General features: G+C 41.4%; 7 protein-coding genes and 3 pseudogenes across 7 annotated transcripts; 3 read left to right on the top strand and 7 right to left on the bottom strand.

Annotated features, from left to right (window-relative positions):
- Positions 1–8,298: 8,298 nt before the first annotated feature.
- ORYCUNV1R1594 (vomeronasal 1 receptor oryCunV1R1594) lies at positions 8,299–9,216 on the bottom strand. The gene is given in 1 exon segment (NM_001167281.1): positions 8,299–9,216. A coding segment is annotated over 1 exon segment (918 nt).
- Positions 9,217–25,623: 16,407 nt separating this feature from the next.
- Positions 25,624–26,546, bottom strand: ORYCUNV1R1536 (vomeronasal 1 receptor oryCunV1R1536). The gene is given in 2 exon segments (XM_070063298.1): positions 25,624–26,489; positions 26,492–26,546. Coding segments are annotated over 2 exon segments (921 nt in total).
- A 3,042-nt stretch (positions 26,547–29,588) lies between these two features.
- On the bottom strand, positions 29,589–30,666 carry ORYCUNV1R-PS1616 (vomeronasal 1 receptor oryCunV1R-ps1616 pseudogene; annotated as a pseudogene).
- A 13,526-nt stretch (positions 30,667–44,192) lies between these two features.
- Positions 44,193–45,182, top strand: ORYCUNV1R1544 (vomeronasal 1 receptor oryCunV1R1544). The gene is given in 1 exon segment (NM_001167233.1): positions 44,193–45,182. A coding segment is annotated over 1 exon segment (990 nt).
- A 12,664-nt stretch (positions 45,183–57,846) lies between these two features.
- Positions 57,847–58,751, top strand: ORYCUNV1R1505 (vomeronasal 1 receptor oryCunV1R1505). The gene is given in 2 exon segments (NM_001167194.1): positions 57,847–58,295; positions 58,298–58,751. Coding segments are annotated over 2 exon segments (903 nt in total).
- A 7,635-nt stretch (positions 58,752–66,386) lies between these two features.
- On the bottom strand, positions 66,387–137,091 carry LOC127486314 (splicing factor, arginine/serine-rich 19-like). Its single transcript, XM_070063488.1, has 7 exons — positions 137,009–137,091; positions 134,439–134,600; positions 122,344–122,944; positions 73,963–74,067; positions 71,844–72,012; positions 70,257–71,382; positions 66,387–68,961 (listed from the first exon to the last, which is right to left on the bottom strand). Exons 1-5 carry the CDS (start codon positions 137,089–137,091, stop codon positions 72,004–72,006), a joined length of 960 nt encoding a protein of 319 aa, XP_069919589.1. The 3' UTR covers positions 66,387–68,961; positions 70,257–71,382; positions 71,844–72,003.
- Positions 90,816–91,742, bottom strand: ORYCUNV1R1634 (vomeronasal 1 receptor oryCunV1R1634). The gene is given in 1 exon segment (NM_001167319.1): positions 90,816–91,742. A coding segment is annotated over 1 exon segment (927 nt).
- On the bottom strand, positions 99,497–100,453 carry ORYCUNV1R1600 (vomeronasal 1 receptor oryCunV1R1600). Its single transcript, NM_001167287.1, is given in 1 exon segment — positions 99,497–100,453. A coding segment is annotated over 1 exon segment (957 nt).
- Positions 108,571–119,669, top strand: LOC138846728 (zinc finger protein 677-like; annotated as a pseudogene).
- A 2,175-nt stretch (positions 137,092–139,266) lies between the features above and the next one.
- ORYCUNV1R-PS1535 (vomeronasal 1 receptor oryCunV1R-ps1535 pseudogene) lies at positions 139,267–140,068 on the bottom strand (annotated as a pseudogene).

The raw sequence follows: 144,179 nt of genomic DNA, 5'->3' as shown, positions 1-144,179 counted from the left end.
GAAACATATCAATCATATTGAAAAAAAAAACACATTGTGTGTAAATTTTAAAAGAATATACAAGCACCAAGGAAATGGAGCAAATAGAATTATTGTTAAAAGAAATACAGACATATTTTATGATATTCAGTAGTTAATAGTTTTTTTTATATATAGCAATCCTATCTCTCAAACCTTATAAAGAAGAGAATGGGGGGTGTTTTGTCCTCCTTGTCCCCATGTGGCAAACAAATTTACCCCCTCAACGTGGAGCCTTCTCTCATCCACTAACCCATCCCACAAAGGGTCCATGTCCTTCCATTTCCAGAATTTTATGTCTTTATCACCATTGCATCTTTAGCAAAACTGTAGGAAATGTATCTGGCCTTAAAGTGGGGAGGGTTACATTTCTTATGTTGGTTTTGTGTAGTCTTTCTTACTCCTCGTTATGAACCTGCTGACAGCTTTCAACATGATTTGCTACACAAATTCTTGAAAAAACTATTAGGAACAGAAGCTGATAGATTGTGGAAAGAACATGACTACATGAGGGAAATGACTCCCCACATGGTAGACTTCTGTCAAAACACAAAATCAGCAGAGAACAAAGACCCATCAAAATTCTGGACACCAGTACCTTGGCTTATTAATAATTTTATTTATTTATTTGAAATATAGAGCAACAAAGAGAGAAAGAGGAAGAAACAGCAAGAGAGGTATCTTCCATCCACTGGCTCATTCCCCCACCCGTGACTTCAAGGCCCTGTTTGGGGCAGGTTGAAACCAGGATCCAGGAATTGCATCTGGATTTTCCATGTGGGTGGCAGGCAACCAAGTGGTTGGTCCATCTTCTGCTGCTTTCCTAGGCACATTAGAAGGAAGCTGAGTTAGAAGAGGAGCAGCTAAGGCTTGAACAGGTTCTCTGATATGGGGCACAAGCATTACAGGCTGAAGCTTAACACGCCTTGCCACAACAGCAGCCCCAGCACTTTCTTTGATGTTACTCCTTTGGAGGGATTGGTACAGTGTTTGTCAGTAAGGAGGAAATGGAGAAAATGACCTGAATCCATCATGGACAAATCAGCTCCTAGGATGTTGTGATGTTTTCTGGGAAAGCAGTAGCAAGCACATGAAAGAAACAAGCCAGAGTATGACATTTTATTTTTCCCCCAGAAACCTTTTATTTAAGTAATATAAACTACATGCATTTTATATTTACAACTTGAGGGACATGGCAATTCTCCCCACCATACCTGCCCTCCCACCCACACTCCCACCTCTCCTTCTCCCTCTCCCCTATTCCCATTCTTGTTTTTTACCAAGATATATTTCAATTATATTTACACACATTATTAACTTTATACTAATTAAAGAGTTCATTAAATTGTATGAAAAAAAAAACTTGATCCTCAACAGTTGAGACAAGGGCTGTTCAAATTTATTGCATCTCAAAGTGTTAATTTCACTTCTATAGACTCACTTTGAGGTGCTCTTTCAGTATTACAGATCAGGGAGAACATACAGTATTTGTCCTTTGGGGACTAGCTTATTTCACTAAATGTGTTTTCCAGGTACATCCATTTTGTTGCAAATGACAGAATTTCTTATTTTTACCACTGTGTAGTATTCAATGATGTACATATCTCATAATTTCTTTATCCAGTCTTCATTATAGTATAATTTCTTTATATCTTAAATATTGTGAATTGTGCTACAGTAAATATCGGGGTATAGATAACACTAAATATGCTGATTTCATTTCCCTTGAGTAAATTCTCAAGATCTACTATAGTAGGTCTGTATTCAGATTTCTGAGGTATTTCCATGCTGTCTTCCACAGTGGGTGGACCAGGTTATATTCCCACCAACAGTAGATTAGGATACCTTTTTCTCTGCATTCTCCTCAGGATTTGTTGTTTGTCCATTTCTGTATGAAAGGAATTCTAACAAAGGCGAGGTGAAACCCCATAGTCGTCTTTATTTGCATTTCCTTGATGTCTAGTTATCCTGAACATTTTTTCATGTGTCTGTTGGCAATTTGGATTCCCTTTTTTAAAAAAAAAAATTCTGTTTAACTTCTTTGCCCACTTCTTAACTGACTTAAGCTTGTTTTGTTAATGTTGAGTTTCTTGATCTCTTTATATATTCTGATTACTAATAATTTATCACTTCCTCGCATAGTTTACAAATAATCTCTCCCATCCTGTCGGTTGCCTCTTCACTATGCTGAGTGTTTCCTTTGCAGTGCAGTGGCTTCTCAATTTGATGTCATCCCATTTGTCAATATTGGCTGTGCTTGCCTATGCCTCTGAGGTTGTTCCAAAAACTCTTGCCAATGCCAGTGTCTTACAATTGTTCTGTAATACGTTGATGGTAGCAGGTCCTAGATTCAGGTCTTCAATCCAATTTCAGTGGGTTTTGTGTTAGGTGTTAGGTAGGGACCTTGCTTATACATGTGGCAATCCTGTTTTCCAGCACCATTTGTTGAACAGACTGTCCTTGTTTCAGGGATTGAATTAGCTCTTTTGTCAAATATAAGTTGGTTGTAGATGTGTGGGTTGATTTCTGGCATTTCTGTGCTATTCCATTGGTCTCTCCATCTGGCTTTGTACCAGTACCAAGCTGTTTTGATTACAACTGCCCTGTAGTATGTCTTGAAATCTGAATCTGGTATAGTGTTGTTTCCAGCTTTGTTTTGGTTGTATAAGATTGCTTTAGCTATTTGGGTTCTCCTGGGTTTCCATATGAAATTCAGCATCAAACTTTCTCTATCTGAGAAGAAATTCCTTGGTATTTTGATTGGGATCACATTGAATCTGTAAATTGCTTTTGGTACTGTGGAAATTTTGATGGTATTGATTCATGTAATCCATCACCATGGCAGATTTTCCATTTTTTTGGTATCTTCTATTTCTTTCTGAAATAGTTTGTAATTCTCATTGTAGAGATCTTTGACATTCCTTGGTTAAATTTATCCCAAGGTATTTGAATTTTTGTGGCTATTGTGAATGGTATTGTACTTAGAAATTCTTTCTCAGCTGTGGCATTATCTGTGTATACAAAGGCTATTGATTTTTGTGTGTTGATTTTATATCCTGCCACTTTACCAAACTTATTTTCCATGAGTTTCAATAGTCCCTTAGTGGAATCTTTTGGTTTCCCTATATGTGGAATCATATTACCTGCCAGCAGGAACAATTTGACTTCCTCCTTCCCAATTTGTATCCTTTTGGTTTGTTTTTCTTGCCTAATGGCTGGCTAAAACTTCCAGGACTATATTGAATAGAAATTCTGAGAGTGGGCATCCTTGTCCGGTTTTGGGTCTCAGTAAGAATGCTTCCAGCTTGTCCTCATTCAATAGGACGCTGGCTGTGTGTTTGTCATAAATTGCCTTGATTGTGTTGAGAAATGTTCCTTCTATACTTAATTTGCTTAGAGTTTTCATCATGAAAGGGTGTTGTAATTTTATCAAATGCTTTCTCTGCATCTATCGAGATAATCATACGCTTTTTGTTCTTCAATTTGTTAATGTAATGTATCACATTGATTGATTTGCAAATGTCAAATGTCAAAGCACCCCTGCATACCAGGGATAAATCCCACTTGGTCCGGGTGAATGATCTTTCTGATGTGTTGTTGGATTTGAATGACTAGCATTTTGTGATGATTGCATCTATGTCCATCAAGGAAATTGGTCTTTAGTTCTCTTTCTCTGTTGTATTATATTCAGGTTTAGGAATAAAGATGATGATGCTTGCTTCATAGAAGGAGTTTGGGATTATTCCTTCCACTTCAATTGTTTTGATTTACTTTAGAAATATTAGAGTGAGTTCTTCTTTAAATGTCTGGTTGAACTGACCAGTGAAGCCATCTGGTCCTGGGCTTTTCTTTGCTGGGAGGATCTTTATTACTGATTCAATTTCTGACTCGGTTATGGATCTGTTTAGGTTTTCTTATGTTTTCTTAGCTCAATTTAGATAGGTTGTATGTGTCCAGGAATCTATCCATTTCTTCCAGGTTTCCCAGTTTGTTGGCACACAGCTCTTTGTAGTAATTTTTGATGATTATTTTATTTTTGTGGTGTCTATTGTTACATTTTCTTTTTCATTTCTAATTTTTTTATTTGGGTCCTCTCTCTCTCTCTCTCTCTTTGCTTAATTGGGCCTTGGTGTGACAATTTTATTTACTTTTTCAAAAAAACACCTTTTCATTTTTCTGATCTTTTGGTTTTTTTTTATTTTTTTTTGGTTTCAATTTTGTCTATTTCTTCTCTAATTATACTTATTTCTTTTCGCCTGCTAATTTTGGTTTGATTTCCTGTTGTTTTTCTAGGGTCTTGAGATGCATTGAGAAATCATTTATTTGGTGTGTTTCCAATTTCTTTTTCTTTTTTTTTTTTTTTTTGAGAGGCAGAGTTAGATAGTGAGAAAGAGAGAGAGACAGAGAGAAAGGTCTTCCTTTTTCCATTGGTTCACCCCCAAGTGGCCGCTATGGCCAGTGCATTGCAGCTGGCATGCTGTGCCAATCCCAAGCCAGGAACCAGGTGCTTCCTCCTGGTCTCCCATGTGGGTGCAGGACCCAAGGACCTGGCCATCCTCCACTGCACTCCCGGGCCACAGCAGAGAGCTGGACTGGAAGAGGAGCAACCAGGACAGGATCCAGCACCCCAACTGGGACTAGAACCTGGGGTGCCAGCGCTGCAGGTGGAGGATTAGCCTAGTGAGCCATGGCACCAGCCCCAATTTATTGATGTAGGCATCAATTGCTATAAAATTTACTTTTTCACACTGCTTTTGCTGTAATCTATAGGTTTTGATATGTTGGATTGCCATCTTCATTCATTTCCGGAAATTTTTATTTCTCTTTTGATATCCTCAATGACCCACTGTTCATTCAGGAGCATGCTGTTCAGTCTTCATGTGTTGGCATATGTTCTAGAGATTCTTGAGTTTTGACTTTGAGTTTCATTCCACTGTGGCTAAAGAAAATGCATGGCATGATTTCAATTTTTGGAATTTGCTGACTTGCTTTATGATCTAGTGTGTAGTCTATCTTAGAGAAAGTTCCATGCACTGGTGAGAAGAATGTGTATTCTGCTTCTGTAAGATTTAAAATTCTGTAGATATGTTAGGTGCATTTGGTCTATTGTATCAATTAACTCTTGTTTATTTCACCTTCATTCATAAATGAAATCTCTGCATGGTATAGTATTCTGGCATGGCAGTTTTTTCTCTTAAGACTTGAAATACATGTCACCATTCTCTCCTAGCATGTAGGGTTTCTGATAAGAAGTCAGCTGTGAATCTAATTGGAGATCCTCTGAAAGTAACCTGGTATTTCTCTCCTACATATTTTAGAATCTTTTCTTTATGTTTTACTGTTGAGAGTTTGACTACAATGTGTCATGGTTAGGATCTTTACTGTTCACGTCTATTATGAGTTCTGTGTTCTTCTTGTACTTAGATTTCCCTTTCTTTCTCCAAATTAGGAAGTTTTCTGTAATTATTTCACTAAAAAGTCCTTCTAATCCATTCTCTTTCCAAGCCTTCAGGGACTCCTAAGATCCATTTGGTGGATTGCTTGATAGTACCCCATAAATCTCCAACACTGTTTTTTTGTTTTCTAATTTGTTTATTTTTTTTTGGTCTAAAAATTCTAACTCAGATAGTCTTTCTCTGCCTCACTGAGTCTGTTCTTAAGGCATTCCAACATATTTTTATATATTCTTTTGAATTCTTCATTTCAAATATTTCATTTTGAATTCTCTTTAAAATCTCAATTTCTTGGGAAAAATTCAAGTCATGTACAAATTTCTTTAGCTCATGAATTTGCTTCTGATTACTTCTAAGTAATCCTACCAAATATTTTTTTGAATTCCAATTATAGCATTTCAGCAATCTCTTCATCTTCCCATTCTAGGATTGAAGTGTTGTGTTCTTTATGAGGAATCATGTTTTCTTACTTATTCTTGTTTTTTGAATTGCTGTGTTTATTATTAGACATTTGTTAGTACTTGTTGGATTTTTACTCTTATGATGGCTTTTATTTTGAACCACGCCTCTGTGTTTTAAACTATCTTCCCCTAGTTATGGATCTGTTTAGGTTTTCTATCTTTTCTTAGCTCAATTTAGATAGGTTGTATGTGTCCAGGAATCTATCCATTTCTTCCAGGTTTCCCAGTTTGTTGGCACACAGCCCTTTGTAGTAATTTTTGAAACTCCCTCCCTGTTGTGCCATCTTGGAAACTCACCTGACATTTTCTAAATGGACTGAAATTGCATATCACATTGAAAAATTACATCAATTGTTATGTAGGATATAACCAGTCGGTTCAGAATGTAGAGTTGGTTAAAATTTTCAAGGTGAACAGTATAATTTCTAGAAGGAATTAGAGGAATCTGTGTGGTCTTAGAATAAGAATAGATCCTTAATATAGAATATAATAAAGGAAATTATAGTAGAAAGCATGAAAATGAAAGAGGTTTAATGAACACAACACAAGAAGATGGATCAAAGATGCATCTTTGATCAACAGCTTATTCTAGAAGGATGCCCACTAGTCAGGTACTGGGAGCATACCAGTGGCCTGGATGAGAATCATTCATGGGATGGCCGTTAGAAGCTCCATCCAAAGACCTCTCTCAGAGTCTGTGTGAATCTGCCCCTTCCTTATATCTGTATTGATCCTAGATTGGGAACTTGGAGTTTCTGTCCTAAAGGGAGTTTGAGGTGAGCTTGTAGGGGAAGCTTTGCTTTAGGTGAGTGAGAGCTGATTGTGTGCTGTGGTGGTCTTGTCTGCTGGGTTCTCTGGGTCAGAACTGGGAATCTTCAGCCTGTGTTGTGTCCTACAGCTGAGGGATAGGGAGTGTAAGCCCTGCCAGACCTCCAGGGGGCCTGTAGCTGTCACTGACCTAACAGCCAGGGTTTGTCTCCTGTAGTGTCTACACACAGGGACATGCACATTAAATGAAATAGACTGTGAAGTTAACGCACTTTGTTTTTCTTTTAGCATTGCTTTGGATTTCCAAGTTTATACTTTTTCAATCCACTACTTAGTAGAAGACAAATATAATTTGAGTTTATATCTGTATGTGTGAATACACAAACACATTGAAACACAAGTGTATAATGTCTGTACACATGGAAATACAAACACATACACACACACAGAGGGAAGGCAAGAGCGAGAGCAAGAGAGAGAGAAAGAAAAGAATGTCTCTCACATATTCAAGGTTAGTGGAAGGCTCTGCAATAGAATTCTTTTCTCACCTATGAGATGAGGGAGTACACTATGGAACCTTTCTCTTATGAACACGCCCAACCTACCTTTTCACTAAATTGCTCCCTCAACAGATCTCACCTCCATGCCATGATATCCTAGACCATGTGCTCTGTTTGTAGGCAATACTGGCTTGGTGTTTTTTATAAGCAACAGAACTTACATCTGTGCTCTGCGGTGTCCACTCAAGGTCAAACTGGTCATTGGTACGTGAATATGTTCAAAGTAACTGATCTCCGTCATAGTATCTGATTTCAAAGGACTCTATCCCCTTAGAAGTGATTCACAGGAATCCCTTATGGTTCTCAAGGCTACTGCTCCAGGAAACTGAGTTTTCCCACCACTAAATTCCATGCTATTCATTACACCCTGGGGTCTTTCTTCATTTCTGTGTTTTGGTGCACTGATGAAATGGTGCCCCTGCTTTGTGAAGCTTGTGCTACATTCCCATAATTTTCTAATTACTGACAAATTCAGGTGACACTTATGAATTCTCCATAATCAACATATTTCTTTGTGAATCTCAGAATATGAATAACATTTCCATAATATAGAAATTAATGTGATAATTACACAATAATTAATTCATAATAATTTATCAGTTTATTCCTTATTTTAGAGCAGAAATTCAGGCAGTCTTCTTGACCAAACTCTGATATAGGGACTGCTTCCAGAAACATAGTTAAAATCTCAGGGTCACTGAGGAATAAAAACTCACACTGTGGGGCAGGCATTTGGTCCAACAGTTAAGATGCCAGGCAGGATGATCACATCCAAATCATGGTCCCTGGGTTTGATACCAAGTTCTGATCCTGATTTAACATCCTATAATCCAAACACTTGGAGGCTTAAGTAATTGATTTCCTGGATCCCAGTATTTGCCCAGATCCAGAGCCAAAATAAAGATTTGGAGAGAGAATCACACTGGATTAGCTCCATCTCTGCTTCTCAAGTCTATGCATGAATAAATAGATTTTAATAACCATTGAAGAACTATCCATTCTGAATATTCATACAATAACATCTTCTTGCTAAGTAGGTCATTCTCTATTCCTGGTGCAGGCACAGCAGAGCCTGGGCACTCTTGAATCATGGCTCATGAGAATGTAGGGACACACAGTTGAGTAACTACCAGTGATTAGAGCAGAGAGGTTCACCAGCCACAGACTGTGATTGTTTAAAACACTCAAGCAAATGTGAAGGATGGAGGAAAAAATGCAAAATAACACAAAGAAGCTCACCAGGACAATGATGCTGTGAGTTGCTCTGGACTCTGGGGAGGACCTGGAGGAGACATTGGTTCTATGGATGTATTGGACCTGCTGCTTGTGCCTGTACAGGATGAAAACCATGTAGCCACTGGACCACAGCATGAAGCCCACAAAAAGAACATTTTGTAAAAATACTACAGCTGCATACAGGGACTCCATGAATTTTCCAGAATGCAAAGAAGCACAGTACACACGATCAACTTTCTCTGTGATATTTTTGCCAGTTTTTCTCTCAGTTACATACAGAGGTACCATGATATTTAGTATGAAGTTCAGTATCCAGAAAAGTATAATAAAAGGGCCAATGCATTTGGGAGCTTTTGCTTTAAATTCTGCCCACCTGGGGTTCTCAGGACTGATGATGATGGCCTGGAAGACACTCAGGAGGCAGGTGTTGCAGGTGGTCACATCCCTGCTCACTCTGTACACATAGAACACAAGCTTACACCCAGCATCACTGAGGAAATCCTTCATCCCCAAAGCTGCCATGGTTTGGGGAACTCCTTTGATGAGAATGACTAAGCAGTTGACTACAGTCAGGTGTTTGATGATCAAATCTGTGGGCCTGAACTTGCATCCTGTGAAGTAGAGATAGAGATAATGGGAAAGAAGAGAGAGATTCCCCAGGATTCCTGTAATAGTTCGTGATAAGAAGATCATCCCCATTATCAAATCTCCGGTGGCCATCCCATCGGCTCCCCATGTCTGATTATTGTCGCTGAGCCTGAGATTCCTGTATGGGAAATGAGGCATGAGCTCCTTGTGTTAATATGAACTAAAATTCAGCTTCCTTATTTACATTATTTCCACTCACATCAGTTCACACCTAATATTTGAGGTGAATGGGTCATCTTTAGAGCTACTTAACTAATTATTGGTTTAGAGACACAAGTAGTGATTCCAGTATTCATCATTTCTCAATGAGAAGGCAGCCAGATTCATTAAATTGGTTATAAAATTATTATGCAGGATGATATGGACTAGTGATTCATCTAGATGTATACTCTGTATTTTATGTGCTAATGGGATGTTGAGCCAACTGGGCTTGTACAAAAAGAGCTACATTAACCACGGTGTTATTCTAACATAGCTACTTAGCTGTGTTCTCCAAATAACACATATTTGTACTCACTTTTTTTTGTGACTTACCAATTTCTCTTAGACTACTGGTAACTTGTTTTCCCATTTTGTTTGCACCAGTTTACCTTCTTGAATAAAAATTTACTACATAATACAACATCAGTAATGCCTAACATTAGTTGCTCTATTAACATGCAGATAACCTTTTTGTAGTATAATTTCTAGTGCCTTCCTATTTGGAAAATTGTGTGTATTTCAAATTTAAGTGTAGAAGTCAATAGAAACACTATTTTATACCAGGAAAAAAGTAACATATGAGTACTGAATATATATTGTTCCCTACACTACAGGACTTAATACACGGTGAAATTGTGTATTGTAGAAACTGAATATTACTACGTTTGTTTATTTATATCTTTACTAATACTTACATGAAAGCTTTTTCCATAAAGGAGAGGACTATGAAAGGTGTAGAAGTATAAAGCATCTATCACACAGATCCCTAAGGTCAGATCGTGTGCATTTTATCATTTGGTATTGTGGAGCTTCCAGTTGAGATGAAATATTTTCACTCCAGAGAAATTCAGGAGAAACATTTTCAGCTGAAAGCAGCCATATGCAACCAATCATGCCAGGATAACACTGCCTTTCCTTAAACAGGCTCCCATTACTAAACAAGGAGGGACCCACACTATGGCATAGGGGGTACAGCTGCAGCCCACAATGCCAGCATCACATATGGGTGATGGTTCTATTCTCAGCTGCTTCTCTTCCAATCCAGCTCTCTGCTATGGCCTGGGAAAGCAGTGGAAGATGGCTCAAGTGTTTGGGCCCCTACAACAATGAGGAAAATCTGAAAGAAGCTCCTGATTCTTGTCTGCAGATCGACCCAGCTCTGGCCATTGTGGCATTTGGGATATGAACAAGTGGTTGGAACAACTCTCTCTCTCTCACGTACTTGCTCTCTGCCTCTACCTCTCTGTAACTCTGCCTTCGAATCTTACCATAATTAAGTAATGATGGGTGTTTTCAGTAGGCATCAATTAGTATCTCTCTTCAGTATTTAATACAGCAGAGTAGAGAAAACCTTTCTATTCCAGGAATAGCCACTGGGATTCCCTTTATAAGTCAAGGTTCTGAATTTTTGTAGGACTTTCCTATTCCACGTCAAGTTGCAGTGCTTCTCTGCTAAGTGACTCCTATAGCATAGACTAAACAGATTTCATGATTATTTTCATTAAACACCAAGAGCCAAGGTATTTTGCACAACACCAAATTCCAGGGAGTGCTGTAGGGTGTATGACCCACCTCCATATGCCAGCTCAGCACACATCTCAGAATCCTTCTTCCTTCCTGTGAGGCTGGGGCACAGGACCAGGTGAAAACATAGGAGGATCCTCTTGCTCACTTACCCAGACTCCAGATAAGGCTCCTTGCTTGAAACATCTCTCTTTCATGCTGACATAGAAATTGTCCAGCTTCTTTAAGTGCTGGGATAAGCACCTGCCTGAAGGTCCCCACAGGCAGAACCGAGTGGCACAGAGGCAGCGGGGCCACTACAAAAAGTGTGTGACTGTGACCTCACCTCCCTGCAGAGCTGCAATTATCTGTTCACCAGCAGCTGCACTGAAAGTGCAAATTGGGGTACTGAGCATGATTGTGAAAACTTTTCCCTTCTCGCTCATTACCAAAAGCAATCACAACTTCATAGTTATTATCTCCAAGGAGGCTGTGAAAGTCTTGTGAGGTGGCCCTTTCTTTCTCTTGACCCATGAGGCAGAGAGTCTGACCCTAAGGGAGCAGATCCTGAGTCTGACATGGGAGTGCTGGCAGTGAAAATTTTGCATCTCCCTGGATTCATAGATGATTTCTTCTGCCCCAGAGTGATTTCTTTCCCAAACTTCAGACCACTAAGCTCAGCCTCATTGATGTGATGAGCAGAGCAGTGGGGAGAATGCTCCTGAGAAAGGTTTTCAGAGACCCAGGTGCAATGGAGAACATGATGCCCATAGTTTACATGAAAAGTCACTGCACTTGTCCGACGTTCAATGACAACTTATTTGGATTTTAAAAGGATATGAAAGTCTTAAGATCCTTCTTTACCAGTGTTCTCTCTTATTTGTCATCTCCAGTAGCTACAGGAAGCTAATGAATAGTATCTGTAGACACACAGAAGTTTCTGGTCCTCATCCTTGAAACCATGATGAAATAGGCAGAGCTCCAAGTCCTTCAATTGTTATGTACTCAATTCAACAGAATTGAATATTTAACATTGCTTTTTTCCTATTTCTCTTTTCTGATTAATTTTAGTGCCCTTCATTGATTTTCTTATTGATTAGAAATACAAAATGTGAGTTGAAAGTTCTTTGTTGGCTGTTTCTTTTAACAAATCCACTATTTTTCCCAAGTCCACTTTATCATTCCCAAATTTCCAAACTAGGGCTTGTAATGACAGACATCACTTAGACTGTTTGTTGGGTCCCTGTACTCACTGGTAGACAGTGGAGCCAGGATTCCCTACCTGGCATTTGTATGTCTTGACCTGTTCTGTACCCGAATCTGACAGGATACAAATCCCTTTCTTGTAATATTCATGAAATAGAATATGTGGTTTTTAAGAGAATTACACATAGCATTGCAAATTTTAAGTTCTAAAATACTTTTTTGCTTTTCCCTTACCAATTCTTACAGAATGGAAAGGTGGTAATATGGATATATTGACAGCTTTATTAAAAATCTACTTTTCAGGGTTGTGGGTGGGAGGGATGGTATGGGGGGAAGCCATTGTAATCCATAAGTTGTACTTTGGAAATTTATATTCATTAAATAAAAGTTAAAAAAATCTACTTTTCATTGAAATAATTCACCAAATTAATAATATCTGCGTTGCTATTCCACAATGCTATATATCATGATCTTTTTATAAATTCATCTTACAGTGTTTATAGGTTGTATCCATGTCTTGGGTATTGTGAACATGCAGTAATGAACTTGAGTGCAGATCATCTCTGCAAGATTCTGAATTCATTTGCCTTGGATACATACCCTTAAGCAGGTTTCCCCAGTCATATGATAGTTTAATGTTTTATTTTTTGAGGAACTGCCCTGCTATTTTCAATAATGACTGCTTCCAGTTTACTTTCCCACTAATGGTGCCCAGGAATTCACTTTTCTTCCCATTCTCCCCAATACCTGTATACTCTTTTTCTTTCTTTGCTTTCTTCCCCCTCCCTGCTCTTTATTTAACAGTCGTCTAACAAAGTGTGAGGTGATGCTTCAGTTGTGGTGTTTATCTGCATAGCGGTAGGAATTAGTGAGGTTGAGCATCTATTCATAAACCTGTTGGTCACTGGAAATTCTGGTTTGGAAAAATGCTCATTAAGGTTCTTCGACGTTTTGAATAGATACTTGGATTTTGACATTGATTTATAGGCATTCATTGTATGTTTTTAGATATTAATAAATAATTAGATATGTAGTTTACAAAAATTCCCTTAGTTCCAAAGTTACCTTTATATTTTATGGATTATTTTCTTTCTTGTGCAGAAACTATTTAGTTTGGTTGTATCTCTATTTTTACACTGTTTCCTGGATCTTTTGTGTCTTATCTAAATATTCATTGCCAAGGTCAGTGTCAAGTAGATTTTTCCCGCCTAGGAATTTTATTTTTTCAGGCCTTAGATTTAAGCTTTTAATTAGTTTTGAGATAATGAGATAATTTACTTTATTGTGAATGACAGGGTACAATTAAATTCTTTTTTCCAAGTGGATCTCCAGTGTTTTATCACCATTTATTGGTGTTTCATCTTAGTGTTTAGGTTTATTCTGAAGTATTTTAATCTGTGTGATGATATTGTAAATGGGATTACTTTCCTGATTTTGGTTTCTGATCACTTGTTGTCAGGAATTAGAAATAAAACTGATTTTTTCATATCAATTTTTTTTATCCTACAACTTTACTGAATTCAATATTAATTCAATATTTTAGTGGAATCTGTAGAATTTTTTGTATATGAGATAATCCTGAAAGCTGTAAACATTCTTTTTTTAAGAGAGTTTTTTTAAGATTTATGTATTTATTTGAAAGGCAGAGTTACAGATAGAAATGAGAGACATTCTCTATCCAGTGGCTCACTCCTAAAATGGCCACAACAACTTGGCTAGGCCAGGCCGAATCCAGAAGCCAAGAGCTTCCTCCAGGTGTCCCATGTGTGTTCAGGGGCCCAAGGACTTGGGCCATCATTGCTACTTTCCCAGATGGATTAGAGGGAGCTGGAATTGAAGTGGAGCAGCCTGGACTCAAACTGGTACTCATATGGGATGGTGGCACTGCAGGTCATGGCTTTAACCCACTAAACCACAGTGCTGCCCACAGTTCATTTTCTTTTCTTTTTTTTCTTCTAAAGATTTATGTATTTATTTGAGAGGCAGAGTTACAAAATAAAGAGAGAGTGAGAGGAACATACTGCGATATGAAACATCTTCCCTTTGCTGGTTCACTCCCCAGTTGGCTACAATAGCCATGACTGAGCCAATTTTAAACCAGGAATCAGGAACTCCATCCTGATCTCCCATGTGGGTAGCAGGAATCCAATATTTTGGCCATCATCTGTTGTGTTCCCAGGCACATTAGCAAGAATCTGGGTCAGAGTAGAGCCGCTGGGACCCAAACTTGCACCCTATTTTGGGATGCAGGCATAATAAGTGGTAGTTTAACCTGCTGCACCACAACATCAACTTGAACATGCCCAACTTTTGCCTCAGAGACTTTGCTTTATTGCTTAACTAATTAATCTACTCCAAATAAAGACATTATCACCATCCTCCAAAGGTATTTGCTCAAAAAAAAATCTTTGAAAAGATATCTTAGAACAAAAGCTTATAAAAGGAGTAGGATCATTCAGAATGCAAATATTTTTATCAGAAATCTGATTTGCAAATAAAAGAAAAGGAGTAGGATCCAGGGCCAGCGATGTGGTGTAGTAGGCTAAGCCTCTGCCTTGGTGCAGGCATCAGATACAGGTGCAGGGTAATGTCTGCTCTGCTCTTCTTCCCATCCATCTCTCTGCTTGTGGCCTGTGAAAGACAGTAGAGGATGGGCCAGGAACTTGGGCCACTGTACTTGTGTGGGAGACCCAGAAGAAACCCCTTTCTCCTGGCTTCAGATCACCTCACCACCTGCCTCTGTGCCATTTGGGGAGTGAACGAGTGGATGGAAGACCTCGTGCCATTTGGGGAGTGAACGAGTGGATGGAAGACCTCTATCTCTGTCTCTTTATATGTTACTATGGAATTCTTTTTTTTTTTTTGCATAACTCAGCTCAACCTACAGGTCATATACTTCTCTTTGCTAAGCTTTCATACACTCAGAAGCCATTCCATTGAAAAGGACTGTCTGTGGAAATAATTGTGTGTGTTGACTGATAATCTTATAGCAGAATTTATTTTCATGGAGAGCTGAACTCTTCAAGGCCTTGGTAGAAACTAGCTGCCAAAGACTTTTTGATCTAGGTAGAATATCAGTCAGAAACCTATTGGCTTACTATTACTGGGTTCGCCTCACCCATTTCAATGGACAGAAAAGCTGGGCTTTCACCATAAAGAGATACTATAAGAAACTAAATCAGTGTCTCAGCTACTTGGATGGCACTAATAAGTAAAAATCTCTGAGATAAACTCTAGGCACTTCCTAATAAATATCTGATAAATATTTAGTGCTTAACTTAATTAGCCATAATTTTTTTACTTTTATTTAATGAATATAAATTTCCAAAGTACAGAATATTGATTATAATGGCTTCCCCCCCATAACGTCCCTCCAACCTGCAATGCTCCCCTTATCCACTCCCTCTCCCCTTCCATTCACATCAAGATTCATTTTCGATTCTCTTTATATACAGAAGATCAATTTAGCATACATTAAGTAAAGATTTCAACAGTTTGCTCCCACACAGAAACATAAAGTGAAAAATACTGTTTGAGTACTAGTTATAGCATTAAATCTCAATGTACAGCACACTAAGGACAAAGATCCTACATGAGGAGTAAGTGCACAGTGACTCCTGTTGTTGACTTAACAAATTGACACTCTTGTTTATGGCATCAGTAATCAACCTAGGCTCTTGTCATGAGCTGCCAAGGCTGTGGAAGCCCCCTGAGTTCACTGACTCTGATCATTTTTAGACAAGGCCATGGTCAAAGTGGAAGTTCTCTCCTCCCTTCAGAGAAAGGTACCTCCTTCTTTGATGACCCATTCTTTCCACTGGGATCTCACTCACGGAGATCTTTCATTTAGGTTTTTTTTTCCCCCAGAGTGTCTTGGCTTTCCATGCCTGAAATACTCTCATGGGCATTTCAGCCAGATCTGCATGCCTTTAGGGCTGATTCTGAGGCCAGAGTGCTGTTTAGGACATCTGTCATTCTATGGGTCTGCTGTGTATCTCACTTCCCATGTGGATCATTCTCTCCCTTTTTGATTCTATCAGATAGTATTTGCAGACACTATTCTTGTTTATGTGATCCCTTTGGTTCTTAGTCCTATCATTACGATCAACTGTGAACAGAAATTGATCACTGGGACTAGTGAGATGGCATTGGTACATGCCACCTCGATGGGATTGAATTCGAATCCCCTGGTATGTTTCTAACTCTACTGTTTGAGGTAAGTCAGCTTGAGCATGTCCTGAATTGCACATCTCTTCCCTCTCTTATTCCCACTCTTAATATTTAACAGCAATCACTTTTCACTTAAGTTTCAGCACTTAAGAAGAATTGTGTATTGATTACAGTATTCAACCAAAAGTATTAAGTAGAACGAACAAAAAAAATACTAAGAGGGATAACATGTTAAGGTGCTCATTAACAGTCAGGGTGAGGGCTGATCAAGTCACCGTTTCTCATAGTGTTCATTTCACTTTAACAGGTTTCCTTTTTGGTGCTCAGTTAGTTGCCACCTATCAAGGAGAACAAGTGGTATTTGTCCCTTTGGGATTGGCTTATTTCACTCAACATAATGTTTTCCAAATTCCTAAAAGGGATCACTTTTCAGTTAAAATTTAAACAACTAAGAATAATTGTGTGTTAATTACAGAGTTCAACCAATGCTACTAGAACAAAAAAAATACTAAAATGGATAAAGTATTACATTGTACATCAACCGTCAGGACAAGAGCTGATCAAGTCACTGTTTCTCATACTGTCCATTTCACTTCAACAAGTTTCCCTTTTGGTGCTCAGTTAGTTGTCACCAATCAGGGAGAACATATGATATTTGTCCCTTTGGGACTGGCTTAATTCACTCAGCATGATGTTTTCCAAATTCCTCCATCTTGTTGCAAATGACTGGGTTTCATTGTTTTTGACTGCTGTATAGTATTCTATGGAGTACATGTCCCATAATTTCTTTATCCAGTCTACTGTTGATGGGCATTTGGGTTGGTTCCAGGTCTTAGCTATTGTGAATTGAGCTGCAATAAACATTAATGTGCAGACTGCTTTTTTGTTTGCCAATTTAATTTCCTTTGGGTAAATTCCAAGGAGTGGGATGGCTGGGTTGAATGGTAGGGTTATATTCAGGTTTCTGAGGAATCTCCAGACTGACTTCCATAGTGGCTTAACCAGATTGCATTCCCACCAACAGTGGGTTAGTGTCCCTTTTTGCCCACATCCTCTCCAGCATCTATTGTTGGTAGATTTCTGAATGTGAGCCATTCTAACTGGGGTGAGGTGGAACCTCATTGTGGTTTTGATTTGCATTTCCCTAATTGCTAGTGATCTTGAACATTTCTTAATGTGTCTGTTGGCCATTTGGATTTCCTCTTTTGAAAAATGTCTATTGAGGTCCTTGGCCCATCTCTTAAGTGGGTTGTTTGTTTTGATGTTGTGGAGTTTTTGATTTCTTTGTAGATTCTGGTTATCAACCCTTTATCAGTTGCATAGTTTGCAAATATATTTTCCCATTCTGTCGGTTGTCTCTTCACTTTCCTGACTGTTTCTTTTGCAGTACAGAAACTTCTCAATTGGATGCAATCCCAAATGTCAATTTTGGCTTTGACTGCCTGTGCTTCTGGGTGTTTTCCAAGAAGTCATTGCCGGTACCTATATCTTGCAGGGTTTTTACAATACTCTCTAATAATTTGATGGTGTTAGGTCATAGATTTAAGTCTTTAATAATCCATGTTGAGTGAATTTTTGTGTAGGGTGTAAGGTAGGGGTCTTGCTTCATGATTCTGCACATGGAAATCCAATTTTCCCAGCACCATTTATTGAATAGATTGTCCTTACTCCAGGGATTTTTTTTGGACCCTTGATCAAATATGAGTTGGCTGTAGATGTTTGGATTGATTTCTGGTCTTTCAATTCTGTTCCATTGGTCTATCCATCTGTTTCTGTACCAGTACCATGCTGTTTTGATAACAACTGCCCTGTAGGATGTCCTGAAATCTGGTATTGTGATGCCTCCAGCTTCGTTTTTGTTGTACAAGATTGCTTTAGCTATTCGAGGTCTCCTATGTCTCCATATAAATTTCAGCATTATTTTTTCTAGATCTGAGAAGAAGGTCTTTGGTACCTTGATTGGGATTGCATTGAATCTATAAATTGCTTTTGGGAGAATGGACATTTTGATGATATTGATTCTTGCAATCCATGAGCATGGAAGGTTTTTCCATTTCTTGGTATCCTCTTCTATTTCTTTCTTTAAGGTTTTGTAATTTTCATCGTAGAGATCTTTAACGTCTTTGGTTAAGTTTATTCCAAGGTATTTGATTGTTTTTGTAGCTATTGTGAATGGGATTGATCTTAGCAGTTCTTCCTCAGCCATGGAATTGTCTGTGTATACAAAGGCTGTTGATTTTTGTGCATTGATTTTATACCTTGCTACTTTGCCAAAATCTTCTATGAGTTCCAGTAGTCTCTTAGTAGAGTTCTTTGGGTCCCCTAAATAAAGAATCATATCATCTGCAAAGAGGGATAGTTTGAGTTCTTCCTTCCCAATTTGTATCCCTTTAATTTCTTTTTCTTGCCTAATAGCTCTGGCTAGAACCTCCAGAACTATATTGAATAGCAGTGGTGAGAGTGGGCATCCCTGTCTGGTACCAGATCTCAGTGGAAATGCTTCCAACTTTCTTTTTGTGATTTTTAAATATTTATTTGAAAGACAAAGTGACAGGGAAAGAGATCTAGAGACAAATATTTCATCTGCAGGTTTATTCACCAAATAGCCACAACAGGCAGGCCAAAGCCAGGAGCCAGGAACTCCATCTGAATCTCCCACCTTGGTAGCAGGAGCCCCAGCACTGGGTTAGCTATTGCTTCTTTCCAAGGCACATTAGCAGGACCTGGATTGGACGCAGAAAAGCTGGGACTCAACCTCGCCCTGGGATATGAGATGCCCTTGACAGTCCAACCCACTGAACAACATTGCCAGCCCCTGCTACAGTCTTCAATGCATAGGAATGGATGGGTAGAATAACTCCAAATGGTCATGGGTAAGTCAGCTCCAAAGATAGCATGTGTTGACCAGGATGAGGCAGTGAGACATGGGAGTAAAAGCAAACAAAGCACAGCATGACATTTTGTAAAGGAACTGGACCCTTTGGCCTAATTGGAATACTACAGTGTACTGTTAACCATGACACAACAAATTTCATCTGAAAGAACATCTGATTTCCATTCCAAGAGGAATAATGAGATTTATAGAAGTGGTCAGAATAGGACCTCTCTGAGAAAAGAACCCTGCGATCTTGGCCTAGAAAAATACTTGAGACCAGAGAACAACTCAGGATGCATGTGGAAATGATGCATAGATTCTGTGAATATCAACAGAGAACCTTGTTTAGAACAGAGCAGTAAAGGGGGTGGAGACACAACCAGGAATGTCCCTGCATCCAGGTCATGGAAAGTCCTCCTATAAATTTGCCAGAACAAGACAGCTGAAAGGAAAACACAGCCTAAAAGATAAGAAAAAGGTTGAACATGTGCAAAGGTGTTGGACTTTCTTAGTCATCAAGAAAACAGAATTAAAAACACTAACTGGAACCATTACACATTAATAAGGAAATGAACATTGGGAGGCAAGTGCTGTCTGAACACACCAATGCTCATTGTGTACACATAGAACACAAGTTTGTATCCTGTATCACTGAGGAAATGCTTCATCCTCAAAGCTGCATTGTCTGGGGACTCCTTTAGAAGAATGATTAATCAGTTGGCCACAAGTGTTTGATGATCAAATCTGTGGGTACTAAATTTGCATCCTGAGAAGAAGAGAGAGAGATAATGGGCAAGAAGACAGATATCCCCCAGGATTCCAGCAATCTTCTGTAATGAGATTAACCTTATTGCCAAATCCTGGATGGCCATTCTGACAGTTCCCAATGCCTGCTGTCTGTCTTCTGAGCCAGAGATTCCTGCATGAGAACATGAGGCAGGAGCCAAATGTGTCACATCAACTCCAACTCCATATTGTCCACTTATAATTAGTTCGCACCGAGAAATCATGAAGTATTTTTAAGCACTAACAACAAAGTAAGGACCAAGGCTATGAAGGCTATACATGAAGATAATCTTACAGTGTTACAATTCCATTAGGTGGTAAGTACTATTTTTTTCATTGGAAAGATGAGGAAAAATTTAAGGAGGCCAAGGTAAATGGTTTGCCTAAATTCAAACTTTTTAATGGGAAAAGAAAAACCAGAGCCTGGCAGGGGTGTTAAAAATACAGGGCATGCAAACCCTATGCTAACTGAATAGTGTGAGTACTCGTGCTTTTCTAATTATACTGATGCATATTTAGTAACTTGCATACCTTATTTTACCTTAGATTGATGGCAGTGTATAATTCTGGCTGCAGCAAGTTGACATCTATGTGTCAGGATGTATTGCATAAGTCAGTATCAATAATGAGTGAAGCTTTGTATATCTTAAAAAGCAGAGATGTGCTCAACATTGCTATCTGAAACTCACTATCAAAATGTTATGTTTTGAATGCTGCTTCTCTAAGTTGAAGATGAATAACAGTCTCATCAAAATGAATAAGGCAGACACAGAAAGAGAAATATTGCATTTCCTTTTATATGTGGAAGTTACTTTATAGAATATAAAGATTGAATGAATGTCATATTATTTTGGAACATGGAACTAACTGATCCTCTGAGAAGAAGGGTCCATCAAAGATTCTACCATAGCAAGATCTTTCTCTGTGACGTGGGATCGCTGACATCCTTGGCAGATACTTAGGCATGGAAATGATGACCACAGACTTCACAGAAAGGTCAGATCAAGGACTGTGAAATTACCATGCTGAGGCAATCCTGAGAGCAAAAGAAAGGAAACCATAATATGCCATTTTCTAAATAACTGAAAATTTATTCATCTTATTGGAAAACATTATGAGCTGCTACTCATACCACTACAGATTGTTTTTGAGTAGATCTGTTTTAAATTTAAGCATGATTAATGGATTAATGTAAATTAAAAGAGAGCATTCTGTAGTCTTACAATAGGAAAAGTTCTCTGGCAGAGAACAAAAATCATTAAATATAAAAGAATAAAGGATAAATTATCATGTAAAATTCAGCCACTGCTTGGGACTTCCACATCCCATATGAATGCCTGGAATTGAATCCTGGGCCTGCTTCCCTTTCAGCTTCTTGCTAATGCTCCAGGGAGGCAACAGATGGTGGCCCACATGCTTGAGTTCCTGCCACCTCCTTGGGAGACCCAGATGGAGTTTCTGGCTCCTGGCTGCAAGCCTATACCAGTTGTTGTAGTTGTGGGCATTTGGGTATTGGACCAGTGGATGGAAATTCAACCAATTTCTCTCTCTCTCTTTCTCTGTGTGTGTGTGTGTGTGTGTGTGTGTTCTGTCTCTCTCTGCCTCTCAAATATAAATAAATCATTTAAAAGCAAATACATAGTATTCTTACAAATAACATTTAAAAAGGTAATGGGGCCAGCGCCTTGGCTCACTTGGTTAATCCTCTGCCTGCAGTGCCAGCATCCCATATGGGCGCCAGGTTCTGGTCCCAGTTGCTCCTCTTCCAGTCCAACCTCTCTGCTGTGGCCCGGGAAGGCAGTGGAGGATGACCCTAGTACTTGGGCCCCTGCACCCACATGGGAGACCAGGAGGAAACATCTGGCTCCTGTCTTCAGATTGGTGTAGCACCGGCTGTGGAGGCCATTTGGGGGGTGAACCAATGGAAGGAAATCTTTTCTCTCTGTCTCTCTCTCTCTCTCACTGTCTATAACTCTACCTGTCAAATAAAAATTTTTTAAAAAAGATAATAGAATAAAATTTTGAAAAATTAATTAATGTGCTTCAAACGAAAGCCCATCTAACATTTATTAAACATGTGAAATTCCTTAGTAATCAAGAAAATGCAAATAAAACCAGTACATGAAACCAACACATACTAACATACACAAATAAAAATTACAAAAATTACCAAGTGTTGGCAACATGTGGATAAACCAGAAAACCCATAGACATCTGGGGTAATGGGCGGGTTAGAACAGGTTGTGCGAAGTATTTTGCCATATCCAATAATGTAGAAGCATTGTAGAGCAATGATCCTACAATTTCCTCAGCATGTATGTGAATATACCCCATAGATATCCATACATGCTTACCCAAAGAAGAGTTCCATATTTGCATCCCAGTGCTATTCCCTAGTAGCCCCTATTTCAGTTGTGTTATGATGAAATTGTTTGATGCTCACACAATGGAACCTTCTGCAACAATGATCTTGAATAATCCATAACACATGAAACAATAGAGGTAGGAAATCATCATAAGGAATGAAAGATAAATAAGTGTATGCTATGTAATTGTATGTATATAAAATTTTAAGAGAAGATGAAGGTTACTTACCTTCTTAGATATCAGAACAGTGGTTACCCACTGGCAGTAGTCACTGATGGAGGAGAAATTTGCTTCACAAGGGAGGTGGCAGATATTATATTGATTTTTAGGATCCAGATGTTGTTTTAGAGGTGTGATCTGCACGTGAACTTTTAGAATCCCTGCATTTATGACATTAAATTTTGAAAAAAAAAAAAGAGAGGCCAACATTAAAAATAAGTTGGCAGAATGTTAATATGGAAATGTTGAGTTGGAATTGTATCATTCAGGTTGAGATTAAAATTATTAAGTAACCATGTTATGATTAGTTTAAACTATTTTGTAATTCAGTGTTGAAACTAAGAGGCAGGGGCCAGCTCTGTGGCACAGCAGGTTAACACCCTGGCCTGCAGTGCCAGCATCCCATATGGACGCTGATTCTAGTCCCAGCTGCTCCTCTTCTAATCCAGCTCTCTGCTATGACCTGGGAAAGCATTAGAAGATAGCCCAAGTCCTTGAGATCCTGAACCCACATCGGAGACCTGGAAGAAGCTCCTGGCTCCTGACTTTGGATCGGCACAGTTCCAGCTGTTGTGGCCGATTGGAGAGTGAACCATCGAATGGAAGACCTATCTCTCTCTCTCTCTCTCTCTCTCTCTCTCCCTCTCTCTCCCTCTCCTCTCTCTGTGTAACTCTGACTCTCAAGTGAAAAATAAATAAATCTTTAAAAAAAAAAACTAAGAGGCAATAAATACACAACCTCCAAATAAAAAGAATAAACTATAGAATTATTTAAACATTAATACAGATGAAGTTGAAGTATAAAAATCAAGAACTTATACCAGGCATAATTCAGTGAATACTATAATTTATAAATTGCTAAATCTAATAATCAATATAGACATCATGATATTAAGTATAAATAGTTTAATTACTCCTGTGAAAGACTTTTTTTTATTATATTTAATGGGAAATATTTTGAAAATATATAATTGAAAACCCTGGTCCAGTACCAGACATCATAGCCACCTATGGGGTGAAGCAGAATTTCTCACTCTGTCTCTCTTTTTTTAACTATGTAACTCTGAATTTCATATAAATAAATAATTTTTTAAAATAAAGGTTAAGACAGAAAAGAGAAAAATATATACCATGTAATTTACCATCATATGATACAATCTATAAATAAAAAAGCATAAAATACTAAAAGTATTTAAGAAATGGACTTGGAATAAACTAAGGTAGAGTTAGGAAATCGACCATGTGCAATCCACGAGTCTATAAGGAATGGATGACTCCAATCTCAAATGTATATACTTTTATATCAACCATGAAGTACTAATTAATCCTAATAGTCTTTCAAGTAGATGTTTTCAAGGTATGTGGATTAAATACAAGTAATAGAAAGGGAAAATATATCGCATGTAAATTAAACCAATTAATACTTGTCATGATGAGATACATATCAGAGAAAATAGACCTTAAGGTTAAAGCAATTTGTTATTATTTTAATTATTTTTCATTTTCTATTTATAATTTTCTAATAGCATTGATTGGAAAACAAACATGAGACTGATTATACATGTATACACACATGTTAATATGAAGTCATATATGTATATGCAAATATGTACACATATACACATAGTGCTTGTATATCTAATATGTGACAGGTGTTTCTAAGTTTTTCATGTGAGCTAACACCATGAGGTTTTTATTTTTGTTGCACAAGATTATACACACATGCATTAGGCCAAATTAATTTTACTTTTATTTTTTTTCTTTTTTTTAAGATTTTATTTATTTGAGAGATAGAGTTAAAGACAGTGAGAGGCAGAGACAGAGAGAAAGGTCCTCCATCCGATGGTTCACTCCCCAGGTGGCCACAATGGCCAGAGCTGTGTCAAGTGCTGAGCCAGGTGCCAGGTGCCTCCTTCCGGTCTCCCATGCAAGAGCAGGGGCCCAAACTTGGGCCATCTTCTACTGCTTTCCCAGATCACAGCAGAGAGCTGGATTTGAAGGGGGGGAGCAGCCAGACTAGAACCAGCACCCATATGGGATGCCGGCTCCGCAGGCGGAGGATTAACCTACTACACCACAGCACCGGCCACTAATTTTACTTTACAAATATTTGAATCTTTAATATCTTGTACAAGCCTTATAATGTAAATACAGAGAAAGTGTTAGTAAAATATCTCACATATTGAAAAACTATTCACATTATTGTTCTGAAAATGTTCAGGCCAAAAATGCTACAGGAATGAAATGGATTCATGTCTTATCCCTTCAAAAGGCTCCCTGCCTCACACCCTCCACCACAGGATTATTTCCTGACTTGAGAGACAGGAAAGGGCACCGTGGGACCTGCTTCCTGCCACTCTGCCCAACTGGCATCTTCACATCACAGAAACAATGGATGTACAGAGCCCCAGCCCGTGTCATTTACACTCAGCACCATATCTGTTTACAACAGGCAACATTTCCTTGAACTCTGGAAATTCAGTAAACATCTGCATAAATGAGCAATTCCAGTTCATTTAGAATTCCTCTACATGCAAATGACTACTATTTCTCCAGGAATATCAACACACTAATACTCTGAAACTGAACTACCCTCCAGTTAAACTCCATGCTCTTCATGATTCCATGGGAGAGTTCTTGTTTCTTCAGTATCTTGAATGATGTCTCGAATTGTGTTTGTATTTGATGGAAACATCCTTGCCCTTCCACGGCCACTTAATGTCTGGACATTTTACTGTGCCAGATGAAAGGTACACTCCCAGGGAGTGCTCCGTGTCACCAATGGATCCATTGTTTTAGCCCTACATAACTTCTTAGCTCCTCCATTGTAACCATTAATAAAATTTCAGTTACATAGGTATTAGTGTGATAATATCTCACATTTTTCTTTAAAATACTATTCAATAGAGGAGGGAGGAGGAAGAAGAGTGGGAGTGTGGGTAGGGTGGGAAGAATCACTATTTTAAAAATGAATAAAATGTGACTTGCAAAAAATAAAATTACTATTCAATTAACTTTATTTTCAAGCAGAGCTCAACTGTGTCATAGGCCAGGTTCTTGTAAAATGCCTGCTTCTTGAAATGGGCTTTCCATCTGAGGAGCATGTAAAAAGTAAGCGGCCAGCCACTGTGAATACCTGTAGAGTATACTTCTCAGAGCACAGAGGACTTTGCTGCTATGATCCAGGGAAGGCAGTGTGTGGGTAACCTGGAGTCATAACTCATGAGAATATGGGGGCTGATTGCAGGGAAACACCCGGCAATCAGTGTGGAGGCTTTCACCAGCCATATTTTGTGAATATTGGAAAATGCCAAACCAATGTGAAGAATGGAGGACAGGCTGCACAGCAGTACGAAGGTGCTCACCAGGACAAGGATACTTTGTGTGGCTCTGGACCCTGGGGAAGATCTGTGGGAGAGAGCGTGTATGTATTTGACCTGCTGCTTGTGTCTGTACAGGATGAAAACCATGAAGCTGCTGGCCCAGAGCATGAGCCCTAAAAACACAACATCATGGAATAACATCAGTGCTATGTGCAGTGAGACTGTGATTTTCCCATGAGGCATAACAGAACAGTAGTCATAATCCATTTTCCTTGTGATATTAGTGTTTTTCCATTTGCCAGTGACATGCACAAGTACCATGACATTAAGCATCATGTTCAGAATCCAGCAGAGAATAGTGGAGGGGCCAACATACTTGGGGGCTTTTACTTTAAGCCCCATCCACCTGGAGCAGGTAGGACTGATGGTGATGGCCTGGAAGACACTCAGGAGGCAGGTGCTGCCAATGGATACATCCCTGCTCACTCTGTGCACATAGAACACAAGTTTGCATCCAGTATCATCGAGGAAATGCTTCATCCCCCAAGCTGCCATAGTTTGGGGGACTCCTTTCGAGAGAATGACCAAGGCATTGGCTACAGTCAGGTGTTTGAGAATCAGATCTGTGAGCCTAAGCTTGCATCCTGTGAAATAAAGGATGAGATAATGGAGAAGAAGAGAGGAATTCCCCAGTTCCCAGCCAGTGTCTGTACTGGAAAGACCATTCCTATGGCCAGGTCCCTCGAGGCCATGCTGTCAGTTCCCAGCCTCTGCTGCTCATCTTCTGAGTCAGAGAGAGAATCCTGCAAGAGAATATGAGGCAGGGACCACTCAGTATTCTTGTTTTCCTCTAAAAGATACAGAGAAGCTAAGTAGGGAGAGTCCATGATTTGTCCAATCTAAACAATATTTACATTTGTGACTCAAGTAGGGTCTTGGAATTGGCTGGCTGTTCAAAGCAGTGCAGTTGAAGGTGATGATGCTACAGACCTGTTTGCTGTGTTCTTCACATAATGCAGGTGTCTATTCAGTTATTCTCATGCCTGGTGATTTTATCTTAGATACCTGATTTTATTGCTTTGTCTATAAGTCTATGTGACTGTATAAGGACTGAAGCTGTAAGGAAATACCAGCAATGAATAATTTAAATATCTTAATCTAAATTTAAATATTCAATTTAATGGATTTAATTAATATTCAAATCTAAGTTGAGTTATCTAAATTTTAATTAATTATTAATTTGATTAATACTTAATTTGATTGATTTAAATATCTTGATAATAATTTGAATATCTTAATGACATTCAGATTTACTATTATGAATTAATTCTGTTGGGACCTATTCCATACAAAATTCTGAAATAATGCAAAATTGCCTGTTTATTGAGATGGCCATTGACAAGGATTTTTCTTTTTGTTAATTTATTTACTAATTTGAAAGTCAGAATTACAGAGAAGGAGAGACATAGAGACAGAGATCTTCCATCCACTGATTCACTCTCTAAATGGCTGCAATGAAAGAGAAAACATAGTTCACATTCAGTCATTGTAACACTGTGTGATTCTGATCAAGTAGACTGAAGAGCAGATTTAATGTGGAACTTTAAAGCATATTTCCAAAAATCCTTAAGGATATTGAAAATCAAGCCTTTTTATTCAACTTTTATTTAATAAATATAAATTTCCAAAGTACAACTTTTGAATTATAGCGGCTTTTCACCCCATAATATCCCTCCCACCCACAACCATCCCATCTCCCATTCCCTCTCCCATTCCATTTTTCATCGCGATTCATTTTCAGTTATCTTTATATACAGAAGGCTTGTTTTTATATTATTAAATCCCACCCTTAGGTATCATTGATACTTTTTTTTATATTTAGAACTCAACTTTGTTGTAACAACTAATTTTATTTAAAAAAATGTAAATTTAATCTAAAGGATGCGTTACTCCATTTCATTGATGGTAAAAGGCATTAATAAAAAGAAAGAAAGCCCAAACATCGCCTTATTTTAGCAGAGATGGGTTTCATGAAAAGTTAGGGCCATCTTCTCTCTGGATGACTGAGCATAGCTCTTGCCTACTTTACTGCTGGACGGTGGTCTTTGCCTTTTTCATTTGCCGAACACTGTGTGGTGGAGCATTATATCTTGAACTATAATGTAAGGTAAAAAAGTTATCTCAAAAAAAAAAACATTAAATTGAAAAAAGATTATAAACCCTAATAGAAATGTGCTTTTTCAGGAGCGAGGCTGTTTCCATTCTAACCCCATTTTAAATATAGAACAAATTTTATTTTTCAGTATAAAAGATGTTAAAATTCAGACTTAATAATGAAAATAGGGAACAAAAAGGTCATTTTGCTTTATAATGAATGGTACAATTGCCTTTGGGGCTGCTGTTGGGTTAGGCCCTCATCTCTCTACAAGCTCTGCTCAGGCCTCAGAATGATCTCTGCTTCCTGGGTGGCTGTGGCAGCAGGCTGGGTTCCAAATGCAAACCCCCATCTAACAGGAGCTCTTACCTGGCTGCAGACTGGCAAGCCTTGGCTTCAGACTCTCTGTCTCAGGCTGCAATGGCAAACACCTGTCTCGTCTGATAATGAGACCGAGGGCTCAGGGTGATGTTCACAGCATCAGTGTTTGTGTTGGGATGGAGACCTTGGGAAATGGTGTGACATGGTGTGTGGTGTCACCTCCCCTCAGAGCAGCCATTGTCTTATCACCTGTCCCTACAAGCGGAGGACAGGCCTGGGGCAGTGAGGATATTTATGAAAAATGTTCCCCAGTTCCTTGTGATCAAAAACCAATTAGAGGTTTGTAGTTACCATCTGCCAAGAGACTGTGGCTGTGTCTGAGAGTCTCCTTCATTTCCCTGATGCCTGGAGACAGACCAGTCACACAGGGAGGCAGTAGCTCCTGCTGGGGTCTGTGACAAGAGGGTTGCCTCATGCTCATGTGTCTTCCTGGATTTTGTGATGCCTGAGAAGTTTTCCTACTCCAAAGTGTGCTTTTTCCCAAAATCTCCAGGCCACTGAGCTGATGAAACATTTAAGTTAGCATACAATTATAACAGCACATCCTCTGAGAAGGATATTCAATGGGATACAAGCTAAATAAGAAGATGAAATTTCTCTTGGAAAGTGTCAGACTTTTGCCCACAGCTCAACCTCACTGCCTATGGAAATTCAGGGGCATGGCAGAGAGTGTGTTTATGACAGAGCAGGCTGATGTGAGGGCCTAGGGAGGGGCCAGCAGTGCACAGGAAGAGATTGTGGGGGTGTGACAAGACATAATGCAGAGGGAGAGATGGGAAAGAGGGTCAAAGGAATGAGAGTGTTGAATTCACAGAGCGGTCAAAGTGTGGGGTTGATGCTCCAAGGTGCCAGGTGTGCAAGGTGACTGCGCAGGAAATGGTGTGTTTCAATGGTTAAACATTCAGAGGGCTTCAAGAATAAAGAACTCACATTGTGTTTGGTAGGCATTTGGCCTAGCAGTTAAGTTGCCATTCAAGAAGAACATACCCAATATCACAGTATCTGGATTTGATACCCAACTTTGACTGAAACTCAGCTACTTGCCAAGGCAGACACTGGGGGTGGTGTTGATGGCACAAGTAATTGAGTTCCTGGCTCTAGCTTTGACCTCAATCCAGACACAAGATAAATGTTTTGGGAGCGAATTACAGTATGGTGAGCTCTGTGACTGTCTTTCAAGTAAATAAAGGAATGAAAAAATTTAAAAGGCATCAGAGAACTAACCATTGTGTATACACCTAAAATTTACACACTCATGCTAAGTAAGGAGTTCTGTATTCCTTGTGTGGGCACAGCAGAGCCTGGGCACTCTGGAGTCATGAATTGTGAGATTGTAGGTGCTTACAGCTTGGAAACTTCCCTCGACTAGTGCAGAGGTGTTCACCAGCCACATAACCCTGATCATTTAAAACAGTCAAGCAACTGTGAAAGATGGAGGAGAGAGTGCTCAAAGATACAAAACTGCTCACCAAGACGAGGATGCTGTGGGTGGCTCTGGACTCTGGGGAGGATCTGGAGGTGACGTTGGTCCTATGAATGTATGGGGCCTCTTGCCTGTGTCTGTACATGATGAAAATCATGAAGCTGCTGGCCCACAGTATGAAGCCCACAAAGAGAATATTTTGGAAAAATATCAGGGCCAAATACAAGGACTCTGTGAATTTTCCAAGATTCACAGAATGACAGTAGCTGTAATCTGTTTCCTTTGTAGTGTTATTGTCATTCCTTTTCCTAGTCACATACACAGGCACCACGACATTTAGTATCAGATTCAGCATCCAGCAGAGGATGTTGGAGGGGCCAATGTACTTGGGAGCTTTTGCTTTAAACTCTGCCCATCTGGTGTTCCTGGGACTGATGGTGATGGACTTGGAGACATTCAGGAGGCAGGTGGGGCCAGTGGACACACCCATACTCACTCTGTGCACATAGAACACAAGTTTGCAGTCAATATCACTGGGGAAATGCTTCATCCCCAAAGCTGCCATGGTTTGGGGAACTCCTCTAGAGAGAATGACTAAGCAGTTGGCTACAGTCAGGTGTTTGATGATCAAATCTGAGAGTCTAAACTTGCATCCTGTGAAGTTGATGTAGTGATAATGGGAAAGAAGAGATTCCCCAGGATTCCAGAGACAGTTTGAAATAAGAAGATCTTCCCAATTGTCAAATCTCTGGTGACCACCCCACCTGCTCCCAGTGCCTGTTTATTGTTTCTGGGCCAGAGATTTCTGTATGGGAACATGATATGCAAGCCAGGTGTATTAATGTCAGTTGAAATTCAGCATTCTTTACTCATATTATTCTCTATTTACACAAGTTCACCCTTAAAGATAGCTGCTTAATATTTTTCTTTCTTACACATCCAGAGAGTTTAATATATAATCTTTTTTTTTTTTTTTTTTTTGACAGGCAGAGTTAGACAGTGAAACACAGAGAAAGGTCTTCCTTCCATTTGTTCAACCCCCAAATGGCCACCACGGCCGGCACACTGCAGTAATCCGAAGCCAGGAGCCAGGAGCATCCTCCTGGTCTCCCATGCAGGTGCAGGGTCCAAGCACTTGGGCCATCCTCCACTGCCTTCCTGGGCCACAGCAAAGAGCTGGACTGGAAGAGGGGCAACCAGGACAGAACCGGCGCCCCAACCGGGACTAGAAGCCGAAGTGCCAGTGCTGCAGGCAGAGAATTAGCCTAGTGAGCCATAATAATCTTTGAGGCTATTTACACAACGCTAATTACAGACATGAAGAGACACATGTATTAATTCCAGTATTTTTCATAACATCATGAGAAGGCAGCAGGATTCATTTCATTGGAAACAAAATGATCATGCAAGCCGCTTCAGGTTAGTTATTTGTCCAAATTTAAACTTCTTTGTGTGAAAAGTGGAGTGTTGAACCTGGGCTTGTACTAAAGTACTCAAATTAACCACTGTGTATTTCTAACAGAGATACTTAGCTGTGTTCTTCAAATGACACATATGTATACCTAGCTAATTTCATGCATTATCAATTTATCTTAGACTACTGGTGATTTGTTTTCATAGTTTGTATGTATTAGTTTACTTTGATACATAAAGATTTATTCCATAAGCTAACCTCAATAATGATTATACATTTAGCTATCTTACCAAGATGCATATATCCTGATTTTAGTATCATTATCTCAACTCGTTCTCCTTAAAAACTCTACTTAAATTAGACCAAATTGGCTGTATTTTGGAAGACAATAGAAATATTAGTTGATGTTTGTACCAGGAAAAATGGCATGTAGTACTGAAAAGTGATTGTACCCTGTATGAAGTGACATTAATACCAGTCTGGTGAAATCAAGTATGGTAGAAACTTAATATTACTAGGAACATGTAATATACTTATATCTTTACTAATAATTAAGTAAAAGTATTTTGCCATAGGTCAAAATTTTTAAGAAGTATTGAATGTAAGCCTTGTATAGCAAATGCAATCTCTGTTGTTAAATCTTACTTGTGGGGCCGGTGCTGTGGCTCACTTGGTTAATCCTCCGCCTGAGGCACCAGCATCCCATAGGTGCACCAGGTTCTAGTCCCAGTTGCTCCTCTTCCAGTCCAGCTCTCTGCTGTGGCCTGGGAAGGCAGTGGAGGATGGCCCAAGTGCTTGGGCCCTGCACCCACATGGGAGACTAGGAAGAAGCACCTGGCTCCTGGCTTCAGATTGGTGCAGCTCCAGCCATAGTGGCCATTTGGGGCGTGAACCAATGGAAGGAAGATCTTTCTCTCTGTCTCTCTCCCTCACTGTCTAACTATCTGTCAAAAAAATCTTACTTATTTTATCACATGACAATGTGGAGCTTGCAGTTAAGATGAAAATATTTTTAGTCCAGAACAAAAGTCAGAACATACATTTGTACATGAAAGCTGCTATCTGAAACTAATTAGTACAGGGTAACAGTACTTTATTTCTTAAATAGGCTCCCCCTTCTTAAACAAGCAATAAAATCTTACCATAATCAAAGAATCATGGGGATTTTCAATGGGAAATAATCATTATATCCACTGAGCAATTCATACAACAGGGTTGGAGAAAACCTTGCTATTTCAGCAGTTGCCACTGGCAGCCACTCTTGCATCCCAGGATTATACGATTCTGAGGTTTGTCTCTGTCTACATTATAAGCATGTTGAGTTCCACAGCAGCCTCTCTGCTAATTCTGAAAGTGGAGTGTATGAGTCCTGTACAGAAGACTGAACAGAAACTTATTTTGGACCTATAGTCCTTAAATACATTAAACACCAGATGGCATGATTATTTTCATTAAGCAACAAGAATCAATATCATTATGCATGACACCAAAGTACATCAAGAGCCACAAGGGATTGGAGTAGGGTGTAGGACCCCCATGTTCCTGTGCTAGCTCAGCACACATCTCAGAATCCTTCCTCCTCCCTGTGTGCTGCAGCACAAACCAGGAGCAAACATGGGAAATCCCATTTTCCCACTTCATCACTCACCCAGACTCCTGATATGCCTCTCACTTGAAGCCTCTCTCCTTTGGACTGATGTAGAAAATCCCCAATTTGTCTCAGTTGCCAGGGCAAGCCTCAGCACAAAGGTCACCCCAGTCAGCACTGGGTTGGCTGGAGGCAGCTAGAGCACTAGAAATGGTGCGGGCCTGTGACCTCACCTCCCTGCAGAGATGCAATTATCTTTTCACCTGCAGCTGCAGTGAAAGCACTAGATGGGTTACTGGGAATATTGGTAAAACTCCGTTCGTCTTGCTAATTGCCAATACAAAGTCTTTTATAGTTGTTGTTTCTTTCTTAGATCCCTGAGGCAGACAGGGACTGACCTGGAGGGAGCAGAAGATCCTGAATCTGACATGGAGGCACCGGCAGTGAAGCTCCTGTGTCTCCCTGGAATTGTCCAATTCCATAGTTGCCTTTAAAGTATATTGATTATTTTCCTTGTTGTGCTGAAATTTCTGGTTTGATGCTGTCTCTCCTATCAATCTCTGTATTTGTTTCCTGCATTTTTGGTGTCTTGTTCCAAAAGTCATTGCACAGACCAATGCCAAGGTGCTTTTGGCCTATGCTCTCCTCTAGGAATTTTGTGGTTTTGTGATGGAGTGGGTGGATCCAGCTTCTTGTCTCTGGTAGCAGAAGGGACTCAACGATGAGACACAGGTGAAAGTCAGCAGAGAAACAACATTCATCTGTATGAAAACTGAAAGTACACACTGAGGGGGGAGTCCATGCATACTCTGAAGCGGGCTGCACTCCATGAGGTTCAGGCCCATCCCTTACATGACTTGGAAACATGGGAGCCGGGTTGAACTGAATGAATGCTTGCCAGGGGAGAGTCTTGTGAAGGCTTCAGAACTGCTCATTTCCTTGTCTTTCTTAAGAAGCATCAGAAGTAGCACAGCATCAGGTACCTGATGAAAGCAGCAGTGTCAGCCATGGTGAGTTTATTATAATGACTGAGAAATGAGCTAAAGCTCATCACAGGTTGCTGCCTGCAGCCATGTTGGTTATTTTAAGACTCCTGTTCTCAGTGGTGGTTTTGTGGAGCCGTGATTTTCCACTGCATGGACAGGGGAAGTAGATTGAGCAGTGCACTCGGGAGCAGGGGCAGCTGATGACATGAGCTCCCACTTGCTGGCTCCTTGGCTACATCAGTATCAGGTCCTAAATTTAAATCTTCAATTCATTGTGAGTTGCCTTTGTTATAGTGTGTGTTAAAGGCACTGCTGCACTTTGTTACTTGTGGGGCTCCGGTGTTCTCAACACCATTTGTTGAAGGCATGTTCCTGGTCCCACTCTATATTCTTAGTATCCTTACTGAAAATTATGGGATTCCCAGATAACTCCTTAATGCATTGACATGTCATAAACACTACCCTGGAATAATAGCAAAGGAGTCACTTTCAAAGGCTCTCACTGAAAAAATTTTTAAAATGGTAAGTATGTGAGGTGATCAATTTGTTATTTAGCTTAATATAATCATCCCACAATGTAAATATGTAGAAAAATAAAGAAATACTGCATGATATCTCTTATTTGTGGAATCTATAACCATCAATCCTGTAGATGCAGAGAGGAGAATGTTGAGTTCCAGGGGCTAGAGGGGCAGGAAATGGGAAGATGGAAAATCTTCAGTTGTGTAAAATGAACAATGCATGGAGATTTAATATACAGTGTGGGAATGATCATTAAAATACTGTATTATCCTTTCAAATTTCCTAAGGTGATGTATCTTAAGTTTAACCTCTCCACACACACATACAAAGACCATAAAAACAGTGGTTCTAGATCTGTTGCAGTGTGGTGATCATTTCACAATACACCTATATAAAAAAAACTGGGCTCCACACCATAAATATATGCAATTTTTATGTCCTCGGTATCTCAATAAAGCTGCTAAATATTTATCCCTCCAGCTGGCGCTGTGGAGTAACAGTAAAGCCACTACCCGCAGTGCTGGCATCCCATACAGGCACCGGTAAGAGTCCTGACTGCTCCACCTCCCATCCAGCTTTCTGCTATGGCCTGGGAAAGCAGTAGAGGATGACCTAAGTCCTAGGGCCGCTGCACCCATGTGGGAAGATCTAGAGGAAGCTCCTGGCTCCTAGCTTTGGATCCGAACAGCTGCGGCCATTGTGGCCAATTGGGGTGTGAACAAGTGGATGGAAGACCTTTCTCTCTCTCTCCTCTCTCTCTCTCTCTCTGCCTCTCCTTCTCTCTCTGTATAACTGTGACTTTCAAATAAATAAAATAAATCTTTAAAAAGAATTCATCCCATTTCAGGAAATCTGATTTATTTGAAGGACAAGGTTGAGTAAACATTTAAGCAGCATATAACTCCCACAGGCTATGACTCTAGTGTATTTCAGAAGCCCACCTACATCCTGTACTTCTTTTTTTAAAGATTTATTTCTTTATTTGAAAGTCATAGTTACACAGATAGAGGAGAGGGAGAGGGAGAGGGAGAGGGAGAGGGAGAGGGAGAGGGAGAGGGAGAGGGAGAGGGTGAGGGAGAGGGAGATAGGTCCTCCATCTGCTGGTTCACTCTGCAATTGGCCACAACGGCCAGAGCTGAGCCAATCTGAAGCAAGGAGCTTCTTCCAGGTCTCCCATGTGGGTGCATGGGCCCAAGGAGTTGGGCCATCCTCCGCTGCTTTCCCAGGCCATAACAGAGAGCTGGATTGGAAGTGGAGTGGCCAGGACTCGAACTGGTGCCCATACGGGATGCCAGCACTGCAGGTGGTGGCCCTAGCTGCTATGCCACAAGGCCGGCCACCCTGTGCCCTTTTTACCATCCCAATTTCCACAACCTCTATGCCTGCATTCCAGAGACCTCAGCAGAACCTTCTGCCTACAGGATTGGTGTGCAGGTACCATGTCTATTCTTTGTTCCACACCTGCTTTCTCTACGAGACTGATAGCTCACTTCCCTGTGCCCTCCTTTACCACACTTTGTCATACACCCACATGCTGTCAGTCTCCCGCCACTCAAATGTGGTCACCCTGTGCTTGACCTCAAGTGAAAATGCTCACAGCACCTTGTAAGGTTGTACAATGAGAATGCTGCATCTTTGGAGGTTGTTACAAGGATGCAAAGAATAAAAACAGTAAAATGTGTGCTCCTTTTCAGCGATTCCAGATTCTGGGTAGATCTCCATATTCACACATGAAAACCTTGTTAAGATGCACACGTGCCTACTGATGGTGCATGTGGCTTTATAGGACTGTGAGATATTATGTGGTGTACATACTAGTGGGTCTGTGTAAATGTGTATTTCTATGTGGTGAGTTGTAGATGAATGTGTGAGTTTGTTGTAGAAAGTGTGTGAGTATAAGGGTATGTCAAAAAGTTCATGGAAAATGAAATTAAAATTTATTCTGGTGTAAAATATTGTTTGTCAAACTGTTTAAAATCTTTAATGTTAAATTGTTAAGATGATATACTACTATAGTTTTAATGAACTTTGGCTATTTTATTATTTTTAATTTAATTTAATTTAATGTTATTTATTTATTTTTTTAGTGGGAGGTAAAATAGCAAGGTTTATTAGGGAAGGGACAACCGTAAGGATGGATGGGCACCTCTCCAGACAGGACCTGGGAGGGTGCCCAGTCACTCGGACTGGTCGGGGGGAAGGAACGAGGTTACATGGTTGAGTAGAGAGATGACACCTGGCCAGACCAGGTGGGTGGCTCAGCAGAGAGGCAGAGGGCTGAGCGCACAGTCTGGTTGAGGCTGGGGGTTTTTAAGGAGATGGGTCTTGCTTCCCCACCTCTGCTCCTCTTGGAACAAAGGGCTTTTTGGATGTAAATAGAAAAACTTCTCTCTTGAAGGTCTGAAACAAAGGACTTTATGTTTGCAAATGTTATCAGACAGGAGGAAGGGAGCAGGATGTTTGAGATGCAGATACTGGGCTGCACCTGGGAGATTGTGGAAGATTTGTCAGGCATAAGGGGTGGGGACCCCCCCACCTGGCAAGTTATCAGGTAGAAGGGGGCAGGGCAGGGCAGGATGTGAATACCAGGCTACCCTTGAAACGCCATCAGGATGACTTTGAGATGCAGCATGTGCTGGATCTTTAGGCCTTTATGTCACACACACATAAGCTCATAACTGACTTCCTACCTAACATTTCCCCCTCAAGAGGTAATACCCAAAATTCTTCTTTGGGATTATGGATGGAGTTCCGTTTTCTGTAACTTCTTCAAAGCTGGCATGTGGGCGTCGAGGGGGTTTTGGGTATTTCCTCTTGCTATCTGTCTTATGGTGTGTGACAGTGGCCTTGGAAAGACTGTGCTGCTCAGTCCAGAGGGCTGCTCAGGTCGTCCAGTGGAATGGGCTGGAAGCCTTGTCTGACGACCATTTGGAGTTCGATAGCTTTTAGTCTGTTAGAGACAAAACGAACAAGGGCATTAAAAACACACGGTCCAAAGAGAAGCATCAAGATTACGGAAGCTATTGGGCCAAGGAGAGGAAATATCCAGGATTTCCATGACCAGATGTCAGGCCAGAAATCCCAGCCCTGCTTGGCCTGGTCCTGGAGCTGTTTGGCTTTGTCCAGGAAAAGTATGAATTTGGATTTGTACCTGTCTAGTTTGATTGACCCAGAGACAACATTCTTCCTGGAACATGGCACAGATACCCCCTGGAGCAGCAGTTAGCATGTCCAATATTTGTTTCTTTCATAACCTTTTGTGACTTCCACACACCCTCTTCAACTTACTTGAAACATTCCTTCATTTCCATCCAGTCTAGAGTAAACTAGCCATCAGGATAAAGTCATTCTTACAAACCATGTCCTTTTCTTATTTAAAAAACTCTTTCCTCCAAAACCTTTCTTACCAAGCACACATTTCTATCCTTGTGATGTTTTCCATAGAGCCTGGTTGGCTCTTTCTACCTTACCAGAAGACTGAGGTCTTCATGCAGAGTGAAGATGCCTTACAAATCCCTTGTGTGATCTAGAGCTCTGGTTAAGGCAATCAGTTCTGGTAACTGAGCAAAAGTTCCTGGGAGCAGAGCACGCTGCAATCATGTGCCATGCCTTAACTGTTGCGTACCATGAGAAGCAGGTCCCGTCTGACAAAGCTGCTTCATGTGCATTAGTCAGGGGGCTGTCTTTTAGGTCCCTTCTGCTGGCATAGATCAAGTCTATAGTCTCAGTACAGGAGTGGAGGGGACCACTTTCCCCTGGAACTGGCGTTAAGGTAGCTGGGTTTAGAGTAGAGCAGTATCTTATTTTTACCTGAGGGTTTTCTAGAAGGAGGACCTGATATTTTAGTATTCTACTATCTGTGAGCCAGTGAGAGCCCTTTTGCTCTAATATAGAATTTATTTGATGTGGGGTATAAAGGGTGATATTTTGCCCCAATGTAATTCTAGATACTTCCTCTGTCAGCAAGGCAGCTGCTGCTATCATCCTTAGGCAGTGGAGGCCATCCTTGTGCAACCATGTCTAAGGTTTTATTTATTTATTTATTTTTGACAGGCAGAGTGGACAGTGAGAGAGAGAGACAAAGAGAAAGGTCTTCCTTTTCTGTTGGTTCACCCTCCAATGGCCGCCATGGCTGGCACGCTACAGCCGGCGCACCGCGCTGATCCGATGGCAGGAGCCAGGTGCTTCTCCTGGTCTCCCATGGGGTGCAGGGCCCAAGCACTTGGGCCATCCTCCACTGCACTCCCTGGCCACAGCAGAGAGCTGGCCTGGAAGAGGGGCAACCGGGACAGAATCTGGCGCCCCGACCAAGACTAGAACCTGGTGTGCCAGCGCCACAAGGCGGAGGATTAGCCTAGTGAGCCACAGCACTGGCCCATGTCTAAGGTTTTAGAAAGGTAGCCCACAGGTTGCTTAACAGGTCCCAGATTCTGAGTTGACACTCCTAAGATGACTCCTTGCCTCCCAGTGAAGTACAGCTCTCTGGGTTTGGAAGTCCTAGCACAGGGGCTTTAGTCATAGCATGCTTTAGCTGAGGAAAGGCTGTGGTTTGCTCTTTCCCCCAAAGGAAGGGGCTCTGCTTTGGCTGCCTGTCGAGAACCTGGTTTAGGAACCCTAGGGTATTTCCCTGTATCTAGAAACCTATAACCTGATAGACAAAAGCTGGGACTGCCTGAAGTTTGCAGAAGTAGGAATTTGCTGCATGGCCCATATCCTCCCTGGGGCAGGTTTTCTCTCCCCAGGGGTGAGGATAAGGGTTAAATAATTAACACGCTAATGGACTAGCAATGCTTTGTTTTCCTCTGGATATCTAGTAGCTAGTTTTGCTAGGAAGTTAAGCCAATGTACAAGACTAGAGTCTCAGGCTGGGAAAGGAGACAGACTAACAAATCATTTACATTTAACCATCTACATTATGAAATATTGTGCACCCCCCCTCAAGAGATAGGCCCTTTAAGTCCTCAGTGAGGACCTGTCCAAATAGGTGCAGGACTATCTAAGTTAGCTGTTACTGAAAGCCATGTTTTTAGGAACTGGCAGGGAGGGCTTTCTAAGCTTAATGCTATTGGATAGACTTTTAAGGCCTGGCTGGGTGTGTGAGGCCCAGACCTATCCATGGGGTGCTGGAAGAGAATTGCAAGAGATGCAAATCTCCTTTAAGGGAGGCACCCTGTTGACTTGCATTACATGGCTGGACTAGGAGGGGAGCTGAATAGGAGGCCGATAGAAATAGGCAACTTGCGTTTCACTGACCCTACGCCATCCCCTCAATAGCAGTGGCTGGAGCTGGAAGCTGGGCAGAGGCTGGGCAGAGCCAAAGGCTTTTTAGATCAGGGCCACAAGGTCTGCAGTTCTGAACCAGGAGTCCTTTGACACCCAGGGCAGTTCCATGTCCAGTGGCCTTGCTCTTGGCAGAGCTGACAGAAGGCAGTTGCTGTCATGATAGCTGCTTGCTCAATGCCCTGGCTCTTTATATCAGCAAGGTTGGGGTGCATTGGCATTGCTGTGTCTCCTTGATGGCAGATCACCATGTAAAGCAGCCATTGATTGGCCTGCTGCCTATCCTCTGCTGCTAGCTTGCTCCTCGTTCTCCTGGTCTCTAATAAAGTGGACCAAGGAGTCAGCCTCTATGATGCCAGTCAAGGGGGTGCTCAACCCAACCCTGATTTCTGAAGCTTTCTTCTAATATCAGGGGGGGCTTGAGTTAGGAACCTATCCCCTAATATGGCATTTCCTACAGCAGAGTCAGGATCTAAATCAGTATACTTATCAAGACCCTTTTTGAGCCTTTCTAGAAAGGCAGCTGGATTTCCCTGTAGTATTATTTTTAATTTTAAATTTTTAACAGGTTCAGTGTGGAATGTGGCTATTTTAAAATTTACTGTAAGTGTATGAAACAGAAATCTTCTAATATTCCTGCTGAACTGTGGTCATTTGACCTCTTATTTGTTGAACTTTATATCTAGTGGCTCATTAAGCCTTTAACTATAATGTAAATTAAAAATACGCTACCTCAAAAATAAAATTATACAGGGGCCGGCACTGTGGAATAGCAGGTAAAGCTGCTGCCTGCAGTGCCAGCATCCCATATGGGCAGTGGTTTGGGTCCTGGCAGATCCATTTCCTGTCCAGCTTTCTGCTATGGTTGGGGAAGGCAGTGGATGGTGGCCCAAACCCTTGGGCCCCTGCACCCGTGTGTAAGACCCAGAGGAGGCTGCTGGCTCTTGGCTTTGGATCAGTGCAGCTCTGGCTGCTGCAGCCAATTGGGGAGTGTGCCAGCAGATGGAAGACCTCTCTCTCTCTCTGCCTCTCCTTCTCTCTCTGTGTAACACTGACTTTCAAGTAAAATAAATATATCTTATATATATATAATAAATTAAAACACATAAGTTTAAAAATTCTGAAATCCATGCATAGTTTTTTCATAACATGAATTTTCCATAAACTTTGAATACTCTTTATGTGTGTCTATAAGTATCTGAGTGTGCGTGACTGTGTATGTGGGTAGGGGTGCACACACATACATGTCTTCTTCTATGTGTAAAAGTTAGATCTGTTTGTGTTGGGACTTGGGACTGTCACCATCTAGGCCCTACTTCCTGACTCAGAAATGAGGGCTCTCTCAATACTGATGTGGGATCAAAATGTCCACTTGTTTGTAGAATAAAAAAACAAGAATTAATTTAAACACATGCTTGGTATTTCCTAACTAATTAAAAAACAACCAAGGCAGTACTGAAACTTCAGCTACACACTCAGGGTAGAAGACTGTGATAACAATTCAGTGCTCTTGGGGGGGGGGGGGCAAAAAATATGGACAGATCTGACAGTTAATGTGATTGTAAAATCTGCCTGTTGGATCATATGACCCTGCCTGTAAAGCCATGCTTTATTTGTAATGAATTCAGAAAGTTCTGTCTTTGTTTGAATGTGCATTCCTGTCACATTGGGACAGCAAGAGAGGTTGAAATTGCATGAATTTTGCTAGAAATTTCTAAGTGATTCGGACTTGCAGATCAATTCACATTTAGTTTTATGCCTCATTCCTGGTGGTAAAAACTGTTGTGTTCTTCCTCTCATTTGAATCTCTTGGAAAATCCTTCTACAGTGTATTGTGGCTTTGTTTCACTGCCATTGATTAAAACACAATGCAGCTCAGGGGTCTGGAGGTTGGAAAAATAGCACGTCTCGTGGTAGAAAACTTCTCAAGGAGCAGAGAACACAGTGAGACAGGTGTGCTTCAGGGACAGTCCCTCCTGTGTCAGGCCTCAGCGTTTCCTTCTCCCTGAATGTGAGCTTCTGGCTGCCTCCAGAGATCAGGTGAAAGGAAAAGTCTCTCCTAGACAGTACCATGAGCCCTTGGAGAGCACAGCTACACCCTTGAATGGGTTTGGTAATTACCAACTGAAAAAAGCTTTTCACAAACACCCTGGCTTCCCCCAGCCTGAGCAGGTGAAGTGATAATTGCTGTTCAGAGGGGAGGTGAAGTCACACTTCACAAATCCATATCCCAGGATCTGAGTGAGCCCTCCTCACACAAGCACTGGCTGTTTGGGCAGTAAATGGAGCCCTCAGCCCTTGCAGCCAGAAGGAGTCATGGGACTGGGTCTGTTGAATCTAAGAGGTGGAATCTCAACAAGCAGTGAGCACCTCAGACGCCAGGTACGTGGTCTCTGAAGAAGGTGGTCTTTGTGGGTCTGAAGCTGACCACATGCCAAACCCACAAAGCAGAGGAACACTTCCCGAGGAGTGAGCAGAGGTAAAAAGACAGGGTCCTATTCCTAATAGTACATAGTGCACTCCACAGCCATGATTAGGGACTGTGGTTTTGAAATGAACCTGCTGCTCACCCCATGGGCAGGAGTCAGATTAAGTCTTCCATAGGCGCAGGTAGGCTCATTGCACTTCCATGTTTCTAATAGGCTGGGTACAGCCCAGGAATCAGAGTGTTAATATAAAGACCTGAACAGCAGCTGCTGAAATAGAAATGCTACCTCCAACTCTGGTTACGGGACACTTAATTGGATAGTCCTTCCTCCTGGAAATATCCATGTCTGCTGACACAACAGGGACTGTTATCCATCCTCCCTGTCAAGAAGCACCTTGGCTGGCAGGTGTTCAGCCATGTGGTTAAGATGCCCGCATCCCACATCAGAGTCCCTGCTCCTGTTCTTGTCTGCCTTCCAGTGCAGCTCTGGGGCGATAGCAGGCAATGGTTTATGTGTTTGGGTCACAGCCACCCACAGAAGAGACCTGGATCTGGATCGAGTTCTCAGCTCCTGGCTTCACTCCAGTCTAGTCCGCAGCCATTGCCAGCATGTGGAGAGTGATCCAGTTAAGGGGGGGGGGGGTCTCACCCTCCCTTTCTCCCCCACCAGTAATATGACAAAGTCAGACACAGCAATAATGTGACAAAGGGGTGTGGGGAAAATTATGTCACTAGTCTCAAGTTATAATTTATTTTTACATAATTTAAGCAAAATATGAGCAATAAGTTGTGATTTTTGAAAATCATTGAAACACAGAATACATATAGAATGGAGCCTCAAAAATGTGTTGTATTTGAATTTTATGAAATAAATGATCTTAGGATTAAGATGAGATTATTTTTTCACTGAGAAAACATAGTAATAGATAAATTTATGCCATCTGATGTTAAATTCTTATAACATTACCTTCCTTTTTAATTTTTTATCTTTGAAAATCTATTTGAGGGGGGGAGAAGGAGAGGGACAGAGGGAGGGAGGGAGAGAAAGAGAGAGAGAGATTTTTGCAGCTGCTGGTTCACTCCTCAATGCCTGCAACAGCCAAGAAACCTGGGCCACACTGAAATCAGGAGCCAGGATCCCCTTCCAGGTCTCCCACCATGGTGGCAGGGACCCAAGTACTGAGGCATCTTCTGCTGCCTTTCCAGGTGCATTAACAGAGAGCTGGATTGGAACAGGAGTAGCTGGGGCTCTAACGGCACTCTGCTATGGGATGCCAGGGTCACAAGAGGCAGCTTAACCCACTGTGCCACAATACTAGTTCCTAATTGTGTATTCTTTCTTTCCAATCTGTATGGAGCAAATCCTAATAGAATTATGCTATGTTCAGAACATCTGGATTCTATTCAAAAACTAAAGCCTATATTCATGATGGGTATTGGCCAATGCAATAAATCTTTATAGATAAATGGAAACTTTTACAAAGAAAATTGCAACATTTAATTATAATACCACTAGTGTGAAATAAAATAAAATATTGAAAACAACTATATACACATCAGTGTTATCTGAAAAGCACAGCTAGTAAATTATGTTACATCAGCATATTGTTGAAATGCATTGCCTTATCACCAGGCAGCTGAGCCAGGCCCCTACTTGGCCTGCACAAAGTTTCCAGTGTGTCTGGGGCTGGCTTGGTGGTGCAGTGGGTTAAGCTGCTGACTGCAGTGCTGGCATTGCATATTGATCCTATATTGGAATGCCAGTTTGAGTCCTAGCTGCTCTACTGCTGATCCAGCTCCCTGCTACTGTATCTGCTGGCCCAGCCCTGACCATTGCAGCCACCTGGGGAGTGAAACAGTGGGTAGAAGATTGCTCTCTATTTCTCCATGTCTCTCTCTTTCTACCTTCCAAATAAATAAAAATAAATCTGAAAAAAAAAGACTCAGTGTAAAAAATAAAAAAGCTCAGTAACTGTTAGCTGTCTGTGTGCTCCTTTTCATTCTAATAGAAATCATGATATTTCCTGTCTCATTCAGTTATGAGCAATGTGGGATGTGCAGTCTTTGTGACTTAGATTCAGTTTTGTAAGTGCCATTAATGTTATATATTCAAATTTTGGAACCCTGTGCTTGCAAATACATTAAGGAGGTACATCCAGTGTAAATGAAGAATGTCGGCCTTCCATTGAAGTGTCATACTTGGCTCATGCCTCATATTCTCATGCAGGTCTCCCTTACCCTGAAGTCAAATAGCAGTCACTGGGAACAGAATGGCCATCCAGGATTGGCAGTAGGAATAATCTTCTCATTACAGACTGTAGTCGGAGTTCTGGGGAATGTCTCTCTTCTTCTCCATTATCTCATCCTTTACTTCACAGGATGCAAGTGTAGGTCCACAGATTTGTTTATCAAGCACCTCTCTGTTGCCAATGTGTTGGTCATTCTCTCTAGAGGAGTCCCCCAAACCATGACAGCTTTGGGGATGAAGAATTTCCTAGATGATATCGGGTGCAAGCTTGTATTCTATGTGCACAGAGTGAGCAGAGATGTGTCCATTGGCAGCACCTGCCTCCTGAGTGTCTTCCAGGCCATCACCATCAGTCCTAGACACTCCAGGTGGATGGAGCTTAAAATAAAATCTCCCAAGTATGTTGGCCCCTCCACTATTCTCTGCTGGATCCTGAACATGGCACTAAATGTTGTAGTACCTGTGTATATGACTAGCAACAGGAGTGGCAAAAACCACACCAAAAAACCCAATTATGTCTATTGTTCTACTGGACCTAAGGAGAAAACCGCAAACTCCCTATATGTAGCACTGGTGTTCTTCCGTGATGCTCTCCATTTGGTGCTCATGCTTGGAGCCAGCTGCTCCATGCTTTCCACCCTGTACAGGCACAAGCAGGAAGTCCAGTACATCCACAGGAATAATTTGACCCCCAGTTCCTCTCCTGAGTCCAGAGCTATGCAAAGCATCCTGGTCTTGGTGAGCATTTTTACGTCTTTGTGCACCCTCTCTTTCATCTTTCATGTTTGTTCCGCTGTCTTAAGAAATTCCAGTGTGTGGCTCCTGAACACCTCTGCACTAATTGCTGGAAGTTTCCCCACTGTGAGCCCCTACATTCTCATGAGCTATGACGCCAGAATATCCTGGCTCTGCTTTGGTTGGATAAGGGATACAAAATGCTCCAAACTTATTCTAGGTATGTAAATTGCATGTATATTCACTGTTTGTCTAGTCACTGCTCTTCCCCATGGATTAAATGCATTTCTGAGACTTGCACATAAAAGTGACTGCTTGTGCTTTACATAACAAACCGAACAATTGCAAATGAAATATTTCATAATCATCTTACTTATAGTCATGTAATAAAAATTTCTTAATATCATCAGTGATGCAGTTTGGAGTGTATGTAGTGTCAGAGCAGTGGATTCTGAAATTGGAGATTATGGCAAGGTTATTGAGCATGTTGACTTTGGACTTGACATGATACATTTTCCACATATTAACTAGTTGTGGAATTGTACAAAATGTTCCATGAAACAGAAACACCACTAGAGACATTTACTTCAAAAGCAGAAGAAAACTCTGAAAAGACAGTGAAGAGTCTGGAGTTAAATCAGAGGGCACTGTGACGTTTGCCTCTTGTTGTTTGTGATGCATGTCTCTCTATCAAGTCAAAACCCTGTGATCTGGGAGCAGCTTCTGGGCTGGCTTTAGCTCAGCAGTTTCTTCATCTACTAAATCAGCCTAATCACCAGTTCGGTGGTTCAAGGCCCGTGGGTGCTTCCCCAGTCCTATTGCCACTACCCCCTTGTTAAATAGAACCAGGAGTTCCTGGAGAGGTGGCAGATTCTAGTGCTGAGACTTAAACAATTATATTTTTAATTACTTAAAAAAATCAGAGAGCAAAGCTCATCTCCAGAGAGTAAAGGCATAGAAGTCCCAAGTAGGGGCTTTGTATTTTATCTCCCTAGAAGAATGCTTGTCATTTAATATCTGACTATGTGAGGGGGGTTTATTTAAGACACACTCATGCAGAAATGGTCAGGTTGACTGAAAATGGGATAAAAGGAGAGCACAGAATTATGCTTTGATGATGATTGAAAGTATCAAGTGAATGTTGAATATGCACAAAATTCATGCAGTCTGAATTTCATGGAGGTGGGATCTGTAGGTTTTTGTTGGGTACAGTTGCCAATTGGGCATTTACAAATTCCACAGATGTCTAAGAACAGGCAGAAGTTGGTTTTCTGTGCCTCAGTTTTGGCACTTAACATAATGATGTCACAAATGACAGCATCTCATCCATTTTCATGGCAGAAGAGCACCCCACTGTGTAGATAACCACATTTCCTTTGTCTGTTCATCAGTTGATAGATACTTACACTGATTACATTTCTTGACTATTGTGAATAGTACTAACATAAATATGGGAGTGCACATATCTCTTTACCATGTTAATTTCATTTCTTTTGTAATTATAATCTAGTAGTGGCATTTTAAATATGCTTTAATATTAAATTCTATTTTATCTGATATCACCATGCTAAAAGTTTAATTAGTGAAACTCATTTTTCAATTTTACCCTTACATTTTATATATATATATATATATATATATATATATGGAAAAGAAAATAAATTGAATATGATAAAAAGTTTATTTTTGTATGTTGTAATTAAGTTTTTATGGTTAATATAAAAGTGTTCAGAGCTGGAGCTGTGGCTTACTGGATAAACCTGCAGCTTGTGGTACCAGCATACTATATGGGTGCCAGTTCAAGTCCCAGCAGCTCCACTTCTGATCCAGCACTCTGCTATGGCCTGGGAAACAGTAGAAGATGGCCTTAGACTTTGGGCTCCTGCACCCACATTGGAGACCTGGAAGAAGCTCCTGACTCCTTGCTTCAGATTGGCCCAGCTGTAGGCTTGTGGCCACTTGGGGAGTGAACCAGTGGTTGGAAGACCTTTCTCTCTCTCTCTCTCTCTCTCTCTCTGCCTCTGCCTCTCTGTCATTCTGCCTTTCACATAAATAAATTTTTACATATATATATATATATGGAAACAAATGAAATTAGGATTCTCAACTTATAATACACTCTTCATTGTACATGTGCTATTTTTCCCTTCTTCTTAACTTCGTCTGCTTCAATGTTCTAGCAATAACTCTGTATTTTACCCCTTTCCTTGGTCATCATGTATTATTACTTTTAAAATTACATAGAATGAGGCTGATGCTGTAGCATAGTAGGTTAAGCCTCTACCTGCAGAGACAGCATCCCATATGGGCACTGGTTCAAGTCTTGGCTGATCCTCTTCTGATCCAGCTCTCTACTATGGCCTGGGAAATCAGTAGAAGATGGCGCAGGTGCTTGGGCCCCTGCACCCACATGGGAGACCCACAAGAAGCTCCTGGCTCCTGGATCTGGTTCAGCCCCACACCAGCCATTGTGGTCATTTGGGGAGTAAATGAGCAGATGGAAGCCCTCTCTGTCTCTCCTTCTCTCTATCCATAACTCTGCCTCTCAGAGAAGTAAATAAGTCTTTAAAAATTATATAGAATTTTTTTCTGTTTTCTGTATGACTTTTGTGCTTCACATATCTTTTGAAAAAATGTGCAATTAAATATAATAAATTTGGTCTAATTTCAACAAGATTAATTAGTTCTATTTTGTTTAGTATCAAAATGCATACATTTTAGATTGGATTCACTGATTTTTTACTTTTGATATGTACTGAAATTATTTTACTGCCACATGCGTGGGTGGGTCACAAATGTTCAGCTCAGTGATAAGTCACAGATTGTGCTCATCTGCAGTCACAACACGTGACAAAGCACAGACTAGAGTTGGCCTCTCTCAACTCCCACAGCCCCATGTTGCCACGTTTTTCTGATCTCTAAGAGCATGGATGATATTCTGTACATTGGGTTGTTTTCTTTTTACTTTATACAAATGATACAATACAGCTTGCACTCTTTTTAAGGCATTTTTCATTTCTGTGTCACCTGGGAATTTGTCAGTAGTGCTGCATGTTGTCGTGGGTTAAACATTAACATTTTTTTTGACTGGCAGAGTGGACAGTGAGAGAGAGAGACAGAGAGAAAGGTCTTCCTTTTGCCGTTGGTTCACCCTCCAATGGCCGCCACAGCCGGCATGCTGTGGCCGGCACACCGCACTGATCCGATGGCAGGAGCCAGGTGCTTCTCCTGGTCTCCCATGGGGTGCAGGGCCCAAGCACTTGGGCCATCCTCCACTGCACTCCTGGGCCACAAGAGAGATCTGGACAGGAAGAGGAGCAACTGGGGCAGAATTCAGCATCCCGATTTGGACTAGAACCCAGTGTTTCAGCACCGCAGGTGGAGGATTATCCTGTTGAGCCATGGCACGGGCCCCAGCTAGTGTTTTTAATTGTGTTTCTTGATGACTAAGAAAGTCCAACATCTTTGCGCATGTTCAACTTTTTTCTTGAGGTATATTTTAGGCTGCATTTTCCTTTCAGCTGTCTTGTTCTTACAGATTTGTAGGAGGACTTTCCATGATCTGGATGCAGGGACATTCCTGGATATGTCTCCTCCACCTCCTTTACCGCTCTGTTCTGAACAAGGTTCTCTGTTGATATTCACAGAATCTATGTGTCATTTCCACATGCATCATTTTCTTTTGGTCTCAAGTCTTTTTCTAGGCCAAGACCTCAGAGTTCTCCTCTCAGAGAGGCCATACTCTGACCACTTCTATAAATCCAATTATTCCTGTTTGGAATGGAAATCAGATGCCCTTTCAGATGAAATTTGCTGTGTTGTGGTTAACAGTACACTGTAGTATTCCAGTAAGCCAAGGGTCCCAGTTACCTTAGAAAATGTCATGCTATGGTTTGTTTGCTTTTACTCCCATGTCTCACTGCCTCATCCTGGTCAACACACGCTATCTTTGGAGCTGACTTGCCCAAGACCATTTGGAGTTATTCAATCCATCCCTTCCTACCCATTGAAGACTGTAGCTGGGACTGGCAATGTTGTTCAGTGGGTTAGGCTATGAATGGCATCTCATATCCCAGGGCCCAGTTAAGTCTCAGCTGCTCTGCTTCCAATCCAGGTCCTGCTAATGTGCCTGGGAAAGCAGCATATAGTGCTGGGGCTCCTGCTACCAAGGTAAGAGAATAGGATGGAGTTCCTGGTTCCTGGCTTTGGCCTGGTTGTTGTAGCTATTTGAGAGTCAAACAGCAAATGAAATACCTCTCTCTGTCTAGATCTCTTTCCCTGGCATTTTGTCTTTCAAATAAATATTTTAAAAATAATTAAAAAGAAGACTGTAGTATCCTACATCTCCATGATGCAAGATCCTGGTGTCCAGAATCTTGAATGGGTTTTTTGGCTCAGAGGATCAATTATTCCTGCAGGGTCTGTCCTGTAGGGAGACAGCTTTCTCATACATACCTCATGAGTCTTACATCTTTTTTTAGATTTTATTTATTTATTTCGGAGATAGAGTTACAGACAGAGAAAGAGAGACATAGAGAGAACAGTCTTCCATCCACTTGTTTACTCCCCAAATAGTTATGATGACTGGAGCTAAGCCAGTCTGAAGCCAGGATCCAAGAGCTTCTTTCAGGTCTCCCACATGGGTTGCAGGTACCCAAGCCCTGAGCCATCTTCCACTGCTTTCCCAGGCCATATGCAGATACCTGTATCAGAAGAGGAATAGCCCTGACACAAACCAGCACCCATATGGGATACCAGCGCCTCAGGCAGAGGCTTAGCCTTCTATGCCACAGCACTGCCCCATGTCCTAAATCTTTCATAGCTTTTGTTCTAAGCTATCTTTTCAAAGATTTTTCTTAAACAAATATTTTTAGGAGATGGTGATAGTGTCTTTATTTGGAGTAGATTAATTACTTAAGCAAGAAAACAAACTCTCTGAGGCAAAAGTTGGGCATGTTGATGTTGTGATGCAGCAGGTTAAGCCACCACTTGATATGCCTGCATCCCAAAACAGGGTACCAGCTTGGGTCCCAGCTGCTCCACTCTGACCCAGATTCCTGCTAATGTGCCTAGGAACACAACAGATGGTGGCCCAATAACTTGGATCCCTGCCACCGACATGGGAGATCAGGATGCAGTTCCTGTTTCCTGGCTTCAAACTGGCTCAAATGTGGCTATTGCAGCCATTTGGGGAGGAACCAGCAGAGTTTTATGAAAAGGTGATTGGGGCCAGTGCTGCAGCATAGTGGTAAGGCTGACTCCTACAGTGCCAGCATCCCATTTAGGCACTGGTTTGAGTCCCAGCTGCTCTAATTCCAGTCCAGCTGCCTGCTGATGGCCTAGGAAGGCAGTAGAAAATAGCCCAAGTTCTTGGGCCCCTCCACCTGTATGAGAGACCCAGAAGAATCTCCTGGCTCCTGGCTTTGGACCAGCACAGATCAGACCGTTGTGGCCATTGGGGAGTGAACCAGCAGACGGAAGACCTCTCTTTATCTGCCTCTGCCTCTCTATAATTCTGCCTTTAAAAAAATAAATAAATCTTTAAAGAAAAAGAAGGAAAATAAAAGGTGCTCAAAATGACTAATCATTAGACACACAGATAAAAACCACAACTGAAGCATCACCTCACACTTTTTGGACAACTGTTAAATGAAGACGGGGGAAAGCAGAACAAATAATGAGAAACAGAAAGCAAGTGTTGGGGAGAAGGTGAAAAAAGTGAATTTCTGGACACTGTTAATGGAAACATAAACTGGATGCATTTGTTATTGAAAATAGCAGGCCAATTCCTCAAAAAATAAGAAATTAATCTATTATTAGACCTGGGAAACCCACTTCAGGGTATGTATCCAAGGCAAATAAAGTCAGGATACTGCAGAGATGATCTACACTCAAGTTCATTACTGCATGTTCACAATACCCAAGACATGGATGCAACCTATAAACCCACTGTCTGATGAATTTATAGAATGATCATGATACATAACACACACATTATGAATCCAGCACATTATTTCAATTAATAGTAGATTTTTAATGAAATTGTCAGTATATACATAAAATATTACCACCTTCACTTTCTGTAAGAATTGATAAGGGAAAAGCAAAAGGGTACTGAACTTTAAATTTTCAAATGCAATGTTTAATTCTGTTAATAAAGCACATATTGTATTTCATGAATATTATAAGAAAGGGTTTTTTCATGACATATTTGGGATAAAAGCATTCAAAACATATCAAGAGCCAGGTAGGGAATCCTGGCGCCTCTGCCCACCAATGAGCACAGGAACCCAACAAACAGCCTTAATGGTGACACAGACACCAGCGGGGAGAGGAGGGACGCCCAGGACTCCGAGTCCACACATCGGTGCTGGAAGGGGAGGTGAGCTCAGTAACCGGAGACATTGGTGGGGAAACAGCAGACAGAATTTTAGAGGGAAGTGGGCTTTGAAGTGGGAAAGTTCACCAGACTGACTACAGGAGAGAAGGGAAAAAAAAAAAAGGTGGGGGGGTACTGGTACAGACAAGTTTCTCTCTCCGCCAACCTTGCAAAGGCAAGCAAGAGACAAAGAGCAAGCCCCACTTGGGATATACATAATAAAAGGGGAGAGTTAAGGCTACAATTCAGTAGCCTAGGCAACCCAGTGGGAGTCCGCAGGAGAAACCAAGCCTGCACAGACTTTTTGGGTAGAAGCCAGAGATTGGAAGCTAAATACCATCCATTTTGCTCAGCCTTGCAGTATTACTTACCTCCTGAATAAAACATAAAATAAAATAAAATAAAATTAAATTAAATTAAGTTAAATTAAATAAATAAAGAGAGATTTACCACACATAACCTGAGGGTGTCACCTTTGCACACCCGTAACCCTCAAGAACCAAGCAGAGCTGTCAGGCCACACCCATCTCAAGCCTCCAAGGCTCCTCCAACAGCAGGCAGTCCACTTAACACAGACATAGTATATAAAAAATAAAAAACACCTCACAGTGAGGGAAAAAGAATTAACCATGCCAAGCAATAAACACAGAAATCGAGGGAACAAGATCAATGATGACACTATGACGCCTCCAAATAAACAAAACACCCCAAGCCAAGATTATGAAGATGATGAGATAGAAGAAATGCAAGATACAGATTTCAAAAAAAATTATGATAAGAACATTTAGAAGTTTTCAAAAGCAAATCCTTGAACTACAGAAATCCTTATTGGACACGATTGAAAATCTCTCTCATGAAAATGAAATTTTAAGGAAGAATCAAAATGAAATGCAGAAAAAAGTAGAACAGGAAAGTGTGATAGTGAAGAGAAATCAAAATGAAATGAAGAGCTCAATAGATCAAATGACAAACACATTAGAGAGCCTTAAAAACAGAATGGGTGAAGCAGAAGAGAGAAAAAATCAACAGCCTTTTTATACACAAGCAAAGCCACGGCTGAGAGAGAACTGCTAAGATCAATACCATTCACAATAGCTACAAAAACAATCAAATACCTTGAAATAAACTGAACCAAGAATGTTAAATAGCTCTACAATGAGAATTACAAAATCTTAAAGAAATAGAAGAGGATATCAAAAAATGGAAAAATCTTCCATGCTCATGGATTGGAAGAATCAACATCATCAAAATGTCCATTCTCCCAAAAGCAATTTATAGATTCAATGCAATCCCAATCAAGATACCAAAGACATTCTTCTCAGACCTAGAAAAAATGATACTGAAATTCATATGGAGGCACAAGAGACCTCGAATATCTAAAGTAATCTTGGACAACAAAAACAAAGCTGGAGGCATCACAATACCAGATTTCAGGACATCCTACAGGGCAGTTGTAATCAAAACAGCATGGTACTGGTACAGAAACAGATGGATAGACCAATGGAACAGAATTGAAACTCCAGAAATCAACCCAAATATCTACAGCCAACTTATATTTGCTAAGGATCTAAAACCAATTCCTGGAGCAAGGACAGTCTATTCAATAAATGGTGCTGGGAAAACTGGATTTCCACGTGCAGAAGCATGAAGCAAGACCCCTACCTTACACCTTACACAAAAATCCACTCAACATGGATTAAAGACCTAAATCTATGACCTGACACCATCAAGTTATTAGAGAACATTGCAGAAACCCTTCAAGAAATTGGCACAGGCAAAGAGTTTCTGGAAAAGACCAGGGAGGCACAGGCAGTCAAAGCCAAAATCAATTATTGGGATTGCATCAAATTGAGAAGTTTCTGTACTGCAAAAGAAACAATCAGGAGAGTGAAGAGACAACCGACAGAATGGGAAAAAATATTTGCAAACTATGCAACTGATAAAGGGTTGATAACCAGAATCTACAAAGAGATCAAGAAACTCCACAAAAACAAAACAAACAACCCACTTAAGAGATGGGTCAAGGACCTCAATAGACATTTTTCAAAAGAGGAAATCCAAATGGCCAACAGGCACATGAAAAAATGTTCAAGATCACTAGCAATCAGGGAAATGCAAATCAAAACCACAATGAGGTTTCACCTCACCCCGGTTAGAATGGCTCACATTCAGAAATCTACCAACAACAGATGCTGGCGAGGATGTGGGGAAAAAGGAACACTAACCCACTGTTGGTGGGAATGCAAACTGGTCAAGCTACTATGAAGTCTGTCTGGAGATTCCTCAGAAACCTGAAGATAACCCTACCGTTGGACCCAGCCATCCCACTCCTTGGAATTTACCCAAAGGAAATTAAATTGGCAAACAAAAAAGCTGTCTGCACCTTAATGTTTATTGCAGCACAATTGACAATAGCCAAGACCTGAAACCCACCTGAATGCCCATCAAAGGTAGACTGGATAAAGAAATTATGGGATATGTACTCTTTAGAATACTATACCACAGTAAGAAACAATGAAATCCAGTCATTTGCAGCAAAATAGAGGAATCTGTAACACATCATGCTGAGTGAAATAGGCCAGTCCCAAAGGGACAAATACCATATGTTCTCCCTGATCGGTGACAACTGACTGAACACCAAAAAGGAAACCTGTTGAAGTGAAATGCACACTATGAGAAATGGTGACTTGATCAGCATAGCCCTGACTGTTAATGAACAACTTATTCCTCTCAGTAGTTTTTTTTGTCTGTTCTACTTAATATGACTGGTTTAATTCTGTAATTAATACACAGTTATTCTTAAGTGTTGAAATTTAACTGAAATGTGATCCCTGTTAAACATAAGAGTGGGAATAAGACAGGGAAGAGATGTACAATTTGGGACATGCTCAGGCTGACTTGCACCAAATGGTACAGTTAGAAACATACCAGGGGACTCCAATTCAATCCCATCAAGGTGGCATGTACCAATGCCATCTCACTGGTCCAAGTGATCAATTTCTGTTCACAATTGATCATAATGAAAGGACTAAGAGTCAAAGGGATCACATAAACAAGTCTAGTACCTGCTAATACTAACCAACATAATAAATAAAGGGGAGAGTGATCCAACATGGGAAGCGAGATACTCAGCAGACTCATAGAATGGCGGATGTCATAAACAGCACTCTGGCCTCAGAATCAGCCCTAAAGGCATTTCTATCTGGCTGAAAAGCCCATGAGAGTATTTCAGGAATGGAAAGCCAAGACACTCCGGCAAAAAAAAAAAAAAAAAAAAAAAAAAAAAAAAAACACAAAACACCTAAATGAAAGATCTCCACGAGTGAGATCCCAGTGGAAAGAACAGGTCTTCAAAGAAGGAGGTACCTTTCTCTGAAGGGAGGAGAGAACATCCACTTTGACTATGACCTTGTCTAAACAAGATAAGAATCGGAGAACTCAGAGGGCTTCCATAGCCTTGGAGACTCATGACTGGAGCATAGGGAGATTACTGATGCCATAAACAGGAGTGTCAATTTGTAAAGTCAACAACAGGAGTCACTGTGCACTTACTCCTCATGTAGGATCTCTGTCCTTAATGTGCTGTACATTGAGATTTTTTGGTATAATGAGTACTCAAACAATATATTTCACTTTGTTTCTATGGTGGTGCAAACTGTTGAAATCTTTACTTAATGTGTACTAAACTGATCTTCTGTAAAAAAAAAAGAAAGAAATTATCAATTCCCAACTTGACTCTCACTGGGATTAAACATGACAATAGGTCTGAGCTGATTTCATCATCATTTAAAAAATCATCTATTATTTTTCACTTTATGTTTCTGTGTGGGAGCAAACTGTTGAAATCTTCACTTAATGTATGCTAAACTGATCTTCTGTATATAAAGAGAATCAAAAGTGAAGCTTGATGTGAATGGAAGGGGAGAGGGAGTGGGAGAGGGGAGGGTTGCGGGTGGGAGGTACATTATGAGGGGGAAGCCATTATAATCCATAAGTCGTACTTTGGAAATTTATATTCATTAAATAAATTTTAAAAAAAGGCAATGAGGACCATTAAATTATGTAAATTGAATAGATAAGCACTGGAAGACTTAAAAACTCTTCCTACTTCATCATGGTTTCAAGTATGAGGACTCAGAAACTTCTGTGTATCTAAAGATACTATTCATTAACTTCCTGCACCTCCTGGAGATGAGAAAGAAGAGAGAACACTGGTAAAGAATGATCTTAAATCTGTCATATCCTTTTAAATTCCAAATAAGTTGTTATTGAACGTCAGACAAGTGCAGTGACTTTTCATGTAAACTATGGTCATCATGTTCTCCATTGCACCTGGGTCTCTGAAAAACTTTATCGGGAGCTTCTCCCCACTGCTCTGCTCATCACATCAATGAGGCTGAGCTTAGTGGTCTGAAGTTTAGGAAAGAAATCACTCTGGAGCAGAAAGAAATCATCTATGAATCCAGGGAGACACAAAATTTTCACTGCCAGCCCTCCCATGTCAGACTCAGGATTTCTACTCCCCTAGGGTCAGACTCTCTGCCTCATGGGTCAAAGGAAAGAAAGGGCCACTTTGCAAGACTTTCACAGCCTCCTTGGAGATAATAACTATGAAGTTGTGATTGTTTTTGGTAATGAGTGAGAAGGGAAAAGTTTTCACAATCATTCTCAGTACCCCAATTTGCACTTTCAGTGCAGCTGCTGGTGAACAGATAATTGCAGCTCTGCAGGGAGGTGAGTTCACAGGCACACACCCTTTGTAGTGGCTCTGCTGCCTCCATGCCACTGAGTTCTACCTGTGGGGACCTTCAGGCAGGTGCTTATCCCAGCAGCTGAAAGAAAATGGACAGAGATGCTTCAAGTGAGGAGGCTTATCAGGAGTCTGGGTGAGTGATCATGGGAGAAAGGGTTTTGTCTGTGTTTTCACCTGGTCCTGTGCCCCAGCCTCACAGAACAGAGGAAGAATTCTGAGATGTGTACTGAGCTAGCACAGGGAAGTGGGGTCCAACACTCTACGCCACTCCTTGGAATTTTTTGTTGTGCACAATGACATTGATTCTTGGTGTTTAATGAAAATAATCGTGACATCTGGTGTTTAATGTACTTAAAGACTGTGCTTCCAAATAAATCTGCTGTTCAGTCTGTGGTACAGGGGAATTAGCAGAGACACACTAGTACTGTGACGTGGATTAGGACAAACCTACAGGGATCTTGATAACCTGGGCAGAAACAGGGAATCCCAATGGCAATTCCTGGATTATAAAGGATTTCTCTAACTGTTGTATGAGTTGCTTAATGGAGTATTGCTTGTTTCCTACTCAAAATATCCACAGTTACTTATTATGGAAAGATTCTCTTCCATCTTTAATAAGGGAAGCCTGTGAACGAAAGAGGTTGTGTTATCCTGGTGTGATTGGTTGCATATGGCAGCTTTCAGGTGCAAATGTGTCTCCTGAAATTCTCTGGACTGAAAATATTTTCATTTCAACTGGAAGCTCCACAATTCCAAATGATAAAATGCACACGATCTGACCCTAGGGATCCGTGTGGTAGATGCTTCATACTTCTACACCTTTCAAAGTTCTGGCTTTATGGGAAAAGCTTTCATGTAAGTATTAGTAAAGATATAAACTATTACATAAAAGTGGTAATATTCAGTTTCTGCAATACACAATTTCACCACATACTGGTGTTTGTCCTGTAGTGTAGGGAACAATATATGATCTTGAATGTTATTTTTTTTCCTGGCATAAAAGCCAAATAGTGTTTCTATTTTCTTCTACAGTCAACTTTGATTTATGTACAGTTTTGCAAGGAGAAAGACCCTAGAAATTACACTACAATAAGGTTATCTGAACATTAATAAAACACCTCATGTTTAGACATTATTGATGTTGTCTAATGGAGTAAATCTATATGCATAAAGGTAAATGTGTAGAAACAATATGACAAATAAAGTCCAAGTAGTGTAAGGGAAATTGGTAAGGCATGAAAATAACTAAGAATATATATGTACACTTTACAGAACACACCTAAGTAGCTATGTTAGAAAAGCACTGTGGTCAATTTAACTGTTTTTGTACAAGTCCAGCTGGCTCCACATTCCACATTACACATAAGAAATGAAGCTGACAACTAGATGAATCACTTGCCTGTATCATCCAGAATAATAATTCTTTAACCAGTGTAATAATTTATAAGTATAACAATTTTATAATCTGCTGCCTTCTCATTGATTTATGAAGAATAAATGTGTCTTTGTACCAGCAATTAGTTAAGTAGCCTTAAATAATAGTGATTCAACTCTTTGGAAGCATTTTCACAAAAGATATATATTAAGTAGTTATCTCTAAATGTGAACTGATATGGGCAGAAAATAATGTGAATAAAGAGCTGAATTTCAATTCATATTAGGACATGGAGCTCATACCTCATTTCTCATACAGGAATTTCAGGCTCAGAGGCAATAATCAGACATTGGGAGCTGATGGAACAGCCACCAGAGATTTGATAATGGGGGTGATCTTCTTATCACAAACAATTACAGGAATCCTGGGGAATCTCTCTCTTCTTTCCCATTATTTCTACCTCTATCTCACAAGATGCAAGTTTAGGCCCACAGACTTGATCATCAAACACCTGATTGTAGCCAACTGGTTAGTCATTCTCTCTGGAGGAGTTCCCCAAACGATAGCAGCTTTGGGGATGAAGCATTTCCTCAGTGATATTGGGTGAAAACTTGTGTTCTATGTACAAAGAGTGAGCAGGGATGTGACCACCTGCAACACCTGCCTCCTGAGTATCTCCCAGGCCATCACCATCAGTTCTGAGAACCCCAGGTGGGCAGAATTTAAAGCAAAGGCTCCCAAATACATTGGCCCTTTCATTATACTCTTCTGGATAGTCAACATGATATTGAATATCCTGGTACCTCTCTACGTATATGAGAGAACAACCAACAAAATGTCACAGAGAAAGTTGATCATGTGTACTGTGTCTCTGTGAATCCTGGAGAATTCATAGAGTTTCTGTATGCAGCTGTGGTATTTTTCCAAAATGTTCTTTTCGTGGGCTTCATGCTGGGTTCCAGCAGCTACATGGTTTTCACCCTGTACAGACACAAGCAGCAGGTCCAGTACATCCATAGGACCAACGTCTCCTCCAGGTCCTCCCCAGAATCCAGAGCCACACACAGCATCCTCGTCCTGGTGAGCACCTTTGTGTCTTTTTGCATTTTCTCCTCCATCCTTCACATTTGCTTGACTGTTTTAAACAATCACAGTTTGTGGCTGGTAAACATCGCTGCACTGATCACTGGCAGTTTCTCAACTGTGAGCCCCTACGTTCTCATGAGCCATGACTCCAGACTGCCCAGGCTCTGCTGTGTCCCCACAAGGAATACAGAATCCTCTACCTAGCAAGAACATGTATATTGTACAGATATTCAAAATGGTTAGTTCTTCGATGGTTTTAAAATTTATGTAATCATATATATATACATATACATACATATATATGTATACTTGAGAGACAGAGACAGAACTAGCCATAATGTGATTCTCTCTCCAAATATCTAACTTGGCTCTGGATCAGGGCCAAAGCTGAGAGCCAAGAAATTAAAGATTTCAGCCATCACTGCTGGCTGCCAGGGTCTGTGTTAGCTGGGTGCTGTAATCAGGATCAGAGCTTTGTATCAAACCCAGGGACTGTGATTTGGACATAATAGTCTTCCCTGGCCTCTTAACTACTGAACCAAATGCCTACCCCCACCATGTGACTTCTTTGTTCCTCAATGCTTCTGAAAGTTTAAACATGTTTGTGGAAACAGTCCCTGTACCAGTGTGTGATCAACAAGACAGCCTGAATTTTTGCTCTAAATTAAGGAATAAACTGGTAAATTATTATAAATTAATTACTGTGTAATTATCACATTAATTCCTATATTATGGAAATGTTATTCGTGTTCCCAGCTCTGCAGAGAAATGTGGAGAGTATGGAGACTTCATGGGTGTCACCTAAATCTGATATAATTAATTTGTGGGAAATTAGCAAGTAATGGAAATGTAACACAAGCTCCACAAAGTGGGGCAACAGTTCATGTGTGCTCCAAAACACAGAAGATGAAGAAAGCCCCATGGAGCAATGAATGGCATGGAATTTAGTGGTGGGAAAAATCAGTTGCCCAGAGCAGTAGCCTTGAGAACCATACGTGAATCTTGTGTACCATTTCCAAGGGGTAAGAGTCCTTTGAAATCAGAGGCTATGAAGGAGATCACTTGCTTTGAACATCTTCACATACAAATGACCAGTTTGACTTGGAATAGGCACAGGGGAGCACAGATGTATATTCTGCTTCTTATAAAAGACACCAAGTCAGTATTGTCTATGAACAGAGTTCACTGTCTATGATATCATGGCATGGAGGTGAGATGTGTTGACAGAGCGTTTTGTATCTTTAAGTGAAGAGGTAAGTTGGGCATGTGGGCAAGAGAAAGGTTGCATGGTGCACTTCCTCAATTCATAGGTGAGGAAATAATTCTATTGCAGAACCTTCCATTAACCTTGATGATGTGAAGGAATAGTCACTGAGAGCCATTCTCTCTCTCTCTCTCTCTCTCTCTCTCTCTCTCTTTGTGTGTTTATGTGTGTGTGTGTATGTGATTTACATGTTACAGACATTATTTGTATTTCAATGTGTTTCTATATGCACACATATAGACATATAAAATCAAATTATATGTTTTCTATGAAGTAATAATATTGGAAAATTATAAACAGAAAATCCAAAGCAATGCTAATAAGAATGAAAGAAGTTGTGTTAACCTCACAGTCTATTTAATCTGATGTGCGTGTCCCTGTGTGTAGGATACTACAGAAAACAAACCCTGGCTGTAAGGTCAGTGGCAACTAAAGGCCCAGGTCATAGCAGAGAGCTGGATGAGAAGAGGAGCAGACAGGACTAGAACCAGCACCCATATGGGATGCTGGCACTTCAAGCCAGGCTTTTAACCCGCTGTGCCATAGCCCCAGCACCCAATCAGTCAACTTTTTTTTAAAATTTATTTGACAGATAGAGTTAGACAGTAAGAGAGAGAGACAGAGAGAAAGGTCTTCCTTCAGTTGGTTCACCCCCAAATGGCCACTACGGCCAGAGCTACACCAATCTGAAGCCAGGAACCAGGTGCTCCTCCTGGTCTCCTACATGGGTGCAGGCACTCAAGCATTTGGGCCATCCTCCACTGCCAGTCAACTTTTAAAACCTATAGTAAACATTTCCAATGTCAGACACAGCGTCGTGAAATTCACTTTCTATTTAAATTTCACAAGATCCTCTGTGCAACACCTGGCTCTCAAACCAGAACGTGGTCAGCCCTTCTCAGCAGAGTGCCACATTCCTTGGGAAACATGAGTATATTCAACTTTCAACATCTATTTTGTATTATAATTGAAATAATGCAGAAATAATTGTTTGGACTTTTTTATTTCTGTGTCCTTTGAGACTTTATACATACTGTCTCATGTTGTTCATTACTCATTGTCTTTAGTACAGAAGATTCCACTGTGTGAATAGCCAACAACTAATTTAGCTGGTCTTGTCTGGTTTTCAGGTTGAGTCACTAGGAACAGTGCTGGGAGTAAATTTAGAATTCATCTGTTGTTGAACATGTATGAAGGTCTGTTGGTGTACTCATTGTAGGGGGATCATTGTGCCATAGATTTATCTCAGTTCAACTGAAACATCCTGCAAAATACTTCTGAAGTCTTTTCTATTCCTTGTAGCATTTTTAACCAACTTTCTGTTTTTCTTGCAAAAGTTATTTCTTCTTTTTAAAAATGTTTGAGGTAGCATTTTGAAATAATTATAGCTAAAGCCTTAAAGCCATGACTAAATAAAGAGTTCAATAAATAATCCACCAGCATTACATGAGACTCTTAGTTTATCTAGAATCTGCGAACACTGAGGAATTTCAATCATTTAAATTTTAGCTCTTAATGGTGTATACATTCAGGAAGGGATTTTATTTGATCTTTTTTGTTACTAAGTAAATTATCTCTTCAGATGTAGAATAGAATTTGAGTATACATTTTTGAAAGCCTAGTTTGGTTTGTATTGTCTTTCTTTAGCTCTTGGTTTATTGGCATACTATAGTATTTTTTAACTTTTATTTAATAAATATAAATTTCCAAAAGACAGCTTTTGGATTACAGTGGCTTTCCCCCCCATAACTTACCTCTCACCTGCAACCCTCCCATCTCCTGCTCCCTCTCCCATCCCATTCACATCAAGATTCATTTTCAATTATCTTTATATACAGAAGATCAATTTAATTTATATTAAGTAAAGATTTCAAAAGTTTGCACCCACACAGAAACACAAAGTGTAAAGTACTGTTTGATTACTAGTTACACCATTGATTCACATAGTACAACACATTAAGGACAGAGATCCTATATGGGGGAGTAAGTGCACAATGACTCCTGTTGTTGATTTCACAATTGACACTCTTGTTTATGGCATCAGTAAGCACCCTAGGCTCTTGTCATGAGTTGCCAAGGCTATGGAAGCATTTTGAGTACAGCAGCACTGATCTTATTTAGACAAAATCATAGTCAAAGTGGAAGTTCTCTCCTCCCTTCAGAGAAAGGTACCTCCTTCTTTGATGGCCCATTTTTCTACTGGGATCTCACTTGCAGAGATCTTTCATTTAGGTCTTTTTTTGCCACAGTGTCTTGGCTTTCCATGCCAGAAATAATCTCAAGGGTTTTTTTATCCAGATCCAAATGATTGAAGGGCTGATTCTGAGGCCAGAGTGTTGTTAAGGGCATCTGCCATTCTATGAGTCTGCTGTGCATCCTGCTTCCCATGTTGGATCGTCCTCTCCTTTTTTTTTTCTTTTTTTTTTCTTTTTGACAGGCAAAGTGGACAGTGAGAGAGAGGGGGAGAGAGAAAGAGAAAGGTCTTCCTTTGCTGTTGGTTCACCCTCCAATACCTGCTGCAGCTGTTGCATTGCGCTAATCTGAAGCCAGGAGCCAGGTACTGGTTCAGGGCCCAACACTCCTGGGCCCTTTAGTATTACCAGACACTAGTCTTCTTTATGTGATCCCTTTGACACTTAATCCTATCATTATGGTCAATTGTGAACTGAAACTGATCACTTTGACTAGTGAGATGGCCTTGGTGCACATTGACTTGATCAGGTTGAATTGGAATTCCCAGGTGCATTTCTAACTCTACCATGTGGGGCAAGTCTGATTGAGCATGTGCCAAACTGTACATCTCCTCCCACTCTTATTCCCACTCTTAGATTTAACAGGGATCACTTTTCAGTTAAATTTAAACACCTAAGAATAACTATGTGTTAATTAAAGAGTTCAACCAATAGTATTAAGTAGAACAACAACAACAACAACAACAAAAAAAAAAAACTAAAAGGGATAAAGTATTAAGTTGTTCCTCACATTCCAGACAAGGGCTGATCAAGTCACTATTTCTTTGCAGGATATAATATTCTGGGCTGGCAGTTTTTTTCTCTTAGTACCTGGGCTATATCTTGCCATTCCCTCCTAGCCTGTAGGGTTTCTGATGAGAAGTCTGCTGTGAGTCTAATTGGAGATACTCTGAGAGGAATTTTAGAGCAAAATGATTATAACTTTGAACCTTACAAAAGGATAGCACCTGTCATTTTCAAATTTCCTGTGACTGGCTACTACATTACTTCACCCACACTACTGTACCACAATTGGCCACACCCAGAAGACCCCTAACACACAACTGGTCATACCCAAACATCAGCATCTGGATGGTGACAACCAAAAAGATGAGCCTCTGATTGGTAAAACCCTAGAGCACATCGCCCACCTACTCTAGAAGGGAGATAAAAAGGCAAGCCTCACAACTACTCTTCATCCCCTCAGGGACCATGGCTCAGTGTGAGAGCTGGTCATGTGGCTCCACCTCATCTTGCTGAAACTATGCCCCAGTCTTTGCTGACCAAAACTCTGCTTGACACTCTGCTGGATCCAACCTCACCTGGACAACCCAGCCACCTCCAGAGCTGACATGGAAGCTGGACCGGTCTTCTCATTGGTGACTTTTCCAACCCTTCACCATCAAGCCTACTTCCCAGAGTGCCAGTCATCCTGAGACTACTGCCCATAAGTGACTGTTCTGAGATCCATCTCTCTGAGTGGTAACAGAGATTTAGGATGTTGGACTTTGACTTTCATGTCCATGTATGACCTTCATTGTAGTGATTCACATACTGTAAGTGGTCCTCTGACTTGTTCATTTAAGAGGTAGACACAGACACACAAAAAGCTCCCATCTGCTGTTCACTCCCCAAATGCCTGCATGTCCAGCTCCCATATGGCCTCCAGTTTGATACCCAGCTGTTCCACTTCTGATCCAGCTCTCCGCTATGGCCAGGGAAAACAGTGGAAGATGGCCCAAGTCTTTGGGCCCCTGCACTCAGGTGGAAGACCCAGAAGAAGCTCCCAGCTCCTGGCTTTGGATCAGCACAGCTAGGCCATTGTATCCAAGTGGGTAGTGAATCAGAAGATGGAAGACCTCTCTCTCTCTCTCTCTCTTTCTCTCTGATCCTCTTCCTTTCCTTCACTCTTTGTGTAACTCTGATTTTAACATAAATAAATAAATCTTTAAAAAATAAAAAGAACTGTGAACAGAAAAAAATCAAAAATTTGTAGAAGGTGAATTAAAAATAATTTTATTTTTCTGCAAAAATTTTTTGAAATCTATGCTTATGCAAAATCTTTAAAGAGTGCATATAAAATGTGTGTTATGGAAAACCATGCATGGATTTTCAGAATTTTTGCACCAGACTTATCTTGTAACTCTTTCTCAGTGAACCATTTGAAGGTACTCTCATATGTCTAAGAGCAAATCAATTTTAAATTACACGGAATGTATTATTTTTTATTTTAGTCAGTATTTTAGCTACATTTTTCTGTAAAATATCTAGTGGTATGCATTAAAAAAGAAGTTTGATTTTATTGAGAACTTACGGTTTTAACATGTTCAATGAGGTCATTGGTTGGCATAGTAAGATACAGCTATTACACTCCATGAGCCATTAACTTCACTTTTCAGAACCATCCAGATAACATCCACAAAAAAAAGTAAATTTCAGGGCCAGTGTTATGATGCTGTGAATTAGCCTTTCATCTTCACTTGCCACCATGCTGTGTTGGAATCCAGCTCTTGGCTAATGCAACTGGGAAAGCAGGAGATGACCCACCTGCTTGGGTCACTGCTGACTAGCTGAGAGACCAGAATGAATTGCAGGTTCCTGACTTTGGCCTGGACCAACACCAGCCATTGTAGCACTTGGGGAGTGAACCAGCAGATGGCAAATTTTCTCTCCTCTCCCAACAGAAAATTCAGCCTTTCAAATAAGTAAGTAAATAAAAATTCTTTAAGAAAATAAGTAGAGACTCTGTGGCGCAGTGGGTTAAGTCTGTGCAGGGACAACAACCCATATGAGCACCTTCACCCCATTGCAAGTTCCAGGCCCCAGCTCCAAGCTTCACCCTAGCCTAGGCCTGCACTTTGAGGTCACCTGGAGAATAAACTAGTGATAGCAGCTTCAGTCCTCTGTAACGTGAACCCCGCATTTACGCTGAACAAATTTTTTATTCTTTCTTCAAGGCTCTGGAAACAGGTCGGGGTCATGGTCCAGAAGACTAAATCAGTGCAACCCAACAAGATCCGGGTGACCAGGGGAAGAAAGAACAAGTACAGACGTAGCTTAAAAAAATAAACAAGTTTGAGACCTCTCTTAAAGACTTAAATTTTCATCAGGGCAACCTCGCATGCTGTTCAAGCAGTCACTGCATTTTGCAGGGTTGATGAGGGCACTCGTTCCACTCAGCAACTTAAGATGTGTTTCTCTGTTGTAAAATTGTTCCTGTTCTACCTGCTATCTTGACTTTAAGTGGCTCAGACTGTCACATTTGAATCATGGAGGCAACACATTTTCAACAAAAGCCATTGATGAGTTATTTTATAAAAATCTCTTCTATAAATTCCCTAAGTACAGTGAATCCCTCAGGAATGACCCTAGGAATGGTGCATGGGCCCCATCCTTCAGGGTATCCCAGGTCTCAGGTTCGGGGCCAGGGTGCTCTCCCGTGGACCTCAGATGGACTAAGCAGGAAGGCTGTGGTGTTTCTGGGAAGGTGGACCCATGTGGAGCAGCTGCCATCCCAGGAGCCATGCGCTTGGCCTAACAGCGGGAGGCTTGGCTTCAGGTGCAGCACAGTGAGCAGCCCAGTGCCCAGGGCGCAGTGCTTGGACAGAAGCTCTGTGCTTCCCAAAACCATCTGGGCCATTTCCCAGAGCACTAGGGGACAGGAGAGATGGCCACGGCGATGCCAGGAGCACGCGCACGGGTGGCAGGAGACCCTCCAGAAGGTTCCCAGCCTGGTCAGGGCCCCGCCGTCCTCATGACTTCCCGCTACCTTCGGGCTTGCTCACCGTGAGTGCGCATGCCTATGAGCAGGGCAGGGCCTCCGCGGGCTCACGTTACCTTCCAACATCTCCCAGCACCCCTTGCGGGCATTTCGGCCCTGAGGAGCTGGGTGCCATAAGACTGTGTCGCCAATGGCGGCATCCTCAGAGTCTGTTACTTGCAAGGTAATGGCTGTCCAGACCCGCACGGCCCCGAGCCGCAGGTGATTCTCGCACACTGACCAGGGCAGAGGCCGGGACGACTGCTTCAGGTTTTTAAAAGCCTCTTGTGGGTGTGCAGGTAGCGCGGGTTGTTGAAAGGGAGTGCCATTCTCAGGTGCGCCTGTTGGACCGAGGAATCCCCTGAACATGAGGAAACATGGATAGGAGTCGTGTTCCGTTCAAACGCACAGGTCGGTGATGTGAGCGACCTGCTTCATTTTAATAACAAGCTTTCGTTCCTAGAGGGGCGTGAAGTCACGTTTGCCTTAGCAGCCTAGGTTGGCAGTAAATACAAGATTTTGGCAAAAATGAAAGCACTGCGTGGGATTCAGCTGTGTGCATGAAATATAGGATGCTCTGTGTGTGTGTGTGTATCTTTTTTAAAAAAGGATATTGGGCAGAAGTGATATAAAAATCAAAACACCTGTGAACCTTGGCAATACATTTATTGATAATAAACCATAGTTTTACGATGACTTTCAATAACAAAATGTATTTTTCCTTACATTGAGGCTACTCTGTTGCTTACTTGTGATCAAATAATAGTAATGCATGTATTATTTATCATGTGTCACTTATATTAACATACTTTACCTAATTTATTTAATCTCCTCAGTAACTCTGATCCTGGGTATTTTGTTGATGTCTCCTTTACAGATGAGCTGCGATACTTTACTCAAAGTGGAAGTCAGTGTTCAATCAACTTCAGAAAGTGTGTAGTTTCCTTTTCTAACACTTGGGAACCATTCATAGAGCATGCACTGTGGAAGAATTTGAATGAAATCACCAATAAAACCAAAATCCAGCCGGCGCCATGGTTCACTTGGCTAATCCTCCACCTGCGGCGCCGGCACCTCGGGTTCCAGTCCCGGTTGGGGCGCCGGGTACTAGTCCCAGTTGCTCCTCTTCCAGTTCAGGTGTCTGCTGTGGCCTGTGAGGGAAGTGGAAGATGGCCCAAGTGCTTGGGTCCCTGCACACGCATGGGATACCAGGAAGAAGCACCCAGCTCCTGGATTCGGATTGGCACAGCCCTGGCCATAGCGGCCATTAGGGGAGTGAACAAACAGAAGGAAGACCTTTTTCTCTGTCACCCTCTCACTGTCTGTAACTCTCTGTCTCACTCTCTCACTGTCTGTAACTCTGCCTTAAAAAAATACACACAACAACAACAAAAAACAAATTCCTTCAGGAAAGAAATTTCCCCCCAGCGTATCAAAGCTAAGAATTTCCCACTAGAACTCTTCCTCCAAAATTCAAGGGTCCAGAGAGGGCACTTTTAAAAATAGACCTTTAACAACCGCATATGGGCCCTTTGCAAAGCTACACAAGTGCTAGTCTATTGTTCACACATACAGGTGGATTTCACAGCTTTCTATTGACAGTAGAGAGTAATATAATTTCCTCATGTTCAGTAAGCTTCTCACATAATTAGATCTATTTTTTTTTTTATTTTTTGACAGACAGAGTGGGCAGTGAGAGAGAGAGACAGAGAGAAAGGTCTTCCTTTGCCACTGGTTCACCCTCCAATGGCCACCACGGCCGGCACATGGCGGCCGGTGCACCGCGCTGATCCGATGGCAAGAGCCAGGTACTTATCCCGGTCTCCCATGGGGTGCAGGGCCCAAGCACTTGGGCCATCCTCCACTGCACTCCCTGGCCACAGCAGAGAGCTGGCCTGGAAGAGGGGCAACTGGGACAGAATCTGGCACCCCGACTGGGACTAGAACCCAGTGTGCCGGTGCTGCAAGGCGGAGGATTAGCCTAGTGAGCCATGGCGCCGGCTTAGATCTAATTTTAAAAAGACTTTTCAGGACAGTTTCCTAAGTCCCAATTCAAGCAGGTCCATCTTACAACATTAAATAGGTGATGTCTTGTGTTGATCACCAGTGTTATTTTAGGCTCCACCATTTGCGTACTCATTGCAGCATTGAGTCACCAAGCGGAGCTCCACCCTGGTGCTTTCCCCATCTCAGCCTTTCAGTCATTTCCAAGTCCTGAAGACCTGAGGCCATCTTCTCTGTCCCAGAGTTGGGTTGGGGTGGGAGTTATCACTTTCAGTCACTGTCATCAGAGGAGGGAGAGACCAGAAGATCCTCATAGAGGACACTCCTTGTGACCTGGGAACCCTGCCTCTCAGACTCCTTTAAGATGTGAAAATTCTGATGAGCAGGTGTGGACTTCACCAGATTGGGTGCAGGAGGGGTTCTGGACCTGGTACTGTCCTGTTTCTTGGGGCCGATTCTCTGTGTCTTGTCTGGAACACGACTGGACAGTCAAGGTTGGAAGATTGTGCAATTCTGGCCTGGACTTGAGCAACATGAGTTGGGTGGAGGCTGTGGGTCAGAAATTGCTTCAGGACTGTTGTCTTTGCAGACCCTTTGGTTGCCTGAGAGTGCGCAGGTCCACTCATACTGGAGAGAGATTGGGAAACCAGGAGTCTTGGCTTCTTGGGGCAGTTCTGGCTGGTCTGGATGCAGTCCTGGGCAGACCTTTTGCCTGGGGCCTGGATGCTGAGTCTGGAGTTCTGGCCACACTTTTCTGTAACTGGCTGTGGATGCAACTTTGAATCCACCTCTGTATGTTTAATTTGTGCCTGTGGATTAGACCTGTGACCCAGGGTAGGTGTCTTCCAGGCAGGTTGAGGAATGTCACGAGAGAAAACATCAGGCACTTTGGCTGTTGGCTTGGCACTGCCAGCTGGGCCTGGGGTGAATTTCTTTAGAACATGGTGAGGGGAGTCAGCAAAGTTGACCCCAGATCCTTGGGCTGGGGCATCAGTGCTCAGCTGAGGTTTTTTTTTTTTTTTTTTTTTTTTTTTTTTGAGACTGGGTAGCACAGCGTGATCTATAAGGTGTCTCAATAGGCGGTGGACCTGGCAGTGCAGAGCCAAGGGGCGACTTCCTCTTGGATATTTGGGCAGACAGTGGTTTTGTAGGATGCTGTGGCAAGAAAGTTCACATTAGACATCTCTGATAGATGAAGAACTCACATATTCAACCATACAAAATGGAAAATCAGCATGTTAGGAAAAAGTAAATTGATTACTAATATAATTGCATCTAAATCAGGACCACAAAAGGGGACAGGACAGCCAATATAAAGAAACAGTACACATGAAATTAAATTTCACATAACTAAAACTCAAGTCATCCTGGCACATTTTCAGACATTCTCTACTCAGGTTAGTGAGGAGGAAAAAATATGACACCAGGCTGATTCTTGTGTGTGGCATATAGGACTAAAGTATCATTACCTTGTCTGTTGTTAAGATCAAGGGAGTAGCTGGCACTGTGGGATATGGTACTGGGTTGAAAAGGGCTGAACACATTCTGGTTTTCTATCCATGTGTTGCACAGAGAGTGTTGTGAAATTTAAATAGGAAGTGAATTCTACAAAGCTGTATCTGACTTTGAAAATGTTTCCTACAGGTTTTAAAGGTTGATTGCATGTTGGTAGACTACTGATGGAGCACCATCATATAGCTAAGGGGGAGTTAAATGCAGAATACAACTACATTGAGATGAGCTTTGGTATCTATCTTGGGCCAGTGCTGTGGCATAATGGATAAAGCCACCGCCTGCAGTCCCAGCAAGCCATATGGGCACCGGTTCACATCCAGGCTGCTCCACTTCTGATGCAGTTCTCTGATATTGCCTGGGAAAGCAGTGGAGGATGGCCCAAGTCCTTGGGCCCCTGCACCTGCATGGGAGACCAGAAAGAACCTCCTGTCACCTGGCGTCAGATTGCACAGCTTGTGGTTGCAGCCATCTGGGGAGTGAACCAGTGGATGGAAGAACTCCCTCCCACACTTCTCTTTATCTCTGTACCTCTGCCCCTCTGTGACTCTGCCTTTCAAATAAATAAAAAATCTTAAAAAAACACACATCAACGACCTAAGACTTTCTTTATACAATATGGAGAGTGTAAATGAAAAACATCTTTTTGAAAGGAAACTTGCAGTTAATAAAAACATAAAAGATGTCTTGGGTGGATACAAGACAGCACATGATCAAATCATTCATGGATGAATAAACATGCCTCCACTAGCATTCGCTGGCCAACTTGCAAATAGTGACATAAAAATGTTCAAATAAAGCAACTGGAACATGGAATACAGACAAATGTGACAGGACTTGTGTGGTCCAGCCCAGTTTTAACATAATTCCCAGCCATCAGGGAAAAAAATAAAGCAAAGGCCTCAGGAAAAACAGCCAGAAGTGGGAGTGGGACTCACCCTCAGATAGGCAAATGGTTCTGTTGCCACCACAGAGTTCTTCGGCTACTTCTGTGGCCTCCCCTGTGTTTCATGAGGTCCAGATTTCCCCTGCTGCCCTTCATGCCTGCAGAACAAATCCTATTATCTGTCTGAAGTAACTTTCCTTCCTATCTATACGAGGGACAGCAAACCAAACCAAGAGCACTCCCAGGGCCCCATGCTAGCCCTTGTTCAGGAGTGAGGCAGGCACTGAAGCCCCTGTGAACTTGGCCCAGTGGTTCATTTCTTGTCTGGGAAGCCCCTCCACCCCCAGGATGTGCTGCGTTCCCTAGTGTGACTTCAGTGTTGTGCACTTTCATTTAGTCTGTGGCTGTTCTGGCTGCCAGGAACAGCATTCCAAGGTATTCCACAGCCCTTCCCTTCAGTGGTTCTTAGAATAGGACGAGCTCGGTGTGCACCCCTGGAAGGTCTGGAGCACTTGTCTGTTTCTCTGCAGTTGTCTGTCTATGCCTAGAGACAGCTCCAGGGAAAGAAGAGGGGGTGGCACATTCTTCTTGGCCCCAAAGCTCAGGGCTCCTAAGTATTTTATAACAGCAGCCATCAGAATCTGACTTTGTACCTTGTATTCTAGAAGACACTTGTGGTAGACGTCATGAACTGTTAGTGCAGTAGTATGGATGTAAAATCACACCTGTTGAATGTAGGATGCTGAGCTCAAAGTAGAGCTGCCATTGTCACGTGCAGTATTTAATCCTCTGCACAGCACGCAGGCATGTGAGGCGGGCCCTGCTCCACGACGCTTCTCTGAAAGAGGACAAAGAGCAGCCACAGAATTGTAACCTCAAGAAAACTGTACGATTTGGAGTGCCTTACTTTTTAACCAGTTTCCAATAAAATGGTTTAATACACACACAAAAAAAAGGATTCTGCCTGCAGAATCCTTACCTTTGAGTTCCTTCCTCTTGTCTGTCAGTCTTCCTCAAGGGTTCTGCAGACTGAAGTTGGTGAGGATTCTTAGGTTTCAGGTTCTCTTTCTCCTGATTGCGACCCAAGGCCAGTAAGGGAAGGGCCCACCCCATGACTTCATGGGGCACCTCTTGCTTTTTGCCAAGTGCCCAAAGGCTCCATAGTTCTTGCATTTCACCTGTTTGTAGGGGACAGGGTTATTAGATGAGTGGGTACCAATCACAGGCATTTTGTAAGGTGAATATAAAGAAGATTGGGGAAATTAAATATTCCTTTGGTGGGAGGTCATAGACCCATGGCTTTTTATTTGCCAAGAAACTCAAGATATTATGATCCTCCCAGAGCCAATTTAATCCAGGGATCCAAGGAGGTAGAACTTTCATATCTAATGGAGATGACAGTGAACCAGAGTGTAGGTCTTGGGCCAGTACCAGGCTTACCATAACACTACAAAGGGACGGTGACTGTTCCTCACAGGCTCTGAATGGGCTCATCAGCCAGGTAAGCAGAACGCAAACCAGGCAAGCTTGACTAAGAAGGAATAACTGAATGATGGACACGCAGATTCCCGTGTTTAAACCCACTCTAAGGGGCCCATGAGGACCACTTTTTTCTCAAAAGTCCTAAGCCTCCACTTACCTTGCTGTACTGTCCATCTGGTGGGGAAGTCCTCTGGCACAGCAGTCTTCCTTGTAGGTTATTGTCATTAGGGGGCCTTAGAGGCTGATGACATACAGAATGACATGCTGTCTGATTCATAGCCTTGGGCTTCTGATTGGGCTTGCTCTTTAATTGAATATTAGATTTCCTATTCCAAAGAAATAAATTTGAAAATTCAAAATGTATGACACAAGTCCCTCATACGTCTGTTTGTCCCAGGAGAGATTGGAGTGACTTATTGAGTACTAACCCACACCCACCATAACTTGCTATCTGTGATAGATGCCCCATTCTCTCCTGTTTTGTGAACACCTTGTAGCATTTACCCACTGGCAAAAAGGACATTGCCTAAGAAAAGACCACTTAATAAGAAAGGTTTCTAATAGATGGTGATCCTGAATTTGCAACCCTACACAATTGTATTTTTGGTTCTGAGTTTATGTCTAGTCTCTTCCTCCAGAATTAAAGCCCCCAACAGTACTTATCAAAGCCAATAGAGGGTTAGCCAACAACTGCTTATTCAGATAAAAAAAAAAAACTCTATTTTTACATAGTAACTTCTTACCGAAAAAGCCGGCAGAATGCTCTAAGATTTGATATTTCACCTTGTCAAAACCAAATGAAGGCAGGCGCTGCAGCTCAATAGGCTAATCCTCTGCCTGAGGTGCCAGCACCCCAGGTTCTAGTCCCAGTCAGGGTGCAGATTCTGACTCCGGTTTCTCCTCTTCCAGTCCAGCTCTCTGCTGTGGCCCAAATCCTTGGGCCCTGCACCCGCATGGGAGACCAGGAGAAGCACCTGGCTCCTGGCTTCAGATCAGTGGGCTGCGCCGGCCACAGCACACCAGCCACAGTGACTTTTAGGGGGTGAATCAATGGAAAAGGAAGACCTTTCTCTCTCTCTCTCTCTCACTGTCCACTCTGCCTGTCAAAAAAAATGAATTCTCTCAAGTTAACTAAGGGCAAAAGTAAGTTAGATTCTGGGTGACAGTAAGCAAATTGAGACAGTCACACGCACTATTCTTGGAAATAGAATGAAAATCGATAAGTAAATGCTTGAACTTTATATAATACTTGCTTCTGAAAAGCTGAATTTGACAAATTGATGCAGTCTGTGATCAAACAGTCAAACTGAACAATTCCCAACAGTGCATGTGCATAAGCCAATCAGAACTGAGCAAGCTTAAATCCTTCCCTTGGATTAAACAGAACTCACTGAGACCCTAGCTGCTTCCTAGATGCTCCATCTCTGATCCTTCTCCTTGCTAGTCTGTGTGGGAAAGCACCAGAAGATGCCTCAAGTATGTGGACCCCTGCCCCCACATGAGAGACCTGCATGAAGTTCCAGGCTCCTGGCTTCTGATGGCCTTTGCATCTATTTGAGCAGAGAACCAGCAGATGGAATCAACCAATCACTCTGTGTGTGTGTGTGTGTGTGTGTGTGTGTGTATGTGTGTTGGTGTGTCCATCTCTCTGTAGTTCTGTATTTCAAACAAGTAAATCTCCAAGGAAAACCTTTGTGGGGCAACTGCAGTGTTTCAACACATGCCTACAGCAGTGAGCACTTATACTTTCTTTATTCCACAGCCAACAATGAACTTACTGGTGACCTCGAAATAGTACCAACGGGTGAAGGAACAGGGTCTTGCTTTGTTTCCATTCTCTTCATACTATTTGTTGACTCTTTTACTTAGAGCAGGGTTCACTCTCTGATCACTAAGTTTACTGACAATAGATCACTGTAAAAAGCAAGAGTGGGAATCTGAGAGGGAGGGTAAGGGGGGAAGTGCCACCATGTTCCTAAAACTGTTATATGAAATGTATGAGACTTCTGTAACTTAAATAAAATTTTAAAAAAAGAAAGTGGAGTCTGTGGGAATGCTGGTGTGGGCTGATGGGAAGTAGGGATCCATAACAATTGTGAATTCCTGTGTTTATCCTGACATCCTTTGTATTTTGCCAGTGCCTATGTACTGAGATTTTTAAACACAGAATATTACAGCTTGTCATGGGAGGAGAGTCCGCCTCGGGACTGATCCTAAAATTTAGTGTCATCTCATTCCATCCACTTCTCACTTGACCCAGTATCTCCCATACTCACATCTCGTTGTGGGATCCCACATTGCTTTAACAGCTCCTTCCCCTGTTCCATTGAAAGAGTGTTGGGGCCCATTGTGGATGGTGCTGGCCAAGGGCATCTGCTTCTCTGTGGAAATAGAAAAGGAAGCCACTGGATTCTTATACCCTGAATTTCAACTAGCTTCTAACAAGTCACTGAGTACATTGAAATAAAAGATAAGTGAATAAAATAATGTTTGGACACCCTAAGTCAAAGGCACCATGGCCCCATTACTTCTCACTAGCCACCCCATCTAAATCAGAATTTTAAGAAGAAATGTTGACCTTTATCTAATAATGGACATTTCTGATATATTGTTTGAATCAGGCTCTATCTTAGGAAGTATTATGAAGCAGTTAACTAATCCTTTCCTCAACTCTTAAAACCACTTTCCATGGATTCCTCCCCACTCCTATTTTTCCCATTTAATACACCAAGGCCCAAAACTATAATGGAAACTCACTTATTCCCTTTCTGGTGGTCTGAGATCGCTCAGGTGTGTGGCACATGGGCAATTCCTCTGGAGACAGAGATGCTTCCTGCATGACCAGTGAAGAAGTAGACTGAAGGGAGGAGCCATGTCCTGCTGGGCTGTATACTGTCCCATGACCCAAGGAGTTGATCACACGACACAACGTAATGCCCACAACTCAATTACATTGAGAGGATTATCACTCAGGCCTCTGATCTGGTTAACGACTTTATGTAATGCTACTCCTATTTAGCACTTTTCATTTTAATGCATATGTGTGCATTTAAACAACACATTTTATTTTGGTGTTTGCCATCCCCAATGTTTTTAATAAATTTAATATGTAACTGTTCCCTGGGGTGGAGCCAAGATGGCGGAATAGTGAGGGCGCGCACCAATAGTCCGGGAAAATTTAGTTTAATAAAAGCGGAGTTATGGTAGCCTCAGAAAAAGGATCAGGAAAAAAAATTGCAGAGGAAACTCTTCTGGAGCTATTCGCTGTGACTCAAAGGACCTACTGGGAGAGCAGGGTCGCCCACCACGCGGAAGCCGAACTGTGGGAGCCACAGAGTCTGAGCGCCAGTGCGGGAAGGACAGTCTATGTGACAAAGACACCAGCGGGGAGAGGAGAGACGCCCAGGGCTCCGAGTCCACATATCGGTGCTGGAAGCGGAGGTGAGCTCAGTAACCAGAGACATTGGCAGGGAAATGGCGGACAGAATTTTAGAGGGAAGCGGGTTTTGAAGTGGGAAAGTCCAACAGACTGGCTACAGGAGAGAAGGAAAAATAAATAAATAAATAAATAAATAGGTGGGGGCATACTGGTACAGACAAGTTCCACTCTCCGCCAACCTTGCAAAGGCGAGCAAGAGACAAACAGCTGGGATATACATAATAAAAGGGGAGAGTTAAGGCTACTATTCAGTAGCCTAGGCAACCCAGTGGGAGTCCGCAGGAGAAACCGAGCCTGCACAGACTCTTTGGGTAGAAGCCAGAGATCGGAAGCTAAATACCATCCATTTTGCTCAGCCTTGCAGTATTACTTACCTCCTGAACAAAAAATAAAATAAAATAAAATAAAATGAATAAATAAATACATAAAGAGAGATTTACCATGCATAACCTGAGGGTGTCACCTTTGCACACCTGTAACCCTGAAGAACCAAGCAGAGCTCTCAGGCCACACCCATCTCAAGCCTCCAAGGCTCCTCCAACAGCAGGCAGTCCACTTAACACATAGTATATATATAAAAAAAAAAAAAACACCTCACAGTGAGGGAAAAAGAATTAACCATGCCAAGCAATAAACACAGAAATCGAGGGAACAAGATCAACGATGAAACTATGATGCCTCCAAATAATCAAAACACCCCAAGCCAAGAATATGAAGATGATGAGATAGAAGAAATGCAAGATACTGATTTCAAAAAATTTATGATAAGAACATTTAGAAGTTTTCAAAAGCAAATCCTTGAACTACAGAAATCCTTATTGGACAGGATTGAAATTCTCTCTCGTGAAAATGAAATTTTAAGGAAGAATCAAAATGAAACGCAGAAACTAGTAGAGCAGGAAAGTGTGATAATGAAGAGAAATCAAAATGAAATGAAGAGCTCAATAGATCAAATGACAAGCACATTAGAGAGCCTTAAAAACAGAATGGGTGAAGCAGAAGAGAGAATATCGGACTTAGAAGACAGAGAACAGGAAAGGATACAGTCAAACCAAAGAAAAGAAGAGGAAATTAGAAATCTAAAACATATTGTTGGGAATCTACAGGATACTATTAATAAAACCAACATTCGGGTTTTAGGAGTTCCTGAAGGCATGCAGAGAGAGAAAGGATTAGAAGGCCTTTTTAGTGAGATACTAGCAGAGAACTTTCCAGGTCTGGAGAAGGACAGAGACATCCTAGTACAGGAAGCTCATAGAAACCCCAATAAAAATGACCAAAAGAGATCCTCACCACGACACATTGTAATTTAACTCACCACAGTGAAACATAAAGAAAAGATCGTAAAATGTGCAAGAGAGAAACGTCAGATTACTCTCAGAGGATCTCCAATCAGACTCACAGCAGACTTCTCATCAGAAACACTACAGGCTAGGAGGGAATGGCGAGACATAGCACAGGTACTAAGAGAGAAAAATTGCCAGCCCAGAATATTATATCCTGCTAAGCTCTCATTTGTGAATGAAGGTGAAATAAAGACCTTTCATAGCAAACAGAAATTGAAAGACTTTGTGGCCACTTGTCCGGCCCTGCAAAAGATACTTAAAGATGTGCTACACTCAGAAACACAGAAACACGGCCATCAATATGAAAGAAGGTAAAGGAAGAACACCTACCAGTAAAAGAGCATGGGAAGCTCAAAGCATATACTAGAAAATATCTCTGGGAAAATGCCAGGGCAAAGTCACTATGTATCAGTAGTCACATTAAACGTGAATGGCCTGAACTGTCCAGTTAAAAGACACAGATTGGCTGACTGGCTTAAGGAACAACACCCAACTATTTGTTACCTACAAGAAACACATCTCTCTAACAAAGAGGCATGCAGTCTGAAAGTGAAAGGTTGGAAAAAGATATTCCATGCTAACAAAAAAAAAACAAAAAAAACAGGTGTAGCCATATTAATATCAGACAAAATAAACTTTAATACAAAAACTGTTAAGAGAGACAAAGAGGGGCACTATATAATGATTAAGGGTTCAATTCAACAGGAAGATATAACAATTATAAATGTATATGCACCTAATTACAGGGCACCGGTCAATTAAAAAGATATGTTAAGGGACTTAAAGGGAGACTTAGATTCCAATACAATAGTACTGGGGCACTTCAATACTCCACTCTCAGAAATAGATAGATCATCCAGACAGAAGATCAACAAGGAAACAGCAGATTTAATCGACACTATTGCCCAAATGGATCTAACAAATATCTACAGAACATTCAATCCTACATCTAAAGGCTTCACATTCTTCTCAGCAGTGCATGGAACCTTCTCTAGGATTGATCACATACTAGGTCATAAAGCAAGTCTCAGATAATTTAAAAGAATTAGAGTCATACCATGCAGCTTCTCAGACCACAGTGGAATGAAGCTGGAAATGAGCAGCTCAGGAAACCCCAGAAAGTATGCAAACACATGGAGATTGAACAACATGCTCCTGAATGAACACTGGGTCCTTCAAGAAATCAAAAGAGAAATCAGAAACTTTCTGAAAGTAAATGAGGATAACAACACAACATATCAAAACTTATGGGATACGGCAAAAGCAGTATTGAGAGGCAAGTTTATAGCAATAGGTGCCTATATCAAGAAATTGGAAAGGCACCAAATAAATGAGTTTTCAGCACATCTCAAGGACCTAGAAAATTTGCAGCAAACCAGACCCAAATCTAGTAGGAGAAGAGAAATAATTAAAATCAGAGAAGAAATTAACAGGACTGAATCCAAAAAAAATTACAAAAAATCAGCCAAGCAAAGAGCTGTTTTTTTGAAAAAATAACCAAAATTGACGCCCCATTGACCCAACTAACTAAAAAAAGAAGAGAAAAGACCCAAATCAATAAAATCAGAGATGAAAAAGGAAACATAACAACAGACACCACAGAAATAAAAAGAATCATCAGAAATTACTACAAGGACTTGTATGCCAGCAAACAAGAAAATCTATCAGAAATGGATAGATTCCTGGACACATGCAACCTACCTAAATTGAACCATGAAGACATAGAAAACCTAAATAGACCCATAACTGAAACAGAAATTGAAACTGTAATAAAGGCCCTCCCAACAAAGAAAAGCCCAGGACCAGATGGATTCACTGCTGAATTCTACCAGACATTTAAAGAAGAACTAATCCCATTTCTTCTCAAACTATTCAGAACAATCGAAAAAGAGGGAATCCTCCCAAATTCTTTCTATGAAGCCAGCATCACCTTAATCCCTAGGCCAGAGAAAGATGCAGCACTGAAAGAAAATTACAAACCAATATCGCTGATGAACATAGACGCAAAAATCCTCAATAAAATTCTCGCCAATAGAATACAACAACACATCAGGAAAATCATCCACCCAGACCAAGTGGGATTTATCCCTGGTATGCAGGGATGGTTCAACATTCGCAAATCAATCAATGTGATTCACCACATTAACAGACTGCAGAAGAAAAACCATATGATTATCTAAATAGATGCAGAGAAAGCATTCGATAAGATTCAACACCCTTTCATGATGAAAACTCTAAGCAAATTGGGTATAGAAGGAATATTCTTCAATATAATCTAAGCAATTTACGAAAAGCCCACAGCCAGCATCCTATTGAATGGGGAAAAGTTGGAAGCATTTCCACTGAGATCTGGCACTAGACAGGGATGCCCACTCTCACCACTTCTATTTCACATATTTCTGGAAGTTTTAGCCAGAGCCATCAGACAAGAAAAAGAAATTAAAGGAATACAAATTGAGAAGGAAGAAGTTAAACTATCCCTCTTTGCAGACAATATGATTCTTTACTTAGGGGATCCAAAGAACTCTACTAAAAGACTATTGGAACTCATAGAGGAGTTTGGCAAAGTGGCAGGATATAAAATCAATCCACAAAAATCAACAGCCTTTGTATACCCAAGCAATGCCACGGCTGAGAAAGAACTGCTAAGATCAATCCCATTCACAATAGCTACAAAAACAATCAAATACCTTGGAATAAACATACCCAAGTACGTTAAAAATCTCTACGATGAGAATTACAAAATCTTAAAGCAAGAAATAGAAGAGGATACCAAAAAATGGAAAAATCTTCCATGCTCATGGATTGGAAGAATCAACATCTTCAAAATGTCCATTCTCCCAAAAGCAATTTATAGATTCAATGCAATCCCAATCAAGATACCAAAGACATTCTTCTCAGACCTAGAAAAAATGATGCTGAAATTCATATGGAGGCACAAGAGACCTCAAATAGCTAAAGCATTCTTGCACAACAAAAACAAAGCCAGAGGCATCACAATACCAGATTTCAGGACATACTACAGGGCTGTTGTAATCAAAACAGCATGGTACTGGTATAGAAACAGGTGGATATTCCAATGGAACAGAATAGAAGCACCAGAAATCAACCCAAACATCTACAGCCAACTTATATTTGCTAAGGATCTAAAACCAATTCCTGGAGCAAGGATAGTCTATTCAATAAATGGTGCTGGGAAAACTGGATTTCCATGTGCAGAAGCATGAAGCAAGACCCCTACCTTACACCTTACACAAAAATCCACTCAATGTGGATTAAAGACCTAAATCTACGACCTGACACCATCAAGTTACTAGAGAACATTGCAGAAACCCTTCAAGATATTGGCACAGGCAAAGAGTTTCTGGGAGGCACAGGCAGTCAAAGCCAAAATCAACTATTGGGATTGCATCAAATTGAGAAGTTTCTGTACTGCAAAAGAAACAGTCAGGCAAGTGAAGAGACAACTGACAGAATGGGAAAAAATATTTGCAAACTATGCAACTGATAAAGGGTTAATAACAAGAATCTACAAAGAGATCAAGAAACTCCACAAAAACAAAACCAACAACCCAATTAAGAGATGGGCCAAGGACCTCGATAGACATTTTTCAAAAGAGGAAATCCAAATGGCCAACAGGCACATGAAAAAATGTTCAAGGTCGCTAGCAATCAGGGAAATGCAAATCAAAACCACAATGAGGTTTCACCTCACCCCGGTTAGAATGGCTCACATACACAAATCTACCAACAACAGATGCTGGCGAGGATGTGGGCAAAAACGGACACTAACCCACTGTTGGTGGGAATGCAAACTGGTCAAGCCACTATGGAAGTCAGTCTGGAGATTCCTCAGAAACCTGAAGATAACCCTACCGTTCGACCCAGCCATCCCACTCCTTGGAATTTACCCAAAGGAATTTAAATTGGCAAACAAAAAAGTGGTCTGCAGCCTAATGTTTATTGCAGCACAATTCACAATAGCCAAGACCTGGAACCAACCTAAATGCCCATCAACGATAGACCGGATAAAGAAATTATGGGATATGTACTCTTTAGAATACTATACCGCAGTAAGAAACAACGAAATCCAGTCATTTGCAACAAAATGAAGGAATCTGGAACACATCATGCTGAGTGAAATAAGCCAGTCCCAAAGGGACAAATACCATATGTTCTCCCTGATCGGTGACAACTGACTGAACACCAAAAAGGAAACCTGTTGAAGTGAAATGCACACTATGAGAAATGGTGACTTGATCAGCATAGCCCTGACTGTTAATGAACAACTTAATACATTATCCCTCTTAGTAGTTTTTTTTGTCTGTTCTACTTAATATGACTGGTTTAATTCTGTAATTAATACACAGTTATTCTTAAGTGTTGAAATTTAACTGAAATGTGATCCCTGTTAAACATAAGAGTGGGAATAAGACAGGGAAGAGATGTACAATTTGGGACATGCTCAGGCTGACTTGCACCAAATGGTACAGTTAGAAACATACCAGGGGACTCCAATTCAATCCCATCAAGGTGGCTTGTAGCAATGCCATCTCACTAGTCCAAGTGATCAATTTCTGTTCACAATTGATCATAATGAAAGGAATAAGAGTCAAAGGGAGCACATAAACAAGTCTAGTACCTGCTAATACTAACCGATAGAATAAATAAAGGGGAGAGTGATCCAACATGGGAGGCGAGATACTCAGCAGACTCATAGAATGGCAGATGTCCTAAACAGCACTCTGGCCTCAGAATCAGCCCTAAAGGCATTTCTATCTGGCTGAAAAGCCCATGAGAGTATTTCAGGCATGGAAAGCCAAGACACTCTGGCAAAAAAAAAAAAAAAAAAGAAAAAAAAAAAGAAAAAAAAAACACCAAACCTAAATGAAAGATCTCTCTGAGTGAGATCCCAGTGGAATGAACAGGTCTTCAAAGAAGGAGGTACCTTTCTCTGAAGGGAGGAGAGAACCTCCACTTTGACTATGACCTTGTCTAAACAAGATAAGAGTCGGAGAACTCAGAGGGCTTCCATAGCCTTGGAAACTCATTACTGGAGCATGGGAAGATTACTGAGGCCATAAACAAGTGTCAATTTGTAAAGTCAACAACAGGAGTCACTGTGCACTTACTCCTCATGTAGGATCTCTGTCCTTAGTGTGCTGTACATTGAGACTTAATGCTATAACGAGTTCTCAAACAGTATATTTCACTCTGTGTTTCTATGGGGGTGCAAACTGTTGAAATCTTTACTTAATGTATACTAAACTGATCTTCTGTAAAAAAAAATAGAAGAAGAAATTATCAATTCCCAACTTGACTCTCACTGGGATTAAATATGACAATAGGTCTGATCTGATTTCATCATCATTTAAAAAATCATCTATTATTTTTCACTTTATGTTTCTGTGTGGGAGCAAACTGTTGAAATCTTTACTTAATGTATGCTAAACTGATCTTCTGTATATAAAGAGAATCAAAAATGAATCTTGATGTGAATGGAAGGGGAGAGGGAGTGGGAAAGGGGAGGGTTGCAGGTGGGAGGGACGTTATGGAGGGGAAGCCATTGTAATCCATAAGCTGTATTGGAAATTTATATTCATTAAATAAAAGTTAAAAAAATTAAAAAAAGAGGTGCAGAATCATGAGGCAGACACTGGTTGTTGGTTGAAAGTAGGCTAGAGGTGAGCAGCTAGCATACTCATTTATTTCAGTTGGTACAGCAGCATATATAGCTGAGGGAGCCACTCTGGTCAAGGGGCAGTTTATGCTGTAACCAATCACTGCCTTTTGCCAGGCAGGCTCCTTTGCCAGGTGGGTTCTGAAGCCATTTCCTGAGTAACTTACACTCAGTTGCCAGCAGCCATCATGGCTCGGCCTTCTCATTCCACCACTCTTCCCCCTTTTTGTTTATTTTTGACCAATGGGAGGCATGATCCTTGGTCCTACCATTGTTGGCCCCATTTCCATGTGGTCTCCTCATGAGACTGTGCCTCTCTTAGGTTGTCCCCCAGGGGATATTACCTGTAGTTGATTAACCAGCCCTCAAAATGGGAGACCATAGGAGTGCTTGCTCAGATGGGGGTAGGAATGAGGAAAAATAGTAATCAGGAATGGTGTGACTGCACGAAGGCTGTTGACAGAGCTAAGGGGGTATAAAGCAGTAGCGGATGTGGCTATGGGCAGTTCCTCAGGGCAGGATGATAGGGCAGGTGTGGCCACTAACAAGGTGGTCCCTCAGTCTTGTTCAGCTGGTTCTGGTTGACTGTCAGTTGCAGGCTTGATGTTTCTGGCTGCTACCCAAATAGGCTGTCCTGCATTCTCTGGAAAGACACAAGCATATCCTCAGCCCTTGGTTAGCAGAAGCCTTTATATGGGCATTGGAATCTAGGGCCTGAATTTTGTGTCCACTCCAAGATAACAGCAAACATGTGGGTGGGATGGGGTCTAGCAGCTGCCAAGAGAGCCTGGGGTGCCCAGGCACTGCCACAAATGTGGGGATCCTCACTGGGTGTGGATGGGGTGACCTTGCATGGGTTATCACCTCGAGGTCATCTAAGTTCACCCCATGGATATTTGGGGGGTGGCTAACTAGGCATTGCTGAGTTGTCTGCTGTCATGTCCTTTTCACTGTTGGAGCTCTCTCTCCCCAAGTCATCCACTATTGCACGTGACGCAGTGGCTTGGGGTGACAGGCTCTTATCACTCACAGATTCATCATGTTTGGTAATCTGTGTGGGCTTCTGAGAGTAGGGTTATGTTTCCCATGTTTGAGAGCTTAAGAGCAGCATGCCACGCCAACTCTAGCCAAAGGAAAGACACCCACAGCACTGCTACCAGAACAAAACAAATTCCTAGCACCTCAGTGGCTGATGGCATTATACAGGGGGTTCCCTATGATAGATGAATAAACAGTAGTGTATCAGATCATAAGTGTGCCCTGTGCTTAGTGAGAGATTTCCTTGATTTGTTAGGTCAAGGGCAAATGCCCACAGGGTGTCTCCAGAGCATCACCTCTCTTGAGAGAGGTAAGATGACTTCATTTAGAATTCTGGGATGATCAGTCCCTTATGTGAATTTGCTGGGCAAACTGAAAGTAAAAGGAGAGGCTGAGAACCAGCGTTATGCTTCTGGGTGGTGTGTGCCTAACGCTGGGTCACCTTGGTAGAGGACAAGGACAAGGAAATGGGTATAGAGGGGGTTCTGTGCTCACCCTCACAGAACTGAACAGCATACAAAACAAGGAGAGGCCTGCTTGCTGAAATCAAGGGGGGACCTCACCAAGTCCAACATGCTGTCTCGCTCAGCCACATTGGTGCTAAATGTTGCTGTGGATTCATTCTGAGAGGATAAGCATGTTGGGGGCAAGAGGTGCAGAGTGATGACACAAACACCCGGAGTTGGGTGAAAGCATGCTAGAAGTGAGCAGCCCGCAGACTCGTTCATTTCAGTCAGTGCTACAGCTTACATAGCCAAGGCAGCCAATCCAGTCAAGGGGCAGTTTATTTCATAACCAATCACTGCCTGTTGCCAGAAAGGCTCCTTTGACAGGAGGGTTCCAAAACCATTCCTGAGTATCTGACGCTCACTTGCCAGTGGCTATCTTGACACAGGGTTCTCATTCCACCACATACCAGGCCATCACACTCAGTCCCAGGGTCTCCAGGTGATGAGAACTTAAATATTTCCTAGAACATGGGCACCAGCAATGTCATCAGCTGGATCCAGAACAGGATGCCAGTAATATTTTACCTATTTATGTGACTGGCAAATGGAATACCAAAAATAGCACAAATAAAACTGATACTGGCTACTGGTATGCTAGACTCAGAAGAGTAGTATAGATCCACAGTATGCAGTATTTGTTTCATTGAATGTTGTTTTGTGTTTGGGTCTCATGACCTGCTACATGGATTGCATCCTTCCTAGACCTTCAACATGCATCCAAACTGCGGTCAGCCTATGAGTACACACATGCATAATGGATTCACAACAGTGATGGAAGGACAGAAAAGTGATTGGTGAAAGATGGCTTGCAGCCTTAGCATAGTGGAACAGTTTATTTCATGTTTGCAGCCATTGGCATTCAGAGGAAAATTTTGTATGAATTAAAATAACTTGCTTTGAGGGAATATTCTTCCCAGAGACAGAGAAAGTATGGGAGTCAGGCTGGAATGATGGTGAGGTTTTGATGAAGTATGTCAGGAAGGGTCAATAGATGATGCTGAGTAATGTGGGAACCCATATTGGGAAATGGCCTGCATTTCCCCATTGGAACTATGGACAATTTTAATATCAATGGAAGTCTATTGGCATAGGGACATCAATCGTAGGTTCTGAGACTCATAGCACAGCTATTGGTGTCCTAAGGCCTTCCAAATGTGTGGAAATTGTCTGGGGGCATTTGGAATTTCTACTGATGTACTTTCACTAACTTGACCCAGGACTGCATAAAATACAAACTGCATCCTGTATAAACAGTTAGTGCATCTTGTAGTACACATCCTGTTCTGCAGGACATTTAGCTGGCACAGAAACTTCTGTGAATGTCAGTCCTATGCTCTCCGTAAGAGAAACTCAGTCATTTCACATTACAGCACAAACAGGAAACCAGTCTCACTGAAGCCTGTGAATTGAGTGCCGATGCTTGGCTTTGTCCACAGTTAACATGGAAATCAACAGAACTGAATGGAATGAAGTGGCCCCTGTCATAAGACCTGGCACATGGGCAAAGGGAGAGTGGCCTGCACCATGAACACACTCTGATCCAGTGTTACATCAACATGGCTAGTAGATTCAATTACCTGAGGAAATAACTGAAATGCATGGCTAATATTGATAACAGAATATACTGAGACATTGCAATGAGCCTTCCTCCAGATGAAAAACAAATGGCTGAGGGAGAGCTGCATTTAACTAAGCATTAGCTAGCTTCTAGGCAAAAGAATTCTGCCTATGTTTATCATAAGATACCCATTACAATAGATCAAGGTAGAAACAAGTAAGTTAGTACAAGAATATCCACATGGGGCTGGCATTGTGGTGCAGTGAGTTAAGCCACTGCTTGCAACTCAGACATCCAATATTAGAGTCCTAGTTCAAATCTCAACTGCTTTGCTTCCAATCTAGCACCCAATAATGTGTGTGGAGAAGTATTGGAAAATAACACAGGTTCTTGGGCTTCTACCAAACACATGGCAGATGTGTGTGGAGTTCAAGTTCACAGATTTGGCCTAGCCAATTTCTTGCTGATGTGATCCTTTGGAGTGATAAATCAGCAGATGAAAGATTCATTTTCTCTCTCTTCTCTTCCAAATAGCAAAGAATATGCATGAGTGTGTAAACACATTTTAGAGTACATTCACTGTTTCTTTGATTCTTTTTCTACCCTACACTAACTCCTCCCGATGTTAGACAAACTCACACTATTTCAATGACTATGATTCACGAATTGATAGACAAGATTGAATACCTAGACCAACGTGATTGTTTGAGTGTGAGAGAGCCTCGACCAAACACCAGGTCTGACCCTGCTTGGCTCCCAAGAGCAGATGAGATCAGGTGCATTCAGGGTGGTATGGCTGTAGACTCCCTGTTTTCTAAAAAACAAAAGCTCCCAAGTATACTGGCCCCTCTCTATCATTCTGCCTTTCAAAGAAATAAAATTGAACAGACTAACAATGGACTTTTAGAATAAACCAGAGAAGAACATCTCTGTGGTCTCAGGATAGGAAAAGATTATGGCAGGGGGCAAGATACACTAAATGAAATGAAAATTTATATTAGAGTTAGAATGGATCTTTAGCAAAGGAAAATAAGAGAGAGAGAGAGAGGCAGAGAGAGAAGTAGGAGGAGGAAGAGGAAGAGGAGATATATGTATTATACTAAAGCACTTACATAAACCAACAGGAAAAAGAAAGAACACAATAGGTAAAAATAGAAAACAAACCAAAAGGCACTTGAAAAATAGGTATACAAATTCTTTCCAATGTGTGATGAGCTCATCAATTTCCTTAGTGATAAGAAATGCAAACAAAACAGCTACCTAAAACCATCACATATTAAACACATAAAATAGAAGCAAGGGACCAGCAGTATGGCACAGTGGGATAAAGCCCTGGCCTGAAGCGTCGGCATCCCATATGGGCATGGGTTCTAGTCATGGATGCTCCTCTTCTGAACCAGCTCTCTGCTATAGCCTGGAAAATGGTAGAAAATGGCTCAAGTGCTTGGGCCCCTGCTGCGTGGGTGACCTGGAAGAATCTCCTGGCTTCTGGCTTCAGATCAGAACAGCTGTGGCCATTGTGGCCAATTGGGCAGTGAGCCAGTGGATGGAAGACCTCTCTCTCTCTCCCTCTGCTGCTCCTCTCTCTGTGTAACTCTGACTTTCAAAAAAATAAATAAATAAATCTTTAAAAAAAAAGGGAGTCAGAGGTTAGGGTGTTTGGGGGAGATGTTCAGGTCCAGGGCAGGCTGTGTCAGGTGTTTTCAACAAAAATCCTGACTATCAGAATCAGAAGCAATTAATGAAGTGATAAAACAAACTCATCTACTTTCATCCAGAATCCTCAAAGACACACAAGAAGGATTGTAGCCTGTTACCACTCTCGGCAGCTGTCCCTCAGATCAGAGGAAAGATTGCTTTTAAGATTTTTGAACAAACATCTAACTCCCCTAATGTCTCTGACTAATGGAAGGAAAAATATTAAGCCACGATCCAGAGACCCAGCAGGCAGATAGAGAAATTCTTTCATCTTTACCTGACTTGGAAGAACCTGGGGAATTTTATTTCATTTCTCACAATGAAAATGGCACCAAGGTAGTGGAGTATGCTGTGATGCAGGAAAGGAAGATCACTGATTATGGAGAGAGTTGATTGATCCAACCTGCAAGTAACACTGGGCATTCAGAACTTGCCAGAGTATGACCTCTCCACCTGTTCATCCATAAATGTCTGGTTTGTGAAAGAGGCTCTAACCTGAAATTAAAAAAAAAAAAAAAAAAAAAAAACCTAACGATTTGAAAAAAAAATTTTTTTCCACTGAAGAAACATCTTTTTTTTTTTTTTGCACAGCCAGAGTTAGACTGTGAAAGAGAGATACAGAGAGAGAGTTATAGGCATTGACAGAGAGAGATAAAGAGAAAGGTCTTCCTTCCATTGATTCACTCCCCAAATATCAACCACGGCCAGTGCTGTGCTGATGTGAAGCCAGGAGCAGAGTGCTTCCTTCTGGTCTCCTACAACCAAAGAAATTTATCTTTTTTGTTTTTTTGTTTTATTTTCCTATTTTTGACAGGCAGAGTGGACAGTGAGAGAGAGAGAGACAGAAAGGTCTTTCTTTTGCCTTTGGTTCACCCTCCAACGGCCGCTGGGGCCAGCGAGCTGGGGCAGGCGCACCGCGCTGATCTGAAGCCACAAGCCAGGTGCTTCTCCTGGTCTCCCATGCGGGTGCAGAGCCCAAGGACTTGGGCCATCCTCCAGTGCACTTCCGGGCCACAGCCGAGAGCTGGAATGGAAGAGGGGCAACCGGGACAGAATCCGGCGCCCCGACTGGGACTAGAACCTGGTGTGCTGGTGCCGCAAGGTGGAGGATTAGCCTATTGAGCCACGGCGCCAGCAGAAATTTATCTTTTAATTCAATTTATCCAAGAATTGTTTGAGGTGTTCATAGACAATTATATATAAGATTTACAAGAGAAAAAATAAATAATCCATGTAATTTTAATTAGCTAATTATGCAACAAGTTACAAAAAATGAGTAAAATCTAGAAGTTGAAAATGACCTACAGGAAATAAATAAGATTGGCAGAATAGGGCCGGCGCCGTGGCTCACTAGGCTAATCCTCCACCTTGTGGCGCTGGCACACCGGGTTCTAGTCCGGGTCGGGGCGCCGGATTCTGTCCCGGTTGCCCCTCTTCCAGGCCAGCTCTCTGCTGTGGCCAGGGAGTGCAGTGGAGGATGGCCCAAGTGCTTGGGCCCTGCACCGCATGGGAGACCAGGATAAGTACCTGGCTCCTGCCATTGGATCAGCGCGGTGCGCCGGCCGCAGCACGCCAGCCACGGAGGCCATTGGAGGGTGAACCAACGGCAAAGGAAGACCTTTCTCTCTGTCTCTCTCTCTCACTGTCCACCCTGCCTGTCAAAAAAAAAAAAAAAAAGATTGGCAGAATAAGACAATGGGAGAGATACAATGAATATCACACAAAAAGGTGGATCAATCCCTAAATACATACATAAATTTTGAAAGAATTTTATTTTTGTTTGACAAGTATTATAAATGCATATGGGGTACCATGTGATTTGCTTATACATGTATGTTGTAATGTTCAGAAAAAGGTCAATATATCTGTCTCCTCAAACATTTATTATTTCTGTATGGTAAAAACATTCAAGATATTTTCTATTACCTTCTTGTTTCAAAAATATACAAACAAGTATTGCAGCCTATAGCCATGCAGTGTGCACTAGGACAACAATGTATCATTTTTACATTACTCTTTAAGACCATTCCCAGTAAGTCAAATATTTTTACAGACCTCAGTTAGATTTCCTTAAAAGCCATGTACATAAAATATAAAGATACAAAGAAAAAGTAAATATTTTCATGTGAATCTCACCAATGGAAGAATGACCTTGGTGCTGTGTCTAGGTTTCAGGTGCTGAGTTGAGCAGCTTCCTCAGGATGATGCCCTTCTTTCACAGAGATCCATGTCAAAGATGAGTCGCAGCTCAAGCAGTTTATTTTAGCAACACTCCTGCAAGTCAGTTACTGGGAGCAAGCCAGTTACAGGCTGTTTGAGCACTGAGCTGGAGAGTCTCTGAATGAAGAGGATTCTCAGTCTACATAACCATCCCTCTTCTTACATATGTGCTCAGCCTAAGTCAGGTACTAGGAGTTTCTGTCCTCAAGGAAGTTTGAGCTGAGCTTGCAGAGGAAGCTTTGCTTTAGGTGAGTGAGAGCTGCATGTGTGCTGGGGCAGTCTTATTTCTGGGATTCCCTAGGCCAGGACTGGGAATGCTTGGGCTGGGCCCTGTCCTACAGCTGAGGAACAGGGAGTGTCACCCTGCCAGACCTCCAGAGGGCCTTTAGCTGACATTGACCTTACAGCCAGGGTTTATCTCCTGCACTGTCCTACACATAGGCACACACACATCAGAGTAGAATAGACTGTGAGGTTAAGATGGCTTGTTGCTATTCTTATTACCATTGCTTTGGACTACTTAGTTTTTAAATTTTTAAAGTAATTAGTGGATAGAATACCAACATAATTTGACTTCATTTGTCTACATGAGCATATACAAACACATATGAACACAAATATCCCTAATACATAGAAATAAAAACAGGCTCTATGGGGCCATTCTTCCTTTTCTGATTTGATGCCAACTTCTGACAAAGTCATTACATCAGGATCAAGTGATTCCCATGATTTCTCCATAAAATCCACATTTCTTGGTGGTGCCAGGAACATTAGTGATATTTTCATAACACAGGAGCTGACATGAGAATGACATAGTAATTAAATCATTTTTATTTGACAGAGTTAGTGAAAGAGACAGACGGAGAGAAAGGTCCTCCCTCCATTGGTTCACCCCCAAAATGGCTGCCATGGCCAGGACTACTCTGATCCGAAGCCAGGAACTAGGTGCCTCCTCCTGGTCTCCCATGCAGGTACAGGGGCCCAAGCACTTGGGCCATCCTCCACTGCCCTCCCAGGCCACAGCAGAGAGCTGGACTGGAAGAGGAACAACTGGGACTAGAACCTGGCTCCAACATGGGATAACAGCACCACAGGCTGATTAACCAAGTGAGCCACAGTGCTGGCCCCAGTAATTTATTTCTAACTACTAACTAGCTCATTTCTTTTTTTAGCACAGAAATTCAGGCTGCTACTTTACCTGACTCTGATACCAGGACTGCTTCAGAAATGTGCTTGCACTTGCAGAAGGATTAGTGAATAAAGAAATCATGTCCAGGGGCAATGTTTGGCCTGTTGGTTAAGATTCCAGAGAAGAAGGCCACACCCCATATTGGAGTTAACAGGGTCCTATACTCAGCTCTGCTAGTGATTTAAGGTTCCTATTAAAGCAGAGGATGGGAGATGCTGAAGTTGGCTCTGCTCACTGGGTTTTTGTGACTCACATGAAAGATGTCAACTTAGTGCCTGGCTCCAGCTTTGTCCCCATTCCTGGGCTTTTACAGGCATTCTGGGAGTGAACAGAGGATGAAAAGCTCTGTTTCTGAATATGAAATAAATGCCAAGTAATAAAGCTAAAATAGTTAATTAAACTGAAACATGGAGATGAAACCATTGTGAACACACTTCAACTTCGACATATTCCTAAGCAGAGAATGCTGTATTCCTTTTGTGGGCACAGCACAGCCTGGGCACCCTGGAGTCGTGGCTCATGAGAATGTAGGGGCTCACAACTGGGAAACTTCCAGCAATTACTTCAGAGGTGGTCACCAGCCACAAACTAGGACTGCTTAAAACAGCCAAGCAAATGTGAAAGATGGAGGAGAGAGTGCTCAAGGACACAAAGGTGCTCACCAGGACGAGGATGCTGTGGGTGGCTCTGGACTCTGGGGAGGACCTGGAGGTAATGATGGTCCCATGGATGTATTGGACCTTCTGCTTGTGCCTGTACAGGGTGAAAACCATGGAGATGCTGGCCAAGAGCATGAGTGCCACAAAGAGAGTATCTCGGAATAGCACCTGCACAGCATACAGCAAGTCTAAGCATTTTGCATGACTCACAGAATAGCAGTAGCCATGATCAGTTTTCTTTGTGATGTTTTTGTCACTCCAGTTTCCTGACATATGCACAGGCACCATGACATTTGTTATCAGGTTCAGAAACCAGCAGAGGATAGTGGAGGGGCTGATGTACTTCATTGCTTTTGCTTTAATCTCTGCCCATTTTGGGTTTCTGGCACTGATTGTGATGGCCTGGGAGATACTCAACAGGCAGGTGCTGCAAATGGACACATCCCTGCTCACTCTGTGCACATAGAACACAAGCTTGCACCCAATATCACTGAGGAAATACTTCTTCCCAAAAGCTGCCATGGTTTGAGGGACTCCTTTGGAGAGAATGGCTAAGCAGTTGGCTACCGTCAGGTGTTTGATGATCAAATCTGTGGATCTAAACTTGCATCCTGTGCAGTAGAGGTAGAGATAGTGGGAAAGAAGAGAGAGATTTCCTAGAATTCCAGAGATAGTTTGAAATAAGAAAATCATCCCTATTGTCAAGTCTGCAGTGGACATCCTATTAGCTCCCAATGCCTGATATTGTCTCTGAGCCTATGATTCCTGTGGGGGCAATGAAGCATGAGCCCTATGTATTAATGGCAGCTGAATTCAACATTCTCTTTTTATATTTTCCTCCAGTAACATAGATTCACCTTTAGAGTTAACTGGTTAACATTTTTCTTTATGAACATGTTTCCAAACAGAATCATGTGTAACCTTAGCGTTCTTTATAAAACATTTATTACAAGTGTGAAGAGATGCATGTAGTAATTCCTGAATGTGTCATAAGTCCATAGAAGGCAGCAGCAGTCCTTTCATTGGAAATCAAATATCACTCAGGCAGCTACAGACTACTGATTTGTCTAAATTTTAAGAAAAGCAGGTAAGTTAAAACCTGGTACACATAGAGTGAGCTGTGTTCTTTGGGATGCATATATGTGAACCTAGTTATATTCACCTGGCCAATGCACTGTAGATTAGTGGTACTGGGTCTTAACAGTTTCATACAAGTTTACTTCTATATATTAGATTTATTGCATAAGCCAACATAACTAATGGTTAAATACTTAGGTATCTTTTTAGATGCAGAAAAATGTATTATCCTATAATATTCTGGGGTCTTCTCCTTGAACAATCGTGTTTTATTAAGTCAAATTGGTTGATATAGGGAAGGGCATGGAATCACTACTGTGCTATTCTCTAGGAAGATATTAAAAACATGGACTGATCCTATACTCGACCCTGTACGCTGGGACAGGAGACATGGTATATCTTGTATGATAGAAGCTAAACATTCTACTGTCATGTCATAAAATTATTTATTTAGTAATACTTAAGTGAAAGCTTTTCCATCAGGTGAGATTTCTGAAAGATACTGGGTATAGAACACATAGACCTTATGGAATCTCAGAGGGTCAAATCCTGTGTGAGTTATCGCTTAAAGTTGTGGAGCTTGCAAATAGCATGGAAATATTTCAATCCAGAGAAAATGTCTGAAGAGACACTTGAATGTGAAGCCCCTTCCTACAGTAGAGCACTACCTTTCATTAACCAGGCTTCCCTTACATCAACATGGAAAACAATCAGAACGTATTAAGGAACCATAGGTGTTTCCTAGGAAACAACCACTGGTTCCATTGCACAGCTGGTAGAGCACAGTCCAAGGAACCTTTCTGCCAGCAGTCACCCCTGGGCTCTCTGTTCACACCCAGCTCTGGAGGACCTTGGCAGGTTTGTCCTCATTATCCCACAAGCATGTGAGTCTACAGGCTCCTCTCTGGTAATTCTGAGAGTGGAGACTTTGGCTCCTGTGAGTCCACTGAACAGCAGATGGATTTGGAACAACAGTCCTGAAACACAATACACATCAGTTCTCATGACCATGGACCAAACCCCAAACCAATATCATTGTGGGTGACACCAAATCACATTAGGAGCCCCCAGGGGTTGGTGTGGAGTGGAGGACTGTACCACAACGAGTACATCTTTCTTTTCCTTTTCATATTTGTATGAACACAAGCCACGGAGCCTGTGCTGGCTGAAGTGCCTGTTCAGACAGATAAACAAGGCTTGCTGAGAACTCAGAGTCTGACCTTGAAGAGCCAGCTGCGGTAGCAATGGAATCTGGCCCTTCCGGGTCAATGAAATTGGCAGTCTGAATATGTTGGAAAAATGCAATGGTAAGGGCAAGGTTGGCATGGGCTCTAGACTGGCTGGGCTTGCTCCCCATTAACATTCACAGACATCACTTTAACACAGTGCTCAGGGTCTGTCAGATCTCAGCACAAAGAAAGCTTTGCACCTGTGCAGTCCTACAGAACACACAGGCACGTCCACCTCATGATGAAGGCAAGTCCTCAAGCTGGTTTCCCAAGGATCTGAGCTCATGGCCAAGACATCCTTGAGGTCAGACCAGAACCTGGCTCAACAGCCAAAGCTCTCTTCACCCTCCATCACCCCACAGACCTCTGCAATTACAGGAGGGACTTCTCTGCCCCTGCCTCACCCCTGAGAGCTTACACTCTTTCTTTACCTTCAGATTCTGTCCTTGTGAAGTCGATTTGGCATCAGAGAGAGATAGGGAGCTTCCAGTAACAGGACCCCATCTCCCTGACCTAGTTCACACACATCTCTGAATCCTTCCTCCCCCTGGGAGGCTGGGGACAGGACCAGGAGCAAGCACAGGAGAATCCCCTTTCTCACCTGATCACTCACAGAGATGCCTGACTGCCTCCTCGTGGGAAGCCACTCTCTTTCTCACTCGCATAGCAAATCCGCTGATCTCTGCATCCAGGACACACATCAGCACTAAGCTCAGCACTGTCGTAAGCAGTGGGCTGGGGCAGCTGGAGCACTAGAAATGGTGTGTGCCTGTGACCTCACTTCCCTGCAGAGCTGCAATTATCTTTTCACCTGCAGCTGCACTGAAATAAAAATTGGGGTTGAGAACACTTGTGAAAATATTTTCCCTCCTGCTAATTATCAGGAACTTTTATAACATTCTAGTTATTATTTCAAAGGAGACTGTTAAACTCTTACACTGACTACATCTTTTCTCAGATCCCTGGGGCAGACAGGGTCTGGCATGGAGGGAGCAGGAAACTCTGAGTCTGACATGGGAGGGATGAGAAGTGAAACTCCTGTGTCTCCCAGGATTCATAGATTTCTGTCTACCCCAGAGTGAGTTCCTCCACAAACTTCAGACCACTAAGCTCAGCCTCCCTCATGTGATAATGATCAGATTAGTGTAGAGAATGCTCCTGAGGAAGGTTTTCAGAGACCCAGGTGCAACGGAGAAGGTGATGATCATAGTTTAATTAGAAACTGCTGTTCTTTGCGTTGATGTGGCTAGCTGGTAACCGCCCCCCCCACAGTGCCAGCATCCCATATAGAAACCTGTTTGTGTCCCCAAATATTCCACTTCGGATGCAGTTCCCCTTCTAAAGGCGTGAGAATACTAGCAGAAGATGGCCCAAGTGCTTGGGCCCCTGCCAACCACATGGGAGACCCCAGTGAAGCTCCTGGCTTTGGTCTTGCCCAGCCCCAACCATTGTGGCTTTTGGGGTGTGAAGGGGCTGGTGGGAGATCTCTCCCTCTCTCTGTAACTCTGTCATTCAAAAGAATACATAAATGTATAAAACAGAGGAGAAACCATTTTTCTATTCATAGTAATAAAAACATGATAAGAAATTAAAAAGAAAATGAAGGAAGGAAGGACAAAAGATGGAGGGAGTAGTATCTACAAAAAAGTATAAAGAAAAATGAACTTGTACAACACCTTGCAGGAAATAAATCACTTAATAGCACCGGGGAGAGAAAACACTGCATTTGGCTGGTGCCACGGCTCACTAGGCTAATCCTCCGCCTGCAGCACCTGCACACCGGTTTCTAGTCCCGCTTGGGGTGCTGGATTCTGTCCTGGTTGCCCCTCTTCCAGGCCAGCTCTCTGCTGTGGCCCGGGAGTGCAGTGGAGGATGGCCCAAGTGCTTGGGCCCTGCACCCGCATGGGGGACCAGGAGAAGAACCTGGCTCCTGGCTTCAGATCAGTGCGGTTCGCTGGCCACAGTGCGCCATCTGTGGCGGCCATTGGAGTGTGAACCAATGGCAAAGGAAGACCTTTCTCTCTGTCTCTCTCTCTCACTGTCCACTCTGCCTGTCAAAAAAAAAAAAAAAAAAAGAGAGAGAGAGAGAGAGAGAGAGAGAAAACACTGCCTTTTTCTGGTATTCCCTGAAAAATTCTTTGGAATTAGAGGATTTAGGGATTTTATTCCAAAGGTTTCTTTACAAGTTTTCACCTTTCTTTCTCATCTCCAGTGGACACTGGAGAGAATAATATCAGTGTATATGCAGAATGTTAAGAGCCCTCAGAAGTGAAACCATGGTGTAACAGGCAGATTCTCATATTCGCTTAATTCCTAGGTAAACCACCTTACCTCCTCAATTCAAGAGAATTGAATTGTTACCATGATTTTCTGGCCACACCCCTTTTTGCTTATTGCTTATACTCTTGATTGACTTTGTAATTAAAGAGGAAATGCAACATGAGTTGTAATTTACTCTTTGAGGGGCAGTGCTGTGCCGTAGCTGGTAAAGCCACCGCCTGCTGTGACAGCATCCCATATGGATTCCAGTTCAAGACCTGGCTGTTTCATTTCTGATCCAGCTCTCTGCTATGGCCTGGGAAAACAGTAGAATGTGTTGCAAGTCCTTGGGCCCCTGCACCCATGTGGGAGATATGGAAGAAGCTCCTGGCTCCTGGCTTCAGATTGGTGCAGCTCCAGCCGTTGCAGCCAATTGTGGAGTGAACCATCAGATGACCTCTCTCTCCCTTCTCTCTGCCTCTCCTTCTCTCTGTGTGTAATTCTGACTTTCAAATAAATAAATCTTTTTTAAAAAGAAATTTATTCATGAAATTCAAAACATAGCAATGTACTATTTTCTTCAAACCACTAATACACCTCAATTTCCATGTCATACTTTAGAGTTGTGGTATTGGACAGCCCACACACTGTTGGTTGATACCCCGTGCTCAGTGATGGACAGAGCTGCCAGGATTCCTGCTGGATTTCTCATATGTCTGAAACCTTTTTCTGCACCAAATCTGACATGATACAATCCCCAGATTTTGATATTTAATAACTAGTAACAAGCATTATGTACAGAATAAAACATAGCATTCCAGAATTTAAGATTGAGATATTTTCCTTCTTATCAATGTTATATAAATAAAAGTGATACATTTTATGGATATTTTGAGAATTCAAAATAAAATTTTTAATTGAAATACTAGTTTCATGACACTATGCATATTTTCCCTTGAGATTTTTTTCTTTTTACCTTTGAGTGGCAGAGTTACAGAGAGAGGGAGACACAGAGACATAGAGAAAGACCTATCTTCCATCTGCTGGTTCACTTCCCAAATGGACACAACATCCAAAGCCTTGGCAAGACAGAAGACGGGGCCAGGAACCAAATCCGGCAGCCCCACGTGAATGCAGAGGCCTAAGCACTTGGATATCTTCTGCTGTTTTCCCAGACCACTATAGTGAGCTGGGCAGTAGTGGAGCAGTGGGGACTTGGCCTGGCCCTGATAATCAATGCCAGAGTTTCAGGCAGCTTTACCTGCTGTGCCACAAAACCAACCTTAGGGACATTTCAGATGAAAAAAGTGTTTTATTTTTTAATTTATTGAATTTTTTCAATAGACACATTAAAATGGAGCATACATATAGAAAGCTGTACACATAGAGGGATTATAACATCACAGAATCACAGACCTGGAGAGAAACACACATCCATGAACAGAAGGCCACAGTCATTGACATGACACGTCCATGATCTCTAGAAGCTCAGTCCACCCTTGTGATTCATTATTATTTTAATTGAGATCTATAAAAGGACACTTAACATAGGATCTACCCTGTTAGAGTATTTTCACTACATGATCCAGCACTGTAAGCCACAGCCACCATGTGCATGGCAGAATTCTAGGCCTTCTTCATCTGCTAACTTAAAGCTTCTCACATTGTGATCATGCTTTGCATTTCTTCTCTGTGCAGCCCTACAATGTCCCTTATACTCTCTGCTTCTTTGAATTTAATAGATTTTTTTTTTTATTTTGTAAGACTTACGTTAGCTATCTGGAAGGCAGAGTAATAGAGATAGGGAGAAAGAGAGAGAGAGAGAGAGAGAGAGAGAGAGAGAGAGAGAGAGAAAAGAAAAGAAAAGAAAAGAAAAGAAAAGAAAAGAAAAGAAAAGAAAAGAAAAGAAAAGAAAAGAAAAGAAAAGAAAAGAAAAGAAAAGAAAAGAAAAGAAATCTTACAACCACTGGCTCACTCTTGGAAAGGCCACAAAAGCCAGGGCTAGGTCAGACTGAAGCCAGGAGCCAGGAACTCCAACTGGATCTCACATGTGGTTGCAGGGACATAGTACTATAGTACTAGGGACATTTTCTGCTGCTTTCTCAGGCACTTTAGTAGGGAGCTGAGACTTCAACAAGAGCTCTGATACTTGATGACAGCATCACAGGCTTCAGCTGCACCACTGTGCTTCAACATGGCCCCTGAATTTACTATTTTCTACTCCTCATGTACGTTAGATCATGTAGTGATTGTCTTTCTGTGTCCAACTCACGTCACTTACAGTGTCCTTCATGTACATCCATGTGGTGCTATGCTAGTATTTCCCTCTTTTTAAGGCTAGATATTATTCCACTGTCATATAGCATGATATCTTTATCCACTCACCTGTCAGTACATACTTAGGTTACTTCCATATCAGGGACATCATGATAAATGTAGTAACACACATGAGTTCAGGCTGGCACCACGGCTCAATAGGCTAATCCTCCTCCTGCAGCGCTGGCACCCTGGGTTCTAGTCCTGGTTGGGGCACTGGATTCTGTCCCAGTTGCCTCACTTCCAGGCCAGCTCTCTACTGTGCCCCGAGAGTGCAATGGAGGATGGCCCAAGTCCTTGGGCCCTGCACCCGCATGGGAGACCAGGAGAAGCACGTGGCTCCTGGCTTCAGATCAGCACAGTGCACTGGCCACAGGGCCATTGTGGGGTGAACCAACGGCAAAGGAAGACCTTTCTCTCTATCTCTCCCTCTCACTGTCCACTCTGCCTGTAAAAAAAAAAAAGTCTCATTTCTTAGGGTTACATAGGCACAATAGGGGTCACAAGGTCATATGATTGTCCTGTTTTTAATTTCTGAGCCACTGCCAAGCTATTTTCCATAATGGCTCTATCCAATTTACATTCCTATCAGAAATGTATAAAAATTCACTTTTCTCCACATTCTCCCAACATTTGTTACCATTTCTTTATTTAAGGAGCTTTGTTATATTCCTCTAACTTGGTGCATTCTGCCAAGTACATTTTGTCAGATGCTAGGTATACCTGTGGCTTCTCCACCATCTCCATATTTCTTGTTGGAGCAAGGACCATTAAAAAATCCATAATATAGGAATTAATTGGACAATAACATAATAATTCATTTTTGTTACTTAAAAGCATATTCTTTATATTTGAAATTACACATTTATTTGAAAGATAGAGATACACACACACAGAGAGAGAAACATGTTCCATCTGCTGGTTTACTACCCACATGCCATCAATGCCCGAGTGTTGAGCCAAGCTCAACCCAGAGCCAGGAGATTCATCCTGGTCTCCTATAAGGGTGACAGGGATCTAGTAGCTCAGGCCATCACCCTCTATTCTCAGGCCAAATAGGGAGGTGGATCAGAAGTGCCGCAGTCTGTATACAACCGGAGCCAATATGGGTTTAACACTCAATGCCACAAGGCCAGTCTCATGTTCTTATTTCAAAGCAAAAATACATGCTCTCTTTTTAACCACTCTCTGTTACTGGGACAGATCCAGAAATGTGCTTACACTCCAGGATGGATTAGTGCATAAAGAGCTTATCATTGCCTTGGCAGGAGTTTGGCCTGTTGGTTAAGATCCCAGATAAATTGCCACATCAAACATCACAGTTACCAGAGTTCCATACCCAGCTCTGCTCCCAACCCTAGCCTGCTGCTGATGCAGACCTGCAAGGCAAGGACAATGCCTCTGTAACTGTAATAGACTTCAGTAGAGTTCCTTGCTCCCAGGTGTGTGCCTGAGACCAGTTATTACAGGCATTTGGGTGTGAATCATGGGATGTTGAGCTCTATATCTGTCTCCCCTCCTCTCTTGTTAAAGTAAATTAATTGGTGAATTAATGAAATGAAAATCATACTGAGAACAAACCATTGTGTATAGTCACACCCTTTGCACTCTGTTGCTATAAGTAGGGAATTGTGTATTCCTGGTGCAGGCACAGCCGAGCCTGGGTACTCTGGAGTCATGGCTCATGAGAATGTAGGGGCTCACAGCTGGGAAACTGCCGGTGATTAGTGCAGAGGTGTGCACCAGCCACAAACTGGGATTTCTTAAAACATCCAAACAAATGTGAAAGATAGAGGAGAGAGTGTATAAGGACACAAAGGCGCTCACCAGGATGAGGATGCTGTGGGTGGCTCTGGACTCCGGCAATGACTTGGAGGAGACATTGGTCCCATGGATGTATTGGACCTGCTGCTTGTGCCTGTACAGGGTGAAAACCGTGGAGCTGCTGGACCACAGAAAGAGTGCCACAACGAAAACATCTCGGAATAGCACCAGTGCTGCAGGCAGTGCTCTATGTACTGTGAATCTGTCACTACTGGCTAAATAGCAGTAGCCATAATCAGCTTTCTTTGTAGTATTTTTGTTCCTCCTGTTCCCAGTCAAATGCACAGGTATTGTGACATTTAGTATCAGGTTCACCATCCAGAAGAGTGTAATGGAAGAGCCAATATACTTTTGAAACTTTGCTTTGAGCTCAGCCCACCCTGTGTTCCTGGGACTGATAGTGACAGCCTGGAAGAGACTCAAGAGGCAGGTGCTGCAAATGGACACATCCCTGCTCACTCTGTGCACATAGAACACAAGCTTGCACCCAATATCACTGAGGAAATACTTCTTCCCAAAAGCTGCCATGGTTTGAGGGACTCCTTTGGAGAGAATGACTAAGCAGTTGGCTACAGTCAGGTGTTTGATGATCAAATCTGTGGACCTAAACTTGCATCCTATGAAGTAGAGAAAGAGATAATGGGATAGAAGAGAGGAATTTCCCAGGATTCCTGTAATAGTTTGTAATAAGTAGACCATCCCCATCATCACGTCTTTGGTTTCCATCCCATGAGCCCCAGATGCCTGATTATGTCTCTGATCCTGAGATTTCTGTATGGGAAATGAAGGAAGAGCTACATGTATTAATGTCAACCAAACTCAACAGTCTCTATTCACAATATTCTTCATTTCCTCAATTCGTACTTAGAGATAACTGCTTAATATGTCTCTTTATGCCATGTTTCTAAAGAGTTGAATATGTAACCATTAAGGCCACTTACAAAATATGACTCACAAGTATGTGGTGAGTTTGAGTAATTCTGTATTCATAACTCCTCAAAAGGCAGCAGTAACCATTATTTGAAATAAATTTATCACTTAATCAGTTAGAGGCCAGCAAGATGTCTAAATTTTAATATTTTAATGTGTAATGTGCTGATGTCAACATATTTGCACTGATTTTATTACTATGGCAATTTATTGCCAACTAATGGTCATTTGTTTCATCAATTTTTATGAAAATTCAACTCTACACATAAAAATTTACAGCCTAAGCCAATGTAAGTACTGATTAAGGATTTGGGTATTTTTTTAATAATTTTTATTTATTTATTTGACAGGTAGAGTAACAGACAGTGAGAAAGAGAGAGACAGAGAGAAAGGTCTTCTATAAGATGGTTCACCCCACAAATGGCTTCCCTGGCCGGAGCTATGCCGATCTGAAGCCAGGAGCCAGGTGCCTCTTCCTGGTCTCCCATGCGGGTGCAGGGACCCAAGCACTTGGGACTTCCTCTACTGCCCTCCCAGGCCACAGCAGAGAGCTGGACTGGAAGAGGAGCAACCAGGACTAGAAACTGGTGCCCATATGAGATGCCAGCACTGCAAGTGGAAGAATTAACCTATGCCCCTCAGCACCAGCCCTGGATTTAGGTCTTTAGAAGGAAGAAATCAACTATTATAATATTTTTCTGATATCTATCTCCTTGAAGAAATATATTTTATTAAATCAAATTGGTTCCAAATTGGGAAGGAAATGTGAACAGTTACGAATTTTAGTACTAGAAACTGATACCTAAGTTCTGGTCACATATTCCATTGTACACCAAGGGGCAGGAGAGAGACACCATCCATGATAAAGTCATGTTTGATGGAAACTAAATATTACCACTCTAATATCATATGCTTTATTTGTAACTAATAGTTCATTATGATTAAGTTTTCTATCATGAAGATATCTAAAGTTTACTGAGTACAAGAGCATGTAAACCACATGGAATACCTAGGATGTCCAATCCTGTGTAGTTGGTCACTTGAAACTGTGGAGCTTGTGATTGACATGAAAATTTTTCCAATTCAGAACAAATGCTGCAAGACACACTCATTCGTGGCAGCTGCCAGGTGACATCCTTTTCTACAGGACATGCCTCATGTGGCTTAAGTCTTCCCTTATGTAAAGATGGGAAATATCTTACCATCTCCACAGTACCAAGGATGTTTTCAGCAGGAAACAGTCACTGACTCCAGTGAGGATTCAGACAACAGAATCAGAGAAAACCTTGCTATTCCAGCCACCGCCCCTGGAATCCATGATTTCTTCCAGGAGCAGGAGATTCCTATAAGGATTTCCAAGTCTTTATCATAAGCATGTGACAGATAGATGTGAATCTCTGATAATTCTGAAAGTGCAGTCAATGACTTCTGTCCAGTAGAATGAATAGCAGATTTAAAGAAACCATAGTCCTTAAATACATCAACTCCATATTTAACGGTTATTTCTTTAAAACCAGGAATCGATGTTTTTGTGGATGACACTGAATTACATTAGGAGCCCCAGCATTGGAGTAGAGTGTAGGACCCTGTCTTCCTGTCCTTCCTCAGCACACATCTCAGATTCTTTCCTGTGAGACTGGGTTACAGGACCAGGAGCAACACAGGAGAATCTCCTTTCTCACCTGATCACTCTCCCAGACTCCACAGATACTTCCTTGCTTAAAGCTTCTCTCTTTAACAATGATATAGAAAATCCCCAGTTTCTTTCAGCCTCCAGGACAAGCGTTGGCACGAAGATCACCACAGCTCTAAGGAATGGGATGGAGGCAGCTGGAGCACTAGAAATGTATTTGTGACTGTGTGACCTCACCTCCCTGCAGAATTCAATTATCTTTTCACTTGCAGCTGCAGTGAAAGTGAAGTTGGATATTAAGGATATTTATGAAAAATTTTTCCTCTTGATAATTATCAAATACAATTAAAAGCTGTAGTTACAATTACCAAAGAAGCTCTGAAACTCTTTGAAAGTGGCTCTTCCTTTTCCCAGCTCCCTAGTGTGGATGGTCTGACCTGGAGGGAGCAGGAGATCCTGAGTCTGACATGGGAGGGGCTGACAGGAAAGCTCCTGTCTCCCTGGATTCATGAAGATTTCTTTCTACTCCAGGATAAGTTCTTCCCCAAACTTCAGACCCCTAAGCACAGCATCATTCATGTAATGAGCAGAGCAGTGGGAAGAATGCTCCTGAGAAAGGTTTTCAGAGACACAGGTGCAGTGGAGAAGGTGATGAGCATAGCTTACATGAAAAGCCACTGGGTTTCTCTGACACTCAAGACAGTCTGTTTAGAATCATGGAGAACATGGGGGTTTTATTGTAAAAATGCTTTACCAGTATTTTCCTTTCTTTCTAATCTCCAGTGAATACAGGAAGCTAAAGAGAATGGCATCCATAGGCATTCACAAGTATATGAGCACCCATCAGAGAAGCTATGATGTAGCAGGCATGTTTCATGTTTCCCTTAACTACCACATCAGCCAAGTTACCTCCAAATTCAACTTATTGGAATCTATATAGTGGTTTTCTACCTTCATGTTTTCTTAATGCTTAATTGTTAGCAGTCTTGGTTGATTGTATAATTAATGAGAAAGTTAACATATAAGATCTAATTTATGCATTTGTTTTTAGAAGAATTATACCCAATTTCTTTTTCCTATGCCATTATCTAATAGCTGCCAGTTCTCGAGCGGGACTTTAGATATGTGACCTTGTGCTCAGTGATGGACAAGGTGCTTGGGGTCCCAGATCCATTTTTCATAACTTTAGACTTTTTGTGCCCCACTTTTGACATGATGATAATTCATTTATTGTGATATTTCTTTTTATTCTTCCTTAATTGTATCTCCCACATATAAGGGATACCAGGTGGTATCTATGATTCTCTGTCTGCCTTATTTACTCAGCATACTGTTCTGCAGTTGCATGCATTTTGCTGCAAATGGTAGAATTTCATTCTTTTTTATAGCTGAATAATATTCCATTGTATATATATACCACATTTTCTTCCTTACCCATTTATGTTACCATGGACACCTTGCACGATTACATATTTTGGCTGTTGTGAACAGTGTTGCTATAAACATGGTAGTGCAACTGTCTCTGATACAATGAGTCATGTCTATGCTCAGAAGTGGGATAGCTGGATCACATGGCAAGTCTACTTCTAGCTTTCTAAGAAAGCTCTGTACTGTACTGTTTTACACAGTGACTGCATTAATTACACTCCTGCCAACAGTGCATAAGTGTTCCCCTTTCTCCACATCCTCGCTAGCATTTGTTACTCCCTGTGTTTGGATTTCAACCATTCTGAAGGGGGGGAGGAGATACCTCATTGTAGGTGTGATTTACATTTCCCTGATGGCTAGGGATGTTGAGTATTTTTTCCTTATATTTGTTGGCCTTTTGTAATTTCTTCTTTTGAGAACTCTCTATTGAGGTCCATTACACATTTCTTAACTGGATTTGTTGTTGTTTTTGTGTTGATTTTTTAAAGTGACTGATACAGTCTGGATACTAATCCATTGTCAGATAAGTAGCCAGCATGGCCATCTTATAGGAGGTGGATCCAAATTCTCTACAGGTATACATTTTTTCCTCTAACGAATCTCCTGGTCTTAAATTTCTAAGCAACTTTTTACATTCTTCTTTAGCATTTTGAATGCTCATGGTGTCCTTTAATTATGTTCTCAAATCCTCTCTAGATGTTTCCATGTCAATCTGAGTAAATAATCGATTAATAAGTTCAGGGTAGGGTTCTTTGGGCCCTTGTCTGATGCTGACTGCTTTAGGGGCCCCACTGATAGTTCTCTGGCATTCTTGAAGTGCCTCAAGGACTCATGTTCTGTAGAGGGTCTGGCATCAACAAATCTAGGGCCAGCTGCTTCTTCTGGTGATAATCCAATTCTCCTAATCTGATCTGCTGTTAGTGGCACTAGTCCAGCCATGTCATCTGGGGGAAGGGGATGCATTTCATCCCATGCTATCACCTTCTCTTTTATCTTGTCTATGACTAGCTGTTTCTCTGCTGCAAAGCCAGGAGTTACATTCAGTAGCATATTGGTGTCTACTGATGTGAAGTTTACTGAAATTACCACAAAATAAGTGATGGTAGCTGGGTGCGTGAGACTGTGTTCCTGAAATTATTTAAGCCAAGTGGCTATTAGTCCAGGTCCCACAGGCTCATATTCTCATCTACCACCTCTTAACATTATCGGGTAAGCTGACTGTTCTTTTGCTTTTTCTTCCTTGCTTAACTCCCTGGGAACAACCTGAGGTTTTTGCCTACATTCTGTTATGGCATCATAGAGCTTATAGGTGTCTGCTGTATTTTTTGGATTTAATCCCTTGCCACAACAAATTAACACCTTAAGGGTGTCTAATATTATCTTTCTCTGTTGTGCCGCCTTCTCCTCTTTGTAGAAATTCCTCCAAGAGGTTTTCTACCTCTTCCAAGGTCCACAGATCTTGGAGGTCCCCTCCTGTACAAGCTGGTGCCAGCTTACAAGCCCATGTTACATTTCCTGGTGAGTAGCACTTCACTTTCTTACCTCTTGGTGCCTGGCCTGGAAGGACCTTCACCTTCTCTATACTCACTAGTGCCTGCCTATATTCTTTGATTGGGACGTCCCAACTATCGTGGTCTCTTTCAACCACCATTACTCATCCTTTTGATGATTCCTCAAGGGCTCGTCTCCTCACTGTCCAACTTCAGGTCCCTGTTCAGGCGTCAGCTGTCAGGATCTCTCCCTCCGGGAACTGGCCAGGTTGCCATGAAGGAAGAGTCGATGAGACTGAGGAAGGTCAAGCTAAACACACTTTATTGGTACTCTAGGCGACTAGGAGGAGAGATCACTCAAGCCTACTCCTGAGGGCACAAGGTGCTACAGACCAGGAGCTTCTCCCCGCGGGCACTAGGCACTACGGACCGGGGAGAGAGGCTGAGCAACCTCTGGTTTACAGCATCTGAGGGTCCCCTTATATACAGTTTCTAGAGTCTATCCCTGCCCACACATTGATCATCCAGGTTCCCATAGTCATGGCAACGACAGTTTGTGGTTAGGCCATCCCTTTTCATATCTTATGAGATAGCATGGCTACTTTTCTACTGTGCGGTTACTTTCTTTCAAACTGCACTACAGTTACTTTCTCCGAGAACGGTTCCCTAACGTGGAGCAGCACACACCTGGGATGGCAGGCTGCAAGCAGGGGTTAGCCTACTACTCCACAGTGCTGGCCCCAAAATTTTATTCTTTTAAACATTTTAATTGGCACATTATAAATTGATATATGGGGCTGGCTCTGTGGTGTAGCATGTAAAAGCTGCTGCCTAACACTGGTATCCCATATGTGTACTGGTTTTATCCTGGCTGCTCCACTTCTGTTCCAGCTCTCTGCTAAAGCCTGGGAAATCAGTAAGAGATGGCCCAAATCCTTGGGTCCCTGAACCTACATGGGAGACCCAGAAGAAGCTCCTGGCTCCTGGCTTGGATTGGTTCAGCTCTGGCCATTAAGGCCATTTGGGGAATGGACCAGTTAATGGAAGACATCACTCTCTGCCTCAGCTTTTCTGTAACTCTGCCTTTCAAGTAAATAAATCTTTAAAAAGTGAGAGAGAAATTAGTGTATATACAGAAAGTATATGTGTGTATATATATATATAGTGTATACAACCTGATGGAATACATACATATATATATATATATATATATCTCATAATCACTCTCACCATCAATGCCATAATCACCCATCCCCTGAAAAAATTCCTTCCATCTCTTAATGTATTCTTATTATCATGCTGCTTCTGAAAAGGATGCTTAACCCTCTTCTTAATTACTTCAGGAAGGATATGGCACTGTTAGACACAGTCACTGTGCTGGAGGGCAGAATTCGAGGACTTAAAACATATTAGATGACATTGTACATTTTCCTTATCATTAATTACTATTGTTAAAGAAAAATCTGGGGCTGGCACTGTAGTAGAGTAGACTAAACTTCTGCCTGCAGTTTCAGCATCCATGTGGGTGTCAGTTTGTGTCCCATCTGTGTCTCTTCTGACTGCAAATGGCCCGGGAAAGCAGTGGAAGATGGCCCAAGTCCTTGGACCCCTGCGCCCACATGGAGGAACAACCTGTCATTCCTCTACTTCCCAGTACGTCTTATCTGCTTTGTCTTTTCTCTTACTTTCTCCATTTTCAAACACTCTACAAATGTTTTCTCTTTTCTCCTCTCCTTCTCTCCTCTTGTGATCCTTCAATTCCACACATGAAAAGTAGAATAAACAACTCATTCCTGGAATTAGGTGTTAAAAAGGATGCTAGCCAAGAAATAGTGAAAAAGATGCATTATCATTAGGTGTGTGATGCTTGGTAGGTGGTGTGACAGGAAATGAAAGCTGAATCGGAGAGGCAGAATCCTTAAGAGCTCTTCCACCAGAGAAAACAAACGCTGGCTCAATGACAAACTGACAGATGGTTCCCACCATACCTGCCTCCCTGGACCATTCACAGACTTTTACTTTCTGTGGGAATGGGGCAGGTGGCCAACTTATATATCATCAGGGAACTGATCCATGGATGGAATTAATAAAATGATATAAGACCTTTCTCCAACAACAGAGTTAGGGGGGAAAGCCACAAGTGAGAAAAGCTTTACCTACTCCAGCAATGTCCCAACTGACAAAAACTCATGAGGGAACACACTGAGTGCTCTGACACTATGGTATGTTTCAACATCTATTCAGGAAGCAGAAATCTCCTCTATCAGAAAACAGCCAAAGCTGCTCTTGTTTAGATGCCAATTTTTGTTCTACATTATGTGGGAAACCCAGGCCATGGGGAACAAATAGATGGAGAAAGAAAGGTGGAGGCACCAAGGGCTAGCCATACATACAGATCATCTTCCTAGGGAGAAAGCCTAAGGGTAAGGGTGGCAGGGACAGTAATTGTTGGTGCTGAGTTCAGTAAGACTCTGTCTGTTTCCAACTGAAACATTGTGCAGACACGTAGAAAGGTGAGGAAGCTGAAAGCCATGAGACACCATGTAATTGTCGAGAACTTCATCATCATGAGAAACAGTTAACTTAAACTCAAATTAAAAGCTAGAAAGCAAATACAGTAAGAAGAACTCTCATCTTAAAGCCCCAAAGGCAAAAGTCTTACAAATTAAGATGATGATGGAAGCTGATCGGATAGCTGGTGGACAAAAGATTAGTCCTTCAAGTAATAACATATTCGGTGCTGTTATGCTGGTGCCAGCAAATTCTCCTGTACAATAGGTCTCTATGGTTAATGGATGAAGTAGGTGATTCATGGACACCGAGAGCAAACTACTGAGTCTTCAATAATGCAGTGCCACCCAGAGTACCTGCTGGACCAGAAGTGAATCAAGCTGAGCGACTCTGGTGCTGGAGTGAGTGGGATTCGAGTTTTCCTTATTATCCTTGCAGCCCCAGTTCTCCACACGAGAGATGCTGGAGTCGTCAGACGTTAAAATCACTGCAGCTGCCTCGCTGTCTTTGTGAGGGCCAGCACCACCAGGAGACGGTCCGTGTTGTGGTGACTCCACGCTGGCTTTGGGTTGAGGTGAGTCCAGCGTCAGTGCCCGCCTCTGGCCATCGCCTTCAGAGCAGTGGGAAGTGGCCGCTCCCCAGGTGAAGTCGCATTTTCGGTTGGTGATTGTCTCTTTCCTGAGAGGCTGTGTTCGGCCTGGATAACCCGCTGTGACAAGTCCCACCAGATGCATGGCCCGCTGCTCCGGCCTTCTCACAGCACCTCCATTTCCCTCAAATCCGGCCTCGCCGAGATCCGTGGCCTTGAACTTGCAAAGAGGATCATCCTGGGAAGGGCTTCAGACTCGGGCATGGATCAGAGACTGGCAGCGTCTCGCGGTGCCACTGAGGTTGGACCAAGGGCTTCCCTGTGCCTGTGGTGTCAGCTCACTGTAGGCGAACGTTCAGAATAGGAGCACCTTGGTGTGCTGGACCAACTGCGAGAAACATCTAGAACATTTTGGAAAGGAGCGTTGAAAAGGAGGCGCCTGCTTTCCCTTATTCCGCAGTGTGTTTGAATCTAAACAAGTGAACGGATGTTTCTCCGGCCCAATATATTAATGATTAGGACAAGCATGGAAAAGTTCAGAGACAGATGTCAGTGATGCAGGGTGTTTTGTTGAGTAATTTTGAGAGAAAGAGGTTCTCAAAATCGTTTACAGCCCATCTGTCTTTTGAAGACCTAGGTGTTTATCCAGGGACTCTAATGCAGCAAGTATTTTAGATAAAAATGTTTATAATTCAACCAAGATATAAGAAGAGAACTTTATATTTGTCACTCAGGCTAAAGCCAAATTCTGGTTCTGCTAATACTCCAGACAGTTCCGCAGATTCGGGACTGAGAAGTAAAACATCCGCTTCACTGTCACATCCTCCATCATCACTCACTGTCCTCAGTTCTGTGGTAAGAGTAAGTGCAGGATGCTGGTCCTCTTCCATTCCAGCTCCCTGATAATGTACCTGGGAAGGCAGTGGTGGATGGCCCAAGTGCTTGTATCCATGAAGGAGACCGGGAAGAACTTGGCTCCTGGATCAGCCTGGCCCAGCCCACGCTGCTGTAGCCACTTGGGAGACAAACTAGCTGGTGGAAGATGATCTGTCTTTCTCTCTCTCTCTCTCTCTCTCTCTCTCTAACTTGACCTTGAAATAAATAAAAATCTTTTTGAAAAAAGTAGACATGGCCTAATAATCTGGATATGTGATCAGAGCATGGCCTGAATTTAGACACAAGTCCTTTGTACTTTTTTGCTGTTATAAAAAGGTCACAATAGCTGCCCTAAGCAGGCTGTCTTCCTGCAGATATCTGAGGATTCTTCTGGGTTGAGCAACTTGAAGCAAAAGTGGTACATTTTATAATTTGACAGGTTTTGCAAGTTGCCCTACCACAAAACTACAGTGATACCCTTTTGGCCATCAACATGTGAAATTTAAACAAAATTTGGTTTTATATAACTTTCATGTTTCAAAAATAGGAGAGAAATTTCAACTCTTTATATTTCCATTTCCCAACTACTTGTGAGTCTGAATAAATTTCATTGTTTTGTAGAAGTCTAAAATAGATTTTCAGGTTTTTCTACATTTTCTTTTGCCATGTCTTTAGGGACTTCTATTTCCTATCAGTTAATTTTTATGTACACCCTGATTCTTACAGCTTATAGTTTTTTGCAGTAACTTGTACTTGAGCCAAATTTCCCATGTTAGGAGCACAGCCCTCCACAACATTGTCCATAGTTTAGACCCCAGCCACAAGTTCTGGAGTCCTTAGGCCACCCTCACAACCAGCTGACTACAAAGTCAAGATTTCTGCTACTCCCAAATCCAGTGATTTAATAGAATGACTGAGAGAACTCAGAAAGATGCTCTACTTGATAATATAATCAAGGTGTTATTATTGCAGACAGATATGTCAAAATCAAATAAACAAACAACACAGGGATAGTGTATAGAGGGTTCCACTTAGGAAGCTTCCAATTTTCTTTTTTTTTAAAGGGTTATTGGCCAGTGCCAAGGCTCAATAGGCTAATCCTCTGCCTGCAGCACCGGCACATGGGGTTCTAGTCCCTGTCGGGGTGCTAGATTCTGTCCTGGTTGATCCTCTTCCAGGCCAGCTCTCAGCTGTGGCCTGGGAGTGCAGTGGAGGATGGCCCAAGTCTTGGAATGCATCCTCTACCACCTTCCCAGGCCATAGCAGTGAGCTGGATTGGATGTGGAGCAGCTGGGACCTGAACCAATGCCCATATGTGATGCTGGCACTGCAGGTGGGTCTTTACCCACTACACCACAGCACTGGCCCCAGTTCCAACCCTCTTAAGGACACACTCGGTGTTGCCAACCAGAGAGCACCCAAAGTTTGGTGTCCTCAGTTTTTATTGAAGTCTTTGTACACAGACATCAATGGTAAAATCATTGACAATGCTATTTAACTTTTGTGCCCTAGAGGTCATGTTGGTATTAATGAGACTGAAAAACCCAGTCCTACAATCTTGTGGGGGGTCATTCTGATCTGGCCAGTCCTCCAACCTGTCTCATCCCATTGACATAAATTATCAGGGCTAGCATGACTAACAGAGGTACTCCATTCACTCACTACAGAAATTTTGAGAGTTTAGCAGTTGATTCCCAGGAACAGAACTGAGGCCAGCTCAAAGCATCAATACCTAACTCTTTCTTTGTGTTCTCTGCTTTTTATCTTGCTTTGGAATGCTTCACCTTTGCAGGATTACAAAATATATTCCCTTTAATTCTAATATTCAAAATTATGTTTAATTCTTTATTTAACTTGGATAGCTTGTAGCTATTTTATTCATTCATTTTTAAGTTTCAGGTGCCAAGAAACTGTATTGTGTCTGTGATCAAAGCTCCACTCATAAGTTAGCAAGCCCTTCCATTCTGTTTTTCTTCAAAGATTATGTTGGCTGTCCTAGATATAGCAGAGAATTTTGAATTTTATTTTGAAGCCTTCCATTTCTTTTGAGTTTGGATTGCTCTGACTTTCTGCCACCGACGTCTTTATGTTGCCACATATTCTAAATAAGATCTGTGCTTGTCACATTTTTATGTCCCTCAGTAAAGCTAGAAATGTGTTAGATATCGTGCTACATTGGCTAGTAGAATTAAAGATTTTCTTGCATAATGTGTGTTGATTTCTAATTACTGTCACTAGAGAAGAAAGGTTATTTTTAATATATTCTCATGAATTCTTTTTAAAATATTTTAGTAATATAAAGAGAATGGGTTTCATATCTTTCTAAACTACAATTCTAAGAACATAAGGATACTTCCCTCCACCTTCCTCCTTCTTTTTTTTTTAATTTTGCAATAACATACTTTTGATTTACTTTATAAGTACAGGTTTAATACGCCACTAAATATAGTTTTCAACACGTAAAAAGTAGAAAGGCCACTGTTCCACAGGACTGTGGCCAGGGGCTATAAATGATAATTAAATCATAATATGTCATTTTCACTCAAATGTTTAGGGATTTTGTTGTAAAATATATTAGCTACCACAACTAAGAGAAAATATGATATTTGTCTCTTTGGGTCTGGCTTATTTCACTAATCATAATGATCTCCAGTTGCATCCATTTTGTTGCAAAAGACAGGATTTTGTTCTTTACTATAACTGAGTAGTATTCCATCATTTATATATACCACATTTTCTGTATCATCAGTTGATGAACATCTGGGTTGATTCCTTTTATGAGTCCTTATAGTTAAAACATCTTTTCCTAGATTTCAGTCATATCATCTGTGGATAAAAATAGTTCCAAGACTTTCACTCTATTTGTGTTTGCTCCTTTCCATCTTCTACTGGTCCTTCCCAGGCATTCTCTTCTCTGGTCAAAGGCAGGAGCCCTGTCCACAATCCTGGTGTCAGCCTATCTTTCCCAGAAGTGCTTCCATTGTTTACTCCTGGTCCTGACGTTGCTGGAATTTTCTTGCTTAATAAAGATTCTTTTAATTTTCTATTTTTCATGATTTTAATTATTCAGTAACTTTTTTTCAAGAATCTACTGCTTTCATATATGTTTTCTATCTCATTATTTTAATGTATAATATTAATACATTTTCCATTTTTAAAGATTTTTTTTTAATTCGATAGGCAGAGAGAGATAGAGAGAGAGGTATCTTCCATTCATTTGGACCAATCCAAAGCCAGGAACCAAGAGCCTCTTCCAGGTCTCTATGTCGGTTCAGTGACCCAAGGACATGGGCCATCATCTTCTGATGCTTTCCCAGGCACATGAGCAGAGAGCTAGATTGGAAGTGAAGCAGCCAGGACTCCAACCAGTGCCAGTATGGGATGCTGGCATTGCAAGGGCAACTTTACCCGCAATGCCACAGCACTGGCCCCTTATTAATGTATTTTTGAATTCTCATTACTTTATTATTAGATAAACTCTATTTACCTACATTAATGACTAAATACCTAAATTTAAATGTATAAGATTAAACTGATATTTACATGTGTTTATTTAGTGAAGACTGCAGTTAAAGTTTTCTTAAACTTGTTTTTTCATGTTACAGTTGTCCTACACTAGGTTACTATAATAATGTTGACAATGACCTAATTAAAATGAAGTGTAATTTGTAAGTGTTCATTGTACCAAAAATACTATTTTGTTATTAGTTCACATAAGCAAAAAACTAGCCAAAAACAATTCACTCAAACATATATGTTAGAGACCAACACATTTACTACTTATGGTATGTATAGAAGACATGCCATCATTTCATAAGTAAGTTTTGTATTTATTTTCATCTTGGATGTTTTCCATAGCCTTATATCTATTCTGTACTATCACATTAATGAGTTAATAATAGAAAGAATAGTAACATGTGCATGCATGCATTTTTATATATAATGACATTTAATATAGTCTTTATGTGTCAGACTTGAATTTGTTTCAAGTTTTCTCAGTTAGGAAACTCGCAAGATATTTTTAATGTCACTTACCTGTGTGATTCTCTCTTTTTTTAAAGATCATTTTATTTATTTGAAAGGCAGAGTTACAGAGAAGCAGACAGAGGCAGAGAGAGAGAGAGTTTTTCCATCTGCTGGTTCATTCTCCAAATGGCCCCAACGACTGGGTCTCCCACATGGGTGCAGGGGCCCAAGAACATATGACATCCTTTACTGCCTTCCCAGGCTATAGCAGAGAGCTGGATGGGAAGTAGAGCAGCTGAGACTAGAACTGGTGTCCAAATGGGATGCCAGCACTGCAGGCAGTGGCCTCACTCGCTACTCCACAGCACTGGCCCCCAGATCCCTATTTTTAAGGGAGAAAATGAAGCTGTGTTGAATCAGAAAAGAAAGGCTTCATAATGTGGCATCTGTGCTCTAACCTTCCCCTTTGTTCAGATGATCTGCCTAATTCATGTTGGATTAATCATGCTTCCAAAATCATTAAACTTGATAGCAAAATTTCAAAATGCCTGATTTGTTGGTTTTACCCTTGTGTTTTTTACTCAGTAATTCTTTTTTATTATAATTATTTACTTGTGAGGTAAAGTTAGAGACAATGAGAGGGAGAGACAGAGAGAAAGGTCTTCCTTCCATTGGTTCACTCCCCAAATGGCTGTAACAATCAGCGCTGCACCAATCCGAAGCCAGGAGCCAGGTGCTTCTTGCCAGTCTTCTTTGCAGGTGCAGGGGCCCAAGCACTTGGGCCATCTTCAGCACTGCTTTCCCAGGCCACAGAAGAGAGCTGGACTGGCAAAGGAGCAGCTGGGCCATATGGGATGCCAGCGCTGTAGGCAGAGGATTAACCTACTGCACCACAGTACTGACCCCAACTCTGTAATTCTTGGAAAGAGAGCTAGATATCTGTTAATTTAAGATGCTCCTAAATAGTCAAAAGAAGATATGAACAAAATTATGAACAAAATTTTAAACTATTTTCTAGATCCATATTAAGCAAGCTCTTGTTAGTTGAATAAAGGGTTGGAATTATATTTTAGAGAAGCCATAATGCATCATGTTCCTTTTTACATATAAGCAGAAATTTCCCTCTGATTAGTATAATATTTCCATTGTATAGCAAAGAAAAGAGCCTTGGACTGTGGAGAGTGAGCTGAAAATAGCAAAAAAAAAAGGTAGTTAGGAATGTATTAAAGCTGTGGGCACAGGTAAGAACTCAGGTGGGGAAAGGAGGTGCTGCTTCATGAAACTCTCCCCACATGAGAGAGGTTTCAAGAAAAAGAAAATCAGGAGCAAAAGCAAAGTCTGTAACATGACCTACAGAGCTCTGTTACCTGGCTCCTGGGATCCCTTTGATCCCTTATTATTGAGAGGGACAGGAAAACTACTTCAAAGTGTCCACTGTCCCCATCAGTCTCTCTCTATGTGTGCTGTTCTGAATCTGGCCCTCAGTTCTTAATTCACAAGGAACAGAATGTCTGATACCAGGACCTGCCTGGGTTTCATGCTCATCTCATGTATTGGGGAGATACTCTCAAGAGATGGGAAAACACTGGCTGTTCTCCCTTTGCATTTGCAGCCCTAGGACACTGGCTGGAGCCAACTCAAAGTTGCTTTACCTCTGTAGGCTCCTCAGATATTTCTTTAGTTTTGCTTTTGCACCATGTCAGGAGTATGTAATGGGAGATGGGGCTGGAACCTCCACAATGATTATTCAGCATGACCATAAAGACAGTAAGTAGAGACATCGTCTTCTTTATCCGCAGTCCTACGTGAAAAGCAGATCTCAATCTTTCAGGTGCACAGCCTATTCTTCTAAAATAAGTAATTTTATTTTAGTGCAGTCCTCGTCCCATAAATTTACAAGCTTTACCAGTGTTCCTCTATATCTTGGATTTTTTATTGATCTCAGTATAGCACACTAATACTACTTAGCATATTTTTAGCACCTGGATACCCAAGTTTCCCCAGGACTTCCCACGCTATTTCCCATATTGCATAGGGAAAGATTCTACACTCTTCCAAGGATCAGCTTGCATAGAACACCTTGGTCTGGTCACTATCTGAATCCATATGTCAGGGAGTGATGACTCAGATGCCATTCATTATGCAGGAGGGGTATCTCAGTAACACTATTTGGAACACAACTCAGTTCCTGTCCTTCTCTGGAAGCATTTCTTTAAGATGTACTGAGACCTTTGTGCCAAGTCCTGAGTGGACCATAATGTTTAATGTTCAAGAATGTTTAATGCAGCCTGAGCCTGAAGGCCCAGGTTGAAACTCTGACTCAAATTTATATACTATGTGAATTAGTGTTAGATACATAAATGCCATATGCCTAATATTTTGTCTGAAAAATTGTAATAATTTGTCTCAAGAATGTTTAGATGAAAGCGGTTATAGGGCTTAGACTAAACATTGCATGAAATTTTACCTCTTCCTTTTAAGATTTACTTGGAAAAGTTAGAGAGAGAGAGGGAGAGAGAGAGAGAGACCTTCTGTCAGCTGGTTCACTCCCCAGATGTCCACAATGACCATGGCACAGCCAGGCCAAAGCCAGGAGCTAGGAGTCTCCCACATAGGTAACAGAGGTCCAAGAACTTGGGCCATCCTCCACTGCTTTCCCAGACCATTAGCAGGGAGGTGGATTGGCAATGGAGCAACTAGAAGGTAAACCTGCACGCATATGGGATGCCAGCATTGCAGGCGGTGGCTTTACCTGCTCCACCACAACACTTGACCACCTTTTACTTTTTAAACTAAGATTATAAACTTTCTATTATATTTCTTATGAGAATGATTTTAGCCCACATTGTATACTATCTTGCTTTCACTTTGTAATTTCATAATCATGTCAATTGAACCTGTATTTAATATATTTTCTTTTTTTAAAAAAGTTTTATTTTGTTTATTTGAAAGACAGAGTTACAACAGACAGGTAGAGACAGAGAGAGAGGTCTTCCATCTGCTGGTTCACTCCGCAGATGGCCACAACAGCTAGAGCTGCACCGATCCGAAGCCAGGAGCCAGGAGCTTCTTCTGGGTCTCCCACATGTGTGCAGGGACCCAGGGGCTTGGGCCATCTTCCACTGCTTTCCCAGGCCATAGCAGAGAGCCGGATTGGAAGAGAAGCTGCCGGGACTAGAACCAACGCCCATATGGAATGCTGGCGCTTCAGGCCAGGGCTTTAACCCACTGTGCCACAGTGCCAGCCTCTTGAGATATTTTCAAAGCACACATTTAGTATTACATGTACTTTGTGACTACAGAATTGCTAAATTAAAGGCTATTCTGGGGCTGGCCCTGTGACATGGCAGGTGAGGCCACCACCTGCAGTGCCGCCATTCCATGTGGACACCAGTCCATGTCCTGACTGCTCAATTCTGATATGGCTCTCTGCTGTGACCTGGGATAGCAGGGGAGAATTGTCCATAGTCCTTGGGCCCTAACACCCATGTGGGAGGAGGCTCCTGGCTCCTGGCTTCAGATCAGCACAGCCCTGGCCATTGTGAACGACTGGAGAGTGACCCAGCGGATGACAGAGGACCTCTCTCTCTGCCTCTCCTTCTCTCACTCTGTGGCTCTGACTTTCAAATAAATAAAAAATCTTTTTAAAAAAGACTATTCTATAGGTAGGAAGTTGCTTTATTTATTGACTATTACTTAGTTGCAGGGATGAAACTGTAATTCTGACTTCTCTCCTTCACCAATTGTTGGCCCTCAAAACATTTTTAATTTATCTGAACCCCAAATTTCAAAATCATTAGCTCTCAAACATTTACCACTTCTTTTGGTAAATATTCTATATGGAAAAGAAGTTGACTCATATATCCTGAAAGAAAAAATTGTTTAGAATTCCATCGACTATCTTTATTTCTCTTGGACATCTTTATGTCTATTGCTAATTGGTTTGTTTCTTTGGTAGTGGCAAAACAATACCTCTTGATCCAGAGCCTCCATTAATTTTTATACTGTTAGTGGTTTGATTGAAAAGTGTTGGAACTAGATTTCCCTAATTAGTATATGCATTGCATGGAAACACCCTTTCATTGTTGAAGAATCCTAGTCCTTTTGTATCTATAAACATAAGAAGACATGCTTAAAAAGTTTTATAACTGGTTATTATAAGAATTAGCTTTGCTGAAATATGTTTTTCACTATAAAATACTTTCTAGCTAGTTAATGAGAAACTTAAGTTTTTAATATATATTTCAGAAACTTCATCTAGATATATGATCATGGGATTATCATCAAAAGAGGATGCTAACCAAGGCAGATTGCTCCAACCATTGATGTTGAAAAGGCATGACCTGGATGATTTTTATTTCAGAGAAGTCCAGCAAGATATGCGTGAGTTTGAGGGTCAATTGGCATATGATGATAAAAATGACAAAGGTTTGGCTGGGATTCATAGCAAAAATCTTACTGACAGAAGAGATCAATAGCATAACACATCCTCGGATGGTTTCTCTCCAAAGCAGAGCAGGTTTGTAAGAAAAAGTACTTACCAATATTATACAGATGTTAAGTCATATATGAGGAAGCTATTAAAGCTAAAAAATAGGGGCTGGTGCTGTGGTGCAGCAGGTTAATGCCCTGGCCTGAAGTGCCTGCATTCCATATGGGTGCTGGTTGGACACCCGGCTGCTCCATTGCAATCCAGCCATGGCCTGAGAAAGCAGTACAAGATGGTTTGAGTCCTTGGGCACCTGCACTCGCGTGGGAGACCTGGAAGAAGCTTCTGACTCCTGGCTATGGATTGGCACAGCTCCAGCCATTGCAGCCAATTGTGGAGTGAACCAGCAAATGGACGATCTCTCTCTGTCTCTCTCTCTCTCTCAACCTCTCTCTCTATCTCTCTCTGCCTCTCATCCTTCTGTATAACTCTTATTTTCAAATAAATAAATAAATCTTTAAAAAATTTTAAAAAGCTGAAAAATAAAACTTCCTATGGAGGAAATAAGTACATGAAATGTTTAGAAAGTAGGATTGGATTGAGCCTTCAGCCACATCCAGCTGAATGTCAGAAACTTAAAACTGATGAGAAAATTCATGAATGTGGGCCCAGCACTGTGCACATCCCATATGGGCACCATTTCTAGTCCCAGCTGCTCCTCTTCCAATTAAGTTCTCTGCTATGGCCTGGGATAGCAGTAGAAGATGGCCCAAGTCCTTCGGCCCCTGCATTTGCGTGGGAGAACCAGAAGAAGGTCCTGGTGCAGCTCCAGCTGTTGTGGCCATCTGGGGAGTAAACCAGCAGATGGAAGACCTCTGTCTCTGTCTCTTCCTCTCTCTGTAACTCTTTCAAGTAAATAAAATAAATCTTTTTTTCAAAAAAGAATATTTATGAAGGTAATCAAGTTGATAAACTTTTCAAAAATCATTGTTACTGTGCTTCTCCTCTTCAAATAATTCATCCTAAGATCAACAGCATTTCTAATGACTATAGGGAGATATTTATGCATTCTTCATTGCTGGTACATAATCAGAAAACACACATTACAGAAAATCTCATAGATGTAATGACTGTGGGAAGGCTTTTAAAGGAAGTTCAAACCTCATTATTCATCAGAGAATTCATTCTGGGTAGCAACCTTATAAATATAATCAGTGTGGCAAGGCCTTTACCCTGTTTGCAAATCTTACTAAACAACACAGAATCCACACCAGGGAGAAACCCTATAAATGTAATATTTGTGGCAAAGGCTGTAGTCAAAATTCAAAACTTCTATGTCACTAGCAAATTCATACTGGAGAAAAGCCTTATAAATGTAATGAGTGTGGCAAAGTCTTTGCCGAGCACTCAAGCCTTACTTAACAAAAAAAAGAATCCACACTGAAGGGAAACCTTACAAATGTAATGAATGTGGGAAGACTTTTAGAGGAAGGTCAAATGTCACTAATCAACAGAGAACTCATTCTGGCCAGAGACCATATAAATGTAATGAATGTGATAAATCCTTCAACTGCATCTCACACCTCAGTAGACACCAGAGAATACACACTGGGGAGAAACCATATAAAGGTAATGTGTGTAGCAAGATCTGTAGTCAAAATTCAAATCTGGTCATTCATCAGATAGTTCATACAGGAAAGAAACCCTACAAATGCAATGAGTGTGGCAAAGCCTTCAAAGAGTAGTCAAGCCTGACTCAATGTAAGAGAATCCATAGTGGAGAGAAGCCTTACAAATCTAATGAGTGTGGTAAAGCCTTTACTCAGCTTGCAAATCTTACTAGATATCATAAAATGCATTCTGAACAGGAACATTGTAAAGCAAATACATGTAACAATACTTTTACCCAAAAAGCAAGTGTTGACAATTGTCAGAGAATTCACAGTGGAGAGAAATCTTACAATTGTAAAGAGTGTAACAAAACCTTTAATATGTATTTGAGCCTTGCTCAACATCACAAAATCATACTGAATGGATACCATATGAAATTTATGTATCTGACAAAGCCTTTAACCAGAGCTCAGATTTAACTAAACGTCAAAATGCATATCTTGAGGGAAACCAGATAAATCACTGTGTGTGGTAAGGCTTCTATCCAAAGTTCAACCTTGTAATGCATTAGAGAGAAAAATCTTGCAAAGAAAATGAATGTGGTAAGCTTTCCTCAAGTGTTCATAATCTGCAGTCATGAGAATTGATTTTGAATAGAAAATATACAAATCTATGTATTTCAGTAAGGTCTTTAGACAACAGTCTGACCTCAGGACTCAATGACTAATGACTACTGTAAAGAATCCTTACAAATGTAATAAGTATAAACAAGAATATACCAACCTTTCACAGCATGCTGCACGTCAGAGAATCCATGCTAGAGGAAATAGCCTATAGTTCTCAAGGATGTTTTGAACTAAATTCTATAAAGATTGCAACAATCAAATCATCTGTAGTTGCTGCCAAGGAAACTTGTCAAAAGATCCTATTACTTTCACTTTTTAAAATGTTTTACTCAGTTATTTGAGATTCTTGAAAAGGCTGCATTACTATTATTTTCAAACTGAGGTTTGAAATACGTTGTTATTTCTTGATTACAGTCCATTCATATGTTACCATGAGAGTTTGTGGAAAGCGTTGATTATGGTGAAAGGACCTATTTGATTAGGTACAGTTCATACACACCCAGTGTTCGCTGTAAATGGGGGACACTGAATTTTAAGGTATAATATGATGTACATTTGAATGAGATTGATGACTAGAAGATAATATAAAACTATGGGCAAATGCATCATGATTGATGTGTTAAAGGCCACCTCCAGAAGTGTCGATATGAGAGATAAGCATTTTGGAATACTAGAAAGTATTGATACTCTAAGTGATCCTGAATCAGAAAGAGCAAACCAATACACTGAGAAATATCCATGTGAGGAGAACAATTTGTTGTAGGAAAAGCATAAATGATGATCACTCTTCTTTTAAAGGAAATGCCTATTTTATATCTAAGATAAATGAAAAGGAGAGTTATTTTTGGAAATTTTAGGCAGCAATTCTGAGATAAATATTTCAATCAAAAAGAACCACAGTAGTGTATGTATATAGGATTTACATTTTACCCCTGATGATTGTATGTTGCTACCATTTTATTTAGATCCTTTAAGTCTAGTTCAGTGAAAGAACTGAATGTCACAAGGTGATAAACTGAGATATAAATGTGGAAGCAAGAGACATTGTCATCCTCATAGTCTCATACTGGAATTTTAAGAAAACAGTAAGTTCATTTTACCTAAAATATAGCTCTCAAATTCCTTCCTTTATTGGCATTATCATTGTTCTCTTCATCGCCAGCCTTTTTGCAGTGAATAATGGACTGTGTATCTTCAAGGTCTGTAGATTGGGATAATTTTCTAAGCTTAATGAAACTACCTTTTTGTACTATTTATGTATAATTCACATTCCATAAGGTTGACCCTTTCACATCACATTACACAGAAGGCCACAGTGACCATTATCAGTCATAGCCTGACCCTTTGTCACCATTGTTTGCCTTAAATCTGCCAATAAGAAATCCCTCTTAGGAAACATGCTTGAGTAATACACTAGACCTCAATGAAAGGTCAGTTTCACAGTTCCTTTCTGTACTTTGCTGCCATCCTACAGGTTGAGCATGCACATCCTGGATGGCTCCCCAATTCCCATTGTCCCTGCAAGGTGTGTTTCCTTCTCTGAAACTAAATAATACATTGTTTCTGTTGTACTGCCTCTGTGTCACCTGTGCTCGAGATCTCTAGCAAATAAACTCTTGCATAAAAAATCTTGATCTCAATATGTGTGCTGGTAAACACATCCTGAAACACCGAAAACTCCACAATGATTTTTGGAGCTCATCACCACCCATAAACCTACTTCTGTTGCTCCACTGCCATATCTTTTCCCCAGGAATCCATGCACCCTTAATACAGCACTCATGTGGCAGTTGCACAGTGAATTCACTGAGCTCATGTGAGGTCTACTCAACTGGGTCCTTTCCAGGGAACCATAAAAACTCCCCTCCCTGCATGTACAGGTTGGACTAAGTGACACATAGGCTTCTGGGCTCAAGCACTGGACCAGAATGAAAATAAGCTATACCAGTGAGTCTAAAACATGGAAATCAAGGACCCTAGCAAGTTGGGAAAACTTGCCAGCAATTAGACACAACACGGAGGTCAGTTTTAAAGGTAGCGGACAGCTGGATACATTCAATTTGGTGAGGAAGTAGCATAAAAATAGTCTGCTATGGCCTGGAAAAGCAACAGAAGTTGGCCCAGGTCCTTGGGCCCCTGCACCCACGTGGGAAACTGGGAGGAAGCCCCTGGCTCCTAGCTTCGGATTGGTGCAGCTCCAGCCATTGTAGACATTTGGAGAGTGAACCTCTCTGTTTCTCCCTCTCAGTGTCTGTAACTCTACCTGTCAAATAAATAAAATCTTTTAAAAAAATTAATAACCCAAGAACTCTAAAGTTTTTACCCTACATATCTCGAGCGATTTAAACATTAACTTAAAGTAGGTATGGAGCAATGCTTCTCCACCACACTCGAGGCAGACTTCTTCCACTTCAAAAGGCGGGAAATTTAGGGACACTCTGGAGACCACACCAACTGAAGCACAGGCCCAGTGACTCCGCTCCACCAAGCCCCGCCCACTTCCGTGTGCGCACGCGCAGTTTCTTACCGACCCTGAGGTGGAGAGTGAGGAGCTGAGGTGGCACCGACCTGCCTTGGGTTTGGCTTTGCCGCTTCCCCCGCCTCCCTCAGGCCTCCGTTCTTTCCTCCGTGGGCTCTGAGGAAGTCGCCCCGGACGTGGGAAGACGGCGTCTTTGCCCGCGCCCGCGGTAAGTCCCGGAGTTGCCGTCCGTCTTCGCCGCCGGGCAGGGGTCCAGGAACGCTTCCGGCCGCAGCCTCCGCGAGCCCGGTTCCCACCTCGGTCTTGGTGGTCGCGCCGCGTGGGCCTCGCGTGCCGCCTCGCTGTCCGCCCCGCGCCGTTGAAGGTCTCGGGCAATGGCCGTGTGAGGTGGCGGCCCCGTTCTTGCTCAGCCCGGTCCCTCGAGGCCCCAGGGCACGCGCTGGACAGCGCCTCGCCGCGTGCACCCCGGGGTTCTGCGGGCCGCGCCCTCTGCCCTCCTCTGCTTTCCGTGGGCGGCCCCTGCCCCTTGGCAGCTGACCCTGCACCCTCCCCACGCCACCCCCAGACGTGCGCCTCTCTGGGCTCCCGTATCTCGGTCAGTGTGGTGAGCGGACAGAGGGACCAGGAGAAAGTGAGGGGGACGGCAACGCTGGGAAGCGAGAGTGGGCAGTGCGGGGTCCATCAGGGTCAGCAGAACAGAGCACAGGGAGCTCCCAGGAAAAATCAGTAAGTCGGCAGTATGACATGGTGTAATGTGATTTGTTGGCTTATACTCTTTTTCATTTAAAATTGCATTAATTGTTTATACTGAGGAGACTAAGAATGCAATGTATCTTTCTCTAAGACTTGTGCGTCTTATAATTGTTTTCATCAGAAGGTAACTCTTCTGCAACAGCTAGGCAGTTGGAAGATAGTGACTGTGTCAGTCAGTTACGGGTTCCCTTTTCCCCTTTTCCTGGGAAGCTGAAGTGGATCAAGATAAGGATGAGCCTGCCACTGCGTGGTGTCTTTCAAAAGTCTCATATATTTGTTCCGTTTCAGCATTCACTCTTTGATTTCTAGTTGTTTTAGCCTTCAACTCATACTTCTTTTTCATACATATTGAGATAAATCATAGTTGATTGAATTTCTGCTTTTCTGGAAATAATTGACTTCTGAAGTAAGCCTTTGGTGACATATACCAGCTCATGCCATTCTCTGAAATGAAATCGTCTTACCTTTTTTTAAAAACTGTAATCGTGGAAATCATTTGAATTTTTAAACTTCTAGTTTGTCCTCTGTTTTAAATGTATTGTAGCAGAATTGAAGCATAGCAAATCATGTTAGGCTACTCTGGCTTTCCCTTACCCATAGAGAAAATGCCCCAGGACACTCAGAGGATGCCTAAAACCAGTGATAATACTGAGCCCTATATATATTATATTTTTCTTAAAGATATATACCTATAACAAAAATTTAATTTATGTTAGGAAGAGTAAGACATTACCAACGATAACTAATAAGAAAATAGAACAATTAATCTCCTATATTAAAAGTTAAGGAAATGTGGCATCTCTCAAAATATTCTGTTATACTGATGGTGTGTGATGATATAATGCCTAGGTGATGAGATAAAGTGAAGTGATTGATATAAACATTATTATGTAGTATTTTAGACTACTGAATATTACTTAAAACCAAGTTCAAGAATATCATGATATTGATGAATTTTATTTCAGGGAAGTCCAGCAAGACACTCCTATGAGTTTGAGAGTTGGTGGGTACATGAATTTTGAAATGATGAAGAAATGACTGCAACTCATAAAAAAAAAACTCCATTAGAAGAGATCAGTGAAGTAGCACAAGGTAGAATGAATTCTCTTTAAAGCAAAGTGTGTCTGTAAACAGAAGTATATCTCAGTATTGCTAACATGACATGTACAAGGAATAAGGAACAAGAAAATGGGTTATTCAGGAAATCAGGTAAATGAAATATTTGGAAAATGGGCTGGATTAAGCTTTCAGCCATATATTACTGAACTTTGTTTCAAAACCAATATCTGTAGCAAGTATGGGAATAATTTTCTGCACTTTTCATTATTTACACATCAGGAAACATAATGTCTGTGGGAAGGCTTTTGACCAATGCTCAGTCATAGCTAATCATCAAAGAATTCATTCTGAGCAGAGACGTTACACATGTAATGAGAGTGGCAAGTTCCTCAACAGGGACTCAAAACTTACAAGGCATCAGAGAATCCACACTGTAGAGAAACCATGGGTGTCTCCTGTGTATGGTAAGGATTTTGTGAAGTCCACACCTTTGATGTTGTCAGAGAATTCATACTGGAGAGAAACCTTACAAATATACTGAGTGTGGCAAAACCTTTTCTGAGCTTTCCAACCTTCCTCAACATAAGAGAACCCTTACAAATATAATGGATATGGTAGGGAATTTTCCATGCGTTCACACCTTTTGGAGTCCTGAAAGGATTCATACTGGGGAGGAAGCTTACAGAGGTAATGAGTGTGGCAGAGCTTTTGTTGGGAGTTGGAACTTTAATCAACTTAAGATGTATCACAGCATTTTGCTTTTTAGAGTCTTTGTAATATGACTTCATATCTGGTAGGATTAATCTCATTTTTAGGGTTTTCCTGAATGTACATTTTGCTTATTCAATAAAATTTCTACTTCCAGGAAAAAAATGTGTTATAGGGATTGGCTTTATTGTTTTAATTCAGGACACTTGTTAATCTTACACTTGTCTTATTAGACTTATTCCTGTCTGCCTTAATAGGTTGTAGCTTGTTAAGAATATATAGATGGTTGATGGATGGATAGATGGATAGATACAGAGACTTGTGTGCTTAATGTTAATCCCTTATTCTGTTACATTTTTTATGTTTAATTAATACTTTGAGCTTTTAAAATACCTTCATATCCTTATGAACTGTGCTGGATTTATTCCTTTATTCACTATGGTTAATTGCCTTCTCTAATGCCCCAAGAAGGTGATCTAACATTTGATGTGTTATGGGCCACCTCATGTTCTTTCTGATATTAGTGGGAATTAATCTAGTATTTTTATATAGGTAAGAAACATTTCACCTCAGTAACATTGTTTTATCAAGTTGATGTCATTAATACGTTATTGATTTATATTTATCATTATCACCTTTAGAATCTGTCAAATCTCTTCATCAGTCAACATGATCATATGTTTCTTTTTCCTTAACTTTTTTTTTTTTTTTGCTTCTTAGGGTGATTTATTTGAGTTATAATTGTGTAAGAAATACGTATTACTGTAGTGAAAAATTAACCACATTAGCATACTAAAGTTATTTAGATGATCCCAGGGGAAATAATAATCAATATTGTAGACTTTATAGTACTAGTTCTAAATTTTTTTTTTAACTTTTATTTAATGAATATACGTTTCCAAAGTACGAATAATGGATTACTATGGCTTCCCCCCCATACCGTCCCTCCCACCCACAACCCTCCCCTTTCCCACTCCCTCTCCCCTTCCATTCACATCAAGATTCATTTTCGATTATCTTAATATACAGAAGATCAGCTTAGTATACATTAAGTAAGGATTTCAACAGTTTGCTCCCACACAGAAACATAAAGTGAAAAATAATAGATGATTTTTTTTAATGATGATGAAATCAGATCAGACCTATTGTCATGTTTAATCCCAGTGAGAGTCAAGTTGGGAGTTGATAGTTTCTTTTCTTTTCTTTTCTTTTCTTTTCTTTTCTTTTCTTTTCTTTTTTTTTTTACAGAGGATCAGTTTAGTATGCATTAAGTAAAGATTTCAACAGTTTGCACCCCCATAGAAACACAAAGTGAAACATAGAAACATACCAGGGGACTCCAATTTAATCCCATCAAGGTGGCATGTACCAATGCCATCTCACTAGTCCAAGTGATCAATTTCAGTTCGCAATTGATCATAATGAAAGGACTAAGAGTCAAAGGGAGCACATAAGCAAGTCTAGTACCTGCTAACACTAACCGATAGAATAAATAAAGGGGAGAGTGATCCAACATGGGAAGTGAGATACTCAGCAGACTCATAGAATGGCAGATGCCCTAAATAGCACTCTGGCCTCAGAATCAGCCCTAAAGGCATTCAGATCTGGCTGAAAAGCCCATGAGAGTATTTCAGGCATGGAAAGCCAAGACACTCTGGCAAAAGATCTCTGTGAGTGAGATCTCAGTGGAAAGAACAGGTCTTCAAAGAAGGAGGTACCTTTCTCTGAAGGGAGGAGAGAACCTTCACTTTGACTATGACCTTGTCTAAACAAGATAAGAGTCGGAGAACTCAAGGGGCTTCCATAGCCTTGGAAACTCATGACTGGAGCATAGGGAGATTACTGATGCCATAGACAGGAGTGTCAATTTGTAAAGTCAACAACAGGAGTCACTGTGCACTTACTCCTCATGTAGGATCTCTGTCCTTAATGTGCTGTGCATTGAGATTTAATGCTATAACGAGTACTCAAATAATATATTTCACTTTTTCCTTAACTTTTAAAAAAGATTAGTTATTAATTGAAGTTTGTAACCAAGAAACCATGGCATTGCCGGTATAAGCTCCAATTGATCACCCAGTAATTTTTTGTAAGATTTTTCAAGTATTATATTTGATAATTTAGACCACTAGATATACAGGAGATTGTTCTGTATATATCAGTCTTTGTACGATTTTGGTAAACTATTACTCTTCAGTACTTTGAGTGGCCTAAGTTGGAAGGATTTCCTATGAAGAGGCTGTAAGATAAACCATATCGCTTAGTGTTGTTTTTGAGAGGGAACCATTTCATAAATACTGTTGGACATTGTTTAGTTCAGTATTTGATTTCTTCTGGAGTAAATATTAGTGAAAGACATATTCCTAGAAAAGATCCATGTCAGGTGGCCTTTTCTGTTTCTGCTGAGTCACCCCTAGTGGTTTCTGGTGTGTGGTCCTTGTACCATATTCTCCTTTCTCTCAACTTGAGAAGTCCTGCTCAGATCCTTTGTGTCCATCCCTGTCTATGCACATAATCTTTCAGATTTTGCAGTCCTGAGGCTGAGCATAAACAAATAAGTACATGTTGAGGACAGTGAACTTCCTGGACAATCATGGGATCTGGTTAAATACCAGTTCTTCGTGGACAGTCCCTCATCTGTCACATCCTGAGGCTGAGCATAAACAAATAAGTACATGTTGAGGACAGTGAATTTCTTGGACAAGCATGGAATCTAGTTAAATACCTGTCCTTCACGGACAGTGCCTTATCTGTCACATTTGAGTGTTCTCTACTTCACCATATGCTGCCTCCAGCTGTCATGGAGAAAGAAGAGCTACTCCCAAGTGCTCATCCTGTCTCTTTGGTGATACTAGAAAAAAGTAACCCTACTTGGGAATTGAGACCTGGAGAAAGTCTCTTTTGTGTTTAAGAGAAGTCTCAAGCTCCCTGCTGTTCACTGTCATTGAAACAAGAAGGGAATTGATGATTGCGGTGCTGGGGGGAGTTGAGGTCACAGAGTCCTGAGAAGCCCATATCCTGGGTGCTGGCCGCCTCCTTCACACACACCTTCCTGACTCTGCTCACACTGAACTCACTGTTTTGGTGTAGAAAAGAAAACCTTGGCTAAGTTTTTGAAATTTGATTCTGAAAGATTAGAAAGAGGTGAATCAGGTTCTGGGTAAGTTTTCATGTCTGGGAAGGTGAAATTCTGGATTAGAGATTGGTTCAGCACAAACCCACAGAGCATGGAAGAACAAGTCCTGAGACATGGCTGAGCTGTGAAGAGAGGGATCTGAGACCTTACACCAATCTCTAATGTTCCAGATCCATGTTCATAAAATGCTCAGTGATAGTGATTGTTGAAATTTGCCCCAGGCAGTCATGAAGTCTGATTTTATGATCATTAAGGCTATAAATCAGAAATCAAGCTTCCATCTGAGCTTCTCTACAAAAACCGCAGAAATGTTTTCATAGTTAAAATAGTTACTTCTGTAAAATTTTTCTGAATGCGATTGGGTTTGGTATTTGTGTTTGGGACAAACTATCAGAGGCATTTGGGTGTGAATCATGGGATGTTTAGCTCTATGTTGCCTCTCTTCTCATGTAGAAATTAAATTAGTAAAATAATGTAGAAGGCTAAAGATGATACAGAAGCGAACATGGTTGATTATCAGAAGCATTTTGCTGAAAAAGTGAAGCCAGTGTCAGAAGTCACATAGGGTATATTTCCATTTAATGATCCTACAATAGCTAAGGTTAAGCAGTTTGGCTTGGAAAGCTAACAGTATAATGGCAGCAACCAGATCAGAGGTTCCCAGGCTGTGAGTGGGGGAAAATAGTGACTTCAGACATGCAGGAGGGCACGCTCTGTGGGAATGGAAAATCTTTTCTTCCTATACCATGGTGTTGGAAACTAATAGAACTCTACACCTAAAAGGTGTGCATCTTCCTTCATGTAAATTATATCTCTATAAATGACATCTGGATAATACATATCCTGTAACATATTCATAGAAAGGGCTCTTCTTTAACAAAAGTTGTAAATCTCCCAGTTTATTGGATGTAAGATACCACAATTTTGTTTTTTAAAATATTTATTTATTTGACAGAGTTACAGAGAGAGGTAGAGACAGAGAGAGAGGTCTTCCATCTGCTTGTTCACTCCCCAGATGGCCACAATGGCCAGAGCTGCGCCCATCTGAAGCCAGGAGCCAGGAGCTTCTTCCAGGCCTCCCATGCAGGTGCAGGGGCTCAAGGACTTGAGCCATCTTCTACTGCTTTCCCAGGCCACAGCTGAGAGCTGGATCAGAAGAGGAGCAGCTGGGACTAGAACCGGCACCCACATGGGATTCCAGCACTTCAGGCCAGGGCGTTAACCCGTTGAGCCACAGTGCCAACTGCAAGATACCATAATTCATGACACATGCCCTCATTTCCTGTATCTTTCTCACAAGTCCAGTGAAGGAAAAGAATCACTCTGTGTGTTTCCCTCAGAGGGAATGTTGAAGTACATAGAGCTTCATCTCTCACAGGAAGACCCCCTACCAGGGCTGGAGCAAGGGAGGTTGAAGGGCTTTTGCACCAGCAGTGGGGCCCTCGTCAGGAGCTCAGAAACAGCCCTGGTTGAGATGTCATGTACAGCAGTGGGAAAGACTCCCTGCCACATCTTTGAGTACAATGTTATGTTCAACGTTTCACAAATGCTGTTTGTCACATTAGCAAGTTTCCTATTCCTAGCTTGTTGAGTGTTTTCATCATGAAAAGCTGTTGAAATTTGTCAAATGTTTTTTCTTCTTTGAAAAAATTATTTATTAGAAAGGCAGTCATAGTGTGTGTTGGATGAGGGGGTGGGGTGGGAATCTTCAATCTCATGGTGAATTCCACAAATGGTTGCAATGAACAGGGGTGAGCCAAGCTGAAGCCGTATCCTGCAACTCCATCTGGGTATTTCACAGGACTGGAAGGGGCCCAAGTGCTAGGCCCTTATTGCATTCCTTTTGGAGGCACATTAGTAGGTTGCTGGATTGAAGTGGAGCAACGGGGACTCAAGGTGGTGCTAATATGGAATGTCAGAGTTGTAGGCCATGGCTTAACCTACTGTGCCACAACACTGGGCCCTCACTTTGTCTGCAGCAGTTGTGATGATAAATGTGTTTTCCTTTATAATTCTGTTAATGTAGTTTAATGATTCATTTTTGTGTTGAATTACCTTGGGCTTCCAGGGATAAATTCCTTTTCTTTATAATGTATAATCCTTTTTTTTTAAGCCACAGAATTGTTTTCTTGTATTCTGCTGAGGATTTTTGTACCTATATTCATGAGGGCTAGTGGACTGTAGTTTTTCTTGTGCCTTCTTTGGCTTTGATATCAGGATAATGCTGATCTTACAGAACGAAGAAGTATTCCACTTTTCTGCTTTGGGGGAGAGTTTGAGGGTTGGTGTTAATTGTTGCTTAATATTTGATAGAATTTACCCCGGAAGATATTTGGTCCTTTTCTTTGAGTAGATTTAGAATTAAGTTAGTTATTTTTCCTTCCTAAAAGTTGTGATGTGAGATATTAAGAATTACATTTTCATTCTGTATCCCAGGTTCGTTGCACAGAATCCTTAAAGCATTTAGAATATCTTGATAGGGGTGAGAGGAGTCTGGTTTAAGAATTTTAAATTATAAGCCTCTTTCAAACCATACCCCTAATTTATGCTAATGAGGTGACACTTGGGGGGAGAGGGCCTCCAAGTAGCTTTATGATGCTATATTGCTTATCTCTTTTGCATTTGTTTTATATGCTTTTGGTGTCATACCCCCGAGAAATTGCTGCTAAGACTGTTGTCAAGGAACTTCACCCTAATTCCTGTAAGAATGTTATGTTTTTGTCATGAGATAGCTGGGTTTATGTTCTTCTATATGACACAAGAAGAAAATTAGTAAAACAACCAAAGGATTTATTTGCATGGAAAGTGGAAGTACAGGCACATGAAGGAGTTCAGGCATGCTCTAGAGTGGGAGGCCCTCCAGGAGGTGCAGGTCCATTGATTTACATGATCTGGAAGCATGAGGTGGTATCTGCAGCCAGGTTTCACTAAATGCTTTCTGGGGGTGGAGTTTCTGGGTGGGTCATGACTACCTGGAGGTAGTCCTTGGTGTTTTTTGGAAATAACAGAAATACCACAATTTTATTTTTACTTGACAAGTAAATATTTTACATATGAATGGGTTACTATGCAATGTTTTCATACATATATACACTCTATAATGAAAACAAGGTAAACGTACCTACCTCCTCTAACAGGTATCATTTCTAAATGAATTATTCCAAATATTTCTACTACATTTTTGTTTGGAAATATACACAGAACATTGTTGCTACTTACACTAACTTTCTGTGCACCATGACATGGCCAAATATATATGCTTCTATGTTTACCTTAAACTATTCTTAATAACTGTACTATTTATTAATGAATTCAATGGAATTTTATTAAATGAAAATGCATAACAATTCAAAGAAAAAAGTAGAAACATAAAGTATTCCACCTGAATCTCACTATGGAACAAGGAGCTTGGCACACTCTCTGGGTTTCAGGTTGTCCAAGTTAAGCAGCTTCCCCAGGGCAATTTCCTTCATTCCTGCTGTGAGATCTGTGCCAAAGATGAGTCTTAAGCACCAACTGATTCTCAAGAAGGTTATTCTAGCAGGGCTCCCACAAGCCAGGTACTGGGAGCAGACTGGTGGCCTGTAGAAGAAAGAGTCAGGGGGATGACCATAAGGGGCTCCACCCCAAGACCTCTCAGAAACTTTGTGAATCAGCCCCCTTCCTTATGCCTGTATTCAACACAGGTTGGAAACTAGGAGTTTCTGTGCTAAAGGGAGTTGGAGCTGGGTTTGCAGAGGAAGCTGTGCTTTAGGTGAGTGAGAGCTGAGTGTGTGCTGGGGTGGTCTTGTCTGCCGGGATTCCCTGGGCCAGGCCTGGAAATCCCCAAACAGGGTCTCATCCTACAGCTGAAGGACAGGGAGTATCAGCCTTGCCAGTGTCCAGGGGGCATTTAGCCATCACTGGCCTTATAGCCAGGGTTAGTCTCCTGTAGTGTCCCTACACATGGGGACTCCCACATCAGAGTAAGTGGATCAAGTTATTCTTACTAGTATTGCTTTGGATTTCTTACTTTATAATTTTCCAATGTTATTGATTGCTAAAGTGCAAATATAATTTTATTTCATCTCTCTACATGTGTGCATATATAAACACATAGAAACATAAATATCTCTGTACACCTGGAAATAGAGAGATGAGCAGAATGTCTCTCAGTGCCTGTGTCCTCTGGGCTTCAAGGTTACTGCAAGGCATCACCATAAACGTATTCCTCTCCAGAGACACAGAGGAGTACAGCATGGAACATGTATTTTGTCTACATGCAGAATTGTCCAGTTTTCCTATAGATACAGAAATCTCCCTCAACAGATCTCAACACCATGCCAGGATATTCCAGACAGGGTGCTGTATTCATAGCCCATGCTGCCTTGGCGTCTTTTTTTTAATTAAAGGAAAGAAGTTATTATTTTAAAAATTCTTTTTTTAATTAATGAGGAAATATAACATTAGTTGCAATTCATTCTTTGAAAGTTAGTACAAGAAAATTCACTGGTTTCCAAAGTCCACTATCTAATGCACTTCAATTTCCAAGTCAGACTTTAGACTTGTGGCGTTGGACAGCCCACAGCCTGTTGGTTGGTATCCTGTGCTTTTTCATTGATGGACAGAGCAGCCAGGATTCTCCGTTGAATTTCTCATATCCCTGGCCTTTTCCTGCCCCAAATCTGAGGTGACAAAAATCCCCATATTTTGACATTAAATAACTTATTTATGAAGATAATCAAATATATCACTGCAGAATTTTAAATTTCAATCTCTTGTTTTTCTTACCAACCTTACAAAAAATAAAGGTTGCAGTTTTTATGGATATTTTGAGAATTACAATTTTATTTAAGATGTTTTTGAAGTAATTCACTAGTTTCATTACACTATCCATATTTTCTATTGAATGTTATTTCATGCATTTATAATATTCCCTAACAAAAGGAACATTGCTGATGTAATTATGGTTACAGCTATTTCTTTAAAAATTATTTCAGGAATTTATTGAAAGGTCTTTTTTCATCTATATGAAGGGCAGAGTTACCAAGAGAGAAGGACGGACAGATATAGATCTATCTTCCATCTGCCAGTTCACTTCCCAAATGCACACACCATCCAGAGCTGGGTAAGCCAGGAGCCCATCCAGGAGTCCAACATGGATACAGGAGACCAAGTACTTGGTATCTTCTGCTGTTTTCCCAGTCCATTAGCAGGGGGCTGGGTCAGACATGGAACAGCCATACCCTGACCTGGACCTCCTAAGTGATTCCAGCATTGTAAGCGTCTTTACCCACTGTGTCACAAAACCGACCCCAAGGAATGTTTGACATGGAAAATTTTTCAATTTATAATCTATTAAATTTTTTCAAGTGACCCATTAAAATGGGATGTACATACAGAAAGCTGTACACATAGAGGATTTACAACCTCACAGACCTGGAGAGAATCACACACCCATGAACACAATGCCACAGTCATTGACATAAACATGTCCATTATTTCCACAAGCTTAGACCACCCTTGTGATTTATTATTATTTTTATTGTGATCTATAAAAAGGACACTTAACATAGGATCTACCCTGTTACAGGATTTTCACTACGTGATCCAGCACTGTTAGCCACACTCACCGTGCTGCAGGGCAGAATTCTAGTCCTTCTTCCTTTGCAAACTTAAAGCTTCTCATGTTGTGATCAGGCTTCAGTTTCTTCTGTTTGCAGCCCTGCAATGTCCCTTACATTCTCTGCTTCTTTGAATTTACTATCTTTTTTTGTTAAGATTTATGTTAGGTTTTGAAAGTCAAAGTTATATAGACAGAGGTAGAGAGAGTGAGAGAGAATCTTCCATCCACTGGTTTACTCTCCAAAAGACCGCAACAGCCAGTGCTGTGCCAGACTGAAACCAGGAGCTAGGAACTCCTTCTGGATCTCCCACATGAGTGCAAGGACATAGCACTAAGGCCATTTTCCACTGCTTTTCCAGGCACTTTAGCATGGACCTGGATTGGCAGCAGGCCAGCTGGGACTCAAACAAGAGCTCCGATGCTTGCTGACAGCATCCTGGGCAACAGAGTTACCCACTGTGCCTCAATGCGGCCCCTGAATTTATTGTTTTTGTCTCATATAGGTGAGATCATGTAGTGATTGTCTTTCTGTGTTTGACTCACTTCACTTACATAATGTCTTCCATGTCCATTCATGTTGGTATAGTGCTACCATTTCCCTTTTTAAGGCTAAATATTATTCCAATGTTAAATAGCATGATATCTTTATCCACTCAGCTGTCAATACATGCTTAGTCTGTTTCCATGTGATGCATATCATAAAGATTATGTAACAAACATGAGTTTGGTGATTCGTTGAAGTTCACATTTCATTTTCCTTGGTTCCATAGGCACAAGTGGGGTCACAGGGTCATATCATTGTCTCATTTTTATATTCTGAGCCACTGCCATTCTCTTTTCCTTAATGGCTCCATCCAGTTTACATTGCTAACAGCAATGTACAAGAATTCACTTTTTTCCACATTTTCCACAATACTTGTTACCATTTCTTTATTTATGGAACTTTTGTCATGTTCCCATAACTGTCTCTTTGCTGCCACATTCATTACATCAGATTCAGGGGGCACCGTGACTTCTCCAAAATCTCCACATTTCTTTGTGGAGCTAGGAACATTAAAAATAATTACAAAACATTGGAATTAATGTGAAAATAAAATAGTAATTCATATTTATAACATAAATGCATATTCTTTATTTTTTTAAATAAAATGTATTTATTTAAAAGGCAGTGTTACTAAGAGCAGGAAGAAACAGATTGAGATGGAGAGAGAGAATGTTCCATCTGCTGGTTCACTACCCAAATGGCTTCCACATCCAGGGCTGAGCCAAGCTGAAGCCAGGAGTGTTGGGAGTGTAGCAAGCAAAAGGAGCAACAGAACAGTTAGTCTTCATCTGAAGTTTGCTGCTAGGCAGAACCTAGCATGTTTATTTATTGTCCAGGATTACATCAGCCATTTGTATAGCACATGTACAGTTCAAGAAACTCTAAGATTCCTTTGAACCGTGTTTAGTAAGACATACTAGATAAGCATGTCTGGGAAAGCAGCTGCATGTCCTTGTGGGTCCCAATATCCCTCAAGAGCTCAGTGCTCTTCTTGTTGGTAGGTCATTTATTATCCTTAATCAGTTCCTTTGGCCACACTCTGTGTCCAGGAGGAGTGTCCTCACTGAGAGTGTTTTAGCAGAGGCTATGTTCCCTACATCCCCATTTTTCTTGTTTTATAAATGACCCTCAGTTATATGTTGATTTTGGAAGCAGGGATTACAGTCTTTACAAGTGTTGGTCAAAGGTGGGATGCACTGAGGAAGCAGCATATCAGGATCAATAAGGCCAGGACAAAGCAACCATAGAAGAACCACTGTTTGACCCAGGTGCTGTGATGAATAGGGATGGGAAAAAGCAACATAAGACAACATAATAACAGCAATGCGTTTTTTGTCATTTGAGTTATGGCTATCAAAAGAGTCTCAGGGTTTTTTTCTTGATGTTCTTGTTGAAGCAATCACTGAGCTGAAGCAACTAGTGACTTCAGATATCCCAGGTAACCAGTGGTCTGTCAGGTGGAGGAGGTCTCTGACATCCAGATGTTGTCTGAGTTGGGTCCTGAAAACCTTGTAGCCAACTTATGATGCCATACAGGGCAAATGCAATGAACGGGAATCTACCCAGGTTCTTTGGGAGAGGAACAGAGGGATGCCCTTGTCCCCACATTAGTAGTGGTTCTGGTAGCTACAGGAAGCTAATGAATAGTATCTGTAGACACACAGAAGTTTCTGAGTCCTCATACTTGAAACCATGATATAACAGGCAGTTTTAAGTCTTTCAATCCTTTGTACTCCTTTCAACAGGATTGAATGGTGATCATTGACCTTTTCCTATTTTTCTTTTCTGATTAATTTTTATGCCCTTGATTGATTTTGTTATTGATTAGAAATACAAAATATGAGTTGAAATTTCTTCCTTGGCTGTTTCTTTTAACAAATCCACTATTTTTCAGAAGTCCACTTTATCATTCCCAAATTTGCAAATTAGGGCAATAATGACAGACATCACTTAGGCTGTTTGGGCCTCTGTGCTCAGTGGTGGATGGTGGAGCCAGTATTCCCTACCTGGCATTTGTGTCACTTGAAATTTTCTGTATCTGAATCTGAGAGGATAAAAATCCCTTTCTAGTTATGACAGAAAAAAGAAATATATATATATATACCATGTAATATAACACATTACATAATCTATCAATAAAGAGCATAAAATACTAAAAGTATTTAAGAAATTAACTTGGAATAAGTTAAGATAGAGTAAGGACATCGACCATGTGCAATCCACGAGTCCATAAGGAATCGATGGCTCCAATCTCAAATGTATATATTTTTATATCAACCATGAAAAAACTAATTAATCCTAATAGCCTGTCAAGTAGATGTTTTCAAGGTATGTGGATTAAATACAAGTAATAAAAAGGGAAAATATATCACATGTAAATTAAACCAATTAAGTACTTTTCATGATGTACATATAAGATAAAATAGACATCATCGTTAAAGCAATTTGTTATTATTTTAATTCCTATCATTTTTCATTTATAATTTTCTAATACCATTAATTGTAAAACAAATATAAAGTGATTAGACACATATACACACATGTGAATATGAAGTCATTATCTATATGTAAATATATACACATATACACACACAAATATACTGCTTGTATATACGTAATATGTGTCAGGTGTTTATCAGTTTCTTATATGAGCTAACAGCATGTGGTTTTTATTTTTGTTTCACAAGATTATACACACATGCATTAGGCCAGATTAATTTTACTTTTCAAATATTTGAATCTTTAATATCTTGCAAAAACCTTATGCTCTAAAGACAAAGTGTTAGTAAAATATCTCACATATTGAAGAACTGTTCACATTATTTTTGGAAAATGTTCAGACCAAAAATGCTACAGGAACCAAATGGATTCATGTCTGACACCTTCCAGAAGCTCCTCCCTTACTTACTCCAACACAGGATTATTTCCTGACTTGAGAGACAGGAGAGGACACTGTGGGACCTGCTTCCTGCCACTCTGCCCAACTGGCATCTTCACATCACGGAAACAATGGACATACAGAACCCCTGCAAATGCCGTTTACAATCTGCAGCATATGTGTTTTCAAGAGGCAACATTCCCTTGAACTCTGGAAACTCTGAAAACATCCACATAAATGAGCAATTCCAGTTCAGTTTGTATTCATCTACCTGCAAAGGAATACAATTTCTCCAGGAATATCAACACACTAATACTCTGAAACTGAACTACCCTGCAGTTAAAGTCCATGCTATTCATGATTCCATGGGAAAGTTTTTGTTTCTTCAGTATATTGAGTGATGTCTCAAATTGTGTCCGTTTTTGATAGAAACATTCCTGCCATTCTACAGCCACTTAATATCAGGGAATTTTACTGTGCCAGATGAAATTTACACTCTCGGGGACTTCTCAATATCACTGAGGAATCTGTTGTTTTACCTGTACACAACGTCTTAGCTCCTCCATTGTAACCATTAATACAATTTCACTTACATAGGTATTACTGTGATAGTATCTCACATTTTTCTATAAAAGTCCTATTCAATAGAAGAGGAAGGAGGAAGATTGGTGAGAGGGAAGGTAGGGTGGGAAGAATCACTACATTCCCATATCTGTATTTGTGAAATGCATAAAGCTTGCATATCTTAAATTTTACAAATAAATGTGACTTCCAAAAATAAAATTACTATTCAATTAAATTTATTTTCACGCAGAGCTCAACTGTCTCGTAGGCCAGACACTCGTAAAATGACTGCTTCTTGAAATGAATTTTGTGTCTGAAGTCTGTTCTACTTAATATGACTGGTTTAATTCTGAAATTAATATACAGTTATTCTTAAGTGTTGAAAATTAACTGAAATGTGATCCCTGTTAAACATAAGAGTGGGAATAAGAGAGGGAAGAGATGTATAATTTGGGACATGCTCAAGCTGACTTGCCCCAAATGGTAGAGTTAGAAACATACCAGGTGATTCCAATTCAATCCCATCAAGATTGCATGTATCAATGCCATCTCACTATTCCAAGTGATCAATTTCAGTTCACAATTGATCATAATGAAAGGACTAAGAGTCAAAGGGAGCACATAAACAAGTCTAGTACCTGCTAACACTAACCGATAGAATAAATAAAGGGGAGAGTGATCCAACATGGGAAGTGAGATACTCAGCAGACTCATAGAATGGCAGATGTCCTAAATAGCACTCTGGCCTCAGAATCAGCCCTAAAGGCATTTGGATCTGGCTGAAAAGCCCATGAGAGTATTTCAGGCATGGAAAGCCAAGACACTCTGGCAAAAGATCTCTGTGAGTGAGATCCCAGTGGAAAGAACAGGTCTTCAAAGAAGGAGGTACCTTTCTCTGAAGGGAGGAGAGAACATCCACTTTGACTATGACCTTTTCTAGGCAAGAAAAGAGTCAGAGAACTCAGAGGGCTTCCATATCCTTGGAAACTCATGACTGGAGCATAGGGAGATTACTGATGCCATAGACAGGAATGTCAATTGGTAAAGTGAACAACAGGAGTCACTGTGCACTTACTCCTCATGGAGGATCTCTGTCCTTAATGTGCTGTGCATTGAGATTTAATGTTATAACGAGTACTCAAACAATATATTGCACTTTGTCTTTCTATGGGTGTGCAAACTATTGAAATCTCAATGCATACTAAACTGATCTTCTGTAAAAAAAAAAAAGAAATTATCAATTCCCAACTTGACTTTCACTGGGATTAAACATGACAATAGGTCTGATCTGATTTCATCATCATTTAAAAAAATCATCTATTATTTTTCACTTTATGTTTCTGTGTGGGAGCAAACTGTTGAAATCCTTACTTAATGTATACTATGCTGATCTTCTGTATATTAAGATAATCAAAAATGAATCTTGATGTGAATGGAAGGGGAGAGGGAGTGGGAAAGGGGAGGGTTGTGGGTGGGAGTGACGGTATGGGGGGGAAGCCATTGTAAGCCGTAAGTCGTACTTTGGAAATTTATATTCATTAAATAAAAGTTAAAAAAAAAAGTATGCAGCCAGCCACTGTGAATATCCATAGAGTTTACTTCTCAGAGCATGGAGGACTTTGCTGCTATGATCCAGGGAAGGCAGTGTGTGGGTATCCTGGAGTCATAACTCATGAGAACGTAGGGGCTGATGGCAGGGAAACACCCAGCAATCAGTGTGGAGGCTTTCACCAGCCATATTGTGCGAATGCTGAAAAAGACTAAACCAATGTGAAGAATGGAGGACAGGCTGCACAACAGTACGAAGCTGCTCACCAGGACAAGGATGCTTTGTGTGGCCCTGGACCCTGGGGAAGATCTGTGGGAGAGAGTGTGTATGTATTGCACCTGCTGCTTGTGCCTGTACAAGATGAAAACCATGAAGCTGCTGGCCCAGAGCATGAGCCCTACAAACACAACATCACGGAATAACATCAGTGCTATGTACAATAAGTCAGTGATTTTCCCACGTGGCATAGCAGAACAGTAGTCATAATCCATTTTACTTGTGATATTATTGTTTTGCCATCTGGCAGTGACATGCAGAAGTACCACAACATTAAACATCATGTTCAGAATCCAGCAGAGAATAGTGGAGGAGCCAACATACTTGGGAGCTTTTACTTTAAGCCCCTTCCACCTGGAGCAGGTAGGACTGATGGTGATGGCCTGGAAGACACTCAGGAGGCAGGTGCTGCCAATGGATACATCCCTGCTCACTCTGTGCACATAGAACACAAGTTTGCATCCAGTATCATCGAGGAAATGCTTCATCCCCAAAGCTGCCATGGTTTGGGGGACTCCTTTTGAGAGAATGACCAAGGCATTGGCTACAGTCAGGTGTTTGAGAATCAGATCTGTGAGCCTAAACTTGCATCCTGTGAAATAAAGGATGAGATAATGGAGAAGAAGAGAGGAATTCCCCAGAATCCCAGCCAGCGTCTGTACTAGAAAGGCCATTCCTATGGCCAGGTCCCTTGAGGCCATGCTGTCAGTTCCCAGCCTCTGCTGCTCATCTTCTGAGTGAGAGAGAATCCTGCAAGAGAATATGAGGCAGTGACCACTCAGTATTCTTGTTTTCCTCTAAAAGATACAAAGAAGCTTTCAGTAGGGAGAATTAATGATGTGTCTAATTTGAACAACATTTTTGGCTCAAGAGAGGGCTTGGAATTGGCTGGCTGATCAAAGCAGTGCAGTTGAAAGTGACGCTACAGACCTGTTTGCTTTGTTCCTCACGTAATGCAGTGTCTAGTCATTCTCATACCTGGTGATTTTATCTTAGCTGATTTCATTACTTTGTAAGTCTACATGACTGTATAAGGACTGAAGCTGTAAGTTAATACCAGCTATGGATAAGATTTCGATATCTTAACATTCAGATTTAGAATTATGAAATAATTCTATAGGGACCCATTCCATACAAAATTCTGTTTAAATATAGATTTGCCTGTTTATTGAGATGGCCTTCAACTAGGATTTCTTTTTTTAAGGGTTTACTTTCTTATTTGAAAGAATGAGAGAGAGAGAGAGAGAGAGAGAGAGAAATTCCATCCACTAGTTCACTCTCTGGCTGTAATGGCTGAAGCTGGTCCAGATCAAAGCCAGGAGCCAGGATTTTTTTCCATCTGCCACAAAGGTTGCGGGGCCCAAGCACTCTGGCTATCCTCTGCTGCTTTCCCAAGCACTTTAATAACAGGATGGACTGGAAGTGGAGCAGACAGGACTCAAACATGTGTTCATATGAGATGCCAGTGCAGCAGAGGACAGCTTAATCTACCACGTCACAGTGCCAGTGACAAGGATTTCTTTTATGCCCAAATAGAATTGGCATTGTCACAGGAATCACTGAACACGATGCTACACCCTAAACTATGTGACATGAAATACCATATATGATATGATAAATAGGATAAAAGACTGTAGAGTAGAAACTATATGTTACTAATTTCAGATCATATATTATATGGATAAATACTTGACACATGTAAAATCAGTAGAAATGAGGTGAGATTTCTAAAACATACTAAATTATAAGCTATCCAGTAAAGAGAAAATGCAAGCTGTTAAGCTTTGTATATTTTATAAGTTGAAACTGTAGATTTGAGGATTGATGTGAAATATATTAAGATCAGACTCCAGCACAGGAAACTTTTGTGCCTCAGAGCCGCTTTCTGGAATCTCGTATGTAGTGTTACCACTTCCTCTTGTGCTAACTGCCTAAGCTGAAAATGGAGAACACTCTCTCCAAAATCAGGAGACCATGGATGTTCTCAGAAGGAAACAACCACTGTCTCTTTAAATAATTCTAGCACACAGCATCGCAGGGAGCGTCTCCTCCTAGCAGGTGCCATCTGGACACACAAGTTCTGCACAGCACCAGATGGCTCCTGTGGGTTCACATCTCTTCTGCCAGCTTTGTGCTGTGAGTGTACTTTTGAGGGGCTGGGTTTATTTGGTGCAGCAGATTAACCACCTCCTACGATGCCAGCTTCTCATTTGAGTACCGGTTCAAGTCCTGGTTGCTCCACCTCTGATTCAGCTCCTTGCTACTATGCCTGGAAAGCAGATGAAAGCCCAAGTACATGGGCTCCTGCCACCTACAAGGGAGACTTGGAAGCAGTTCCAGGCTCCTGGTGTGCACACTCTCTCTCTCTTGCTCACTTGCTCTCTCTCTTTCAAATAAATAAATCATTAAAGAGAAGATATTCATATTCAGTCATCCTGAAAACGCTATGTGAACATGATAGGGATTACAGAACAGCAATTTAATATGGAACTGAGATCCTTAAGCATATTACAAAACAAGTTTCACTATTAATTTGATTAAATTCCACCCATCAGGACAATTTTAATAGCTTTTTTTTGTAGTCAGAGCCCAATGTTATTGCTACAACCCATTTTATTTAAAAAATGAAAATTTCCTCAAATGGATACATTACTCCATATCATTGATGCTAAAAAGCATTATTGAACAGAAAGAAAGCCTCTACATCTCCTGTCTTTTAGCAGAGATGGGTTTCATGAAAAGTTAGGACCATCTTCTCACTGGATGACTGGGCCGGCCCCTACCTACTTTCCTGCTAGACTGTGGTTTCTGCATTTTTCCTTTGCTGAACTATGTGTGGTGCAGCATTATGCCTTGAACCATAATGTAAGTTAAAAATGTTATCTCAAAAACAATGAAGAAAACATTAACTTGAAAAAAAAGTTTATAAACCTGTTACAAAAACATGTTGTTACAGGAGTGAGGCTGTATCCCTATGACCTCATTTTACCATAGAACAAAATTTACTTACGTTTTCAGTGTTAAACATCTAAAATTAAGATTTAAATATGAAAATATGCAGCACAACACAGGTTGTTTTGGTTTATAGTAAATGACACAACTGCCTTTGGGGGCTGCTGTCAGGTTAGGCCCTCATCTCTCTACAAGCTCTGCTCAGGCCTCAGAATGATCTCTGCTTCCTGGAGGGGCTGTAGCAGGAGGCTGGGTTCCAAATGCAAACCCCCTTCTAATAATAGGAGCTCTTACCTGGCTGCAGATTGGTAAACCTTGGTTTTAGACTGTCTCAGGATACAATGCAAACGCTCACCTGTCTCCTCTGATAATGAGACCGAGGGCTCTGGGTGATGTTCACAGCACCAGTGCTTGTGTTGGGATGGAGACCTTGGGAAATGGTGTGTTATGTGTGATGTTGCCTCCCCTCAGAGCAGCCATTATCTTATCACCTGTCCCTACAAGCAGAGGACAGGCCTGGGGCAGTGAGGATATTTGTGAAAAATGGTCCCCAGTTCCTTGTGACCAAAAACCAATTAGAAGTTTGTAGTTACCATCTGCCAAGAGACTGTGGCAGTGTCTGAGAGTCTCCTTCATTTCCCTGATGCCTGGAGACAGACCAGGTCACATAGGGAGGGAGCAGCTCCTGCTGGGATCTGCGACAAGAGGGGCTTCCTCATGCTCATGTGTCCTCCTGAGTTTTGTGATACCTGAGAATCTTTCCTACTGCAAAGTATATTTTCCACAAATCATAGGCCGATGAGCTAATGAATCATTTAATTTAGCAGACAATTATAATAGCACATCCTCTGAGGTAGATATTCAATGGGATGCAAGCAAAGGAAGAAGATGAAATTTCACTTAGAAAGCATTGGACTTTTGCCCCCAGCTCAATCTCATTTCATGTGGAAATGCAGGGGCATGACAGTGTGTTTGTGACAGAGCAGGGTGATGTGAGGGCCCAGGGAGGGGCCAGCGGTGCACAGGAAGAGAGTGTAGGGGTGCAATAAGACATACTGCAGAGGGAGAGATGGGAAAGAGGGCCAAAGGAATGAGAGTGTTGAATTCACAGAGCGGTCAAAGTGTGGGGTTGATGCTCCAAGGGTGCAAGGTGTGCAAGGTGACTGCACAGGAAATGGTGTGTGCGATTCAATGAGGTGTCCAAGGGGTCATGGGAATGAGACTGTCCAAAGGGATGGCTCCCAGTGTAGAATGTGGTTAAGAGCAGAGTAGGTAAATGGCACATGAGACTTAATGTCTATGAGAGGCAAAAGGATAATGACAGAGAGGCTGACAGGTGCCACATGTGGGTCCTAGGGGTGACCTGTGGCACAAGGCAGAGGTAGAGGTGGAGGGGGCTAGAACCTGTGTGCTGAGCAGTGATTCTGAGCACAGGGAGATGAAATGGGATCAGGCTGTGAGATATGCAGGGAGGGTGGGAGAGATGGTAGTAACAGGAGCAGAATCTATGGTTCAACCAACTCCAGCCATCGCTGCCTGCACCCTTGGTCATCCCTCCTCCCTTTTGTCTTCTCCCTTCTCTCCCAGTTCATTAAAGAAGCACATGCAGCGACCTGCACCCAGAGCCCCCTCTGCCCAGCTGCCATCTGAGCAGCACCAAGGCACTAGGACTGAGCATTAAGAACCACTGTGCAAGCTGGCAGGGCACCGGGTACCCAAAGAGAGCAGCTCCCTCATGGGCCCTTGCAGAATGTCCTGAGAGACCTGCCTTGTTCTGCTGACCCTACATCCTTTATCTCTAGAGTCCAGTTTTTCCTGAGTCCTCACTGTAGTTGTTCCCTCTGTTCTGAGTCTTGGTGC

The sequence above is a fragment of the Oryctolagus cuniculus genome, chromosome 18 (assembly GCF_964237555.1).
Source record: "Oryctolagus cuniculus chromosome 18, mOryCun1.1, whole genome shotgun sequence".
NCBI classification, from domain to species: domain Eukaryota; kingdom Metazoa; phylum Chordata; class Mammalia; order Lagomorpha; family Leporidae; genus Oryctolagus; species Oryctolagus cuniculus.
This window is presented reverse-complemented; position numbering and strand designations above follow the sequence as displayed.

Bases quoted from the DNA above. Each gene is read 5' to 3' on its own strand.
- LOC127486314 (XM_070063488.1), bottom strand. From the start codon at position 137,091: ATGCCAGTTGGGCAGAGTGGCAGGAAGCAGGTCCCACAGTGTCCTCTC. The intron at 134,601-137,008 runs GTAAGTAAGGGA...TAATGTTCCTAG, and splicing joins GGAAATAATCCTGTGTTGGA to CTCCACAAAGAAATGTGGAG. The intron at 74,068-122,343 runs GTAAGAAACTGC...CTATTTCCACAG, and splicing joins CACTCTCCACCTCAGGGTCG to AGAAGCAGATGCCCTTGGCC.